This window comes from Felis catus, chromosome B1 (assembly GCF_018350175.1).
Source record: "Felis catus isolate Fca126 chromosome B1, F.catus_Fca126_mat1.0, whole genome shotgun sequence".
Taxonomy (NCBI): domain Eukaryota; kingdom Metazoa; phylum Chordata; class Mammalia; order Carnivora; family Felidae; genus Felis; species Felis catus.
The window spans coordinates 132,514,094-132,658,272 of NC_058371.1; the positions used below are offsets into that span (position 1 = coordinate 132,514,094).

The 144,179-nt window shown below is 38.5% G+C and overlaps 2 protein-coding genes across 3 annotated transcripts; both read right to left on the minus strand.

The window, feature by feature from the left end:
* Positions 1-362: 362 nt before the first annotated feature.
* Positions 363-50,970, minus strand: PKD2 (polycystin 2, transient receptor potential cation channel). The gene is made up of 15 exons (XM_011281830.4): positions 50,267-50,970; positions 42,495-42,608; positions 32,032-32,165; positions 29,692-29,942; positions 24,832-25,056; positions 22,037-22,265; positions 17,577-17,744; positions 14,499-14,680; positions 13,250-13,370; positions 9,307-9,405; positions 6,949-7,070; positions 6,572-6,689; positions 5,448-5,611; positions 1,214-1,361; positions 363-844 (listed from the first exon to the last, which is right to left on the minus strand). Exons 1-15 carry the CDS (start codon positions 50,865-50,867, stop codon positions 608-610), a joined length of 2,913 nt encoding a protein of 970 aa, XP_011280132.2. The 5' UTR covers positions 50,868-50,970; the 3' UTR covers positions 363-607.
* A 22,242-nt stretch (positions 50,971-73,212) lies between these two features.
* SPP1 (secreted phosphoprotein 1) lies at positions 73,213-81,037 on the minus strand. 2 transcript variants are annotated; one of them, XM_003985184.6, is made up of 7 exons: positions 80,905-81,037; positions 79,749-79,813; positions 79,599-79,637; positions 76,419-76,499; positions 76,083-76,124; positions 74,753-75,031; positions 73,213-74,055 (listed from the first exon to the last, which is right to left on the minus strand). In XM_003985184.6, exons 2-7 carry the CDS (start codon positions 79,800-79,802, stop codon positions 73,651-73,653), a joined length of 900 nt encoding a protein of 299 aa, XP_003985233.2. In that variant the 5' UTR covers positions 79,803-79,813; positions 80,905-81,037; the 3' UTR covers positions 73,213-73,650. The 2 variants fall into 2 exon arrangements, with proteins under 2 accessions (XP_003985233.2, XP_006931039.2); XM_006930977.4 differs by lacking the exon at positions 76,419-76,499.
* Positions 81,038-144,179: the final 63,142 nt, after the last annotated feature.

Genomic DNA, 144,179 nt, shown 5'->3' on the forward strand with positions numbered 1-144,179 from the left:
CACAGTATTCAACATGTATCTTCACCATTCATACACATTCTAGCATAATGACTACATACCCATTCCATGGTTCATAGTTCTTTTCCAGCTCATCTTTTGGAAATGTTTGCCCCAGGAAGGTAGTTGAAACAAAGGGTTCCTTTCTTTAAAGCAAGCTATGTTTTACGTCCATAAACCAAGCCCGAGTGGGAAAGAATGCCCCTACGTTCCCTTCACGCACTGGGCAAAAATGACAATACTGATTTTTGTGACTGGAAATAAAACTCAGAAGGCTTTTGACAATTCTCCCCTAGCTTTAAAGGCTACATTGTTGTCCACTGAGAAGACTCATCCATGGTAGCAAGTGGCCAGACCACTCCATGTACTTTACAAAGATTTTTTTTTTTCTGTACTCAATATTTACACCTAGGTTTCTTATATGAGAAAAAAAAAATCTTCTTTGATCCATGGGCAAAGTTTACCTAAAATAAATTAAAGTGCAGAAGAATTAACATTTGGTCACAAAGACCAGCATCATATGGTGGTCAGGGCATATAAATAGTGTACTTGCTCTGGCCATTCAGAACAGCCCTTTCTCCCCTATTAGGAACACACACTAACGCACATCTTAGACTTGGAGATTGGAACTCCCATTTGCACCTGCGCCTTCTATTCCGTCGGCAGACTGGGAGGAAGAAGGGCGGGAGCTTCTGGGGCGCGGCTGACCATTCAGTCCCACCGGCGTGCCTAAACCATGACTTATCTGGGAAGCTGCATCGTCAGACTCCCAGCGTTCCAACTCTTCCCGCACTAGTCGTTCCATCTGCTCCCTGTGGATTTCACTGTCACGACCCAGTCTTTCATCCTAACAAAGGAAAAAGAGATCGGGATGTTGGGGGTTGGGGATGCACACTTTTGTACTTAGAAACTGCCTTAGGAAATCAGGGGGCCAAATAATCTGTCAACATTAAATAACATTAAATAACACTGGCGATTTATAGCATATATAGTAATTCTCTGAGCTACTGGAGTGACTTTTTGACTTAATTCTACCATTCAGTGAAGGCAGAACCATCAGAACAGTATTAAGAAAGTAACACCTCCAGACTATCATCTGATCTGCACTGATCTGCAGTTATAGACATCTCAGAAACCCTCTCAGATGAAACACTAGAAAATATGACTACCCTGATATTTCCTAGAATCAGTGTTTCTGTGTCAGATGACCACTTACCTCCGCCACCCCATCCAGAAGCCTTCCCAGAACCTCCCTTCTCTTCAGTTTGGCCCGCTCCATGATCTCCAGCTTCACGATCACAGCATCAATCTTGGACACGATGCTGCCGATGGAATGCTCCATTCGATCCACTCGTCTCACCAGGCTGCAGGAAACCACAGGTGAGAGGGGAAAAGCCACCTCGTGTGGTGGGCTGCCTTTTCAGCCCAGCTGGCTTTTCATTTAAAAAAAATTTTTTTAAACAATTTTTTTTACATTTATTTATTTTTGAGAGACACAGTGAGACAGTGCATGAGTGGGGGAGGGGCAGAGAGAGGAGACACAGAATCTGAAGCAGAGTCCAGGCTCTGAGCTGCCAGCACAGAGTCCAACACGGGGCTGAAACCCACAAACCGTGAGATGGTGACCTGAGCTGAGTTGGACACTTAACCAACTGAGCCACCCAGGTGCTCCCCAGCTGGCTTTTCAAATGGAAGTGCTAAGATATTTTTCTTAAACAAGATGATAATCAGCAGTCTCAAACTTTAGCTATAAACTCATATATTGCTGATGGGAATGCTAACTGGCACAACTTCTCTGCAAGTCAACATTGTATTAGAAGTCTTATAAATGTATGTTCAGCTTTTATTCAGGTATTCCATTTCTTGAAAATTTTCCAAAGGAAGTAAGTATATGTGTGATTTTTTGGGCTACCAGCATATTCATTAGAGTTCTGCTTATTAATAGTGGTTCACTGAAAAATGGTTACATTAAATAATTAATAGAAAAATTTTCAAATATGTTATTTTCATCTATACAATGGAATTCTATGGAGATACCAGAAATTGTATGGTGATAGAATATTTAACGGAATAGTGGTATTCACAATATATTAAGTAAATAAAGCAGTTAGAAAACACTGTTCACTAGTGATCCCATCATTTTGAATAAAAAAATTTATGTAAATGCTTTAAAAACATAGAAATAGGAGACAACTTCTGGAATGGTGACAGGAGGGCTTTGTAAGCCCTCTCCCAGTGAAACAACTGCAACTGTTGAAAATTATCAAAAAAAATTTTTTTCAAAACTCTGGACATTTTCTTAAGGGTACACAGCAAATGAAGAAGCATTTATTTAAGAAAATCCACTGAATTTCAGAGAGTCTGCTCCCTCTCTTTCTCCCCCAGTTCAGTGTGACAGAAGTGCCACTCCAGTTGGGTTAGGCAATGAACACAGGGCTCCCACTCCCTTCTACTCCCAGTGGGGGGCTCTGGTTTCTCACAGGAAGGGGTGGGCTGCGCAGTTCTCATCCCTGTGCCTCCACCCCCGAATCCATATTGCAGAGGATCTAATCCAGACAAGAGTGGCAGCGAGCTATGAGGCTCTCTTCCTCCACTCATCTGCCAACTATGGGTGGAGTTTCCACACCCGGAGAAGCAAGCTGAGAAGACCAAAGGCTGCCATCCCAGCCCAGTGCTTGATTCATGAAACAGGGGTATCACTCTGGGAAGTAGACCACTGTTCCTGCTCTTCTCTCTGAAGCAGTAGCACAGGGGTTTTGCCCAGGGGATAGTCAGGCCACAGAACAGAGAGCTCCAAAGCTTCCCCCCAAGAGAACTGGCTTTATTTGGAACAAAGTGCTAAGCCTAAGAGCGTTTTTGAAAACAATGGAGATTATGGTGATAAACAGTTAAGATGAGGCTGGTCTGCTCTGGAAAATATTAACAAAGAGATACAGATTATTTTAAAGAACCAAATATAAATTCTGGAGTTGAAAAGTACAATAAATGAGATGAAAAAGTCACTTAAGGGTCTCCACAGTAGATCTGAGCTGGCAGTAGAAAGAATCAGCACACTTGAAGATAGATGGATAGAAACTATGTAATCTGAAGGGCCGAAGAGGCAAAAAGTGAAGAAAAATGTAGGATACCTGTAAGCACCCCAACAAACACAGGGTAGGAATCCCTGAAGGAAAGGAGAGAAAACAGCAAAAAACTATTTTAAGACATAATGGTTGAAAACTTCCTAAATGTGATGAAAATATTACACATTGTAGCAGCTTAATGAACTCCAAATAGGATAACTGCAAAGAGATCCACACTCAGATCAGTCAAAATACTGAAAGACAAAGACAAAAAATCGTGAAAGTATCAGAGAAAAGTGACTCATTATGTATAACACTGAGGTAAGATTGTTAAGGTTAGATTGCTGAGGTTAAGACTGCTAAGATCTTACTGCTAATCTTAGCAGTAAGATTAACAGCTATCTTCTCATCAGAAACAATGGAGACCAGAAAAAAAATGAAGGGGAAATAAAAATATTCCCAGATTAAAAAAAAAACTGAGGGAATTCATGCTAGCAGGCCTGCTTTAGAATAGATACTAAAGGAAGTTCTTTAGGCTGACATTAAGTGATCCAGATAGTAATCAGAAGCCACATGAAAAAACGAAGAGCACTGGGTACAGGTAATTATGTAACTATAAAAGGCAGTACAAATTCATATTTCTTTTCCTTTTTTTCCTCTTAACTGATTTAAAAAGCAATTGTGTAAGACAATATGTACACAATTGTATTGTTGGGCCCATAACATACAGAAATATAATAATATATTTGACAGTAGCAGGACAAAAGAGGGGTAAGAGCAAAGTTGTACTAGAATATGGAAATAACACCAGATGGTAACTTGAACCCACAGGAACGAATGAAGGGAACCAGAAATGGTAAGTAGGAAAAAGAATATAACAAACTCTATAAATATATACTTTCTCTTCTTTCTTGTCTCTTTTAAGAGACATAAAATTATATGAAGTGATCATTATGACAATGTTGTATTGGATTTGTAACATAGATTAATATGTATAATATGGCACAAAACAGGGGAGGAGTTATATAGGAATGATATTTCTATATCGCCTTGGATTAAGTTAATATAAATCTGAAGTAGATCCTGACAAATCAATTTGTATATATTACGTCCTAGAGAAACTACTAAAAAAATAACTAAAAAATGTAGTGAAAAAAATTATTAAAGGAATTAAACTGTTGCTCTAGAAAATATTACTTTATGTAAAAGAAAGCAACAAAGGAGAAAAAGTGGGACAAAAAAAGATATGACACCTACAGAAAATGAAAAATAAGGGACCCCTGAGTGGGCTCAGTCAGTTGGGCATCCAACTCTGGCTCAGGTCATGATCTCACAGTTCATGGGTTCAAGCCCTGCATCCAGCTGTCTGCTGTAAGCACAGAGCCCACTTTGGATCCTTGGTTCCCCTCTCTCTCTCTAACCCTCCTCTGCTCACGTGTGTGTACACATCCTGTCTCTCAAAAATAAACATTTAAAAAACAAGAAGAAGAAAAATGGTAGTTGTAAGTCCAACTATATTAATGATAACATTAAATGTAAATGAAGTAAATATTCTAATCAAAAGGCAAAGATTACCAGACTGGATGAAAAGACCAGGTCCAACTATATGCTGTCTACAGGTGACATACCTAAGATTCAAAGATACAAACAGACTGGAAATGAGAACAGAAAAAGGTGTATCATGCAAAAAGCGATGATAAGAAAATTGGAGTTGCTATAGTAATATCAGACAAAAAAGACTTTAAAACAAAAAAAAATTACTAGAGATAAAGTAGGACATTTTTTAATGAAAACGAGGTCAATCTATTAGAAAGATATACCAGTTATAAACATTTATACACCTAACAACAGAGTTCCAAAATACACAAAGCAAAACCTTACAGAAATGAAGGAACAATTTAATAATAATAGTTGGAGACTTTAATACCCCACTTTCAAAAAGTAGATGAAACTAGGCAGAACAACAGGAAATAGGAGATTTAAGTAACACTACAAACCAACTAGACCTAAAAAACGCCTATAGAACACTCCACTTAACAACAGTAGTACATACATTCTTCTCAGGTGCTCATGGAACATTCTTTGGGATATACCTTGTGCTACGCCATAAAAACAAAAAACACATGAAAAACAAAAAACATGTAAATGGAGATACAAACACCAAAATTACATTTTGGGTTAGCGGGAATAGGAGAGATCGTAATGTTTTCTTCTATTTATTTGCTAACTTAAACATATTACTTCTATTGAAAAAAAAATTAAAAGTTATAAAAAAAAAAGAACTGATGATTAGTAATGGGAAGAATTAAACTGAGAGAGGTGGGAGAAAATGCTTTATCTCATTTAAACTCTTGTCAACACAAATCCTGCCAATTCCTTTATACTTACACTTGAAACTCTTCATAAGAAACCCCACTGGAGATGCTTCCCCTCCTTCTGGAACTATGCCCACTGTCTTCATCATCATCCTCCTCAGAGTCATCCAGGCTTCTTGGGAAACTTCGGCTGCTCATGGGACGTGGTAAAGAGCTGTGATCCAGATCCAGATCCTCCTGAAGAACATTGGATCACTGGGTGAGGAGCGAGAACACCCAGTCCCCACAGAGCTTCACTGAGGGCTTGGGCAAATGGCAAATGGATATGTACCAATTACCTAGGATTTCTTTGTGGCTAACACCAGACTGTGATTCCCACACTTGTAAATGTCATGGATTGGCAAATTTTCAAAACAGGTCTTAATGACCAGCAAGGGGCTGCTAACTTGTTTGGACAAGAAAGAACATTAAAAATAGAACAAAGCAGAGAAAAAAAGGTAGAGGAAGAAATATATTATCACCTTTTCATAAAAGATAACACATTTAATAGCTACAAAGTTGGAAGGATATAATCTTACGGTAAAAATTTTGACTAAATGCAGCCTTGTGAAAGGTGATTTCACTATGCCTGGGGAAGTTTTTCACTTGCTGGCACCATTCGGTGGGGCCGAGTTTAGAAACTACTCCTCATAGAGAAGGAACTTTGGTTCCTTGCATTCTCTGTACCTCAATTACAATGGATATTTTTTGGTTCATTTAACCATTTATTTTTAATGTTGATGTTCAAGCTTTTAGTTATCCTTTTTTCCTCCACTCTCATGGACACAGTGAGGTGTGTGACTATTCAGGTTTCCCTTTTGAAGCTGATGGCCAGAAAACTTAGGGCCAGATTTATAGCCCAATCTTTAATCAACATACATGTATTTTTATGGAAGCATTTTTAGCTTCCTAGTCTAGTTTTATATTTCACTTTTGTTTTACTTCATTTTTTCATTTTGATTGTTTTACACTGATGCCAACTTATTGCATTTTTACATATTATTATGTTACATATCCTTTTTGGAACAAGCTGGGTATTACAACATAAATTGAGACAGAGAGAGGAGAAAGACAGACTCTCAGTAATCCATGACTTAGCATGGTGTCTGAAACACTGTGGGTACTGAATCAAATCATGTTCTCCTAAATAAGACCCACCCTCTCTTTTTCCAAGTCGTCTCTCATCTGTTGATGTTCATGTTCGGTCAGTTCTTGGTCTCCATCTTGGTCATATTTTGTGAATATTGCCTCAATCTCTGCATCAGTATGGCCCTTCCTGAAATTATTGAGAGGTTACAGATGAAATCACTTGTGTACATAGTACAGTGAAAACAAAGGGACACCAAAATGCAGGTATAAAGGAGAAATTGCTGAATCAGGGCCAGCCCTTCTCTTATTAATATGTGCCAGAAAGATACCTACTCTGAAAAAAGAGCATCTCTATGAGTAAGCGGTTGGGCCAAAAATATCCTTATCACCAAGAACTTATCTTTCCATTAAGAATTTCCCTGGGCCTCAGAAAGAGTGATTCTTACCCTTTGAGATCTTGTCGAAGTTCATCAAAGTTTAACTTGCCTCCGCCTTGCCTCAGACTCTCAGAAATGTCATCCACAGTATTTTTTTTCAGTTTTAGTTTGACCAAGGCTTTATGGTAGCCCTGTTGAAAAGATTTGGTTTAGTTTATTCTCTTTTTACATGCGCTTTACCATCCATTTACAGTAGTAACTAACTACCTGTGCAGACCTTGCTTTGCATGGTAGTTGCAGGATTATAAAAATGACCATGCAAGCCTGAACTATGTGAAGTGATGTTAATAATCAACAGGAAAAATTATGATTGCTCCGTGACCTTTAAAACCTTTTATGAGGGGCACCTGGCTGTCTCACTCAGAAGAGCTTGCAACTTTTGATTGTGGGGTCATGTGTTTAAGCCCTGTGTTGGGTGTGGGGATTAATTAAACAAACAAACTTAAAAAAACAACTTTTTATCAAAGCATTAAAATTGTCTTGGTGTTGGTTATAAACTTATTAGGAAAAATTTAAAAACAGTAAGGTGAATATTTATTTGGTACACTGAAATTTAAAACCTCAGAAACACTGAAAATTAAAATGTTTTATTTCTTTGTAAAAAATTTATCCAGAGTAGTCTGAACAGCGCTTGCTTTCTTCCTGTGTAACGTAGGATATGGAGTAAGCATCTTTTCTATGTCTTGGGGAGCTTTCATAATCTTTTCTTAATATGGGTCAGCTCCCAACATTTTATCCTTTGCATTTTCCATGTCATAACATATCTCCAAGAATTCCTTTAATGTGAAGTTGTTTGTCAGTGTCACTTCCTTGAAGACATTGTCAGCCTTTTCCTCATAACCACTGCCCTCATTCATGTTGATAAATGTGCTTCACTAAGCTCTTTGACTGTATATCTGTCTATCCATTGATATTCAAGACCTTGAAGGGTAGTAATGTCAACATTTCCACGCCCAGCTACGTAGCCTAGAAATCTGTTACACTGGTTTTGAATTTCACTTTCAGTGTTGTCATTCTTTGTTTCTTTGCTATGCTTTCATCTTTGCTGGCCCATTCTCCTTTTCCATCACGCATTCTTGCAAAATGTCACATGGGTTTTTCACAGGGAGATACAGAAGCAACACAACTACATGTTCTGTGCCTGAACTGAACAGCAGATGCTCAGGGACCAATCCTAGACTTTGTAAGAAGTGATGTTATGCTCACCGGTTATGATACACATCTGTTACTTATGTAATGATTTGTAGACTGAAGAGCCAGCAGTGAAGTTTATAGTCATGCTATTACAGTTAATATACTGTGATAACTAAGATATTCTGTGAGAATTGCAAGTTTGTACTTCTATACTATTATTCACAGTCAGTATACTGTGATAACTGATATATGAACTGCGTTGAGAGGCTGGTGTTATTTAACTGAACTAATTGAAATCTGTGCATACCAGAACCAGAGCGCAAAGTAAGGACTGCTTGTATATACGTTGGAGATTTGCTAACGTGTAATAAGCTGTCGTTGCAAAATTCAGGATAACACACATCTTAGGTCCCATGGAAGGGACTTTGTTTTAAGAACTGGAAGTTCTCTGTTCAAACAGGACAGACAACATAGTCCTATGACTTGAACCAACAGAAAAAGATCAGTCAAGGAGCCACTGGTATCTTAGCAAAACGATGTTAGGGAACAAGCTGTGTACTTCAGATGTAGTTATTTGTTGTTGCTTAAGTTTTATACTTTAGACCAAATAAAGAAGTCACATTGAAAAGAACAAAGTTACCCAGCTTTCCTGTCCTGCCCTTCCATTTAACAATTAACTTCCTGAGAGGGTGCGTGCTTAAGTGAAAGTCCTCAGACCCTTAGGCTGTGGCCTGATGCCATGGACAGTTTTCCTTTGACTATTTAAAAACTTCTCTGGAAGATCAAGGGTAAAGGGTGGACTACAAAATATTTGTTTCTAAACTTTTTTTTTCTCCTTTTAAATTGCATTTGAGATAGAAAAAAGCAGAGATGTCTTTATATTTTTCTCTTCCAATTTATTCTGAATTCTGGAACTGCAAGTGAGAGCCACCTGGAGGTGTTGTCAAAATAAGTGAAGGTGATGAAGCCAGCAGCTCAGCTCTCAAGAGTCGAAAGAGATTGTTGAGAATTTAATTCTAGGGCGTTTACGGGTTCCCAGAATTTAAGTCCAAGTTAACAGCATACCCATCTCTAGCTCTGAGACAGAGAACTTTTAAATTATTCCTGAAATGTAGCAATCTACTCTTCATTTTAACAATGACAATGGATCAGTGTTGCTGTGGAAATCTGGCTGAAACAATGCTCATTTATGTAGAGGATGAAAACAATTCTGAGACTTAGGGCTTGTCATACCTTTCTGATAAGATCTGAGAGTTCCATTTCAGCTTTCTGCTGGGCCAAATCAGATTTAACTTCGGAGTAAGTATCATTGATGATGGCCAAAAACATATTCTGTTTGTAAATCAAAGGAAAGTTGAGATTAAAGAAGAAACCTAAATATACTTTCTAAACATCAATCCAAAATTTGACATATGTATTTTTGTTCAGTTTTTTTTTTAAGTAATCTGATGTCTTCAGAAGTCATAAATTAATAGTTTTGCTGTTATATTCTTTGGGAAAATTATTTTTTTCCATTAAGTCATGCCAGAGGAAAACACAATATATTTTCTTACTTACAAACCATATATTGTGATACATTTTGCAAAAAAAGATAAGAATGAAATACAACAAAATATTGATGTATTTACTTATGGATGGTGGTATTACTCTATTTTATTATTTTTGCTTGTTTATGTTCTCTACATTTTTTTCATTTGACATAGATTATTAGAAATTTAGAACTCTACATAGTTCTTCAAATTACAACAATCAATACAGACAAGTGGGATCCTATGCTTATTCCAAATGTTGTTATATATTACTTGAGATTTACAGACCATGTTTTGAAGAGTTAAAAAAAGATCTCTCCAAATAGAAATACAGTAGGCTTCACAGAAGAGGGTCAAGAAAAGCTTAGTGAAAAAGACAAAGACTTTGGAGTCAAGCACATTAGGGTTTCAGTCTTAGCACTGCCAAGACTATATTGTTCAAATTTTCTAATCTTTAGGGGTGCCTGGGTGGCTCAGTCAGTTAAGTGTCCAACTTCAGCTCAGGTCATGATCTCATGGTTTGTGAGTTTGAGCCCTGCCTCGGGCTCTGTGCTGACAGCTCCAAGCCTGGAGCCTGCTTCGGATTCTGTGTCTCCCTCTTTGTCTGCCCCTCCCCTGTCTCTCTCTGTCTCTCAAAAATGAATAAAAACATTAAAAATTTTTTTCTAATCTTTATTTTAAAATTTATTTGTTCTTGCATTAATAAAGTGGGAGAAATAATAGTACAGATTTTTACAAGAATTAATGAGATAATCTATGTAAAAGTACTTAGGACAGGACCTAATGCATGGTAAGTACTACATATTTATAGCTATTATTATTCAGTGATGGTTAGTTCATTTTCCTAACTTCTCCTCTCCCCTGGATAATGGTTTGCATTTCCAACAGGTTTTTCTTGAAGCACCACACCCAACTGATCCAGTCCTTCTTTAACACGCTCTTCCTTCACTTTTCCGTTTTGACACATAACTATGGTTTGAACTCAGAGTTGTGTATTTGATTATGTCTGTTTTCCCCACAAATCTGTGGAATTTTCATGACAGCAGAGCTGGTCTCTTATTTTCCTTACCGCTGTACCCCCACTACATAGCAGCTTGCCTGGAAATGGTGGCTCAGCAAATATTTACTGAATAATGGATGAATGAACAAATGGGAGCTCTATTATTTTAATGAGCTACTAAATCATTGCAAGTTAAGGAGGAACACTACTTAAGATTCTGTAGCAGAAATGAGAATAAAATATAAAATGCATGTAAGTTCGTGGCTTAATGTTTAATTCCGAGTACAGACCGTTGCAGTTGGAGCAACATTCCCACCTTCTCCCTCCCAACCCAGGCAACTAATGTTCTCTTTTTAAAAGTTTCCAAATGGCTGTTAGCCAATGCCTGCAAATATCTTAGGTGTAGGGTTAAAGGGTGGGTCCTCTGAAGAGATTTTTAAAAAACTGAAAGTGGCTGAGAAAGACTACTGAAAGTGTGGGGAGAGGAAGCCCCCCTCCTCTCCACCCTGTCTCAGAAGGTTTGCTTAATTGTGCAATCAGAGGTCTTTTCCTGGTGATGACAGGATTTTGCTTCCTGGCTCATTTGGGCCACCTCTCACCACAGTAGCTTCTTTTACAGCCAGGGCAATAAATTAACACCCGGCAGTCATCACAGAAAAATGGCTAACCCTGCACTTGGCTTTGTCATTTCTTTAAAGAAAAATCTGTATCGACTGTAACTCCCCACCTCTCTCTGGGGGAGTGAGGGGTAGAGGAGTGGAGTTCAGGGAGAGCAATTCCTTTTTGTGTAACAGCACAAAAAATTACTTTAGTATAAAGACAGAAGCTGAACGCTTCTTTTCATGTTCTAGTGATTGATTTGACGAAATGACTGAAAAATTGCAGGGCACCGCCTACCAGAAGACAACATTCAAACAAGTCCACATTTGACCATTTCAAATTGCCACAGGTATGTTCCTCATTTGGCAGAAGGACACACAAAGAAAACTTAGGTGGCCAGCAGTTAACTAAAGGGTCCACTGCAGAGCTCTCAATTCCTGGTTTTTGTTTTCCTAGTAGAGATTCGGGGATTCAGATGCTCCAGAATCCAAAGTACTACCAATATTAGAGATGAAAAAGGCTTACTGTTCCATTTTTTTCTTTAACATATGATGGAAAAAAGAAACTAGAGAGGCTTAACTTTAAAACTAATAACACATTTGTGCTGTGTTAATGGACTTGCGTGATATTGCTGACTCTTTCAATCCTACCAAGGTAGATCTAATACTCAATCTGTAAATAACCACTAAATGCTTGGACCAACTTTGGGAATATTACGCTGAATTACTGAACTTTACACAAAGGATCTTATAAAATTTATTGAAAACGGAGACAATTTTGTTGTTTTCTTATGATGATGATTAATATAAGGAAAGACTTAAATATTAGTGTTTGGATAAAGAACACCCACCGCTGGGGTGCCTGGATGGCTCAGTCGGTTAAGCACCGTACTCTTGATCTCAGCTCAGGTCATGATCTCATGGTTACTGAGTTCAAAGCCCTGTGTTAGGCTCTGTGCTGATAGCCTGGAGCCTGTTTTGAATTCTGTCTCTCCCTCTCTCTGCCCCTCCCTCCTTTTCTCTCTGTCTCTCAAAATAAATAAATAAACTTAAAAAAAATTTTTTTTTTCAATGGTTATTTATTTTTGAGAGAAAGATGGAGTGCAAGCAGGGGAGGTGCAGAGAGAGAGGAAGGCACAGAATCCGAAGCAGGCTTCAGGTTCTGTGCTGTCAGCACAGAGCCTGATGCAGGGCTCGAACTCATGGATGGCGAGATCATGACCTGAGCCAAAGTCAGATGCTCAACCGACAGAGCCACCCAGGCACCCCAAATAAATAAACTTAAAAAAAAACACCCACTGCCTAGGTTAAGCTAACTGAAATGAATAATTACTCAGAAAAATGTGTAAATGTTAAGATGAAGAACAAAATGACTTTTAAAAAATATTAATTAACTTAGGGTCAAAATGTTAAAAATGTTCATTTGTACCAAATCAAGAGAATGAAAAGTTATTTTTGAAGGTGACTTTTAAAGCAATTTCCATCCATTGTTAGATCTAGTTTTAAATTTAAAATTTGAATACTCTCTGTGGGCAGTCTCTAGATGTGTTAAATATAAGTAATTCGAGACAAAGTATCTTAAGCTTGACAAGCAATAATTAACTCATATATTACTCTTGACATCCTGGATCTAGCTTGCTTTGTCAGTTCCTATTTCTTTTTTTTTAAAGAAAAGAGGAAAAAGAGGAATGAAAAGTCATGCTAGCAAGTGATCACGAAAGTGCTGACATCTGTGTTAAAAAAGGCTGTAAATATGTAAGTAGTCTACTATTTAGGCAAAGCATTATTTTAGGTGACTTTATCAATTTGCATGTGACCTAATTTTTTTTTACACTGAATAGACATATATGGATAAATGAAAGACAATGCACAAGATTATTTGGTGACAACTTAAAACTGAATCAATGAGAAGTAAAATAAAATATGTATTCTCATTTACAGTTTTTCCTGAGTCTTTTAAAAAATAAGGACTCTAGAGCATGAGAGAAAAAGGAAGATGGTGATTTATGAAGTTTAAATCACCTCACTGTAAACAAAAGTGTACATACCAAAAGAATGAAGAACATAAAGAACACAAATGTAGTGAAATAAATTGGTCCCAAAACTCGATTAGCTTCCTCAATCTCTGCGAAGTTGATATCACCCAAAATGATACGGAATTGAGTGAAGCTATAAAAACAAAACAAAACAAAACACTACAATACAAAAACAAAGACTGTTCAGCATTGATGTAACATTTCCTAAAGATGATTTCACACTTTTGGACCTCTTTATCAGTGTGCACAGCTGCCATATAATAGAAAATTGTCAGTCTCCTTGGAAAACTCTTGCTAACTATTCAAGCAATTGAAGCTTTCTGGAATAAAAATCATATGCTTTTGTGCTAAATACATTATTTCCATTTGGTTAAAAAGAAAATACAATAATTATTAGATGACTCATAAAGCAACCAGTTACAAGAATTTAATCCATAATCTGGCTAAAACATAGATGGTTAACTCTAAACTTCACCATGGTCACCCTGGGTCTGAATTTAAAACCTCTTTAAAAAAAAGACTTTGAAAGATAGCCAAAATTGTATGCATTCAAAGATCCAATATCTTCACACGCTCTCAAAGTGGTGTTGAGTGGCGGTGTGTTGCCAATGCTGGGGTCTTAATCAGTAAAATCATTTCCCTTTCCGACTTCCATTGATCAGCAACATTAATTTGGTATCCCCCAGCACAAAAAGCCCTTTTAACTTCTATTATCATAATCCTCTTCTCCTTTCCTGACTGACTTCTTTCCAAATGGCATGGAAATGTAATATTGGTTATTTTTTTTTTTTTAGTCTTAATATATATGAGAACTTTGGAAAAGGACAGAAAATTCCTACATCGGTTTGAGTTTCTCGTAGCATATTAGAAATACTATTTTTATTCTAGAAAATAACCTGAAGTTTAAAATACATGGCAACAATATTGAATAAGAATGAAAATCTAGGCAAATGGTCTCTTAAAAGCTACCATCGGCATTTGGTGCTAAGAAGACCTCTGTCTTTGTAATCATATTGGTTTACTGTAGCTGTTCTACTATCTCTTATGACTTTAGAGTTGCTACCTTAAGTTTATCAGTATTATACATTGTCATCTTTACATTGGTGGGTAAGTGCTTCTGGGAAAGATAATTAATTCATATTTTTAAATAACTATTTAAAACTACTTGGTGGTTAAATAGCAACCATAAAGATTTCTTTATCCTTGAGGAGGCAAGGACAGCTCTGATTAAATTTTTCTTTTATAATTCATATATACTTACATACACTCTTGGAAGGTACTGAAGTCATCAACCTGAGTGCCAAAGACAAGGTAGGCCAACTGAGCATATGCTAAGAAGATGATGAAGAACATAATTGCAAAGCCAAAGAGGTCTTTGGCACATCGAGACATGGTTGTGGAGAGCTGACTCATGGTCCTGTTAAAGTTGATGAATTTGAAGAGCTGTAAGAGAGGGAAGATATCAACAGATGAATGGTTAAACAAATATAGTATATACACATAATGGAATATTACCCAGCCTTACAAAGGGATAAAGTTTTGATCCATGCCACAACATGGATGAACCTTGAAAACATTATGCTAAAGTGAAATAAGCCAGACATAAAAAGACAAATATTGTATGACCCCAGTAACATGGGGTAGCTAGAATATGAAAATTCATAGAGACAGAAAGTAGAATAGAGGTTACCAGGGGCTGGGGTGAGGCGGGAATTGGGAGTTAGTTTTTACTAGACACAGTTTCAGCTGGAATGCTGAAAAAGTTCTGGAAATATATATGATGGTTGCACAACATTGTGAATGTAACTAATGCCACTGAATTGTACACTGAAAAATGGTTAAAGTGATGAATTTTATGTTAATGTGTATTTTACAACATTTTTTTAAAAAGTTCATTATTTATTTTGAGAAAGAGAGAACGAGCATGAGTGGGGGAATGGACAGAGAGAGAGGAAGAGAAAATCCCAAGCTTCCCAACATTTTTTTAAGAGAGAGAATAATGACTTGCTTTTGTCCCCAAACCCAGCAACTTCTATTTTCTCATTCAAAAAGTACTTGTTGAATGCCTACCATGTGCTGGGCACTATTTTTGGAGTTGCAAACAGCAGTGCACAGAACAAAGCTCATCCCCTGATGTTGCTTACATTTTACATGATGGTTACAATACAGTAAAAATAGGTTTAAATCATAATTAAGATGATTAGTGATATTTTTACCCCAAGAAAGATTGAAATAAAAGAGGAATGGGGAGGGGCACCTGGATGGCTCAGTCAGTTGAGCATCTGACTCTTGATTTCAGCTCAGATCATGATCTCAAGGTTCATGTGATTGAGCCCCACATTGGGCTCTGTGCTGACAGCACACAGCCTACTTGGGCTTCTCTCTCTTTCCCTCTCTCTCTGCCCCTCCCCTCTTTGCTGTCTCTAAATAAATAAATCAATATTTATAAGAAAATAAATTAAAAGAGGGAAAAGACCCCACAAGTGAAAACTAGTTAAAAAAAAATCCCTCCAGGAAATATTCATCGCATGTTATTAACTGTCATTTATTGTTTAGCAATGATGTGCCAGGTACGGTGGAAAGAGCAATGTACACTGCCTCAAGTCTTTGCCATGATTTAAATACTGGTATTCTACCCCCAGGTGTCAGCCAAGGCTCAGAGCCAGCCGTCCAGCCCAGCGCTATCTGACTGCCAAATCATATTGAGCATTTCTGTAAACGAGACACTAAGGATGGCTGTTCAGGATGTTCCTCACAGCCCAGGGGCATGACAACCTGTGGCATAAGTCTTGGGGGAAGAACGCTGGGAGGACACATCAGAAGTCAAGTTGCAATCCCTGCCTTAAAGAACTTAATGGTTCTTAAAGTTTTGGGAGAATGTTTACAAGCAAAACACTAAATAAAATGCTCAACCTGAGGGACACATTGAAAGGGAATCTCTAGAATTTTACTTAAAGAATTCTTACAAATTGTTTCTGGCCACAATAAAATTTCTTTGAGGGTTGTGGTAATCACATTTCTTTATGTAATTCCTATTAGATTTGGATTATTATTACTAGTTTATGATAAAGGTTTGGTGTATTAGTGGTGGTTTTTCCTGAACAAGCATGTAACTAAATAAATAGGAAGACAGGATGAGATCTATATCCTCTGATAAATCTCAGGCCTTTCAGGTGTGAATACCAATTCAGGAAAATAAATAACTGCTGGTGACTACCTTTTAGAACAGTGCTGTTCAATCAAATTTTCTGACATGATGGAAATGTTCTTTATTTCCATTGCCCTATATAGTAGCCATCAGCTATATACAGACATTGAGATCTTAAAATGTGGCCAGAGTGACTGATGAACTGAATGTTTAACTGTATGTAATTTTAATTAATTAAAATTTAAATTTCAATAGCCACTTGTGGCTAGTAGCTACTGTCTTGATAGCAGAATCATAGAATTTGACAAGTGACAGCTGGGGAGCTACCCCTATTATTACTAAAATTTTCTGCATCTCCAGAATTGAGGTTCATTTGTGTATGAAATGCCCTAACCTTTCACACACATGGAAATGCACACTGTTTTGGAAAAGGAGATGAGTCATAAAGGTACTACTCAGAAGTGTATGTATTTGTCCCAACCTCAATTCTAGGTAAAGCCATATGGCCATATGGCCTCCACCTGGGAAAGAGACAGTCCTTCCACAGATCATTTATAGTGCATCTCTCTGTCCCTCCCCATCCTCCCCAGCTTGTTCTTAGTTCCCTTTCCTTCACCTGGTCACCCGATATCAGGTAAAACTCAACCTGTCCCTGTGTTAGTGTAGCTGAGGGCCACAGACCCAAAGGACACTGAGAAGGTGTCTTATTGCATTTGTGAAACAAATCTGCAGGGACTGGTTTTGCAAAACTGCAGGTAGTAGGAAGCATCATACACAGTTAGATGAAAGATCACATGAATCCTGCTAGCTTACTTGTAAAACATGAAGCAGCTTTGGCTGGCATTTGAATTTAACCACAAAAGCACACACAAGTCCTCCAACATTCTGTGTGACTCATGTTAATAAAAAGAAGGGAAAGGGGCGCCTGGATGGCTCAGTCGGTTAAACGTCCGACTTTGGCTCAGGTCATGAGCTCACAGATCATGAGTTCGAGTCCCGTGTGGGGCTTTGTGCTGATAGCTCGGAGCCTGGAGCCTGCTTCAGGTTCTGTATCTCCCATTCTCTCTGCCTTACCCCCGCCCCCACTCTCCCTCCCCTTCTCACTCAAAAATAAATAAACATTAAAATTTATTTTAAATAAAAAAAGGGAAAAATATTATTGAAAATCAGAACATGAAGTTTGTAAATTACCTTAATCCAGACAAAAAATACTATGACAGCAGCTATATTGTTGAACTGTATTTGCCAGTATGCCAGATGTTCAAAGTTGGGAAAAGTATTTTGATCTTCTAGAAACTGTAGTAGCATCTCCACATTTGATGTTCTATATATGTTAATTCCTATAGCTACCACTGACAGCTGGAAAACAAAAGATTTATATATTATTACAGTTTTAGAAATATGCAACTTACCTTAAAATGACTATTTTTTCTTACCCATGTATTACTCCTAGGGCTCAGCAATCTACTTACCCAAATCACTCATACAAATGTTAAATGCTGAGCACAGCCATAATACAAGTAAAACAATAAGCTGCTTGCATTCCCTTTGCTAGGAACAGAAATCCAATAAATGCACGTGTCCATGTGCACAAACACATGAGAGATGTTGCTGTATTACAAAATCAAATTCAAATAGGATGCCTTGTTTTTTCTGCCACTCTCATTTAAATCACTTTCCACCCTTCTGCTTTCTCAGCCCCATCTTGCTTTTTTTTTTTTTTTTTTTTTTTCAGTTGCCAGCCATCCATTCCTTCTACTATTTAACAAATACGTAGTGGACATCTATGTATACAGCATTGTGCCAGGGGCTAAGAGGAACAAACAGAAGTAAAATGCACAAACTCTGTTCTTAAGAAACTTACACTCTGGTTCAAGACCAGGTACACACACAAAAATAAGCAACCCAAAAGCCTACTAAGGAGTTGGCATTGTACAACATAAGGTGAAGGGTGAAACAAGACATTCTAAAAGGGGTGGTCGAAGGAAAAAGAATATGCTTGGTCTTAAAGGATGGTGGGAATGATGGTCAGAGAGGGCTCCAGAAGGCTTGCAGTGGGAATATGTGTGAGCCAAGGGTTTCCCTCTTGTTTCTGTTCCTTACCCCACGACCATGCAACTTTCCACATTTGCTTCAGTTCCGGACCGACAACATTGGTCCCTACGTGCATCCATCATCACTGGATTAAGGTATATGTATGGAAAGTGCTAGAGGTTAACCATCACAACCTGGGCTTCCTAATGGGATCTGAATCCACAGCAGGTGTGCTGAACTAGGTGCTGAGACCTTTGCTGTCCATTCCTTCTCTCTTCTCATGAATGATGGTCAAAGACCACTTCATTAGCCCTTCTTGAAATGGCTTCTTGATCATGACTCCAGGTGATTAGCATAGCAGAAACCTGCCTGGATGCCAATCTTTACCATCTTTTGTTTTCTGTGAAGAACTTCCAGAGCAAATCTTGTATTTTTGTGCTGGTGGTAGGATTATTTTCTTTGAGCTCTCTGAATACACTGAAAATGTTTCTCTGTGTAGACTTAGTTGAGAGGGAAGGGTTGACTGACTGAATAACAATAACCCTTTACCCAGCTCTCACTAGGTATAGTTGCTTTGGTCATTTATACAATATCAATATCATATCAATATACTAAATTTCCTTGAGATGTTTTCTTCAAAATAGAGAATGAGAGAAAAGATGAGAAAAGAGATTTTGTAAGCATTTGAGTTATGTCCTGGGTTTTCTTTGGGATTGTCATCCTTATCTACGAAAGAACTTTCCTTCCTTAACATAAACTTCATAAGGGCAGGAGTTTGGGCTGTTTGGTTCTTTCCTATATCCCCAATGCCTAGAACAATGCCAGACACATAGCAGGTGCTCAGAAAATCCTTGTTGAATAAATTAATTAATAATTATCACCCTTGAAACCTACCAATCAACAAAATTATTTGAATTTAGACTTTTTAACAGTCTTCTTTTTTCAGTAATTCCACTAGTTTTGAAAGATCATTGTTTAGGTCAAACGGTTGACTAAATTAAGTCTACAGATTTCAAAGTCTTTGTTGGAAGAAACAAAAGGAAAATACAAAAAATGATTTCAGAGTGGTTCCAAGATGTTGTAATTATATTTATCACATAATTACTTTTCAAGTTTCGGGTGTGCTTTAGCATATTTGGGCCAGATAAAATAAAAACACCTTTGCTTTTTTCATGGGGTTGAAGGTCCAGTGGAGCACAGGACTTGTTTTGGGGATGAGCAGAAAGCATGCCCTTATTTCTGCAAGGTCAGAGAAGGTTTCAAAGGAGAAGTAGGATTCCAGTAGCCCTTCCTTGTTCTTTACAAAAGCACACTGTCTGAATTGTTGCCTTGGCAGTACTAAGAGTTAAAAAAAAAAAAAAAAAAGAACAATAGCACAGTGAAGCAAGTTTTCAAAGAAATACTTGCAAAATCTTGTGGCTGCTCAGCCAAAGAAACTATCCTTAATTTCCATGACATCATCAGTTATTTTCTCCAAAGCAGGTACAAGGCGATTCACTGAGGTGTGGGAATAAAATATTAAAACTTCTATCCAAGTGAAAAGAAAGTGCTAGAATTCTATTTGTATTTATTTTTAACCAAATCTTTCAAATTTTATGTTGTGTATGTTTGTACAAGTGTATACACACACACACACGCTACAAATATATGGAATACATTAGGGTGTGTTGTCAAAGTTCTCACGTATAGGTGTACATAATCAAAAAGGTTTATTGCCACTGACTAGTCTTTTGTTGATATTAAAGGTATTTGGTTAAAACCCAAACAAACCTGCCACTAACTAGCATACTATCACACTTTTACCATTATTCTCAATGACCTAAACTATAAATATACCCATATAAACTAAAAAAGCAGGGTTTGCAACCTTGGAGTCCCAAACAATAATTGTTTTCTAGAATAGTTTTCAATGTAGATGGACTGCACTCTTCCATCATGTAGTACAGAAATATTTTGAAAAATTCTTCCAGTCTCATGGCCTTTCCTCCCTCCTTAAATAGCGAAATGTCTTTGTTACTCTGTTATTATTAATGTATTGAGAATCTGGGGATCAAGAGCTTACCTACAGGAATTGTGTGATGTGACACAAGCCATTGTGCATCAAGGTTGAATGGCTTCCACACAGTATTCTGGAGGAATTCTTATTTTAAGTAAAAACTCTTTATGAAGAGCACATGCATGTAGCTTGAGAGGCAATAGAAGAGTGGCTAAGAGGGTTATTGTGAGGATCAAACATACTTCTGTATATGAAAAGCACCAGGAACTGTGTCTGACACACATAACTTCTAAAGTGTTAGTGATGATGATGATGATTATTGCTCGTGTTAATATTTGTGCAGTATATATCTATATAGTTCTTTTCAATGTCTTAAGCATTCTTTTATTCAAACATGAGGATTTTTTTCCATGTTTAAAACATATTAATAACATATTTCAGAAAATATTTTTCCCTATTTTGCCAACTAATTCTAGTGATGATCTGATAATGACTTGATGTAAATGCTTCACAAAGCCCAAATGAATTTTTGGTTGCTGGGGGCTGGGGGAGAATAGTGGCCAAGAAGTAGGGTAACAGAAGAGGGCACCCTGATAGGATAATGCATCACTTAACTGAGATTTCAGAGGGGCATCTCTATCATCAGACGGAGGATGATGGTGGAAAGGATGGACTTTTAGGCATGTAACAATTAAACATGTCTTTATATGCTTCAATGTGTAACAGGATTCAGCAAAAGATTATGTGTTCTCATTGATGGGAGAAAAGTTTGCAAAAATGCATTTCTCTACCGAAGCCCCTGGAAAGAAGTGATTAAGCTGATGTGGAAGGGAAACCATATTGAACAAGTGTAAGAAGTTATAATAGAGTCAAGGGCACGCAGGGGATCTACAAGGTGTCACAGTCTCGACTCTATCCTAGCTGCCTTCTGGTTTCTTGCACCGGATACAGAAAACGTTGATGGTCCCTCATCTGTATTTTGTACACTGTGGACTATTTTCAGGAAATTTTAAACTACAAGGAAATTTTCTCTACCACCCCAAATATTTTCAAGATGCTTCTTCTTGCTCTAACTTTACATATGTGCAGAAAAATACAAGTTAATTTTGTTAGCAGTGAAGAAAAATATAATTAACAAAAACCAGAATAGACAAAACATTGTTTTCTGTGTCCCATCTCATATGGCATGCCAAAGCCAAATGTGAATTACTAAGTTATTCTTTTTTTATGTCTTGGAACTTGTGTGTATCAGCACATAGCGATCACTTTAATTTTTTTCAAGTTTATGTATTTAAAGTCATCTCTTAAAGTGGGGCTCGAACTCACAACCCTGAGATGAAGAGTCGCATGCTCTTCCAAATGAGCCAGCCACATTATTCTGGTTATTTGTGTGGCTAATTGATAGCTTATTATAAATACCTCTCCACTTCTATATTCAGAAGGGTTACTCATACAAAATGAGAAAATAATTGGTAACACTGAAGTTGATATATAGGAAAGAGAACTTTTAGATTCTCCTTCAGGAATATCAGGATCCACAATACAGAGGAGATAGATCAAGGACTCTAATTAACATGTTTTTATAACAGAGTACAGAATTTTCTATTGTTCTCAAACCTACCACAACAATCACAACATCCAGACAATTCCAGAAACTTCTGAAATAGTGTAGCTTGTGAATGCGAATTTCCAGTATCTCTTCCACCACATAGTAAAAGATAAAAAAACAAAAGATAATCTCACAGGCTGCCAGGAAGAAATCAAAAGTCGTGACATAGCGGATCAGCTTTACAGGCTGAAATTGCCAAGATGGAATCACACCGCCTGTTGCTGGAAATTCAACCAATAACCTGCATTACAATAAGAACAGTTAAAACAGTAACAACAACAACAACAACAACAACAACAACAACACATGGATGCAGCCAGGAAAGGACATCCATCTACTCTGTCCCTGTACTAACAGGTCCTAAAATTGTAACCACAAGTCACCTCAAACTAGTGGCAGAATATTTTTGATCACAGCTAATAGCTGTGTTCTTGTACAATTCTGTGCCCCCAAAGGAACAAGGCTCCCCAAGTCCTCCTAAAGAGATTATTCCTCCTCAGTTTCCCCTTTACTTTTCTGTTACTTATACTGCTCAAAATGCTCTATAGTTCTTTTTTTTTAATGTGGAAGTTAATCAACAAAGAAGCCTTTCTAGGACTCCTATTAAATACAAGTAATCCTAGTAGGCATGAAGAACATAAGAAATATAACTCATGCATTCAAACATGTATGGCCTGTTGAGAAATAGGATGTGTGTGTGTGTGTGTGTGTATACACACACACACACACACACACACACACACACACACATACACACACACACACACACACACACACACACACACACACACACACACACATATATATATACACAGACTGAGCTTCTCATTCATTCACTTGGTAACACCTAACTGGCATTGAGTAAGTTGTTCTGGGGACTATTCTTGCTTCCCTTCCCAGAGCCTTATAGTTAATAGGTGCTCAGTAATGTCTGATAGTCTAAAACAGTAACGCGGATTTTTTTTTACATTCATACTGATGGCACCGAATCTTAGTGCTTTAGCATATTCGAAGTGAGGATGTTTCTTGCCAACTTCCCATTTTATAGGTGTCACACTGAGAGAGTTAAATGATTCACTTAATGGTGCAGTTCCCCTATCAAAGTAGAAATAGAATATCTACCTCCTTAATGTTAAGATTCTGAAAAGACCTTTAGTTAACTACCAGGTGTAACCTTCTCTTCCGTTACAGGATGGGTAGCCACACCCAGAGCCTGAGTATCTAAGACTCAAGCATGAGCAATAATCAGGTCCAGGCAGAGACAATGGTAAATTAGAACTGGTCAAAGAACTATGAAAATTTTTCCTTCCTCTTCACTGTCAATCACTGTTTTTGTTTTTTTTTCTCATTTGATGTGTTGGAGACCAGGACAATAAACAAAAACCTGGGAGAGCAATACAGAAACAGCGAGCCTCGTGATAGCCTCAGTGTAAATGTGGAAGGCAGAAAGTAGCTTGTGTGTGTGAAGTAATCTCTTTTTGTCCTGTTCTGGCCCTGCATCTGTTAACTTCTCCAGAAACGTAGGCAGCAACATACAGAAAAGAAGTAATTGCCTTGACAATATTCACACTTAAAGTATGGAAAGGAAGTGAAAGACATACTCAAGACCTTCTATAAATAGATATCTCCTTAAATGTCAATCAGAGTTGACTGCCTGAGTTGACTGTTTTTATCCTCTTTCTATTTGCCCTGAAATCATTAGGAAAAGTTCAATAATAATTGCAATCATTATTCAATCATTTCTAGTAATGGCTGTTATTTGACTTAATGTGACATCATTTCCTGTGAAAGTTGTTAAATAAGTAGTCTGGGAAAATCCAACTGGCCTTGTAAAGCAGATTTGAGTTTAGCCTCAAAAATGATCACAAAATAAGGATGAGAATTTATGCTTCTTATTTGGTAGGTAGATATATGTGAAAGTAAGTCATGCCAGTGATGTCTGGGTGTTGCTGATACATTCACCAGGAGGATTAAAGTGGGTGAACTCTTGCCCTGTTCTGCTTTTTTCTTTTTTTATAGCACATATTACCTTCTAACCTACTATTTGTTTCTTTTGTTTATTGTTTCTTGTCTATTTTGTATCTCCTCCTGGTTTAACACAAGCTCTGCTAGAGCAGCTATCTTTATTTTGTTCACTGATGTGGCCCAAGTGCTGAGAACAGTACCTGACACATATTAAGTGTCCAATAAATGTTTGCTGAATAAGTGGATGTATGAACAATAGGCCCCAGACAAGCCAGTAGGTCTTTGTTAGTTTCCTCACTGCTAACCAATGTGATCATGATGGCAATGTCACAGGATCTGTAGAAGGAATTTTATGTGCCTTTGGTGAATCTCAGTGTTAGCAGGTACCTGGGTATCCTACTGAACCTAGGCATACCCTCTGACTACTGTGCTTGTGTTCTGATAGCATGGGCATCATTTGGGAGTGGGAAGCTCAGGGAAACAAGTCACTGTTTGATGGCCAGAGGCCATGGTAACAGATCATATAGCATTGATCATTATAATGAGTAAAAAGAGATGTTAGCAAAACATAGTGCTTTTTTTCTGAGAAGGTTCCAGCTTTGGGATAAACCTGGACCAGTCTTAAGGTTCTTTCCAACTCATAATATTCTAGGATTCTAGTTCCCTTTCCCCAAATATATTTATCCCACTGAGCCTTTGGTTTTCACCCTTCCCTTGCTGTCAGCTCTGATCTTTGGCAGTACTTTAGCCAGCCGCAGGCAATGGTCTCCTGGTCTATCTCAAGACTAGGATGTACATACAAAGACACTGAGGTGGGAGGGACCAGCGCCCTTGGTACACACCTGATCACACAGAACAGGTTAATGTTGGCGTTGTATACTGAAAAGTCAATAAAAGTTGCCCTGGTTCCTCGGTCCAGCCAGACATTGTTCTTGAGGCTAGCGACCTGAGCGGCTGTCTCCTCTCTTGTTCTTGACAAATCCAGGTAATAGCCAGCTCCACTATAGGTTGCAATCATTCCCCAGTGGCTACTTCCATTCAAGTCTTCTTCACTTGTGTATATCCAACTAATTAAAACATGAAATGAAAACAAAACAAACAGATAAAATCAGTGGAACACTTGTGGCATTTGTAAAGATAGTTGGGGGGCGCCTTGGTGGCTCAGTCGGTTAAGCATCCAACTTCAGCTCAGGTCACGATTTCACGGTCCGTGAGTTCAAGCCCCGTGTCGGGCTCTGGGCTGATGGCTCAGAGCCTGGAGCCTGCTTCCGATTCTGTGTCTCCCTCTCTCTCTGCCCCTCCCCCGTTCATGCTCTGTCTCTCTCTGTCCCAAAAATAAATAAACGTTAAAAAAAATTTTTTTATAAAGATAGTTGGTTCCTGGTGAGATTGAGTATGTAATAAATAACTGTAAGTCTTATCAAGCTGGGTAATGTGCTTGGAGTAGTGCTTCATAAATGTCTTTCTTTCTTTCTTTCTTTCTTTCTTTCTTTCTTTCTTTCTTTCTTTCTTTCTCTTTCTTTCTTTCTCTTTTTTAGAGACAGCACAAGCAGGGGAGGAGCAGAGAGATAGAGAGAAGAGAGACACAGAGAGAGAGGATCCCAAGCAGGCTCTTCACTGTCAGTACAGAGCCCAATGTGAGGCTTGAACTCACAAACCAAGAGATCATGACTTTGAGCCGAAACCAAGAATTGGACACTTAACTGACTGAGCCACCCAGGTGCCCCTAATTTTCTTTTTAAGTTTATTTATTTATTTTGAGAGAGAGATAGTATGTGAGCAGAACAGGGAGAGAGAGAGAATTCCAAGTAGGCCCTACACTGACAGCACAGAGCCAGATGTAGGGCTTGAGCTCACGAACTGTGAGATCATGACCTGATGATTCAATCCCTTTACACTAAATCTAGCCAAAACCTAGAACCAGAGGCTTAACCAACTTAGCCACCCAGGCACCCCCTTATTTAATTCTTATACACTTATTACCCCCTTTTAGGTATGAAGGTCCTGAAGCTTAGTGAGGTCAATTCAATCTCGATGCTTTTGAAGGTATTGTCAGGAGCGTACACCAGGACTGTCTCCAGAACCTGTGCTATTCGCCCTTAGTTTATGTAGCTGCCTTCCCTGGGTAACTATACTCAGGGGCTAGATGACTCTAGGCTCCCAGAGAAAACTGCAGCCAAGAGGTACAAGTTCATCAAGTACCACTGTTGGCAACTGAACTACACAAGACTCCACAGGGCATTTGGGTGTTTAATCCACAAGTATTGAGAGAGGCTCTCTTAGGAACCAGAGGCTGCTTTCGCATTAACAGGGATATAAAGATGGACCAAGTTCCTTTCCCTGTCACATTTATAGTAAGTAGGAAGATAAAAGTTGTAATTAAACAATTAAAATACAAGGTAGATGGATGATAAATCCAACAGAGAAGTATAGAGAAATTGCTCTGGCAGATCCTTGTCTGGGGTCCGGCGACAGCAAAGGTGCATAGAGAAAGCTTTGGGAAGAAGCTGCAGCAGACCTGGGCTGTGAAAGATAAGTAGGATTCAGGCAGGCTTAAGTGGATGAGAAGGGCATTTTCAAGCCTGAGCCAGGTGAGGCCGGAGAAGTACGAGGCATCCAGCTGGTAGTTGAGTTCAGCTTCCATATGATGAAGAAAGAAACGTTGAAAGGTAGACTGTGATCAGATTGTGAAGAGCAAGCACGAAGGAGTCACTGAGGGAAGGTTTCTGAGAGGCACTGAACGGACTTCCTCTGGTGGCTGCAGGAAAGACTGGAGTGGTGAGGAATAGACACCTCATGTGCAGAAAAGTTGCCATAGCAGGTCTGAGATGGCCCTTTATTAGGAAGGCCTGCTTGCAAGGTTGGGCCTTGGCTGTTCTGAACCTTGACTAATAAACAGCTCCCTATATTGACATAAAACTTTGATACATAAGAGTGGCTAACTGTGCCTAGCCTGTCTGTACAAACACAGTGGCTTATGCTCAACACCTTCTTTCCTCCTGGGAGTCTGGGATTTGGGTACATGCCAGACAGTGGCTGCCTATGTGACCAGGAGCCGATAAATACCTCAGGCAGTGAGTCTGTAATGAGCCTCTCTGACAGATATTGTTAGGACTCTTTACTGGAGGAATTCGGCATGTCTTATGTGACTCTACCAGGAGAGGACTTTTGGAAGCTTGCACTTTGTTTCCTCCAGACTTTGCCCCACATGCCTGTACCTTCTTCTGCTTTTGCTTTTATCCTTTCACTGCATTAAACCTTAGCCACAAACATGACTAGATGATAAATCCTGTGAATCCTTCCAACAAATCCCTGAACCAGGGTGTGGGCCTGGGGGACCTAACACAGCTCAGTTAGCAGTCCCTGCAATAGGCCAGACATGATGAGGCCTGAGCCAGATCAGTGATAGGAAGATAGGAAGACAGACAGGAAGGACAGAGATAGGACACTGCAGTGACCGTCAGAAGAACTTGGCCTCTGATTTGGAAGTTGGGGCAAGGGAGAAGTGACATCTGAAAAATGATTGGAGACTCTTTGAATAATGCAAAGGAGAACAGACCCGATAAGAAAGTGAGGAATTCAGTTTGGTCAGACTGAATTATAGGAGCTGGTGGGACATTGGTGGGATATAGTGTTATTTTTTGTTTTCTATCACTAGAACACAAGCTCTGTGAAGACAGGGGATTTGTTTCTGTTTTGTTTCTTGCTGTTTTGTTGCCCTAGCCAGCACCAAGGCCGTTTCTAGAAAAAAGAGACCTCACTGGGAAAATGCCTGGCACAAGTAAACGCTCGGTACATTTGATGAAGAAATGATAAATTATCAAATAGGGATGAGAGAGGAAGTCAACTGAGTGTCAAGGGGAAAAATGTACAGAAAGAAAAGATCTGAATATAGAATGAACGTAGGAATAAGACAGAAGTGGGAGGGGTTAAGAGGAGGATTACAGAATGAAGGGAACTCAAGCATCACTCTCAGAAGTCACAAGAACGAGCAATCAACACCGCCAAGTTCTGCAGAGATGCCAAATGGGATGTACATCAAGAATGGGTCAGTGGGTTGGCAAACTCAATAAATCCACTGGTGGCTTCCAAGAGAGATGTCCAAAGCACAGGTTTAAGCTTTAAGGGGTGAATCAATGGTAAGGAAATGGACGTGGCGAGTGAAGGCTATTCTTGCCAGAAGTTTGGAGTTCAAGGGAAGGAGGAATGGGAGTAATTTGAGAATAGGGCAGAATCAAGGGGTGGTTTAGACACATGGCAGTCCATCCATGGTGGATGGAAATCACCCACTCACCCATGCCTCCAGCAGACATTTACTGAGTAGCTTGAGACAGCAGGCAGTGCTCAAGGCTTTGAGAATACAGCAGTGAACAAAATACAGTCCCCACCCTCAAGAAGCAGGAGTGCTGATAAGGAGCTGATGGTGGCAAGGAGCCACCCTAACAGTGTAATTAATAGAGAAGAAGCCATGTGGTTTAGAAGAAACATGGGTTTTGGAGTCAAACTGGTTTAAGTGCTGTGACACTTTGGGTAAGTGAGCTTCAGTTTTGTCATCTACAGAACGGAGATGACACCTATTTTCAGAGTTGTTTTGTGAAAAGCAGATGAGATAATGCATGAAATCCCTTCTTAAGTAGCGTCTGGTAGTGGCTGTATCCATTTCTCTCACTAATGATATGAAATTGAGTAAAATATTAGACAAGGTACCATAGTTTAAGGGCAGGAACTAGAAAAAGGAGCAGTAGACAAAATCATTACCAAACCTGGAAGAAATGTCTTTGGGATGATTCAATCCCTTTATGCTAAATCTTCTGATGTTTACCTAGTTTGTTCCTTACGGACCCTGGGACTAAATAAAATATGCATCGGATGATAAACAAAGAATCTGATCATTGGAGAGCTGTTTGCCCCCACTGTATAATTGACAAATCTGGAGTGTGGGTGTCTCAGTTCCCAAGAAAGGGATCTAGGGGAACTGACAGAATTAGGTTAGAAAAGTTTAGAAGATACTTCTAACCATAATGACTCACTCAGGGGCAGTGACCCTAAGAGGGCCACCTTGGGACCGCTTGAGAGCTCTTCTTAAATCTTTATAGTAACTACCGTAATTCTAAAAGTAATGACTATCCTCCCTTAATACGCAAGATATTTTAAGTATGGTTACAAAAGAATACCAAAAATCCTTGCAAATACCCACAATCACAATACATACTCAACATCATAAACACATCTTTGAGAGGACAGGCTTTAAACCAGACAAAAAACTGCCTCCCAAGCTTATTAGACACTTTAAATAACTGTACTATGAACAAAGATATATTTGTAAATTCTAGTAAGATGAGAATTTCTCTACCAGAATAATTTCCAGTAATAACCTAGTGAATTATATCAATGGATCTAGAAAAATAGGAATGAGGCATCTTAAAAGAAACCACCAAAGGCCCAGATAGCCTCTTTCTTGTGGGCCATGTGTCAACAATTTAGCCTGTTGAAAAATTTGTGTGCAGAAATTGAAGGGGGTAAAAAGTAGAGAAAACCTGAGAAACCAAAAGTCAATTTGGCCATCGCCTCAACTGTAAGCACTGAAGGCTCACTTAAAGCATCTTCTCCTTGGTTGGGGTTAGAGAATAAATGATGAATGAATGAATGAATGAATGTCAGTGAGAGGCAAGGATGCATGGCGACGGGGCACAGACACTTACGCCGTTCCATTTCTTGGACCGAATGGAGCCCTGTCTTCACTACTGACAGAGTAGACATCATAGCACTCTTTAATCTCATCTCTCAAGTCCTGGGGGATAGAACAGGACCCGTTCCTGACTTTGAGCTGCCGTATACGTGGTACGCCTAATAGGAGGTTCTCGTAGTAGATGAAGCTCCGGTTGTCGGCGTCAGTATTGTTGCTGGGTTGTGTCTTCCAGTAAAGCCCATCCAATAAGGCACCTTCTGTGAACTGAAAGTGAAGGAAACATTAAAAAAATTTTTTTTTAACGTTTATTTATTTTTGAGAGAGAGAGGGACAGAGACAGAGAATGTGGTGGTGGGGGGTGGTGGCGCAGAGAGAGAGGGAGACACAGAATCCAAAGGAGGCTCCAGGCTCTGAGCTGTCAGCAAAGAGCCCAGTGAGGGGCTTGAACTCACGGACCATGAGATCATGACCTGAGCCAAAGTTGGATGCTCAACGGACTGAGCCACCCAGGTGGCTTCACCCCGTGAAGGAAACATTTTTGAAAAGTTTTTTGAAAAGCTCCAAGCTTAGCGGCTTGCTTTGCACTTTCCTGGAATGTTTGCATGACCAACAGTTTGGCAACTCTGTGAACATGGTAGCATGACAAGAGTGGGTCTCTCTGTCAGAAAGATTAGGGTTGGATCTTGCTCCCCTGCTTACTAGCTGTGAGGCCTTGAGCAGGATCCAACTTCGAGCCAAGGTTCCTGCATCTATAATACTCATTAAAAAAAATATATATCCATTTTTTTATATGGTTGCTACCCTTGGTGCCTAGGACTAAAGGTGGGGGGTGTGGTTTACATAAATCCACAACTGTGATCATTTTACTTTTCCCTTATTAAAATAACATCCCACATAACCATGGTTCCAAACTTGCTTGGAGAGGAAAAGACTACAGTTTTGATTACCAGTCTGCCATCTGGTGGATCTTTTAAGTGTCTGGACTATTTTGTCATATTGTGAACTCTAACTGCCCCTGCCCCTGCTTTACCATGGAATTGTGTATATGTGAGAAGTCTCTCATTAGTGTGCCTGTAGGGAAAAAGAAGCTGTTTCTCAGTGTCTTACCCTTATCAGACAATCAACAGAGATGGATTGCTTTGCTCTGTTGAGGTGGGGAGAGATTCATATTATACAAGAGTGGTTTTGGATGCCAAGTATTTGGATGCCAAGATGTGTAATACACTCTAATTCCTGATGCCTAATTAGGCATCAATATTAATGGGTCCACATGGTCCAGTTTCGTCTATCTTTACAACCACCAGCTCTGACTCCAGCATTTAATAAAAATTTTAGAAAGCATCTCTGCAGGAAGAAACAATTGTTTCCTTTCCAATTTCCCTTCCAATTTTCCTAGGTTCTGAGCACCATACCTCCCAGATCAGTTTAACATTTTTCCTATGGTATCACTCATAGCTTATCCTCTGCTACTATGTTGGATCTTGTGCAATTTGGGAAGGCTGGATTGAGTTTCACATTAGAGATCTCTGAAAGAAAGTGCCTGCCTTATATCAGGTGCTGTTCTACAGTATATGCCATCATAAACAAGGAGACCAAGACAAAACAAAAACAAACAAAAAAGCAAGACTAAATAACCAAATTTTGCCCTTATTAGGCTGTATATCTAGGAGATACTCAACAGATATTTATTGAATCAAGAATGGATGAATGAATTATAGACTAGGGTGAAGAAGTTCCTGTCAGGCTAGAAAAAAAGTCCATTTTTCATACTCCCTAGCCATGTGTAAGCATGCTGAGTCTTAGTCTCCTCATCTACCACCCGGGGCACAACATTAGCACTTACCTTGTGTGGTTACTATGGCACTAAAGAAGGTAAAGTATGAAACACTCAACATGCTGCAAGAAACATACAAGATTCTCAACTGGACCATAACTTCCAACAACTCACCATAACCTACATCTCACTCGGTGTTAGGCACACAGTGGGTCCTATATATACTGGTGAATTAATTTATGAAGCCAAATGAATAATTTTCAGTGATAAAGAGGTACTTTGAAAGTCATTTACAGGGGCGCCTGGGTGGCGCAGTCGGTTAAGCGTCCGACTTAGCCAGGTCACGATCTCGCGGTCCGGGAGTTTGAGCCCCGCGTCAGGCTCTATGCTGATGGCTCAGAGCCTGGAGCCTGTTTCCGATTCTGTGTCTCCCTCTCTCTCTGCCCCTCCCCCGTTCATGCTCTGTCTCTCTCTGTCCCAAAAATAAAAATAAAATGTTGAAAAAAAATTAAAAAAAAAAAAAGAAAGTCATTTACAAAAACAAAACAAAACAAAAATAGAAAAGTCATTTGTAAATACCTTCCAGAAGTCTTCCATTGAAGAAAGAGTTTTAAAGTTTGTTTTCTCTGTTTTGGACACTGGGGTGTCCAAGAAGAGTTGTGACATTATCCGGGTGTAGTAGTACACACTGGAACTCATCATCCCATAGGTCACTGGAACACAGAAAGAGCCACATAAACCCTGTGAGGGAACCCACACACTTACCAGTACACTCCCACTGAATGGGTAGGTATCCACAAACAGTTTGCTCTGTCCCTTGCCTTCCTTCCCTTCACCATTCTTCTAGGATCTCTCCCTAGCTCTCAAGCCTATAAAAGAAATAAATTAACATTGGCTTATGTGAAACAAAACTGGCTTACTAAAGAGCATTAAGTTAAGATCAAGTGCCTTTACTTGACATCTGGGACATGGCTATTCAACTTCATCTCCCCCTCCCCACCTAGATCAGCCCCTCAACACAGGGAGGCTGATCTGCATGGGTTCCTACTGAAGCCATGCTGAGTGTCTCGTCCTGAGGCTGTGCATATGCTGTTATTCTCTCTACAATAAAACGGGCAGGCGATTCTCTGTTCTACATCAATTCTCCACCCTTCTCTGCTCTGCATACTGTGGCTGACCTCTACAGATGGTACCACATAGGCTCCCTTGACCTTTGACATCCCATGCATTTGGCCCATAGGGGGCGGAACAGGAAATGGGGGGGGGCTGAGGAAAAAGAGATTGGGTTTGTTTCCTCCACCCCTCCTCCATTCCCTCACCACCTGGATGCACTTTGGCAGGGGACCCTCTAACCTTGGCCATAGTTGCTGGGGGGAATCTCTCCTCCCACAGCCATACTGGGTTCATGCCATACCACTCCCTCCCCTTGTCCCTTCAGGCCTGGAGGTGGTAACTGTTCTGAGGGCCTCACTCCCCTTGTTGGTTCCCATAACCCTGCCCCACCTTTGGACATAGGGCCTTCATTAAACGTTCTTTAATTACCACTTTGAGTTTTCCATCCCTTTCCTGGCAGGATGCTAGCACAGACACATCTTCCTCCCATCTACCTATCAAATCTTGTATGGAACCCTCTAAACTCAAGCTATACTCCTTCCATAAAGATTTTCTGATTATATCAGCTCATTCTGAATGGTCCTAGAGGGAGGTAGGAAGATAACTTACAGGTTATCCCTGTAATCCCTTCACTAAAAGGGGGATTAAGTGCTATTTAATAAAATCTCTTCCTCATATAGTTCGCTTCTCCACCTGAGCAGCATAGATAATTAAGATTATTTTAAAAGAGGAGCAGATAATAGTGATTCAAACATAAGTGTGTTTTAGAGTCCACCTCGAGCAGTCAGTGGATCAGTAAATACATACAATCATGCGGCGTATCTATTTTATCTGGAGGGAAAGGAATGTTTTCCAGTCCCCTTAGTTTTAGGCTCCCTCACCTGTCCTCCTGCAACCCACAATTAGGGTAAGAACATTCCTCTTCAAGTGCTCCATGACTTGCCACCTCTGAAAACTGTACTGGGCCACAGTTAAGGGTTTAGACTTTTAATCCATTCATATTTATGGGACAGAGTGCTTATGAAGATAAGCAAGGTGTGATCTCTGTCCTCAAGAAGAGAAGCTAATAAGTATCCCTGGGAAGAGCATTGTCCAGCCAGCTCCCATAGAGGGATGGACAGGGTACAATAAACTCTACAGAAGCTTTCTGTGGATCCAGAGACAGCTGAGGGAACAAAGCTGATATGATGCTAAAGAAAAGAAGTGAAGGATGCCCGAAGCTGAATAAAAAATTATTGATTTTTTTCAGTTAACTTGAAATTTGAATTTGCTTTGGATTGACTGATTAATATAGATCATTCTCAAATTTTTTACCTGTGGGTTTTATTGTTTAAAAAGATTTATGACAGATGATTTAAATATTTTGATGTATAAATATGCAATAGTTCTCTATGTATATAAATGTGAGTATTTTAGCCACTGATTAAACATTGTAGCTCTCTTACTTTCCTATATTTTTAATATCAATTGCTTTTGAAATTCTCAGGACCTATATGAAATTTCACGCTTCACTAAAAGGGAAGTGATGCATCCCCTTGACTATTTAGCACCATCTGTCAGACATCTAGAGAAACAATGCCATCTAGCTTTGAAGGGATGATTATTCTCACACATTGAATCAGCGAATATTAACTCAGTTCCTCCCTTGTACCAGGCCCTGGGATAAGCCATGGGATATCTTTTTTATTATTTATTTATTTATTTATTTATTTATTTATTTATTTATTTTTGAGAGAGAGAGAGAGAGAGAAAAGACAGAGACAGAGAGCACCTACAAATGTGTGCCCACAAGTGGGAGTGGGGCCAGAGGGAGATGGAGAGAAACTCAAGCAGGCTCCACCCTCAACACAGAGCCCAATGCAGGGCTCCGTCTTACAACCCTGAGATCATGACCAGAGCTGAAATCAAGAGTCAGATGCTTAACCAACTAAGCCACCCAGGCACCCTCTCCATGGGATATCTCTGAGAGACAGCTTCATACACTCCAGGAGTCAGCTGTACCATGAGTCCATATTAGGAAAAGTTCTGTGTTAGGGAGCAAGAAGTACTAGCAAACAAGACAGAGAGTGAAAATGCGCAAAGCTGTCAACATTTCGTAAGAGCACCTATGTGGCATCTCTGAGATGTGCCTAAGAGCATCCCTTTCGCCCTCTCTGTGCTGAGGGAGACAGGTGCATAAACCAGTCTGGCAATCCAAGGTGAGGATTGCAGTGAAAGAGGTGGGCCTGGACTTCAGCACAGCTCAGGGAGGTGGGATAGTTGATAAAGGCTTCTCACTGGATCTGCCTCTTGAGCTGATCTTGAGGGATGAGGAAGAACTGAACAGACCAAGAAGGTGACAGCCTAGGTCAAGGCCTTTCTGAGACTCACAGTGGTGTGGTGTGGTTGAAGTAACAGAAGTCATAGGGAGTGGCAGGTCCGAAGAAGGTAAGCAAAGACTGTATAATGTCTTTATTATGTAAAGATTTTAAACTTTATCTTGAAACTGAGGGATTATAGCATGTTAAATGGAAGAGTGACCTGGGTTAATTTGGTTTCAGAGACCGTAATCTGGAGCAGTGCCTGGGAGTCCTAAAAGTCCAGATATTAGATACTAAACAATGTTGTCTAAGGTCACTGAGTCATCTTAAAACTTAAATAAATCTTGTCACTTGTCTACTTAAAAAACCCAGCTTTCCACTATAAACCCCTTACAAAGCCTACCAGACCTATAGGGTCTGGCCCCTGACCACCTTTCCATCCTTATCTGATAGTACCTCTTTAGTAACTGTCTTCAGTTTCTGGAATGTTCTGAGCTTTTTCCTGCCTCAGAACCTTCACTCATAAAGTTCTCTCTGCATCTGACTGGCTCCCACTCTTAATTTAGATCCCAGAGAGGCCTTGTCTGTAGGGGAATCCTCCTCCCCGATTGTCTTGTTTCATATTACTTCTGCATTTAAGGGCAGGGCCTAAATCTGTTTTTAATTAAATTACTGAACAGTTGACTGAATGAATAAATGAATAATCCAGGACAGAGATGATAAAGGTTAAAATAGGAACAACAGTGATGTATGAAGGAAGGCAGATTCGAGAGGCACTAAAGAGGAAAAATGAGAAAAGTGAGGGAAAGCATCTAGAATGACGTGTAGCTTTGGGGAGAGGCATCATGTGGGTAATGTTCACATTAACTCAGAGAGAACATGAGTGAAACAAGTTTGGATGGGGAGGATGACGGGTTCAAGGTTAGGAATGTTAAGGATGAGATTGCTAGGAGATACACCAGTGGAGATGCCTGATAGAAGTTGGCACAATGTTTGTAGTTCATGAGCAAGGTCTAGGGGGGACCTGGAGTCACCAGCATCAAGTACCAGTTGAGAATGTGGAAAAGATCCCCGAACAGAAAGCCAAATCCAGTTGCAGAGAATACACTGACTAAACACATTTCATAAGGAAAAAAACTAAAAGTGAATAGAGCAAGGAGAAACACAGAAAGAGAGGGAGTCCTAGAAGCCAAAGAGAAGCTTCTAGAAAGCCAAATGCCATGTGACCAAATGCCAGAAAAACCTGAAAAGAGCTCTAAAATTTGGCAATTAAGAGGTCCCTAAGTGGGGTGCCTAGGTGGCTCAGTCAGTTGAGTGTTTGACTCTTAATTTCAGCTCAGGTCATGATCTCATGGTTTGTGAGTTTGAGCCCCATGTTGGGCTTTGCGCTGACAGTGCGGAGCCTGCTTGGGATTCTTTTCCCCCCTTCCTCCCCCCCCCTCCCCCCCGCCTCTGCTCCTCCCTTGCTTGTGCTTTCTCTCAAAATAAATAAACTAAAAAAAGAAAAAAAAAAGGTCCCTAAGTGACTTTGGTGAGGCCTTTCAAGAAGTATAAGTGAGACCACAGAATAAACAAGAGAGGTGAAAAAACGTTACTAAAACCTCCAAATATTTTAATCCAGTTTCGGTTAAAATTTGAAGGAAATAGTAAGTAACACTGAGATGGAAATCTTTGAGGGATAAAGGCTGACACAGGTGCTTTTGTGAATGACTATACTGAGCTCGTATTACTTTTTTTGAAACAAAAGAGAAAGATATGTAGTATTAATAAATGTTATCACAAAGACATAAAGAAGAGAAAGCTTTGCACATGGAGTACAGACTATGTATAAATTATATTTATAGAAGAATAAATACACATTTCTTGTCATGTGGTTTTTGTTCAGTTTACTGAAAAGGACAGAGAGCTTTGTGGGCATAGGCAGTCTTTAACAGTTACTTTCCATGGACTACAGCCTGTGATCTTAGGACTGAATATGTTTGCTGTGAGAAGCTGTTGGAATGTTTGTCACCGGAAATTGAACTAGCTTCCCACCAATGTGATGATTAACCCATGGCCTTTGATTTCCCTGACCTAGTTATCAACAGTGAGTCTCCATGGATTCTCTTGCAATGAGGAAAACTATCTTGATTAGACAACCATCCTTGCAAGATTTTTACAAGTAAAATAAAATATTCATTTCCTTTTTATTAAGATATAATTGACATATAATATAGTATAAATTTAAGGTGTACAATGTGTTGATTTGATACTATTCATTTAATTTCTTAAGAATTTTTTAATTTTAGGGGCGCCTGGGTGGCTCAGTTGGTTAAGTGTCCGACTTCGGCTCAGGTCATGATCTCACTGTTCATGAGTTTGAGCCCTGTGTCAGGCTCTGTGCTGACAGCTCAGAGCCTGGAGTTTGCTTTGGATTCTGTGTCTCCCTCTCTCTCTGCCCCTCCCCTGCTCATGCTCTGTCTCTTTCTGTCTCTCAAAAATAAATAAATATTGAAAAAAAATTTTTTTAATAAAAAAATTTAAAGAAGCATTTTTTAATTTTAATTTTTTTAGAATACTAACATTTTTTTAGAATACTAGAATATCTTCTTCCAGAGAAAAAGAAATGGAGACACACAGATTACTTCTTAGAAGGGCTCTTCCTGTCCTAGGATACATCATGCTATTTTAGGACAATGTTGTTCATTTCTCCAATTTCATTACTTCTTTGGACACTAGTGAGTTTAAAGTTAAAGACTTTCTCACAATAACTGATTACATTTTCTACTCTATAAAATATGTTCTATTTTCTACTCTGTAAAATATTTACTGAGGCCTTGGTGTTTTCTCAGTGACTTGTGGGTTACAAATGTGGTAAGGTATTAACCCTTTGTAATATTTCTTGTAAATATTCTTTACAATTGTTTTCTGCCTTTTAATCTTATTTATTTCTGTGACATGTACAAATACTACATTTCTATGATGCTAACTCAACTAACTTTTCTTTATGATTTCCATTATAATGTCTAAACATAGGAAATTTGAGAAACTTTAAAGACTGGAGGGAGCAGAAAAAAAGAAGAGGCAAAGGTATTTTTATCACAGATTCACCAAAGACTTTTTTTTGCCGTTTCCAAACATCTTTAATAATATTTATTCCTTTCCTTAACTTTAGCATCTAAGTCACACAAAGAAATACTCTTACTATTTATAACAGTAACCCATATAAAAATAAGTATTTTAATGGTAGATTCATAGCAACCTTAGGTTTCAAGTAAGAATAAATTCTAAATTACAGAGAAAATAGGATTACCTAGTCCCCATGTTATTTCTCTCCTCTGGGTTTATGCAGACTGATTTTAAAGATACAAGGGCTTAGAACTAACACTGATAAAATGGAAGATAAGCTTTGAGGGACACTTAGGCTCAAATGCTCAAACAATTAGAACCTATACTTCTTAGAACCTACTGATGAAAGAGTTCGGCCGCGGTCAACGATGTCTGGGAAGAATTTTGCTTTTACTATTCTCACATGACAGTACCTAGGATCTTTTGGTGTATTATTCCCAACCTGCACAAAATCTTTCAAAATAAGTATTTCACAGATACAGGAAGGTTAAATAACTTAGTTCAAGCTTACCTAGTATATAAGTAGTGGAGCTGGAATTTGAACTCAGACCTCTGTTGATGCAAAAAAAAATCTATACTTTTCCTACTGTGTCAAACTGCCTTCCAGATCCCTATCTATTTCATATCAAGAGCTTCCCATGTGCAAGGCATAGGGCTAAGTACATTCTCTCATATACCCACAAAGTAATGAGTTTGATAATATTGGCCATCTGATATTGATACTGTTGGCAAGATTTTAAAACTAGTAATTAAAGAGATGGTTTCTGAGCAATAGGGAAAGGGTTCAATCACTAGGAGCCAGTAAGGCATTGCTAGGAATAAATCATGTCTACTTATCTCATTTCCTTTTTGATTGGGCCAACAGCTGATAGCAGAAGAATGATGGAGTTATTCAGACGGGCATTAATAAGAAAAAGTCTTTCTTATTAACCTATTTCTTGAACATTCTGACCTAGATGATAATATAATTTAGTGAACTCCACTCAAAGAGCTTTCACTAATGGATGATGCTCTTAGACCAAACTTTTTTTGATTTATTATTAATCAGGATAAGAACATGGATGATATCAACTCTATTGATCCAGTGAAGCCAAGAGGAACAGCTGATACTGACATGAATGACTCCAGATCCAAGATAATTTCAACAGATTGGAATGATAAGCAGGTGCTAATAAGATGGAATTTAACAGAGCTGAAAGGGAAGTCCTTTCAGGACTATGTTCCAGGAAGAAGTGTTCAAATACTAGCTGGGGGACACAGTGATTTATAGTTTGGGGGGAAGAGACTGAGGAATCATTTACGTGAAGGGTCAGGTGATGGGAGGGCGCAGGAGCCACAGCTTTGTACCTGAATAAGGACACTCATAGTCCCACTTTTTCCATTCTTTCATCATGAGGTTCCTACTATACTTTGTTTCTTTTAAAGTTTATTTATTTGAGAGAGACAGAGACAGTGCAAGTGGGGAAGGGGCAGAGAGAGAAGGAGAGAGAATCCCAAGCAGGTTCGGAGCTGTGCAGAGCCTGACACGGGGCTAGAACTCACAAAACTGTGAGATCATGACCTGAGCTGAATTGGATGCTTAATGGACTGAGCCACCCAGGCAGGAGCTACTGTACTTTCAAAGGGACCTGATAAACAGAACATGTGCAGGGGGAATTTCTATCATGTGGGTACTCAAAGGCATATCGCCAATGACATGATTAACAGTTAAAGGAACTGAAAAGGTTTAACCTAGAAGCGACTTAAGGGAGACTTGAATGGCTGTCTCCAAACTTCTGATAGGCTAAACTGGAGAACTTGGTAAAGGTACTTGGTAAAGGTGGGCCTGGAGGGGGCACTAAGAGAGGAAGTTAGACAGGGGTAGACTTGGCTTCATATAAGGAAGAACATTCTAACATAGCCATAGAAAAATGAAATGAATTATTTAAAAGAAGTAAGTCCCTTAACTTGAAACTGTTACTCAATCAGACATAGGATGCCTGACCACTTGAGAGGAACGCTGGAGTGCAATTTTAGCATTCAGTGGAGGTTTGATCATATGGTTGCTAAGATCCCTTCTTAACCAGAGATTCTACAATATTCTGAAAATAAAACTTTGCCTATGTAAAATATGTAGCTACTGGTATAAGAAAAAAATGTGATTAGTGTGAAAAAGAACAAAAAAGCTTTAAAAATTCTAAAATAAACAAGAGAACCCTAATTATATGCCTTAAGGCATGTTTCCTAAAACTCTAGCTATTTGGTTTATTTATCTGGCCTAGATCCCAAACTTGTCAGTGCATCTGAAAACTCACTTCTCTGGGACACATCTAGAAGGCTCTGATTTAGCAAATCTGGGCAAACGGCAATTTAAAAAAAAATTCTCTTGGTGATTCTGATGCTCAAGCAGTTGGTATGGGGGCGGGGGGTGGGCATAGAAAACCTAGACTTACTTATAGGGATACTTACATTTTGCATATATGTATGTATGTGTCTATGTCATGCTTAAAAAAACTTAACAATGATCCCAATCAACCTGTTAATATTTAAGGCCACTGTAGCTTAATATTTAAGCTCCTATGCAGGGAGCAAAATCTCCTTCAATATTCTAAGCTCTAACAGCTTAGAACATAAAAGTTAAAGATACCACATCTCTGCCTTTACAACTTTTATTGTAATGAATAGATCTTTTCAGGCTTTTCAGCATTTCTATCGTAGATAGAATGTTTTAAAAAGTAATGACAGGGGTGCCTGAGTGTCTCAGTCAGTTAAGTGTCCAACTCTTGATTTCAGTTCAGGTTATGATCTCGCTGTTTTTGAGTTCAAACCCCGAGTCGGGCTCTGGCACTGGCAGCATGGAGCCTGCTTGGGATTCTCGCCCTCTGCCCCTCCCCCACTCGTGTTTTCTCGCTCTCCTCTCTCTCTCTCTCCCTCTCTCTCAAAATAAATAAACTTAAAAAATAAAAATAAAAAATAATTAATGACATTTCCTTTCTAAACAAGTAACAGAAAAAAACCAAGAAGATGGATGTTGTTGACACATACAAACTTTGTAGCTTAAATAACTTCTTTTTTGCTTAAGTTCCCACTTGGAAATGCAAAGTCTCAGAAAATATAAAAAGAAGTCATTCCCTGTTAAAGCTCGTCAAGAGCTGACTAGCATTAATAAAAACTGTGTGTGGGAATAGTAAATAAATCAGTATTCAATTTCTTTTTTTTTTTAATTTTTTTAATGTTTATTCATTTTCTGAGACACAGAGAGAGAGACAGAGCATGAGTGGGAAAGGGGCAGAGAGAGGGAGACACAGAATCCAAAGCAGACTCCAGGCTCTGAGCTGTCAGCACAGAGCCCGATGTGGGGCTCAAACTCATGAACTGCGAGATCATGACCTGAGCCGAAGTCGGACGCTCAACCGACTGAGCCACTCAGGCGCCCCAATCAGTATTCAATTTCTTAAAATTACAACTGAAACTTAAATGTTTCCTCAATCCTTTATGTTCAACTTAGAAACCTTTTTTATTCTTTTTATAAATCTGATAAATTCAAAAAGCTTTTTGCACTTAGTCAACTGAATTCAAGGTGGTCAATTTTAATGTACTAGGAATGGCATTATCAAACTGTTGATTAAATTTTGATTTTTTTCCATATACAAAGAAGGGGAGTCCTTTCAAGATTGGCGTTAATTTTTCAGCATTTCTAAGTGTGCACGGTAAGAATGAACTCCTTTCCCAGGAGTATGGTAAGAGGTCCCGGTTGCCATAAATCTGCTTCCTTGTCTGTTCTCATAAAAGGCTTTCGAGAGAACAGGACAGGACTCCCATCATTCAGTGCTCTTTGATTGAGAAGATAAAACCCACTGTCTATGACCTTCTGGACTCTGAAGCAAATGGTTTCTAAGACTTGTTTCTGGCTAAGTCTGGACTCCCCTCCTTTCCCCAAGGACGCATGGACATATGAAAGAAGAGAAGAAGAAAGAGGTGAGTCTGCAGTAAGTTTCCTTAGAGTATAGGTCCAGTGCTCATTGAAGATTTGGAAGATATTAAGAACTAAATGAACACATTTAACACATCAAAATCCTTGACTTTTAAATATGTATATGTATATGTATATGTATATCCATAAAAGCAGTATTAGGTGACATTATTTGTATTTCCTGAAAGTTACACTTGGAAAGCCGTTTTGCTAAAAATAATTCTTATGTAGACTTTACATTAATTGATGTAAAAATAGTGACTGTGTATTTACCAGGAAATCTAATGCAAAAATCCTTTTACTTGGTTTCTTGGTGTCTGGCAGTTTGCGAGATGCGTGTCATAGTGAAAATGGTCACAACTGGCAATGAACTGGCCAGATAATGCTGAATTTTAATTAATGTTTACCAGAGGAGAGAGGAGGGCTTTACTAAATTCTAAATTGAAATTGAAAACAGAGAACTTCTGAATTAACCCCTCTGATGCATACACAATTCCCTTCAATTATAGTTTTGACAGGTCAAACATTTTCAAAACTTTTCTTTTAGTAGGAGGAAATGTTCTACTTACAAATGCATAAGACTATGAGAAAAAGGAGGTATGTGGCCAGTTCCCGTAAAACACTTTTAAGATACTTCTCACGGTTAGTGTTGCTTTCTTCCATGAGTCTTGTTCCCCAGAGACCTTTAAAATAATGAAAAATATGACATTTTATTTTTCAAATAACGAATGGCAGAGAAAACATATAAAATAAATAGCATAACCTTTAAGGGAGATTCTCCTGCACTTTTTTTTGGCATGCTCTGAATGTAACTGGGGAATTGTTTAGCAGGAGTGCCTTTTACTTTAGAATATATCAACCTCTACTGTCCCCCCAAATATGCAAATCACAAGGTGACAATCTGATCATTGTCTAAACTCCCAATCCTATTAGAAAATGGCTTAATAAAAATTTAGGAAGAGAACAGGAAATGAGGGCAGCCTAGAAGAGCAGATTAAATACTTGTGCAAACACATCACCTCTTCCTGTGTGGGGGGAGGACGCAACCTGGCAATTATCCTATTACTGAACCGTTAGTACATGATGTAACTACATGGCACATGATACCTTTCAGGTCACCCTGATGAAAAGAAGGGCTGGTTGGACCATCATTTCACTAGGGGAATATCCATTAAACTTCTAGCACGCTGGCATAAAATCTCTCTACTCTGTACCCATCTTTGTCCTTTAAGAAACTCAACGCTGACTGACTACACTAAACATGCTAAGCTTAACAGATTTTTAAAATGCTAATTAACATATCATCTTAAAATTAAAAGCAACAATCATCCAACTTTTCTCTCTCTCTCTTTGGAGAAAGAATAAAATCAGCAACCATGTTCCACATTTTAGCAGATGGAAAAAGTGTTCGGCTGGCTGAGTGGGATGACATAACCCTCTGTGAGCTTGCTGGAGGCAGTTACCGCAGTTTTGGACTCAGCCAGCAGACAGACATGGTGGCCATCCAAAACCCCCATTAATGAACAGTGCGGTAAAGTCACATTTCTGGTTACTTGGAAGAGACTTAGTATTTTCCAAAAAAGACAAACTTCTCAATCCTCTCAGTTAGATTAGGTCGGCTATGAATGGCAGCCAACCTGGCCCCTGCATTCTGCCTCACACTCCTATTCCACAGAGTTGAACCCCTTCAGTCACTGAAACTCACACAGCCACTGGAGCCACCATGACACCACACAGAGAACAGGGAGAAACGGTATCCAGGCTTTTACTTCATAAAAATGACTTCATCACTAGTGTTTATGTATTTTTTAAGTCTTAGAATAATACATTAATTTTACTCCTAAATTTGGATATTTCATTTCCTTTTCTTTTTTCTCTCAAATTTCCTTTAGGAAAATCAACATCGGAATTCAAAGACACTGTGTTACGCATCACAGGTTTCAACACACGGAAAGTGGAGCATGACTTATGACCAGGTTTGCTTCTGCCAAGATCTGGTAGTTGTCAGGGAATTACTCACTCAGAAGAAATGCAGCAAGCAGAATGTTTGTTCGCTCAAACTCTATCATATTTAAAAATTATTACAAATTTAGATGACATGGAAAATTACAACTCAGAATAACACAGAGGCAGCCAAATATTAGGCTCAGTAGCCCTGGATGCAATCACACTCTTTCTTTGGTTATATTTCTTTTGGAGGCCAGACCTAAAGTATACACATAAGTAGGGATTACTAGTCTCTTTATCATCAGGAAAGATTGTTGTCTTGCCTCACTTGGTCAGTGATTTCACTCTTTCCCATGGTTTATAAACAATTATGCACTAAGGAATAGTCACAGTTAATATTTACAAATGGTATTGCGACCTATAAATAGAAAAACCAAACTCCCATCAAATTTTATTCAAGCTAAACTTGCAAGGGCCTATCGCAATTTAATTCTAGCCCTCAAATGAAATATTTCAAATAAAAAGAAACAAAGTCCCCTTATTTATATTTTAATATACTTTATGCATTTCATTGACTTTTTCTAAGTTAGTCTACTTCCTCAAATGCTTATTGCTTTAAAAATTTCATCCAATTCCCCCACTGGGTGTGTATATAGGGTCTGTCTGAGGACACAGGGACCTGTTTATATTCTGATGGGTGAGAAATGGCTACATCCACAATTAGAAAATAATTGCTGTCTTGTAACCAACTACTTCCATGTTTAGCACAGCTGATAAAATAAGAATAAAGACAGAGCTCATGTCCCAAAGGGCAGCATTCTTCAGAATCAGCTGTTGTCTTTTCCCACAATTGGCCCAGCTACAGAGGGAGTACCTGCCTGGCATTTTAGGTACTCATGCTCAGTACATAAAGTGTCTCCAGCTGTTAGGGAGAACATGCTGTGAGGGGGACAATCAGACAATATCCAACTTCTCTCATGTTTAAGAAGGCACTTATTCAATTTCAGAGCCCAAAATTGGAGCACTTTATCTAAACAGTGTATATTCCCCTGGGCAGTGGCACTGATATGAATATAGGGGAACTCTGAGATGGAGAATCCAAAACACCAAAGGTGTCTCAAACATAAATAACTGTGAAAAAAATGTCATTGTTGCAACTGTCTTATTCACATACTTCCAAAACCTTTTTATTTTGCAATATATAAAAAAAAAAATCACAAAGAGAGAATGACATAATGAACTCCTCATATTCTTATGTATCTCTGACTCAGCTTCAACAGTTATCAACTCAATGCCAACTTTGATTCATCTAAACCTTCACCCATTCCTCTGAATTTTGAAACTAATTCCAGCTATCATATCATTTCATCCTGAATATTTCAGTTCTATGGTTATAGGACTCAGTGTGGATCATTTGCCTTACACTAACCCCGTCCCATCTGAAATACACTGAATGCTCATGACTCATTGATCATGACAATGAGGAATAATGAGGAATAATGTGGAATTTTGGAGTCGGCTGTGTTCAAATGAGGGCTCAGAACTGTGAGATCTTATCTAACATCATGAGGCTCCATTTCCTCATCTGAAAATGGGGTAAGACTACCTCTTTGTGGGGTTGCTCTGGGAATTACAATATTATGTGTAAAGCACATAAAGTGCTTGGAAGAGGCCTGTCTACAGCTCCAGAAACAGGTGCAAATCTGAAAAAATGTCCTACTTCTGACATCTAGTTGGTCTAAATTTCAGAACAGTGTAAATGCCCAAATCCATATGAATTTGGATTTCACCGTGAATAGCCTGACCAAATTCTCACTGCATTTATATCATAAAAGAATCCTGTTCTTTTGTGCTTAGATACTTGTGGGCTTTGTTTAGGAAGACAAACACAATCTTTCCTAATAGTTACTTGAATTTCGTGGCCACCTTTAAAATGGGAAGTGATGGGTGCCTAAGTGGCTCAGTCAGTTAAGCATCTGACTCTTGATTTTGGCTTAGGTCATGATCTCATGTTTGTGAGTTCGAGCTCCATGTTGTAGTCTATGTTGACAGCGTGGAGCCTACTTAGGATTCTCTCTCTCTCTCTCTCTCTCTCTCTCTGCCCCTCCCCCACTTGTGTTCACCCTCTCCCTCTCTCTCAATAAATAAACATTAAAAAAAAGAATAAAATATTTAAAAAAAAAAAAGGAAGAGACTTTTTACTACTATTGGGCCATTTAATATAGAAGATTCAGTTGCTACTGACTCCTGAATCTTGAATTCTTAGCCTTCTCTTGAGGTCCAGACAAGCAGATACCACAGATAACAGCCAGCTCCACCGTATATCCCACAGATAGTTCATACTCATATGCCCCATGCACTGAGATTTTTCTTTGTCTAGAAACCTACTTGCCCTGTTTGAGTTAATGGTATCAAGCCAGAAACATAGGTTTCATCCTAAAACAGGCCCTTTTCTTAACCCTCATATGGAATTGGTCCACAATTCTGATGGCTTCTGTCTGCCTCCAGGCCAGCTTCCCTCTATCCCAGTTCACATGCCTTGGATGCAGCCTTTTCACCCCTCTGTCTCTTGCTTAAACCTCTCCTGACCTATTCTCCCACCAACCAGTACTATGCGCCTCACCCCATTCTCTACATTCTTGCTAGAATCATCTTCAGATTGACATGTAAAGCCCTCAAGAGCTCTAACTTTTTAGAGGGAAAAATACCAAGAAGATACAGGCTTGCTTGGTCTTACTTCTGCTATTTTTTCCCTCCTTAAATTCTCCCCTCATCCTTCAAAATGTTAACTCAAGTTTCACTTCCTCTGACCTCTCCAGGTAAAGCTGGCCCTCTCTTCATTGGGTCCCTTCCAAACCTGACACCTGGCATTGCAATTATTTACTTACACCTGTTTCCCCTACTAAACTGAGCTCTTTGAGAGTTGGGTGAATGATAATTCACCTTTGTATTCCTAGTACCCACTACAAAGGAGACTCTCATCAAATGTTTGTTGATTGCCCAAATTCTGTTACTAGCATAACCTTTCCACAAACCCCACAGTAGCAACCCTCCCTCAAAAAATTCTCCACAGCTATGAAAATACAAAATCTCATTTGTTCAAAATTATAGTGCAAATAATAAAAGGAAGAAGTGATAGAGTGAGGTTTAGATTAAAAACAAAGGGAAAGTCACAATAGCCAAAAGGTGGAAACAACCCATGTGTTCATCAACTAATGAATGGATAAACGAATGTGTTGTATACATACAATGGAATATTATTCATTTATCAAAGGGAATGAAATGTGGATACATGCTACAATATGGATAAATCCTGAAAACATTACGCTAAGTGAAATAAGTCAGGCACTAAAGGACAAATATTATATGATTCCACTAATATGATGTACCTACATTAGAAAAATTCAGAGACAGAAAGTAGAATAGAGGTCACCAGGAGCAGGGGAATGTGGTAATTGGTAGAGTTTCTGTTTGAAATGATGAAAAAGTTCTGGAAATGGACAGTGATCATACAACATAGTGAATGGGAGAGGAGGCATCTATTTCTTATAGTAGCTTAGCCTACCCTGACCAATACAATCAGTACTTTAGGATTTCTCTAGGAAAACAAAAACCCCAAACCCCAAGCATAGGTGTTTAAAATAACAAACAGGAAATGACTTTACCAGGTTGATACATCCATAGAACACATTCAACTCTGGAAATTCAGAAAATTTGATAACTCATGTAAAGTATCAGATTTTATTTTTGCTCTAAAGATTTTGAAGAAGAAAAAAAAAAGTAAGCAAGACCAGTGAGGATGTCTTTAAGTTTGGGGCAGTCTTTAAATCTTTCAGCCATCTTTCACTGCCTTTGGTCCAGATCTTTACCACTTCTTCACTGGCTGCCTCCTACATGGCCCTCCTGTCTGTCTCCCTGTGCAAGATCTCCTGCACAGCACACCCCCTGATATTCCCTTTCTGCATGTTCTGGTCCTGTTAAAAACTTGCAACCACTTCCTAATATTTAGGAATAAATTCTCAATTCCTTGGCTGGACACAAGGTGTCCCACAACCAGGCCTCAAACATTTCTTCTTTACTATCCTACTTCTGCTAAGTAGATCTATCTACTGTACAAAGAGCAAAAATGACCATTTGTTGTCCATATTGGATTCATGTCATTAAAGAACAACACAGAGTATGTTGAAGCTGGAAAAGACTTTGGAGATTAAGTTCAACTCTTCCATTTTATAAATCAGAACTGAGGCCCAGAAAATCTGAGTGAGTGTATAAAACCACGAAGGCAGGAGACCCCCAGGGAAACTCTAGACCACTCCACGCTTGAGTAATCTCTCCTACCTTTATAAATTGCAAGTTACTTTCTGCCTTTGATCCTAGGGTACTACTTACATATTGCATGTGAGGTTTTTGTCATTGGTATCCATGAGGGGAAAAAAAAAAATCACAACTCATTCATGGTTATTTAGTTTACTTTTCTTGGTTTCTGTCCATAAGAAAATGGTGCTGGTGCTGGTTTAGTTCTTTTGTGTGTGTGTGAGGGGAGGGGAGAGGGGAAAGGGAGGCACCTAATGCAGCGCTAATTACTCAACAAATGTCACTTATTTAATAAGTGACAAGTATATGTTTAATTTTTAATATATTTAACATTTAAGAAAATAAAATTTATTCTAAAATTTTCTAAAATTAACATTTTCCTGAGTCTCTTCCCCTACTAATTAGACCATTGACCAGAAGTTCACTATGAGCTTATACATTGTCAATTTTCTTTTTAATTTCTTTAAATTTAAAAAATTTAAAAATTTTTGAAGAAATAAACTTGTATATAAACTCATACAAAGATACATATTTCACTTCATTATATTCTTTTATCGAGTTTATTCAAAGAAGGTTAAATGTGTTATCAGACGCTTAACCTTAGTTAAAAGGATCATGACTTATTATTCATTAGCTTATAAAAAACTTCTCTCACATCAGTGAATATGCACATTTAAAATAAGGTAAAGTAATATATAATTTGTTCGGATACAGTTTTGAACCTTAAAAAGTGTTAGGGCTTTTTCCTAACTCACATAGGTTGTTCAAAAAGGATCTTTTGTTCCCTGTCACACCATGAGTCAGATTACCTAGCATAAGCACCTACATGAAAGTACCCAAGTGTACACAATTAAAAATTTATGATTTAACTTATATTTATGAAGCACTCACAACATGACAGAGACATGCTATGCGTTTTACAAGTTTCATCTCATTTAATTCTCCCCACTCAAGAACTATTATAATGATCTCATAAGAAAAACAAAAATTGGGGATCAGAGAGGATAAGCAGTTTGCTCAAGGTCACAGGGTCAATGTGTGGTGGAACTAGGATGTGGGTAAAGGACTGACTTGGTCTCAATCACATTGCTGTAAAAACACCTGGGTTATTTTGTGCAAGATTTTCAAAACTGACAGGGAAGAGAGGGGAAGGGAAACTTTCAAAAGAACTGAGCATGGAAACTCTTAAAAGTGGAGATTAAAATAATTTGAACGGTGAGAGCAAATGCAACTCTTTTCCAAGGATGCCTCTGACAAAAGTTTGCAAAAACAGGATCCTATCTGCTTCTGGAAAATCTGTGTCCTCTAAATAGACACTGGCAAATCTGAAAATTCCTTTCCTGCCTTTTGGAAAGTTGGGCGCACCGAACTCTGACACATTTACACGCTGCTGGTATCTGGTGACTCCACTGATTTGTTGGAACTTCAAAGAACATTGATTTAATTATTCAGAAACATACTACCAAGTTTTGTAGACAATGTAACTTGTTCTTTGCAACTATTTCAGAAAAATGCCTAGATTAGCAGTGGCTGCACAACTGTTTTTCTCAGACATTATTTTATTCTGTTTGTGGTGATCTCAACAGCTCGCTCTCCCCAAAACAACCACACACATCACCAAAACATCAGTGACAACTCAGTGACACTCCTCCCATAACTTGGATAACACTACTGTTAACCCTTTCCAGAATGGAATGAGGGGCAATAGGGCATCCAGACCAGTGGAAGCCCCAGATATGCAGTTGCAACCACAGTCAGTTGTATTAGAATGTTTTTTCATTCTCTACAAGAAGAAAAATCTCCAGAGGTACCCTTTCATTCTATTACGGCTTCCACGTAGATCCAGCGGTAAAAACGTGCTGACACACCTTCTTCTTTTAGAAGAAGGAGGTATCCCATAAATTTGCACCTACAAGGGCGCAGTGGCGGTCCGCCATGGGTACCGGAAGTAGGGCACAAGTAGCAGAGGTGGGGTACGCGCCTGCAAGGGAGGCGGGGACACAGGAGGGATACGAGGTGGAGCCCCGGAAAGCTGCCCGCAGCTGGTTTGTGCATCAGCCGCTGCAGGTCGCGCTCTTACCTCGCAGCCCGCGAACCAGCCTCTCGGCCCAGGCCACTCGCGGCGGCTGCCCGTCCAGGGGGAGGTGGCGATGAAGCGGGTCCCCGCCGCCGGCCGGGCTGGGGCTCGGCGGGCCCTGGTCCTCTCTCCGGCGCCGCCTCCCACTTGGGTGGCCGGTGCCGTGGTAGCCCCCCAGCCCCCGGCCCCGGGCGCCCACGGAGCTCACGGACGAGGAGGCGGCGGACCTCCGGCTGCCCGGGCGCCACTCCACGTCCATCTCCACCACCATTCCTCCTTCCTCGCCTTCCACCTCCTCTTCCTCCTCCTCCTCCTCGGCCTCGAAGCCCGGGTTGTCACGGCTCCATGCCTGCCGCGAGCACGACGAGAGCGGCGGGGAGGGAGAGGCCGAGGCTCCGGCCGGGGGGTCCCGCGCGGCCGCCTGCCGGATACGCTCCATCTCGATCTCCAGGCCCCTCTGCTCGCGGAGGCCGCCCGGAGCGGCGAGGCCGGCTCCCACGGCCGCGCCGCCCGTCATCAGCCGGCCGGGGCCGGCCGCTCGGGCTGCGGGCGGCCGCTTCGGGTCCCCGGGCTGCTGCGGCTGCACGCGGCTGGAGTTCACCATCGCGGTCACTGGCGCCCGGCGCGCCTTCGCCCCGGGCCGCGCTCGGCGCAGCCCGCCGCAGGAGCCATGTTCCTTTCTTCCCGGGGCCCGCCGCCTCCTGCTCCCCGCCCCCGACCTCCCCGCAGTCCCGCGTCCCTCGCCCGCCCCCTCGGCCCGCCTTCCCCTCGCCTCGCCTGGCCCAGCGGCCGCGGCGCGCGGCAGGGGGAGGTGCGAGGAAGCCGCCCCCGCGAACGGCGCGGTTGGCGAGCTGCGCCGGGGCCCACGTTCCAAGTGGAGCCGGCGCCCAAGGCGGGCGCCCACATTCCGTGCGGGTGGAGGGGCTTGGGCAGGGAGGGGGGCCTGCGGAGGCGGGGCGGGGAGGGGGGCAGGGCTTCTGGAGCTGTCGCTGCGTGCGTGACCCTGACATAATGCTTGGGTCCCTCTTAGCCGCCAGCCCCTTCTGCCTCGATTTACCACATTGGAGACAGAGAGAGAGAGAAGAGAGAAAACCATTTTGTGAGATGGTGTAGACTAGCGATATCCAGTCTGCGCTGGTCTGCAGTAGGGGCAAAGAAATCCTCAGTTCATATGAAAACTACCAACAAACTACTAACGCTGACTTCCTTGCCCTTTGGCGGCCGCCTGTCCCTGATTTTGGCGGCCGCCTGTCCCTTGCCCTGGCGGCTGCCTTTTGGATGGTTTCTTCAAGCTTTGGTCGGCTCCTCTCTCCACACATTGTGGAGACCCCAAGGATTCTGTCCTGGAACTCTGATCTCTGGGGCTCCCAGCATGAGCTCATCCATCCCCTCTCCTCGCTGTTGCCCTGAGCCAGTCTGGCCTCCAGGTCGCAATCTCACGTTAGGCCCCCGGGGCCAGAACTTTGTTCTTACTCTACAGAGCACAGCCAACTGGATGTTCTGCAATGGTCTCAGACTTAACCTGTCTCAAATTAAATGCTGTCCTTTCACCCCTCTTCTTTTAAGCCTGCATCACCTCCTGTAACCTCAGTTGAGATTTGAGGCATCGCTGTCCTCACTTGAAGCTTGCCAAGCTATGCTTCTCCATGATACCCTCATCTGTCTGCTCTTCTCGTCCTTCACCTCATCTCCCTAAATCTTGTTACTTCTGCCCCACAAATCTCTGATCGGATCTGTGTCTCTCATCCGTGTTTTCTTGTGTATTTCTCATTGGAACAACAAACCTGTCCATTCCACCTCCATTCTCCACTTCAAGGTGTCCTCAGGCCCAAATTATATTCAGAACCAAAACTGTTCATGTCACATGATGCTTAGATACCTCTTGGGGCTTCCGAAAGCTTAAAGGATAAAATTTAATTTCTGTAGGTTAGGTTAGTATATTTTCTTCATCTGCCCTTGTATTCATTTGTTTGCTGAGGCTGACATAATGAAGTACCACAGACTAGCTGGCTTAAACAACATAAATTTATTTTTTCACAATTCTAGAGGTTGAAAGTGTGAGATCAAGATGTTGGTAGGATTGTTTTCTCCCAAAGTCTTTTTCCTTAGCTTGTAGATGGTGGTCTTCCTCTAGTGTCTTCAATTGGTCATCTCTTTATATGTGTCTGTGTCCTAATCTCTTCTCATAAGGACACTAGTCACATTGGATTAGTGCCTATTCTAATGACCTCACTTTAACTTAATTATCTTAAAAACAAAAACAAAAACAAAACAAAACAAAAAACGCTGTCTCCAAATACAGTCACATTCTGGGTTGTTGAGGGTTAGGACTTCAACATATGAATTTTTGAGGGGGACATAGTTCAGGCCATAACAGCTCCCAATCTACTTTTCTAGCATTGTTTCCCATCTTGTATATCCATTTGAGTAGCATCCTTTGTTGGTTCTCCGTGTACTCATAACATGCTGATTTTATTTAGGGGATCACGGCTGCCTATCACCGATTCTGCTGTTTATCTCTTTAGTTACCTGTGTTCTTTACTTAACTTTGAGCTTCTTAAAGACAGGGCTGGTGGCGGGTCTGGAGAACAGGCCTGGCTCATCCTATCCATCAGTTAATTCCCGAGATATTTCCTGGATAGCCCATGCCCTCAGGAGGAGATAGACAAACCACAAATAACTGTCCTGGGTAAGGGTTATGATGCTGCCATCTAAGCAACCTCTAAAGATGCCAATGCCCTGAACAGCACAACCAGGCTGTGTAGTCAAAGGATTCTTAGTAGTCACATGCCAGAAGAGAGCCAGGCCTGAAAAGAGAGTATAGGATCGGGGCTAACAGGTTCTGCTGGGGAACAGATCTCGTGCAGTATTTTAAAGTGTGATCAGAAGACCTTTAGCACTACTTACAGCAAATGTTAAAAACATGGATTCTGAATCTCTACTCCAGGATTACAGGCCTGAAATTCTGAACCATAGAGGATTCTGGGGTGTTGTGAATTTGAGAAGCACCAATATATTCCAAGCCGATGGAGTTTCATGAAACATTTTCCCATATTCCTAGTGCTTTGTTATCACCTGTGATGCATCAGTGTGGAATCCCAGGCCAAGAAGAAAGTTCCACGGTTCCTGAGTCAAAGGTACTCTTTGTCTTGTCCCTGCAGTGTGCTAAATCTGAACGCCAGGTTCAGATCCTGCTCTGCCACTTCCTACCTGTGTAACCTTGGGTGAGTCACTTTACCTCCTTGTGCCTGGACAAACAGGAGTACTAACAGTGTTTACCATTATGGTGTTGTTGTGAGGAGTTCATCTAAGGCAGTGGAACTCTGTCTGGCATGTGGTAAATGCTCAAGTGCAAGCTCTTATTAGCTCTTATATCTTAATTATGATAAATGTTTTCATCTATTACAATAACTCACTTGGAAATTTTTGCCACAACTGGATTATGAGCTTCTTAAGACAGACGCTTGCTGCCTAGCACAGAGGATTCTCCAACAAATACTTCTTGAGCGCCTATTATGTACCAGGCACAACACTAGGAGAGAATGCAGTTGGTGCAGCAGACAAACAGCCCACCCCCGGGGGAGTTGCATTCCCTGTGGACTTGTTGAGGGACTGAGTGAACCTAGTCGGGTGTCATCATTTGCAGTCACACAGACAGACCTTTGATTAAGACTGGGTTTTCTAATTCTTCATGTAGAGTTCCTTTTTTTTTTAATGTTTATTTTTGAGAGAGAGAGAGAGAGAGAGAGGGAGACAGGGTGCAAGCAGGGAAGGGGCAAAGAAAGAGGGAGACACAGAATCTGAAGAAGGCGTCAGGCTCTGAGCTGTCAGCACAGAGCCCCACACGGGGCTCAAACTCATTAGCTGTGAGATCATGACCTGAGCCGAAGTTGGATGCTTAACCAACTGAGCCACTCAGGCACCCTTTAGACAAAGAGACAATAAATTTGCGAGGAATTGGCAGGATAAAGAAAACAGATGTTTAGGAACTTTAATTAACAAGGAATTCTAAGTGGAATTTGGGTGAGGTAGTAGATTAGAAAAAAAGTAATGAGTTTTTTGCTACAGCTTTCTCAGCTTTAAAGTTTCTATCTCTGGTGATGTCTTTTTGCCTAGTACAGGAAGGGTACCCTTTTTTAAAAAGTTTATTTATTTATTTTGAGAGTGAGAGAGAGAGTGTGTGGGAAGGGCAGAGAGAGAGAGAGAGAGAGGGAAAGAGAATCCCAAGCTGTCTCCATGCCACCAGCGGAGAGCCTGATGTGGGGCTTGAACTGCGAGATCGTGACCTGAGCCAAAGTTGGTCACTTAACCAACTGAGCCACCCAGGAGCCCCAGGAAGGATTTCCTGCTTTCAGGGGATGGAGAAGTTTCTGAGTGTCCTTGTACCTACTATTTATTAAGTAACTTTTTAAAAAAATAATCAGTTCTCCGAAGTGCACATTTTGGGGTGGCTTGCTCTTGGCCCATACAGTATTAAGTCTGTATGAAGGCTTTCAACACAAGAAAGGATTGAGGCAGAGAGACTACTCAGGCTGGCATGAGAGAGGAAGGTAGGCAGGGCTAGATCATGGAAAGTCTCAGATGCATGTTCAAGAGTATAGCCTGTATTCTATAATTAATAATGATAATAGTGTGTCTTCATTTACAGTGTCATTCATTCATTCATTCATTCATTCATTCATTCATTCATTCATTTAAAGTAGGTTTCATGCCCAGCATGGAGCTCAATCGGGGGCTTAAATTCATGTGACCCTGAGGTTAAGACCTGAGCTGAGATCAAGAGTCTGGCACTTAACCAACTGAGCCACCCAGGTGCTCCCCCCTCCTTTTTTTTTTTTTTTTTTTTTTTTTTTGGTTACAGTGTCAGTTATTTAAAACAAAATCTGAAACATTCTTTTAAAGACCATACCATAGTCTCCAAAAGAATTCAGACGGACCAGGGCACCTGGGTGGCTCAGTCAGTTAAGTGTCTGATTTCGACTCAGGTCATGATCTTGCAGTTCACTGGTTAGAGCCCCACATCAGGCTGTGGGATGACTGACAGCTCAAAGCCTAGAGCCTTCTTCAGATTCTGTGTCTCCCTCTTTCTTTGCCCCTCCCTGCTAATGCTCAGTCTCTTAAAAATTAATAAAGATTAAAAAAAAAGAATTCAGACTGGACAAAAATGCATTCACCCATAGATAATTCAGAATTAAATGTGTGCTTAACACAAGTTTTAATTACAAATTATCACAAGAAATGTGATTTTTTAAAAATTCACAGAATTATTTGTGTAATATAACTTGGATGGTATTTAATGCACTGCATCCTAAATCCTACATTCCAGGACTTTCACTGCGAATTTAAATCTTCATCTTCATCAACCCTCCACCAGCCATGCAATATGTTTCCTGCTCAAATACACATTCACTCTTTCTGGCTTACTAATGTTCTCTTCTGTGCTTTTTCGTTGACATGTTTTTCCCCTTCGGAGCTCCTTGCCTTTCCTCTAGCAGACCTTGAAGCTATAAATTTCTCTCCCTTACCACAGAATTCCTTCCTTTAATATCCATCTTAAAACGTTATTTCTCATAAGAAGTTTTCCTTTATAAAATAAATGAGGTGCACACACTCATAATTTTCTTCACCCAGTTGCCACAATCCTATTGCCTATTGCCATATTATAATATTATTATAACATTATATATTACAATAATCTACAGGGCCTGAAATATTGTGTGGGGCAGATAACAGAGCTGGATACTATTTGGTTTTATTTCATCTGCATGGTTACGTTCTTCTGGAACATGCTATACAAACCCCATCTCTTTGTCTCAGTGCCGTGGTGGCCATTTAGAAAAGCCATTTAAAAGGCAACTTTACAAACAGTGCGTCTGATTCAATGCTTAGTATTCCCCACACCTCTGGCTTCTGTATTATCAGGCTTGCCTGTTTGTTTCCTGTTTTGCTTTTATTTCCCCATGTGAACAGACGAAGCAGACACAGCAGAAGGACCGTTGGTCCTGCAGATTCCACCTTCCAAAGGAAATCCAAAAGGAGCCTCTGGCGTGTGTGGTGTTGCTTAGCAACCCACCCAAACAAACATGTTTCCCTCTCAATTTTTTCCCAGTCCTTATTTATTCAAGAACACTGTAAAATAAATTTTTACCACTTGACATCTGAAATCATTAGAAAAAAATTTGGTGTTTTGGGCTTTGTGAGAACTGCTAAGCATACTGAGAATTTTACTTGCTTTTATTTCTCTATTTACTGCACTACTAATACAAGGCTAGGGTTTGTGCTATTCTTCTTCATGTCTAGAGTTTGGTTTGGATATGTCCCTTCTTCTGTGGGGGCCTGGTTACCTTCGCACTGTTGTTGGGTAACACTGTGATTTTGATGACCTAACTTCTCTATCTCAGTTGCCTTCTGTGATAATGTGGTTAAATATCTAATTTACGAATTCCCACAGAATTTTGCTGAACATATAATGAGGGAATATTGACAAGTTCATCCACTAGACACCAGGCACCATGTTACGGGGGAGATCCCAAGGGGGGAAAGGATAAGACATAATTCTACCTGCAAGGGGATAAAATCTAAGTCAGAGATGCCTGGAAACATCCTTACATCATTCCCAAGCCCTCTTCTACACCTTGTAAAGACTTAAAATTTTTCTGGACTCAGGCATTGTCTCCTTCTGGAAACTTATGTAGCCATAATCCTGGCCCCTAGCTTGAATTTACTTGCCCCTCTACACTGTAAATCTTTATCTCAACATTTGTCATTTTATATTACAAATATCTGTGAACAGTTGTCTTCCTGAGTAGAATGTAAGTTCCTAGAGAGAAGAAGAGACCCTGACTTTTTTGGTTTGTTTTTTGGCAGTTCAGCAGACATTCCCCTTTCTTATCAAAACAGTAATCAGGTTTTCATGGGGGAACCACGCTCCCCTGTTCTGAGTCCATGCATGCCTCAGATGGGGCTGACACCAGCACTGGCTCCTAAGTGATGAACGTGGAACTCAGGCGTGCCAACCAGAGCATCATGAACTCTTGGCCCCTGTGAATGGTATTTAAGAACAGGTGTGGGATCTGGTTCTATTCAATGGAAATCAGGACAGAACTTTTTTTCAAGTTGTGGAAAAGAAAAGCTTTTCTTCCTGCTAGATTTAGAGTCAAAGGATATAAGTCTAGACAAGCTGGCAGCCAAAATGTTGATACTCATGGGAGAAATGGAGCCAAAAATATTATACATACATAAAAATAAGTATAATGTGAGGGCCGGAAGAATACCAAAATTGATCTAGTGGTAATGTTTGGGTGGCCATGCTATTCAAGAACATTGTGAAATACATTTTTCTCATTTGACATCTTCTGGTTTTGTCAGTGACAGATATGATATTTATCATCTATATCTTTATCCAAGTTCAAAAGAATTTGGAACCATGTAGGGCTTAGAATAGAATGCTTTGGAATACTGTGTGAAGCTTTTTTCTTTACCAACTCAAATTTATTCACTAATTCCATTTGGATGTAGTTGTTAAAAAACTTTGAATCCCACTGTATTTTCACTAGCCCAGATTTTCCAAAAGGATATCAAATTTTTTTTTTCAAATGCCTTTTGATGCTGACATGAATGAGACTTACAGCATCCCTAGATCTACCGGAATTTACAGATTACCTGTTAAATATCCATCGAGCACAATCTTAGATGATATAATTAGGGTGCAGAGGAAATTGTCCTTGCATGCAAGAAACTTGTAATTAAATTGCAAAGACAAGCTATTCACAGATAACACAATTACTGATAAGTGCTTTATGGTTCTCATCTGGAAAGGGTTTTTTTGTTGTTGTTTTTAAGATTCTGGAGTCCTAACTCCTAAGGATTCTGATTTATTATGTCTTATGTGGGTCTTAGGAGATGAGGAAAGACCAGCTTCTGATGGTATCATTTGAGCCCCTGAACCAGCACTAATTGAAGGCAGATCTAACCCTGGACTTCATTAGCCCTAACATTTCCTTTCTGATTAATTTATTTTAGGTTAGGATTTCTGTCCCTTGTAATTAAAAAATTAACAGATTTCAATAAAAGTGAGCCATACAGACTGTTAAGACTCACGTTAGTTATGTGCATAAGATGCTATATGACCACATGATCAGGCCCCTTTGTCTGAGCATATAGGGTGGCTTGTTTGGCTTCCCACTCTGCAAGAGTTAGGAGATTAGCTACTTTAGAGGATGTTAAACCTTACCTTTCTTTTTTTATATAATTAAATTACAGCTTTGAGATCTTTGCTGTAACATTCCAGAAGTCCTTTTAAAAATGCCTTTTCAGGGGTGCCTGGGTGGCTCAGTTGGTTAAGCATCCAACTTCAGCTCAGGTCATGATCTCACAGCTCATGAGTTTGAGCCCCTGTTGGATTCTGAGCCTGGAGCCTGCTTCAGATTCTGTCTCCTTCTCTATCTGCCCCTCCCTGCCCATGTGTGCTCTCTCTCTCAAAAATAAATAAACATTAAAAAATAAATAAATAAATAAATAAAAATGTCTTTTCATTCTCAGTATTTTTCAATAGCAGTTCTTATTTTTGATGAAGTTCAGTCTATAAAGTGTTTCTTTTATGAATTGTATATTTGGTGTCATATTTAAAAAAAATCCTTGCTTCAGGGGCACCTGGGTGCCTCAGTTGGTTAAGTGTCCTACTTCAGCTCAGGTCATGATCTCACAGTTCATGAATTCAAGCCCCACATCAGGCTCTGTGCTGACAGCTCAGAGCCTGGAGCCTACTTTGGATTCTGTGTCTCCCTCTCTCTCTGCCCCTCCCCTGTTTGTGCTCTCTCTCTCAAAAATAAATAAATAAATAAATAAATAAATAAATAAATAAATAAATAAATAAATAAATAATAAACATTAAAAAACAATTTTTAAAAATCCTTGCTTCATCCAAGGCCATGAACGTTTTCTCCTATCTTTTCTTCTAGAAGTTTTTCAGGTTTTACATTTAGGCATATAATCCATTTTGAGATAATTTTTGTGTCTGGTGGGAGGTATGAATCAATTTTTTTTCTTACATATGAATGTCCTGTTGTTCTAGCATCATTGGTTGAAAAGACAATCCTTTCTCTCTTAAATCATCTTTGCACCATTTTTAAAAATTAATTGACCATATATGTGTGAGTTGATTTCTGCATGTTCTGTTCTAGGATCTAAGTGATCCTAGGTGAAATGATAAAAATTTTCACTACTATTATGGTTTTTTCCCCCATATTTAAAGATTTTACTTTTTTTTTTTTTTTTAAAAAAACATTTATTTATTTTTGAGAGAGAGAGAGAGAGAAAGAGAGAGAGAGAGAGAGCAAGCAGGGGAGAGGCAGAGAGAAGGAGATAGAGAATACAAGTGGGCTCAGCCAATGACGGCAAAGAGACTGATGTGGGGCTCAAACTCATGAACTGTTGGATCATGGCCTGAGCTGATGTTGGATGCTTAACTGACTAAGCCACCCAGATGCCCCCAAGACTTTATTTTTTTAGAGCAGTTATAAGTTCACACAAAATTGAGGGAAAGATACAGAGATTTCCCATGTCCCTCGTGCCCTCTCACATTCATAGCTTTCCCCATTATCAACTTTTCCCACCTGAGAGGCACATTTGTTACATCTGATGAACCTACACTGACACAACATCATCATTCAGGCTACAGTTTACATTAGAGTTCACTCTTGGTGTTGTACCTCTGTGGGTTTGGGCAAATGTATAGTGACATATGTCCATTATTATAGTAATGCTGGCCTTGTAAAATGAGTTTGGAAGTGTTTCCTTCTGTTCAACATTTTAGAAGAGTTTGAGAAAGATTAGCATTAATTTTTCTTTAAGTGTTTGTTAGAATTCACCCATAAAGCCATCTGGGCCCGAGGTTTTTTTGGGGGGAGATTTTTGATTACTCATTCAATGTCCTTACTTGTTATTGAATTGTCCATATTTTCTATTTCTTTATGATTCAGTCTTTGTGGGTTGTGTGTTTCTCGGAATTTAATCATTTCTTCTAATTTATTCAAATTTGTTGGCATATAATTGTTGATAATAGTCTCTTATGATCCTTTATATTCCTGTGGTATCAGTTGTAATGTCTCTTTTTTCATTTATAGTTTTATTTTATTTGAGTCTTCTCTCTCTCTCTCTCTCTCTCTCTCTCTCTCAGTCAGTCTAGTTAAAGGTTTGTTGATTTTGTTTATCTTTTCAAAAAACCAATACAGTTTTGTTGATCTTTTCTATTGTTCACCTGGAGAATATTTCATTATTTCTGCTCTAATCTTTATTATTTCTTTTATTCTGCTAACTTGGCTTAGTTTTTTCTTTTTCTTTTTTTTCTAGTTCCTAGAGGTGTAAAGTTGGGTTATTTATTAGAGAGCTTTCTCTTTTTCTTAATTCAGTCATTTTGCTATGAACTTCCTTCTTAGAATTGCTTTTATTGGATCCTATAAGTTTTGGCATGTTGTTATTCCATTTTTATCTCTCTCAGGATTCTTTCTGGTTTCTCATTTAATTTTTTCTTTGACTCATAAGTTGTTTAGGAGTGTGTTGTTTAATTTCCGTATATTTGTGAGCATTCCAACTTCCCTTCTGTTATTGATTTCTAGTTTTATACCATCATGATTGGGAAAGATTGATATGATTTCAGTCTTCCTAAATTTGTTAGGACTTGTACTGTGGCCCAGCATATAATCTATCTGGAGAATGTGCTACTTGTGCTTGAAAAGAATGTATATTCTGCTGCTGTTGAAAGTAATGTTCTATAAATGTCTGTTATGTTCATTTGATCTATAATGTTATACAAGCCCACTGTTTCCTTATTGATTTTATGTCTGATGATTTATTCATTGTTGAATGTGGAATATTGAAGTCCTCTGCTCTTGTTTTATTGCTGTTTATTTGTCCTTTCAGTTCTGTTAATACTTGTTTTATATGTTTAAGTGCTCTAATGATGAGTGAATATATATTTATAACTTTTATATCTTCCTGATGAATTGATAGTGATTTTACTTCCTTTGGATAAATATACAGAAATGGAATTTCTGGATCATATGGTAGTTCTGTTTTTAATTTTTTGAGGAGACTCCCTACTGTTTTCCCAATTTATATATTCACTAACAGTGCACAAGGGTTCCCTTTTCTCTGTATCCTCACCACACTTGGTATGTCTCGTCTTTTTGATGATAGTCATTCTAACAGGTATGAGGTGGTATCTCATGTGGTTTTGATTTGCATTTCCCTTGATAATTAGTGCTGTAGAGCACCTTTTCATGTACCAGTTGGCTCTCTGTATATCTTCTTTGGAAGAATGTCTATTCATCCCCCTGTCCATTTTGTAATTAGATTGCTTGGGTTTTTTTTTTTTTGATATTGCATTTTGTGAATCCCCAAGTATTTAGGTCATTTTTTTTGGTCAGCATTTTGTAACTTTTAGCATACAGATTTTATACATATTTTCTTAGTTTTATATCTAAATATTTCTCTTTTTTTGGAGCAAGTATAAATGGCACCATTTTCAATTTTGGTTTTAACTGGTTTATTGTCAGTATACAAGAATTGAATTGATTTTTGTATGTTAATCTTAAATCCTACAGTATTACTGAACTCATTGTTCTGGGAGCATTTTGTAGGTTTCTTGGTATTCTGTACACAGCAAATAGTAGTTTTATTTTTTCTTTTCTAATTTGCATGCTCTTTACTTTTTAATTTAATTTAATATTATTATTATTATTATTATTATTATTGCCTATTTTAGTGACTAGAAATTCCAGGGCTATATGTTGGATAAAAATGGTGAAAGGAGACATTCATTCTTTTTTTCCCATTCTTAGAGTAGAAGCATTCAGTGTTAAGCATTCCTCCTTAAAAATGGTATTAGCTGTAGATTTTTCCAGATGCTATTTATAAGGTCGAGGAATTCCCCCCATTCCTGTTTTTCTGAGAGTTTTTGTCATTAATGAGAATTGGATTTTGTCAAACACTTTTACTATATCATTGATATTACTATGTGATTTTTTTTCCCCTTTGGCTTGTTAATATGGTAAAATACATTGTTTGATTTTCAAATATTGAACAAGCTTTGTGTACCTGGTTTGAAATGCACTTGGTCACAATGTACTATTGTTTTTACACATTGTTGTGTTTGACTTGCTAACATTTTGTTGAGGAGTTTTGTGCCTATATTCCTGAAAGATATTGGTGTGTAATTTTCTTTTTTGTGTGTACTGTCTTTGTCTCCTTTTGATATCAGGGTAATATTGGTCTTATAAGGTAAGTTGGGAAGTGTTCTGTCCTCTTCTATTTTCTGGAAGAGATTATGTAAAAGTAGTGTTAATTCTTCCTTGAGTGTTGGAGAAAATTCTCCAGTGAAACCATCTGAGCTTAGATATTTCTTTTTCAGGAGTTTTTAAATTGCAAACTGAATTTCTTTAATAGCTGTAAGAACATTCAGGTTATCAATTCCATCTTTAAAAAAATTTTTTTTAAGTGTTTATTTTTTGAGAAAGAGAGACAGAGTGCAAGCAGGGGAGGGGCAGAGGGAGAGGGAGACAGGTTCCAGGATCTGAGCTGTCAGCACAGAGCCTGACAAGGGGCTTGAACCCGTGAACCACGAGATCATGACCTGAGCCGAAGTCGAATGCTTAATTGACTGAGCTACCCGGGCGCCCCTATCAATTCCATCTTGACAGAGTTTTGGTAGTTTGTTGATTTTGAGGAGTTGCTCTATTTCTTCCGAGAAATTTCTTCTTTATTTATTTCTTCTATTTCTTTACCCCTTAGGAAGGTAAATTGTTCATAGATGTGCCAGTTTGCTAGTGCTGTTGTAATAAAATATCACGATCTAGGCGGTTTAAAACAACAGAAATGTGTTGTTTCACAGTTCTAGAGACCAGAAGTGTAAAATTACGGTATCATTAGGGCCTTGTTTCCTCTTGAGCCCTATAATGGAACTCTTGCTTTCCTTTTGCTAGTTTCTGGTGGTTTGCTGGGAACGCGTGGTATTCCTTAGCTTGCAGCTGTATCACTCCAATCTTTGGTGTCACAGGGTGACCTGTGACATCACATGTGATACCTTTGGTGTCACATGGTGTTCTCTCTGTGTGTCTCTCTGTCTTCAAATTGCCTTCTTATGAAGACATCAGTCATGTTGGATTAGGAACCCACTTTACTCAGTATATCTTCATCTCAACTAAACTAATGACATCTGCAATGACCCAATTTCTAAACAAGGCCACATTCATAGATGTAGGAATTAGAACTTCAATATACTTGGCGGGGGGGGGGGGGGGGGAGCACAATTAGCTCCTAACAGTAGTATTTCTTTATTACCCTTTGAATGGCTGCAGGATCTGTTGTAATCTCCTATTTGATTTTGACATAATTTATGTCTTCTCTTTTTTTGTGTCCATCCTGCTAGAGGATTTTCAATTTTATTTCTTTTTCAAAGAATCAGCATTTTGTTTAATTACTTTTCTCTATTACTTTTCTGTTTTCACTTTCATTGATTTCCACTCTTATCTTTATTATTTCCCTCCTGCTGCTTGTGTTGGGTTTGTTTTGCTCTTGTTTGTCTAGTTTGTTAAGTTAGGTTAGATTATTGATCTGACACCTCCAGAAGGGCTTTGGACACACTGCCAGGGAGAGTCTGCCTGTATTCTGCTTGACCCATCTGGAAATGCTTTGAGGCTGGAGGATAGGTGCTACAAACCAACTGTTTGTATGCCTCCCTCCCTGACCAAGTTCATATGTTAAAATCCTAATACCAATGTGATGGGATTTGGGAGATGTGATTAGGTCAGGAGGGTTCAGCCCAGAATGACCGACCTCATAAAAGAGACTCCAGAGAGATCCCTAGTCCCTTTCACCACATGAGGACACAGTGAAAAGATGGCTGTCTATGAACCAGAGCTCTCACCAAACACCAAATCTTCTGGTGCCATGATCTTGGATTTCTCAGCCTTCAGGACTGTGAGAAATAAGTTTCTCTTATTTATAAACAACACAGTTTGTGGTATTTTTGTTATAGCAGCCCTAACAGACTAAGACAATGGGGGACTTCTTTAGAAGAACATGTCAGCCTTAGCACTTAATCCCCTTCCTCTCCACCATCAGTATCTAGAATGAGGGGTGATGTGTGGAGAAAGTCAGGTATTTGAGTTTTACCTAGGGGTAGGCCTCCCCTCACCCTTTCTCACCTTCAAGAAGTTGGATATATCATTTCCATGCAAAACTTCTGTACTTTTACTCAATAACATCCAAATAATAACTTCAAAGTATCACCTTGATATGATATAAGTGGTGGTGGTAATACTTAGGTCACCTTTAGGACATTTCTTTTGAATTTTCCCTTAGGTCTTCCCCATATTCTTTTGGTAGTTTCTCAAAGGCAACTGAGCTTTTGTCTATTTAGTTGCTGACCTTTGCTTTCAATTTGACTAGGTGAGTATGTTCAGCCTCATGGATCTCCCACATTTATTTGTTTGCACTTGGGGGTGGGGGGGGGGCGTATATTATTGGAGATTTGGACCTAATATGCAATATGTAGCTGCACTTTGGATTAAAACAAGCAGATTAGATGAGTCAGACATGAATCATTAAGGTGTTTGGAATAAAATAGACGAAGTCAAAGAGACCGTGTGGAAACAATACTGCAGTTGAACATGCGATGTGTTAGAGAATGTGTACTCTGGTTCCGGATGTTGCAAGTGGAGAACACAATACATAATGTTTTAGTATGTGAATTCACTAAATTGAAGATGTGTAAAAAACTGCCTCATGAAATTGTGAAGTAGAAAATAGTTTTTTCTTCAATCTCTACAAACAGGGTTTTAAAGTCCTTTTTTTGCCTGCTGAGTGCAGATCGATAGCAGAACTGCTTTAGTTATTTGCCTCTGCCCTGCTCCACAGGGGAGACTGACCCCCCGGGGAGTTTTGTTGTTACCATTATAATTACAATCAAACATTCTTTGGAACCATTGTTACTAGAAACCTGAAAAATTGAGTATGAGATGCAGGAAAAGGCTGTGCCAGGGACCAGTAAAAAATAGTTCCAAATCCTGGTTAGGTTATGCTATTGACATGGAAAAAGGATGATAAGATTGCCAGATTGCATCCGAAGTGAGTGTCTACAGGGTTATTAGTGGATACATATGTGATGGGACACAGTTTAAACAGTTTTTTTATTTATAAAAATGTATTAATTCCTTTTCCTTGACTTTATGTAAGAAGTAAGCCATGAAGGAATTGCTCTAATACTTTTGTATCAATGTATAAGATATTAAAAATATTTTTTTAATATTTATTTTTTTGAGAGAGAGAGATAGAGAGCCAGAGTGTGAGTGGGGGAGGGGCAGAGAGAGAGGGAGACACTGAATCTGAAGTAGGCTCCAGGCTCTGAGCTGTCAGCACAGAGCCTGATGCGGGTTTCGAACCCACGAACTGTGAGATCGTGACCTGAGCCAAAGTCAGACGCTTAACAGTCTGAGCCACCCAGGCACCCAAGAATTATTTTAAGGACATTATTCATCATAAATTTTTCTATTCTGCTAGCTCTTTCCTCCTACCCTTAATTTTTCAACATTTCAAAACCTTGAGAAAAATTGAAAGAATAATACATTTTACCACATTAGTTTCTCTATCCTGTGTACTGTGTTTTTTTTTTTCCTGAATCAATGGAAAGTAAATTACAAAAACCATGGCACATCACTCCTAAATATTTCATTTATACATTTCTGAAGAATATGGAAATTCATTTCATAAATATGATGCCATGATCACACCTAAGAAAATTAACAATAGTTCCACAATATCATCTAACGTACTGTGTATATTCAAATTACTGTAATTGTCCCCAAAATGTATTTTATAGTCTTGTTTCTTTCTGAATCCAGCTGCCAACAAAATTCATGTTTTGCCCTTGGTTATGCCCGTTTATGCTTTTAATCTCGAATAGTTTAACACCCTTCTTTTCCAGGATTGAAAGATTTAGAAAATAAAAATACAGAATGTTCAGTTAATTTGAATGTCAGCTAAACAATGAATCATCCCTTAGTATAACATATTCCATGCTTACACTAAAAGATGATCTTGTCATTCATCTGACATTCAAATTTAACACAGTGTCCTGTATTTTATCTGGAAACTTAACTTTTTGGAAAGTTCAGACCAGTTGATTATACAGTAACTCAAACTCTGGGTCTGTTTGTTTTCTGATTTGATTCTGTTAGACATTTTTCTACAAAAACGTTTCACAGGTGATGGTGCATGTTTCTTATTGCATGACATTAGGACACATACCCAGTCGTCCCATTTGCGAAGCTAAGTTTGATTCCTGGATGAACGTGGTGACCACCAAATCTCTTCTTCCTTTGGAATTACTAATTTGTGGGATGATCTTCTAAGACCAGGTGATAATCTTGTTGCCAGTGACATTTTGTGCAATTATTTTAACATTCATTAGAGGTCATTTCCTGAATCAATAGTACACTGTGGGTGGCAAAATGATTTTCAAATTTCATCATCCTGTCTACATTTACTATTAGCTGGCATTCATCTGTAAAGAAGATCGTTCCTTCTTCTATGTGTACACTATAGACTAATGAAACTAAAAAAAAATTCAGTCTGTTAGAATTCATTTTTGCCATTATTCTTTTTATTCTCAAATTACTCCAGTTTTGGCCAATGGAAATCCTCAAGTTGGGTCTTGAGTCCCTTGGCTGTGGCCCCATTTTGTGTTTAAGGTCTCCCTTGCATTCTATCCTTGAAGAGATTTCCCTGGCTCAGTTTTTATTCATTTTACCCAAGGAACAGGAATCAGCTTCCCCCCCCCCCCCCAAAGCCTGTGACAGCTATCAGTTTACTGCTGTCCTGCTTTGTAATACTAGAATTGGACCCTATAAACATGCTTCCTCTGCCAGCTGGCACGATGGGAAGCTTTGTCAGTAGATGGCACTGGAGGGACACTGCAGGGAACAGGCTTCTCTTGCTGGCCTGTGTCCTCTCTTTTTTGCTCCTCCTGTGCAAGCATTGTGCAAGAACGCCCAGTGGCAGTCACTCTCCAGTTAGTTTTTCTGGCACCTTGGCCTGCAGTATTTCGCTCTGCAGTGGTGGCCCGTGGTTTCCTGCTTGCTGGCATCAGTCTCCTGGATCTCCAGTGGGAAGTGTCCTGTTTGCCAACTTCAGCCCACCAGCTATGGATCAGCTGTAGCAAACTTCTCTACCATCTCCTGGGCTATAGCTACATTCTCTCTAATGAAGTCTGAATCTCAGTTTTAGGGAGAGGGCCCCTCTTTGCAAATTGTCCCTTATTTGGGTACTGTTAGCCTTGTGATGCTGTTTAGGTTCTCTTTTATCTCATCTGGTTAATATTCTGTTTCTAGTTAGTAATGTTTTATGTTAAACTTTCCCTGTTCAAATTACTAGTCTGTTTCCTGTTTTCTAATTGAACCCAGACTAGTAGAGTTGAGAGAATAGTCTTTGAATGATGCCACCATTCAGAGATACAGTTTCTGAATTAAATCGGATGTGTTTGGATTTGAGCATAGTGTTAAGCTGCTCACCAGTGGGAAAAGGGATGCTTGTATTTTGTCAGGCAGGGACAACACAATTAGTAAAGCTATTACCTGTGGTTGATTGTGATGAAGTGCTAAACGAAGCAGGTCCCAAGGGACTGCTGTACCTCACTAATGATGGCTTCAAGGACGGTGAGGTCTTAACCTGTTTGAGCTACTGTAACCAAAGTACCAAAAAGACTCAGTGCCTTATGAACAACAGATATTTACTTCTGACAGTTCTGGAGGCTGGGAAATTCAAGATCAAGGCATCAGTAGAGCTGGTGTCTGGTAAGGGCCTGCTTCCTGGATCATGGATAGCCATTTTCTTCCCTTGTCCTCCCATGGTGAAAAGGGCCAGAGAGCTCTCAGGGGTCTCTTTTATAAGGACATCGATCCCATTCATGAGGACTCTACTCTTATGACCTAATCACCTCCCACAAACCCCACCTCTAATACCCTCATGTTGGGGATTAGGTTTCAACAAATGAATTTTGGAGGGACACAAACATTTAGTTTATAGCAGGTGATAGGGGATTGCGTCTTCTCATAGTTAAAAAGCTTTTCCCACACCCAAGTTATAAAGTAACTCCCTCATGTATTTGTCTAATGGTTTTATAGTTCCCTTTTATTTATTTTTTTAATGTTTATTTTTGAGAGAGAGCGCGCGCACACTAGAGAGAGAGAGAGAGAGAGAGAGAGAGAGAGTGAGTGTGGGGGAGGGCTAGAGAGAGAGAGGGGAAACAGAAGATCTGAAGAGGGTTCTGCGCTGACAGCAGAGAGCCTGATGCAGGCTCAAACTCTAGAACTGCAAGATCATGACCTGAGCTGAAGCTGGATGCTTAACCAACTAAGCCACCCAGGTGCCCTCTATACTTTCCTTTTAAATTTACATCTCTGGTCTATTTGGAGATTTTTCTGATGTACAGTGTGAGTTATGGACCCAATTTTATCTTTTCCCAAATGGGTATCCAGTCACTCAACATCATTTATTTAAAAGTCCATCTTTTCCCAAGTGATCTTAGATGCCATATACTAATTTTCATAGGTACTTGGGTCGGTTTTTAGATTTACTACTCCCTTCCCACTCTATTTGTTTGCCAGTACCACAGTATTTTTTTTTAATGTTTATTTATTTGTGAGACAGAGAGAGACAGAGCATGAGTGGGGGGCGGGCAGAGAGAGAGGGAGACACAGAATCTGAAACAAGCTCCAGGCTCTGAGCTGTCAGCACAGAGCCCGATGCGAAGCTCGAACCCACGAACCGTGAGATCATGGCCTGAGCTGAAGTCGGACGCTTAACCAAATGAGCCACCCAGGCGCCCCAGTACCACAGTATTTTTATTAGAGAGGCTTTATAGCCTGATTTAATACTTGTTAGGGCTAGTCCTCTCTTACTGATTTTATTTCCCTTCCATTATTGTATGTTTATTTTTCCACATGAACTTTAGAATTAGTTTGCATAACTCTAGGAAAAAGTTTACCTTCATTTTAATTGGAATCACATTTATATATTGCATGAGGAGGGTTGTCATCTTTGTGGTATTCAGTTGTCCTATATGAGAACAAATGATGTCTTTCCATTTATTCAAGTCTTTTTTGGCTTACAGAAGTGTTTCACAGTTTTTCTAATATAATTTTTTTTATTTTTTTACATTTATTTATTTTTGATAGGCAGAGAGAGACAGAACACAAGTGGAGGAGGGGCAGAGAGAGAAGGAGACACAAAATCCGAAGCAGGCTCCAGGCTCCGAGCTGTCAGCACAGAGCCCGACGCGGGGCTCAAACTCACAAACCGCAAGATCATGACCGGAGCTGAAGTTGGATGCTTAACTGAATGAGCCACCCAGGCGCCCCTGGTTTTGTTCTGATATTAAATGACATATCTTTAAATGGTTACTGTTTGTATTTTGGTATGTGTGTTTCAGGTACATTTTATATTATGGTACCTTACAGAAATTGCTCAGTACTGGTTCTGTTTTCTAGTATTACATGATCTATATAGAGGTATAATTTAATTCTTTCTCAAATCTTACGCATCTATATACTGTGATCATTGGCTCTTATCTCCAATGCTGCCTCTATTGTTTCTCCATTAAGTGTGATGCTGGTTTTTGAGCTGAGATGTGAAACATTTCATCATGTCAAGAAAGTATCTCTTAATTTTAATTTTATTTTTATGAAATTAAGAATGAGTGTTAACTGTTGGTGGGAATGCAAACTGGTGCAGCCACTCTGGAAAACAGTGTGGAGGTTCCTCAAAAAATTAAAAATAGATCTACCCTATGACCCAGCAATAGCACTGCTAGGAATTTACCCAAGGGATACCGGAGTGCTGATGCATAGGGGCACTTGTACCCCAATGTTTATAGCAGCACTTTCAACAATAGCCAAATTATGGAAAGCCTAAATGTCCATCAACTGACGAATGGATAAAGAAATTGTGGTTTATATACACAATGGAATACTATGTGGCAATGAGAAAGAATGAAATATGGCCTTTTGTAGCAACGTGGATGGAACTGGAGAGTGTTATGCTAAGTGAAATAAGTCATACAGAGAAAGACAGATACCATATGTTTTCACTCTTATGTGCATCCTGAGAAACTTAACAGAAGACCATGGGGAGGGGAAGTAAAAAAAAAAAAAAAGAGGTTAGAGAGGGAGGGAGCTAAAACGTAAGAGACTCTTAAAAACTGAGAACAAACTGAGGGTTGATGGGTGGTGGGAGGGTGGGGAGGGTGGGCAATGGGTATTGAGGAGGGCACCTGTTGGGATGAGCACTGGGTGTTATATGGAAACCAATTTGACAATAAATTTCATATAAAAAAAAAAGAATGAGTGTTAAAATTTTCAAAAGCTATGCTACATTTTATTATGTGTTCACAATTATTTCTTTTTTCCCTTCTATCATGATATATATTGTTGGGAGAGAATACTTACCTATACACTGGTTTTGGGTTTGAGCATGTGACTTGCTTTAAATGATGGAATTTGATCAACAGTGGTAGTTTGTCAAGTTCAGAGTCCAAAGCATCATATGTTTCTACTCACCCCTTTTGTGTTTCTGCCTCTACCATCAGAAAGACATGAGTAGTTGATGATCCAAATAGAGGAGCATATGGAGTAGACCTGAATCTGTCCTGCAGCCTCAAGCATAACCACCCTTGCCAACCCACAGACTGGAGAGTGAAAAAAAGAAAAATATTTGATGTGGTAAGCCACTGAGATATCGGGGGTGTGTTACTATTTTCACAGTAGTAGTAGCTCACTAACACAAAATCCTTTCTATCATCTACACATCTAATCAACATTTTTCTCCTTAGATCTAACTACATGATGAACTGCTAATGTATTTACTAATATTGAAGCTTCGTTGTCTGGGAATAACCTCACCCCTCAATTATGATACACTCCTTAAACTTGATTTTAGATTCTGTTTGCTGACAATTTATTTGGGATTATTCCATTCCTAGTCATGAGTGAGATTGCTTTATAGTTTTCTCGTGTGTGTCTATGTGTGTTTGCGTGTGTGTGTAATCTTTACCAGGTTTGGGTGTTAAAATTATACTTGTTTCATAAAGATCATATGAGAGTTTTCCCTCTGTGCTACTATTTAAATGATATTGGGCTTATCTGGACTTTGAAAATTTGATAGAATTCCCCTGTAAAATCATTTGGGTCTAATTTTTACTGTTAGTTCTTTGATAACTTCTTCTCTTTCCTTTATAGAAATGTGTCTATTTATGCTTTCCATGTATAGCAAGGTTAGTTTTGGTAAATTGTATTTTCTTAGAAAATAATCCAATTCATATAGGTTTTCCATTTTATTTGTATGAGTTGTATAAAGTAGTCTTTTGATATTTAAAAACTTACCTTTCATTGGTTATCTCCTTGTTTTTATTTCTTATTTGTGCTTTCTTCCTTTGTTGGGTTAGTTAGTGGTTTTTATTTTTTTTTTACTTAAAAAAATTTTTTAATGTTTATTTTTTATTTATATTTGAGAGAGAGAGACAGAGCGCCACCAGGGGAGGGGCAGAGAGACAGAGACAGAATCTGAAGCAGGCTCCAGGCTCCAAGTTGTGAGCTGCAAGCTGTCAGCACAGAGCCCAACACAGGGCTCGAACTCCCTAACTATGATATCATCACTTGAGCCGAGGTCAGATGCTTAACTGACTGAACCACCCAGGCGCCCTGGGTTAGTTCATGGTTTATCTATTATGTTGTTGTTGTTTTTCACAAACAGAAAACATTTTGATTTATTAGTTTCTACTATTTTTCTGTTTTCTACCTCATTACTTTTGCTCTTTTATTTATTATCTCCTTCCTTCTGGTTTCTTTTGCTCTTTTCAAATTTTGAAGATGGGAGCTTAATTTATTTTCTTTTTTTAAATGTGTTTGTAGCTGCAGCAATTTAAGGCTATGGATTTTCTGTGATCACTGATTTAACTATACTCTGTTGGTTTTGTGTTTTCATACAATTCTTTTTTATAAATTCTTAATTTTTCCCCTTTTGTCCTAAAAGTTACTTAATAAAGAATTTTTAAATTTCCAAATGGGATTTCTAGTTTCAGAAAGAGCAGAGGAGCAAGCCATGGAACTAAAAATGCTTGCTCGACTTCAGGCTTCCAGAACTTTTAGTTTTGAATGAAATTGAAAATCTTGATTATTACCTGAAACTGCATTTAAGAATTTTCCAGTACAAGGGAACTGATTATTATCTACGAGGGATCAAAATAGCTATGGGAAAAAATAGCTATGGAATCTATCAGGCTTTCTCCCAAGGGCAAGAAAGCAATAAATTTTCTGAGCAAATTAATGGTGAGTGAGAGAAACAATAAAATTGATTTGTGATTGCATATTGCATACAGGCTTTCATTAGCTTTCGTATCAGCTTTGTGAAAATTAGAAAAAGGTACTCCATTGGGTGTATGTGGCCTGTGGAGTCCTGCATGGTTGGAGAATTCCTGGCTGAATATCACCCCCCACTTGAATTCTGTTACCTTAACTAGGAACTTTAGCTCAGCCAGAAACTGTACAGTTAATCCAGAAGACCCTAGATTGCTCTCTACTAAGTTTAGCAGGTTCATTAAAATAGTTACACTTGTTAACGGCTGGGCAATTGTGGGAAAAAATAAAAATAAGAAAAGCAACCTATTGCTAAGACAGTGCATCTTAAAAGCTCTCACCCAAAAAAGTGATGATTATGTGATACGATAGAGGAGGTGACGAGATAGAGGTGTTAACCAATGTTATGGTGGTCATCATTTTTCAGTATATAAGTGCATCAAATCATCACGTGGTACACCTTAAACTTACACAATGTTATATGTCATTTTTATGTCAATAAAGCTGGGGGGGGGGGGAGAAAAGCCATAGATACCACCAAACTCTCATTATACTTGAGGTATAAGATTTATTCACACACACAAAAAATAATCACAACCAAATGTACACTAATTTAAAAAACAAAAGATTATAGTGACATAAAATTTTATATTCTCTTTTATAAGTGTGTAAAAGTATTTTGTTTGCTTCTACATAAATTTCCATTCATAAAAGAATAGCAAACATTAAAATGCGGTGATAGTTTGCATTTCTTACATGGAAAGAACATAGACCAAACCCTGGAGCTTTAGTTTACAAGGATGTTACCATGAAGCGACACACTAAACTAATGATCAAAAATAGTATCTATTTCCAGATCCATATACATATACATTCACCAACTAAGCTGAGAAATAAGCATTTCATATTGTCTCCCATCTTGCTATCACGTATTTTTCTTCTTTTTACTAAAAGCAGAGTAAGAAACTGCATTTTCTCCTTTTAATTGACCTCAGAAGATGCACTATCTAATTCATGAGAAACGCGAAATTTCAGGTGTTTATCTTGTTCCTCACTCTCAGGGTGTTGGACTAGCTCCTTTTCATTGCTTTGAACTGTTTGGCCAACAAGCTCACTGCTGACCTCAGAACTTTCCTGACTACCAATCTCATGGGAATGCTTATTGTTCTCATCACTTGCCTTCAGCTTATACTCTTTGGAGTGCTTGCGGCTCTTGGCTTCCATACTGTGGTCATCCACCTGACTCGTTTCCTGACTGTCCTTCACATGGCTGTCCCTGTCAGGAGACCGCCGCACGGTGTGGGAAAGGAGGACGGCATTGAAGTCATCTTCCATACTCTGACTTTTCACAAGTGATGTGAAGTCCTCCTCTGTAGAATCAGGATACTGAATCACAGAACAAATGGAAGAAAGATGAAATGAATAGTCAGGGATGGGCACGTTGTAATTCTGCTTCCTAACTTTTAGGCCAATTTATACTGAAAATTGTCTAAATTTGGCCAAAGCAAAAACCGGGACTAGCATGTTACTTTGCATTTTGCCAAGCCTTTTCACATATTCATCTCCTTTAATTTAACAGGTACATCAATTATGCATATGATGAAGACCATGAATTAGGTCTCATTATCCCTGTTTTACATAAAGGGAAAATGAATTGAAAGTTAAAAAGTAAAATGAATAGTAAATGGCAAGGCTATGTGTCAAATACAGATTCTTCCACTACACATTTAGTGTCATTTGCCACTCTCCAATTCATCTTAGGTATTTAGCTTCAAAACATGACCATTATATTGTGAAGATAATTGCTGTTTTCCAAAGTTTTTTTTTTCCTTTAATCTAAAAAAGTGAATAGAATAAATGCCTTATAGCCAGGATTTGGAAAAAGAGCATTGTGATTGAGAGGCAAAATTAGGGAGAAATAAGCATGGCCTTAAACATAAAATCACCAATGGGAAAAATATTTGTGTTCTAGAGTCATAAATTAATAATGCTAACTGAATGAATGGATGTGCATATGCACAGCTGGAGTTCCTAGAATTGGGCTCTAATCATAAATATCTGATGTGTCTGTTAAAGGATTTACCTGGTCTTCATATCTGTGGGACTTCTTAGATTTGGACCTCAGTCCATAAGCCACACTATCACCTCGGCCATCATATGAGTCTCTTGTGGGGACAGCTGGGGTGAAAAATTGGGTTGCTGGAACATCGGTGGGAAAGTCAGTGACCAGTTCATCAGATTCATCAGACTGGTTAGAGTCGTCATCTGTGTCATGGGAATCAACGGAGTCCTGGCTATCTACATCATCTTCATCATCTTCATCATCCACATCATGGCTTTCATTGGACTTACTTGCAAGGGTCTAAAAATCAAGATGGCCAGAAAAATTCGGGTAAAGGTTTTTATTTTCCCTTAGTCTTTACAGTGTCTTTCAAACTATTTTGTTTTCAGAATCGTTGCATTCAGAACAATGTACTCAGTGACTTTTAGGAGCAAATGTGAGTATCTTCCAATTTTGTCTTAACACAAGGATAGTGGAATCATAATTTGAGGTGTGTTGCTTGATTTTCCATAAACAATTATTTTCATAGACAATTTCAAGCAATATATGTGAGTATGACATTTAAATTAATAACATTGCTTTTCCTCGTTCATATTAGATATTATTTAATTGACCAAATTCAATGATGAAATAAATACAGATACATAATTGTGAGGTTATTTGTTCTATTTGAAATAAGAATTCTCAGGATATTGGAGCACCCATATATTAATGCATGCACCGAAACCTAAAACCACCTCCTTATTAGCATGGATAAACAAAAGGTGGATAAATTGCAGCTCAAAGCTGTCAATTAAATTAACCAGTTAATGTCTATTAAACTTCTGATTCGCAAATATACTGGGTTATTTATGTAGCTTTCCTAATTAGAGATTCTTAACATATTCAAACAGATCTTAAGGAAAACAAATTTAACTTATCTCTCTGTTTAGCAAATATATTAATAGTCCTAATAAAAAGAATAGTTCTCACATAAACCATTATGTTAGGAACAGTAATGTTCCTAGAGACAAAGTCTTGGCTTTCATAGGCATTAATTAGGTGCTTATCGGATATTGGATAAAACATCTTCAAAATACCTTAAATAAAATGTTAAGAGGCTTAGTATTTCAAATAACAGACATTGGCAAACACTTCCTGCCACCCTAAACTTATCTGAAGAAATCCGATATTTCTGCCATTTGGTAAATACATGTTTTTCTTCTGAGCAAGTTTTAGACTGGCAATTTACTGGGAAATTTGCTAACAGAATCTTGTCAGACTTGAACCTGGGCAATGTCATTCGGAGGAAGAGTGGCTTCTTTCATCTCTCTAAGGCATGGTCAGCCTCTGATTCGAGGTGAGAACTTACCTTTTGTTTGAAGTCATCAGTTTCTTCAGAGAGCACAGCATTCTGAAGAAGGAGGGACACATATCAGGCAGTGAACATCAAACGTGCCTAACATTTTAATGCAACAGTCAGCCTTTGCTGTCCCAAGCAGTTCTCAGTTTTCAGCCTCAAAAGTGGGTGGCTTAAAGTGGGAGGAAGCCACTTGACCAGATCAATTGCTAGCCGAAGCTCACATTTACCCAAGGGCCGGAAGGCTCCATTTAACTGGCCCAAAAGGCCTGCATGATGGCTACTTCTTGTTGCTGTTTTCTAATTGTGAAAAATTTAATTTTTACAATTAGTTAAAATTAAAAATACCTGTAGTGCTAGGAAAGTCTGCTTCTGAGATGGGTCAGGCTTTGGCCATGTAGCTACAGCAACTGGGTATTTGTTGTAAAGCTACAAAAAATGTTGCATATTTGTCATTATTAAAAAAAGAAACATAAAGGATCTCTAAGAGATAAGCTGAAAAAAACAACTACACTTCACTGACCTTGATGGATTAGAATAATATGCATGTATATGGTCAACTAGAGCTTTAGATACCTCTTTTAGCATTTATTTGCATTGCAGATTCATTTAATATACTCTTTAAAAAAATTTTTTTCAGTGTTTATTTATTTTTGAGAGAGAGAGAAAGAGTCCAAGCTGGGGAGGGGCAGAGAGAGAGGGGAACACAGAATCTGAAGCAGGCTCTGAGGTGTCAGCACAGAGCTTGACGAGGGGCTGGAACCCACGAACCGCGAGATCATGACCTGAGCCAAAGTCAAATGCCCAACCAACTGAGCCACCCAGGTGTCCCGAGATTCATTTAATATACTCTTACATAGCACTTACTGTGGGCCAGGCACTCTTTCAAAGTGATTTACAAATATTTATTCATTTAATCCTCTCAACGCCCTGTGAGATGAGTATCATTATTATTCCCATTTTACAGATCAGGAGAAACTCAACCACAAGGAAGGTTAGTGGTAGAAAGTGGCAGAGCCAGGGTTCAAATCCAGGCAAACTGGCTCTTTGCACTGATGCATTCTGTGCATACTGAATACTGCGCAGTCCTGTGCTTGCTAGCTGAAATTTCCTCTCAGATAAAGCACAGCTAAAGCAGAAGTTCCTTAATTAGTGGTGATCTTCATTGTTTCCTCTATGGAACAAGGGGGAACTCTCTAAGGCTGTGCTGTCTGATATGGTATCCTCCAGCTATATAACATGTGGCTATTTAATTAAAATTAAGTAAAATAAAAATTCAGTTTCTCAGTTGCACTAGCTACATTTTTCATTCAATAGCCACATGTGTCTAGCTGCTCTCTGAGTGGACGGTGCAGAAATAGAATATTAACATCAGCACACAGTTCTGTTGCTCTAAGGTGCCAGAGACATGAATGGTTTTTCCTCTAGCCAAGTTATTTATCTGGAAAATGATTATCCTAGTGCAGAGGAACGGAAGTTGCTCTGAATAAGTGTCATCTGATGGGCTGTATCACCCAGAGCCAATCCCTTCACATCCCTGTCATTGAGAATGAGAATCCTGGTGGTTCCACAGAGTCCCTTTCACAGCCAGCCACCGAGTGGGGGAGGGGCGGGGAGGCAGCCAGTCAGGGGCACTTGGGGTTTCCCCAAGGCCGGCTGGCTCTAACCCGAGCAGATTCACAGTGGGCTTCTCTCAAAGTGTTTGCTGAAAGAAGGGGTTCCTTGCCTAAAAACGATATGAAAACTACCGGTCTAGATGAGTTCAAGTTTCCTTCTTGGAAAGATTATATACAAATATGTATATAAAGATTATATACAAATATGTTAGAGCTTACATATAATTAATAATTAATATATATATTTCCTGATGAGACATGTAATATGGGCTCATAGAGAATGTATTTATAAGTTCAATTTATGATTTAAAACAAGGTAATATGGAGACAATATAGATGAACAAAGTAAGGAGACTAAACTCCCTAATAGTCCTAACACTCACAAATAACCAGTGTTCATCTCCAGAGGTGTTTCCTATTAACTTTCCCATATTTCCTACTAGTTCTAAGGTTCTAGGATTCTGGAAGGTTGAATCCCCTGACATTTAGTAATTTGTACTGTCATAGCTTCATGTACCATATTTGTTCTCTTAAAAGCACTAATTCTTGCCTCAAATAGTGTGACCTCTATCTTTTCTGGAAATGTTAATTTTTCTGGCTTATTATTGTGATTCAATACTTGTTTTCTCAAATCAATTGGACATGCCTATAACACCTACTTGCGCACCCAAATGTGCATACAGCAATATTTCTCTAAATGTCTTCATTAAGCAATCTATTCTCAGTGACCCCAGGCAACTCTCTACGGCCTTTATTCTGTTCATCTGGCATTGAGCTCTGTGCCTTTTTGTCTGAGCTCCTCAGGACAATGCCCATTTGTTGTTTGGCTGGCACAGTTTCACCTGTTTTGGAGAGGCACATACATCTATGGTGCTGGTCAAAAAGCTATAATAAAGGGTTTGATTTGGTCTTCTGTTTGGGTAGAGAATTGTTATCTAAAGTCAGCTGACAAGATCTAAACAGTGTAAATGACTTTCTTTTTATAATGGGCTTCTTAGCAAATATCTTAGAAGATATTTTGAATATGAGAGTCACACAAACTATCCAGTATGTGAGACAAATTTTAAACTTACTAAAGGGTGGAGTTTTCTACGTCTAGCATGGTATGTTGACTCATGGGAAGAAAGGCACATGACTTCATAGAATTCATCTTACATAAGTGATAATGGCCTAGAGCATTATTTTATTATATAAAAAAATCTAATTTGATGTTAAGAGCATATACTTACTAAAACCTATCCAACTCTTTCTTAACTTGCAAAAGGGCTATGTCCCAATAAACCCATTGTAGGTTGAAAATATGGTGGGTCATACAGAGATGCATTGAATACACCTAACCTACCGAGTGTCATAACTTAGCCTAGCCTACCTTCAACATGCTCAGAATGGTTACATAGCCTGCAGTTGGGAAAAAGCATCTAGCACAAAGCCTATTTTATAATGAAGCATTGAATATCTCATGTAATGTTTTGAGTACTGTACTGAAAGTGAAAAACGGAATAGTTGCATTGGTGCAGAATGGTTGAAAGCATATTGGTGATTAGCCTCGTAATCATGTAGCCGGCTGGAAGCTGCAGTTCACTACCACTGCCCAGCATCACAAGGGAGTATTGTACCATGTATTGTTAGCCTAGAAAAAGGTCAAAATTCAAAATTTGAAGTATGGTTTTTACTAAATGCTTATGGCTTTCTCACCGTCATAAAGTTGAAAACTTGTAAATTGAACCATCGTAAGTTGAGGACCATCTGTAACTGTACTTAGTACTGGCCTAGGTTGAAAGCAGGCAGTCGGTACTTACCAATTAACAGCATGACTACAAAAATAAGTAAAATGGCAACAAATATGTTTGTGGTGCCTCCTGTACAACTGCATAAGTAATTTAAGGACATGATAAACCTAAAAGATGCTTACCTGCTTTTCCTCCGAGCTCCCAGAATCAGTCTGTTTAATCTTTGAAACAAAAAAGATGAAGAAAGATTACAATGTGAATGTGTTCTTAGCACATGGGAGCACACAATTCATGTATTTTGAGAAATTTCCTTTAGATTCAGCTGTACTCACTGGAATGGCGTAGGCAATGCCCAAGAGGCAAAAGCAAATCACTGCAATTCTCATGGTTATTTTTCCTGCAAAACATTTTGTAAGGAATATTTAATCTCTTTGTAGGGTAAAACGGTGATACCTTTGTTTGCTACCACATTACAAAATAATTACAAGTAAAATGTATTTTTTGTAGAACATTTTCTTCCTTTTGGAGAAAACTTTTGTTTCATTCACTATGGTCTTTTGAGTTAATATTTGTAATGCCACCTCTATTCTCCATCTCTCACTATTAGGTAAGGGAGAGAGGAATGTTACGAGTCTATATTTAACTTTAAAATTTAGAGTTCCAGGGATTATACTAATACTACCTGATATCTCCAGCTGTCTAAACCTACAAACAGATCATTAGTAATTTAATTAAAATAATAAGCTAGTGTCAGTATACTCATTTCTTAGAGAAGAAAAACACAAAAAGAACATAACACTACCGAAAGAAACTTGCTTTCTCCATTTTCAAGCATGCATGTTAAATGTGATTCTTAAATTATTAAAAAGATACTACTTAGGTAGAATGAAGCCATCTCAAAACTCAGTTATTTAAGAAAGACATTCTAGAAATTTGAAACAAAAAACAAAACACTGAAAACAGTCAACAGCTTTTCTATTCATGATAACAAGTCTACATAGTGTCTGTCATACAAGTATTTTGGTGAAAAATTTAACGGCTAAATACAGAAGTAAAATATTCAGGGAGGTTTTTTTTTTCCCCCTTGAAAATAGGATGGATACATTAAATCATCAAAAAATAGCATTATTATTAGCTTACATTACCACTAAAGATCCTTTTCCTTTTAAATGCTTCCACAACCATCTATCCATTAAAACTAATGTATATGTAATCATTTGAAAGGGGCATAGAATGTTTATTTTTTTCTGATTGGAAGAAATAGTGTTAGTTCTTTTGAGGACTCAAAGTGCTTCTGAGTTATATATATGACTGGCTTTCAAAACAGCCAGTCACCTTTCCTCCAGGAAATCTGTAATGTATCTGGCATGCTCAATGAAAAGACAAGAACAAGTCTGCATAACAGCTTTACAGTTAAACTCTTCCTTACCACTTGCCCTTCACCCTGAAACGAAGCTGAGTATGTAGGACAGTGCACTGCGGGCTTACCTTGGTCTGTGGCTGCTGAGAAGAGAGCCCGGTCCCGGACAGTGTGGCAGTCCTGGCCTTCTCTTCTTGCTGCTGACAGCCAGGACCTCCCAGAATTTAAATGCTGCTCCAGACATTCTCCACCAACACAGGGAGGCGGAGAAATGTGTCATGAGGTTTTTTTGCCACTGCCCCACCCACTTGCTCCCACACTTCCCCCTCTGGTTTTGTGGTTAGAAAAACAAAGAAACAAACACACAAACTACTCTGCAGTTAAAACGTTACTGACGTACAATATCATTAACTAGATTTTTCATTTATGGGATTGTCATTCAGCGTCATGGAAGGGCATTGAGGGGTCCTCTAAAAAAGTGGGGAGGAATGACTAGTTCTTTTAAAGAGTTTTATCATTTCTAAATTAGAAGAAAAATGATTAATATGAATCAGTCCTAAATAAAATGAAATGGAATAGATTTTTGTTTCTTTTGGGGTAAACAACAGATTAAGGTAATATATGCAACCACATGTGCCTCACAATTATACTTGTTTAACAGCTGCAAGGCTACTGTTGAGGTGTATGAAAAGTTCAGAGAGGCTCCTTCCATCCTTCAGTACTCAAGCTCGGTTTTGTGATTTCAAGTATGTCACAACTTGTCATTTAGACAAATGACATTAATAACATTAAAAACTATGTTTAGAAATCTATACCCATTAAGTTGGATTCACAATGACCTTTCAAGGACGTGAATTTTTGTCGCACTGTTTGAATTGTTTGGAGGTGACGAATCTCATAATTCAGTAGATAAAATAGAGGAATGGTAATTTACTCTATATGCTACAGAAGTAAGGCAGTTTCTGACTGGGAGCAGTGTTACTGCTTGAGAATGCTGCTTCTGGGGCCAGAGTGTGGCTTTAACTCCCCCCTGCCACCAGTTAGCTGTTTGGCCTTGGGCAGATCACTTAGCCTCCGGGATTTGTTTCTTCATCTGTCACATGCACACACTATTACCTAGCTCATGGGGGTTTTGAGAAGTTTAAATGAATTAGTATGTGTAAAACTAACAATGCTTGTCACATATTATATGCATATTTTAAACACTTTGTGTGTTAACTATTACTGAAATGTTTAGGAAGAGCAGGGAGTCATGAGTTTAATGTCTTTAAGTGGAATCAGTTATTAGAATGAGGCTAGATGTAAGGTCTTTAAACTGTGTATATCAATAGGGTAATTTGCACATCTCTACAGGAATGGGTTGACTTATGAATTATCTTTTTCTAGTTTTTCTCCCAGGATGTATAAAGTCGGTTATTTAATAAAATTAAAAACATTTTTTATATTAAAAAAAAAAAACTTTACTGGGTATTTAAAAGGTGTTTAGATGAAAGAGAACTACAGATGAAGCTTGAATATTGGAACAGAAATGAGAGGTAGCAAAGCTTTGAGTCCATTTTAAATATTTAATATTGTTTTGAGATTACTTAACTACTTCATCTGCCTTTCTCCCTTGTGAAATGGGGATTGCACTATTCATTTATCTCACACCTCCAGTGTAAGAATTATGTGTGAAATGAGATTAATGATAAATGGTCCTTTTTATTATTAGTTCTATCTAAGGTATCAGCTCTTATTTACTAAATGCTGCTTTTAATATAAATATGGATTAAGTAATTTCTTGCAGTGTTATTAGTATAATAGGTTTTGTGGACATTTGGTGGGGGGAGGGTATGTCTATTTTGGAAGTCTCCCAAATGAATTGATATTATTGATTTGTGGGCTCTAATCACACATTTTAATAATTCAGCTGGCAGTTATCTCTATAAAATATAAAGCACACAGGTTATAAAGTTTCAAAATAGACTTCTTATTCCTGCTTTTAAAAATTGTTTTTTCCCTTTAAACATATTACACACATAAATTTGTCATATTGTCAATTTTGTGAGGGGAAGTTCACAAATTCTAAAAACAACAAGATTTCCACAGATTTCACCATGGTTTACTCTCTGCCCACGGGGATGATTTAATATGAACTTAGAGAGTTATGGGAATAGATTTCGCTGGAGACTAGCCAGGTTGAGATGAACCATATGACCCACCACAGGACTCTTCCGGTCATTGCTCCAAAGTGCCACACGATGGCGTTTCTGAAAGGGATTTCAGACCACAAATCTGGTTCTATCAGTTTTCTTATTCTGGCTGGCTAGGACATTCCCGTATTTAATGACAGAACTATAAAACAGCTGTGGGGCCTTCCATTTCTTGGAATGCCAGACGAGAAAATATTTCCCAACAATGCTCTGCGACACAATAACCAGGAACACAGAGGCCAAGAGAACGGAAGCATTCCTGTTCTGCTCTGTCATTGCTTTCTGCAGCCCCAGGTAGACACCATTGTCTCCTTCCCCACTTCCCACACTCACTCAAAAGGTTACTGATTCCGAGGAAAGACTAGTGAATTCACAGTTAAAGAATGCGTCTGGGATGCTCCAGAGATGAGAAGATAAAGTGGTTTGTGATGGAGGTGAAGTATGAAGTGGATAGTGTGCCATTCCGACTTTTGAAGAGGCTCGTTCTTCTTGCTTTTTGCAATTAAACATGCTGCGGATGCTTATTTTTTCTGAATAAGATTTTTCAACTATCAGATTTAACATGTTAAATGATTGAGGTCAGCGAGGCTTGATCTGTAGGCTTGATCTATTTCCGTTCTTGATTAGGCTAATGCCTGGTTGTTAGAATCAAAAGGTCAAGTTGGTCAAATTCCTTGTAAATCTTGTATGTGGAAAGGAAAAACTTTAGTTGTTAAACTAGAATGTAGACAGTGATTTGTGATTTTAAGATATAGACACTATAAGAGGACACACGGGAACATATAAAGAACATGATATTTTTTTTCTTGAATTACATGAAAATTCCCATATAATGGGAAAATTTAAGTGTCCAGATGTCACTGTTTTGTGGAATTTTTTAATACTGACTTCCAGCTTACTTGGATGTTTCTAATTATATTCTTAGAAGGTATAATCAACTATTTAAAAATTTCAGCTCTGCAAATATTTTTTCCCCCCTGAATCAATGTTCAAATAAAAATCTGATATCTTGGTACCATCATTAATCTGTCATAGAGAAGTTGGGAACTGTAGCCACAATATTCATCATTTTTAGTCTAAGGAAGAGGGGCATTATTTACTAGAGGAGAGGACACAAGGGTGGAAGATAAGAGGAAGCTATTTTTAAGTTCAGATATGAAATGAGAACATTTCATAAATATAAGACACAAACATCATAAAACTTTTAGCCCATTGCTCAATAACTTAAATAAAGAAATTCAGCTCCTGAAAAAGTGGTCTCACTATTGTCAAACGTTAGTTTCACTTAAAACAAAAGAAAAATTTTCATGTTAGATGCACAGAATTGTTATAGAGTCAATAAACATCAATAAGTTGTTAGTGATTAACTACTCAAGTCTCCATCCTTAATAAATTCTGAGCACATAGTTTGTGCTTCTCAATTCAATGCACTATGCTTGCATTCATAGTATATCGTATACTGTTGTCTAATATTTGCCAATACTCACCAATCAGATAGTGTTTTTTCTATTAAAGTATTATCACAGACTCTGAGGGCATTCTAACACTCTTTAAGTGATACATTCTTTAAATTTTTTTTAATGTTTATTATTTTGAGAGAGAGAGAGACACACACACACAGAATATGAAACAGGCTCCAGGCTCTAAGCCTGTCAGCTCAGAGCCCAACATGGGACTTGAACCCATAGAACATGAGGTCCTGACCTGAGCCAAAGTCGTACACTCAACTGACTGAGCCACCCAGGCACTCCTAAATGATACAGTGTTTAAAGTGGACTTAAATTATTGATTTTTTTTTTCTTAAAAAGACACCATTCTTACCCTCATGGAGCCTCATGGAGACTTTTATTCATGAGAATCAACTAAAAAATTTGGAACTTGTTTAGCCAATGAGATTAAGGGGGTTAAATAGTAAACTCAGTGGGACCGTGGCTAGGGAAGTCATATGTTGGAGACCCTGTGTCTACACTAGAATAGGATGGGTATTTTGGGATTGGTCTCAAACAGGAAGTCTCTCTTTCCAGCCAACCTCAATCACAGCAGCATTGAAGGCTATACCTGCAGCAGTATGGGAACAATACAGAAGCTTGTAGTTAGAGAGGACCCAAAGAGGGCTGGGGACAAAGCTGCAGAAATGTACAAATAAAAAGTCTAGCAGCTTAGGTTCCTGTTGGTATGGAAGATGCATTTTGCCACAATTACCAACCAGTAATTAGTATTCTGCAGAATGAATGTGAGGGGAGAAAAGCATTCTTCGAAATCGGTTTATGAAAATTTTTATTTAAAGTAAGATATTTGAGTAAGCTTTGGTAGAAAATCCATTTTGAGGTTAATATGAAAAAGTAACCATTTTAAAATAGAACAGAAGAAGAAAATCTGAAGAAATAGGACAAAAGCTGGACAACAAAAAAAGCAGTTAAGGGGCACCTGGGTGGCTCAGTCAGTTGAGCATCCGACTTCAGCTCAGGTCATGATCTCACAGTTCTTGGGTTCAAGCCCCACCTCAGGCTCTCTGCTGTCAGCACAGAGGCGGCTTCAGATAAGCTCCCCTTATCTCTCTACTCCCCCCCCCAATAAATAATACTTAAAAAAAAGGAGTCAAATCAGTTATTTTTCTAGCCACACCTGACTAAGGTTTTTTCTTTTGTTTGTTTTGCCAGTTCCTATTAAGGAAGAGCTCACACTGATGTTTCTATTCCATGGCATAACATTTATGGTTTAAAAATATAATTTAAAATAATTAGTAATTAAAATATGGTCCTTTAATGTTTGAATTCTTTAATAAAATGAAAATCCATATGTCATCCCATAGTTTTGTGCCAACAAATATTTATTCAGTGAATGGAAAAAAAATAAACTCTATTGTAAAAAATATATAATTCTCATGTCAGTTGAGTCATTCCTGATTATTTTCTGTTGCCTTTTTAAAAATGTCTATTTGTTTATTTTTGGGAGAGAGGGAGGGAATGTGAGCAGGGGAAGGGCAGAGATAGAGAGGGAGACAGAGAATCCCAGGCAGGCTCTGCACTGTCAGCGCAGACAGAGTTTGGTACAGAGCTCAAACTCACAAACGGTGAGATCATGAGCTGAGCTGAAATCATGAGTCCGATGCTTAACTGACTAACCAACTGAGCCACTCAGATGCCCCATCTGTTGCCTTTTTAAAGTCCCAAGTTGAACATCTCTTCTAGGTCCTATTAGAAGTCACTATCAGGCAGAATGGATTACACCTAACTACAGGCAAGATTCCTATAGTTAAAAAAACTACAAAGAGGGCCAGCCAGGTGAATGCTATTTTTTACAGACCATGAGGTCCTCTGAGGACTGGCGTTCTCCTGACTCTACAGCCTTATCTTTCACTGACTCCCTTTCTTATACTCCATGCAACGAGCACACAGAACCCATTGGAGCCCCCCAAAGTACTATGCTAGTAAAAATTTCCACGCCTTTGCTCACACTGCACGGCACCCATGTCTAGAGTATCTCTTTAGTCCCCTCCACACCTGCTTGTGAAGTATTTTCTTTTCAGACTTAATTCACATTAAACATCAAGGCATCCCCTATAACGCCTTTTTTGACCTGAATAGAAATAACCACTTCCACTTTTGTACCCCTAATGCACCCTGCCCATGATGCTTTATTGCCATTACATGCTTGTCTCCTTACACTAAGTGAACTCCCTCCAGGCAGGGGCTTGGTCTTGTGTTTGTATCCACCATTTCCTGCTAGCAACTCAGTGAATGTTTGAGGAACAAGTGAGCAAAGGGGCACACCTTTAATATAATGCTTCATCCCAAAGGGGCGCCTGGGTGGCTTAGTCGGTTGAGCACCAACTCTTGATTTTGACTCAGGTCATGATCCAGGGGCATGGAATTGAACCCCACATCTGGCTCTGTGCTGAGCATGGAGCCTGCTTAAGATTCTCTCTGTCTCTGTCTCCCCACCCCGCCCCCCGCCCCATCCCTCACCCTGCTCGTGCTGTCTCTCTAAAATAATAATAATAAAAAATAATAATGTTTAATCCTATAGATGCTACATATAATACTTGCATTTAGCATCAACTCTAAGGAGCTAGAACAACTTCTGGGTTCTTAGAAAAATTTGAACAGTAATCCCCCTTTATCTGCAGTTTCTCTTTCCACAGTTTCTTTTTTTTTTTTTAATTTTTTTTTTAAAGTTTATTTACTCTTGACAGAGAGACAGAGCATGAGTGGGAGAGGGGCAGAGACAGGGAGACACAGAATCTGAAGCAGGCTCCAGGCTCTGAGCTGTCAGCACAGAGCCTGACAAGGGGCCTGAACCCACAAGCCATGGGATCATGACCCCAGCCGAAGTCGGAGGCTCAACCAACTTAGCCACCCAGGTGCCCCTCCATAGTTTCAATTACCGGCTGTCAACAACATCTGTAGGCTGATAATCCTCTTTTTGACGAATCATCAGAAGGTCAATCGAGCCTAACTCTACATCATAATGCTACGTCATTCCCCCCCGTGTACCTCATCTCATCTCATAGGCATTTTATCATCTCCCATCATCACAAGAAGGGTGAGTACAGTACGAGATACTTTGAGAGAGACCAATTCACGTAGCTTTTATGACAGTATTTATTATAATTGTTCTATTTTATTATTATTGTTATTAATTTCTTACTGTGTGTAATTAAACTTTGATCATAGGTATGTAAGTATAGGAAAAAATAGCCTTTTTATAGGTTTCAGTACTAGCTGCAGTTTTAGGCACCTGCTGGGGGTCTTGGAGTTTATTTTTGCAGATAAGGGAGGGACCGTATACACATTTAAAGACACCGTTGCAGAATCTGAAGAGCCAGGATCTTTCCCCCTTATCTGTGGGGTTGTTATACCTTTAACTTGTCTGGGTCTCAGGTTTCTTGACAGAGTTAATCTAGATTCTTTTTCAGGTCAGTTCCAGCTCTAAAATTCTGTGATTTTATGTATCGTTTTAAAATTCATGGGAAGTAAAATATTGACATTGTAATAGGAAGAGAAAACAAGTTGTAGACATAGAGACGACACTGAGATTGTAAGAGAAGTTCAGATGAAATACCAGAAAGGGAAGATTTTGACACAAAGCTTCTCTAATAAACTGGCAGTCAGGTGAAAGTTGAAGAGTCTTTAATATGTTTTAAAGGAGACTATCATGTATTTTTTTCCTATATTTTAAATCATAGATAAAAAGTTAAGAACATTGTTACAATAATGTTAGTAAAAATAAAACTTTTTCTAAGAGGGCAATCACTTCCAACCAATGATTCTAATGACTCAATCTTTAAGGTTCTGTGAATTTTTTATCCTTACCTCCCCAAATATGTGTTTTCTTGAGGCGTATTCTCAGTGTGGGTCACATGAATTTGTTTCAGATCCTGTTACACTGAGAGTGGGAGATTGAAGAGAAAGTGACTGAAGAGGCTGGCTTGTTTCTTTCCTGGAAAATGCCGCCTGTGGTTTTAGGAGGCAATTTCGTTGCCAAACAGATCCAGAATATCAGGCTTCTCCATAATCTGGAGATGTTTTTAGATTTTTCTTTCCCACACTCACATCCTCTTCATTTCCAAGCATCTGTAGATGTGACTGGTCTAGACAACCTGTTAATTTCACTTTGAGATGAAATCATCTAAGAGTTATCTAAAATCAAAGTTTGTGATCACATTTTGTCCTCTTTTAATCCATTCACTCATAACAAATTTCTACTGCTTATTTTTACCCTAAGAAACACTTCCTCATAATTATTATGCCCTCAGCATTTACCTTTTCTATCATAACAAAGAGTGAGCCCAGAACTTCTGCCTTTGCTTGTGAAAAGGAAAAATATTCAAAATAATAACAATAACAACAACAACAATAGTAGCAGTAATTGTATGTTTCATGGGAAACCTATAATATCTAGATTTTAAAATACACATTATATCTAATATTCCTAACAACTGCATGAATTCAGTATTAGGATCTCAATTTTTCAGATAATTAAATGAAAGCCAATTACTGTGCGGTCATATCCATATACATGATTTCATTCACTCCTTGCAAAAACCTGAGTATATATTTTCCAGGGTCAGTAGAGGCCCAGCGAAGGGAGTGACTAGTTTCACCTGTCTAGGTTGGAAAGGCTTTCTACGGGATGCTGGGATGCAATACGGAGGAGGAACTGGTGTTTAGAGACTAACTTCTAAGATGTGAATCAGAAGAATGAGCATCCAACTTTGACCAAACTTGGTTGAAAACAAACAAGTATGCAGCGAAAGCTCTAAGTTACCATGATATTGGTGAGAAATCTTATAAAGAGAGTGAATAGTTTTGTTTCTTAAAGGCTCAAATCTAATAAAAATGCAGAGCTTTATTTACCTGCATGCCAACCAGCTAGTGTCATGCTATGATTATGAACCATACAGTGTCAGAGGATGTCAATACATCTTGGCTAATCTTATGCTGCTATGAATCACCAATTCAAAACACACAGATTAGTGATTATGGGTTAGTGTCATTAGCTTCATGCTTACTACATACAATGGCCTAAAATATTAGTTGTTTTCATTAGCTAAACTTTGAGTGAATTGCTTGTCATATTTTAACAGTCACCATATACCTAGATAAAGGGAAAATTCAAAGGCACAATTTCATAGCTAGCCTTATGTCTTGCTACCTTTCGATTCATTATAGCACCTACCATAATTGGGACAGGTATTGCTGGCTGTACACCAAAAATTCTTCTTCAGAGTAGCTGCTGGGAAGCGGCTGCCCAGTTGAAACTACATTTTTCAGCTTCCTTTGCATCTAGGCATGGCCATGTGACTAGTTCTTGCCAATGGAGCATAAACCAACTGACATGCTTTACTTTTAGGCTATGGTGCCTGAAATGTTAATTGTGCCTCCTCCATAGTCTGCCTCCTCACCTTTTGGCTGAATGAAGAGGACCATGAAGCATTTTTGGAGGGCAGAGACCCAAGGAGGAGATAGCTTGAGCTGTCTGGTGACCAGGAACCCTGATATAAATATTATATGAAATAGCGATGTGCTCTATGACCTCAAGTCCCTTACATGTCTTCCAATAGCAGGTGTTACCTTAATTAATGCAACCCCTTCCATTCCATTATAATGATCAACCCATAGTTTTTGAATGTTAGCAGCTAGGCTCCAGACCACTAAACTCTTGAGACTTGATTTACATTATCATGCCCTAACTTTATATATATAATTTTTGTAGTATAATTTCTACCTATATGGAGAATTTTTCATTCATTTTTGCTTCCCCATTCCTAAAACTCTAAATTAGTCCATGTGACATTACTAATATGTTAAAATTTGATTTGATTATTTTATACAATAAGGATGTGACCACTTAACTCCAGAAGGAGATGGTGTATATCTCACTTAATTCCAAAGGGAGTTTCAATAGATATTTTAAGTAATTTGGATGGTAGGTTTCTCTTGGGCCTCTGTTTTTGTTTTTCTCACTTTTACCCAAAGAGAATTAGCTTTGGTATAGATTTTTGTGGATAGCATCTAATGTTGGTAACCAGGGAACCTGACTTTATCTCGACTATTATCGACTATTGACTATTATCTCGACTTTATCTCGACTACAAACTCCATTAACTATTGTCAAATTAGCTTGCCTCTGAGAAGAAAGAGGCTAAGCTATCATCAAATAAATAGTAAACTGACCTTGCAACTTCTCATTATTCACACAACATCATTTACTTTTATTTCTTAATTAGGCCATTTGTTTTTTGGAGCACCTTTTGCTTTTCACTAGGGGGCAGACAGGGGAAGGTAGAGATGAAGTTAAAATCAACCTACCTAGTTATATTTGAAAATTTAAAGTCATGTTCTCTAAGGGTTTTGGATGACTTCTATTTCCTGGAGGGAGTATGTTTTTGGATTAATTTTAGTCTTAGGTGACTTTTACCAGATCAAATATTGTGGGTGGTAAATTCTAAGGCACTTGAAAAATTTTAAGGCACTCCACCATGGTTCCTAATATGGACATAACCATAATTAGAGGAAACATAGATTACATTAGATACTGTTTATGGTGGGAAGCTGCAGTTTTGACCCTGTCCTGTATATCTCACTGCTATTCCCCAACTTATAACAGTCTTTTGGTTCTGTGGATCGTAGCTTGGCCAGGGGGTTAGCCAGAGTTCTTAGTGAAGTAAAGAGGTCATGTACAATGTATCAGCAAAGCTGGTACACCCACTTGTCTGGGTTGGGGAGGAAGTGGAGGCTGGGGTCAGGCAAGGGGCCTTTTTCTGCTTTTAGACAGTGGCAAAGCATCTCAGACTGGGGTTTCATTTTATTTTTGTTTATGTGGAGTTGGTCCAGACACAAGTAAAATTGCGGTGTCTTAACCTCTAGTAAGATTTCAAACATACATCTTGCTTCATCAAGGTTGGCCTCTTAAGAATGCAGTTTGTATCTCAGATATGATGGCATTCTAAATTTAGAAGGTTAAAAATGACACACTTTCATTTAAATCTCATAATCTTTGGGGATGTAAATTAATGAAAAAAATTTTATTTTTCTTTTTAAGAAGAAGGATAAGAATCCTATACACAGGAAGTTAATTTGCCTAAAACACATTTTACTTTCATAGTATCTTTGTAAAATTGGGCAACTGATTTATTTCTTATGGTTCTATCGTGTGTTCCAAGTTTTATCCATGTAAGCTAGAAGACAAGAACCAGGAAATAAAATCAGTTAAATTTTATCCCATTGTACCAGGTATGTGTGAACACATGGCTATCTGTGTGTAGATCTTTCTCTCACACAAAGGATTTGAGTTTTTTTTTTTTAACAAAATCCATGAAACATAAAAGCATATAATACATACTTGAGAGATTTGGGAAAGAATGCTAAGAAATCAATAAAATTTATAACTTTTGGAGCAAATTTTAGTATAAAAATATAAAATGCCTAGTTCTATACATTGGTTAATAAATATTCATTTAGTTTCTTTGAAACAACATAATTTAGTATCAAATGCTTAAAAACACTGATTGCAGTCAATATGATTAAAAATATATCCTGCGTATATCTGTTTGGCTATTAAGGATGACATTTCCCAATCTGGTACTATTGTCCTTGTCCTGGAATCTCCCAAGAAGCTGGAGGAGGGATGGTGAGAAGGCAGGGCATTCAGAAAAGAAGGGGTATTCTTGACCTGGCTTTATTTTAGCTCCAAGGCAACCCAGGTTCTGGATGGGCAGAAAATCACTAAGATTGGAAATCAGAATAGAAGTTTTGGTTCAAATAAAAACCAGTGTCTTCAATAGTAGTCAAATCAGTGTGCTCAGAACGCAGCACTGGAATTGGCATTATGAGCTAGGGGATTTCTTCTTGGCATCTGGGTCTTTTTAAAAAATTTCTTTATTAAAAGATTTTTAAAAATGTTTATTTATTTTTGAGAGAGGGAGAGACAGAGCACGAGTGGGGATGGGGCAGAGACGGAGAGGGAGACACAGAATCTGAAACAGGCTCCAGGCTCTGAGCTGTCAGCAGAGCCAGACGCAGGCTCAAACTTGGGAACAATGAGATCATGACCTGAGCTGAAGTCGGATGCTCAACCAACTGAGCCACCCAGGCGCCGTGGCATCTGGGTCTTTTAATCAGGTGCCAAAGTGAAAGACTTCAGCTGTCTTGGATATCCTTTGTTTTAATTTTCTAGATAAGGGCCCAGTAAGCTCTTGGACCAAATCCACCAAAGTTTATTTTTGTAAATAAAGTCTTGTTGGAATATAGCCATGCCCATTTATTTATATAGCGCTACAACATTAGAGTTGAATTGTTGGGTCAGAGGCCATATAACCTGCAAAGCCTAAAATATTTAGTATTTGGCTCTTTACAGAAAAGGGCTCACACCTGTTCCAGATGAAAAGCCTTTCTTATTTTAGTCTATTCTTTAACTCAAGCATATGAGTCAGACTCATCCTAGTTCCCACCCTGTCATTTCTGGCTACACCAAGTCATTTTTGAGTTGTGATGAACAGTATTCCATGTACAGTCAGTGTCAGATGCATAGACGTGGCTTTGAACCATGCAATACAATGCTTTTTGTTTTGTTTTCACTCATCTTGATAATGTTCTGATTTACAGTCAGCATAGGACACTGAACCAATGATATTAAGGTTAAGTGGTTAATGATTTTGGGATCTCTTCCTAGTCATAAGCAATAGCTCACTAGATACAGTTTTGTAAATGTACTTGTTATTTCTGCCAGATATAAATATCCCTATTTATTTATTTATTTATTTATTTAACGTATATTTATTTTTGAGACAGAGAGAGATAGAGCATGAATGGGGTGGGTCAGAGAGAGAGGGAGACACAGAATCTGAAACAGGCTCCAGGCTCTGAGCTATCAGCACAGAGCCCGACGTGGGGCTCAAACCCACGAACTGCGAGATCGTGACCTGAGCTGAAGTCGGACGCTTAGCCAACTGAGCCACCCAAGTGCCCCTAAATATCCCTTTTTATATGGGCTCATCTGTCACTTTATCTGTCATTTATCTGTCACTTTTCCTGCTATTTCCATGTAGTCCCATGTAAGATAACTCTGTAATTATTCCTGTTCTTGCCTTCTTCAAAAATCTTAGTATCATTTATAAATCTGGGAATCTTAGTATGAATAATTCTATTAATACTTTATTTATTGTCTTTTAAACATTTAAAGTGCTTTCAGATTGATGATCTGAATTGATGGTTGTAACAGGGTTTTCCTCTGGGAAAGGGATCTGATTGGCTAGAGATAAAATGGGAAGGAAACTTAAATTTAATGGTTTTTAAATTTTGCATGCAACACATGATGCATTTGTTATCTATTATTACATAGCAAAATTACCAAAAACTTAGGAGCCTAAAACAACATACATTTATGGACTCAGAGTTACTGTGGGTCAGGGATCCAGGCCTGGTTAACTGGGTCTTCTGTGTCAGGGTCTTAATACAGCTGCAAGAGAAGTGTTGGCCAAGGCTGGAGTCTCTCCTAAAGGGCTTGCTTGTGGAAGAAACTGCTTCCAAACTACATGGTTGTTGGCAAGATTCAGTTCCTTGAGTACTATTGGACTAAGAACGTCAGTTCCTAGTTGTTTGTTGGCTGGAGGCTTCCCCCCACCCCCATTCGTCTCCAACATGACAGCCAGCTTCATCAAAGCCAGAAAGCCAAGAAGGCAGTAGAAGTCTGCTAGCAAAATGGAAGTCAAATTTTATGTAACCTAATCATGAAAATTACATCACATCATTTTCGTCCCATTCTGTTTGTTAAAACAAGTATTTAGGCCATTCTACAGTAAAAGGGAGGGTATTACACAAGGGCATGAGTACCAGGAGTTGGGAATCGTAGGAGATACATTTTAGAGTCTGCCTACCACAATGTGTGTGTTTTAACTATTTAGAAAAATTAAGTAAATAAAAGTGTTTTTAGGCATCTGAGACTAAATGAAAATGAAAGTCTTAGTGTAATATATGGAATGTGATTCATTTTTGTAAATAAAAATAGCATGTGCATACATACATATATACGTGTGTGTGTGTGTGTGTGTGTGTGTGTGTGTATATATATACACATATATGTATGTACAAAATGATAACAATGATACAAATCAAATGGTTTGTGTCTTTATCTATTCAGGCTTCTATAATAGAGTACCATAGACTGAATGGTTTATGAGTAACAAATACTTTTTAAAAGTTTTTATTTAAATTCCAGTTAGTTAACATACAGTGTAATATTGTTCCAGGTGTACAATTTACTGATTCAAGACTTAAAACACCACTCAGTGCTCTTCACAACAAGCACACTCCATGAATAACAAATATTTATTTCTCGCATTTCTGGATGCTGGGAAGTTCAAGATCAGGGCATGGGCAAATCTGATGTCTGATGAGAGCCCACTTCTTATTTCACTGACAGCCATTTTCTTGCTATGTCCTCACATGAGGACAGGGGTGAGGGAGCTCTCTGGAATCTCTTTTACAAAGGCATTAATCCCATTCATGCAGGCTCCACCCTTATGACCCAAGCACATCCCAAAGGCCCTAACTCCTAATGCCTTAACTTTGGGGATTAGATTTCAACATATGAATTTCAAAGGGGCACAAACATTCAAAGTATAGCAGTTAGCAATAATTGCTTCTGTGGAAGGAAATGAGAAGAAATGGATGTAAAGGAATTTTATAGTTTAACCTATCTCTTTTTCTTCTCAATATGACAAGAAAGTGATTAGAATCATTTTATAAAGTTGCAGAGGATAAATGGCTTTCCAGTGCCATATGGTAACTTAATTGCAGGATCAAGATTCAAAACAGTTCTCCCGAACATCAAAGACTTTTTTTCTCCTGATTATTAATTATATTATTTATTTACTTCAAAACTAATTTTTTTGTTCAGAAAAATTGTTAACAATTTTAAAAGCTACTTTTAAGAATTATGGGTGTTTGTTCCTTTGGTGATGCATGGCTATCTTCATTGGATGGCCATTTCTGTTCAATATATCCGGTAAGTAAGCCGTTTTTAAGCCATGATAAAACAGAAATTTGTATTTAATTTTTTAAAGTTTATTTATTTATAAATAGAGTGTGAGCAGTGCTTAGCATGGTTCTCCTTTATTGTTTTTTAAAACTTACTTATTTATTTAAAAGTTTATTTATTTTAAGAGAGAGAGGGAGAGAGAGAGAAAGAAAAAGAGAGAACTGGGGAGGGGCAGAGAGAGGGAGACAGAATCCCAAGTAGGGGCTCAATCTCATGAACCATGAGATTATGACCCGAGCCAAAACCAGGAGTCAGACACTTTACCAAGTGTCTGGTACCAACACAGACACCTCGGTTTATTTATTTACTTTGAGAGAGAGAGTGCAAGTGGGAGAGGGTCAGAAAGAGAGGGAGAGAGAGAATCCCAAGAAGGCTCCATGCTGTCAGTGCAGAGCCCCATGCATGGCTCAATCTCATGAGCTGTGAGATCATGACCTGAGCCGAAATGAAGAGTTGGATGCTTAACCAACTGAGCTACCTATGCACCCCTGTATTTTATCTTATGCTATATTTGCCAGATTAAGCAAATGAAAATATAAGATGCCCAGTTAAATTTGAATTTCATATACACAATGAATAATGTTTTATTATACGTATGTCTCAAATATGCGCATATTTGTAGTATTTGGACATACACTACAAAATTGCTCATTGTTTATCTGAAACTCACATTTGACTAGATGTCCTGTACTCTTTCTGGAACTCTATCCTCTGAGCAATGAAAAAAGCAGTGTAGGTTCTCAAGCAGAAGGATTACATAGTAAAAAGGAATTTTAAAAGGATCACTCTCTACTTCATGAGTGTCTGTGATACCCGAAGATCTTCATTCTTCTCTTTCTTACCAGGGCCCAATCCATTCAACCAACATTTATGAATGCCTGCTGGGTGTGAGGTACTGCACCTGCTACTGGAGATACAAAATCAAACAAGCTTCCATTCTCACCCTCAAAAAATTCAAAGCCTTTTCTTTTTAAAATTTTTTTAAAATGTTCATTTAATTTTGAGAGAGAGACAGAGCGTGAATGGGGAAGTGGCAGAGAGAGAGGGAGACACACAATCTGAAGCACGCTCCAGGCTCTGAGCTGTCAGCACAGAGCCCAGTGCAGGGCTCGAACCCACAAACCATGAGATCATGACCTAAGCAGAAGTCAGATGCTTAACCGACTGAGCCACCCAGGTGCCCCAAACTCAAAGCCTTTTTTGGCCAATACTTGTTATAGGATTTGGGGGGAGATTATTAAAGGTAAGAATATAGCAAATCTGATAAAAACAGATCAAAATGTTGTGAATGTCTCTTAGCTCTCAAAATTTCGTACTTTGGGGTGGTTTTAACAATTATAAGCATAGTATGCTTAAGACAATATTTTTGAAAATTGAGAAATTAAAAAAATAGTTTTAAAGAGTTTTTGTTTTCTTTGAGTCCTTATCATTATTTCTATTCTTCTGAAATAGTCACTGAAATATCACTGTGGAAGTATAAAGAAGTAATATAATTTTGTAGAATGTGATTAACCAACATAAGTTTGCCAAATTTGACTTTATGATTATATTCCAGGAAAATAGAGAAGCAAAACTCAATAAGGAAATAATGTGCAACTAAATTTTAATAAACGTCCCAGAGATGGAGCTTTGTGTCAAGGTCCTTTGTACCTTGATTTAGTGGATTTTTTTTTTCTGTTTTAAACACATTATTCCTTGAAGTTTATCCCAGTGATGTAACATAGTTGGATGACTGACCAGTTAGTTACTGCATGACTTCTAAAGTTTCATATTTTTAGATTGAGTAACAGCCTTCTGGTGGGGAAAGGATGACTATGTGTAGCCACAGAAAAATGGAAGAGAGAATTGGAGTGTGTTGTCCAAGGCCTGATTGCTCGCAGATCCAGGGCTCACATCCTCCTTGCCTGGCTCTGGGTCAGAGGGAATGACCTTGGAGCCTGCATTACCAAGCCCTCATGTCAGCTCACCTTTGGCTAGTTTTAGTTAATGGGAAGCCTCCCTCCCCCACTGCCACCCCTTCTCTCTTGTCCTGCATAAGGCAGCATCTCTGACAGTGCCTGTGCCTTCCTCAGGGTCCCAGCTTTCACGTGGTGCCCTGGGACCTGTGCTATGCCATTCCCTTTCCCTCCCTTGATTTAGGGAGAGCCATGGCTACCTGATGTTTTTGCCTCATGGAGACTATTTGCCTTCTCAAGTCTTTCATCTTCCATAGTATCAATTCCCTGAGTTAAATTCTTTCTGTTATATGTACTTCAAATGGTTTCTAGTTTTCCAGATAGATTTGGGGAACATGAGAGTTATTAGAAGAATATCCAGAAATCAAGGATCCACATTTCTCTCTCCTTGGCATCATCTTCAGGGCTTTTCAAATAACCAAATAAACACCTGTTCCTTTGTCACTAATGCTTTCTCTGTTTCATGGATCAGAGATTGCTCGGGGTCTTCCAGAGCAGAGGATTCCTGAGAGTTTTTGGCTGGTAGAGCATGAAACTGTCTTTGCCTCAAACCAAGTTTTCCTTTATTTTGTGAACACATACAATTTCCTTTTTTTTCTTTCAATAGAGGGGGGTTAGTATCATTTCTAGATCAATAAATCTTAAAATAAATATATAAGTGAAAGGAGAATGAAATGGGAAAAAAAGGAATTTTGAGATAAGGGAAAGACTATAGGAAGATGAAATGAAATCAGATAATATAACTATTTTCTTTGAGAAGGGCAATAACTTTAATTAAAAGGGGATTAAAAAATCTATTTTCTCAGAAATGTTACTCAGAATCCTGAAGTTCGTTAACACATTGCAGATATTTGTGTGAAATCATAAACTGTACTAAATATAGGAAATGATGTTTGCTATAACATTGTAAATAGTAGCAATCACAACCTCTCAGTGAGCTGTGTTTGCTGGCAAAGGAAAGGAAAACATTTCATAGTGAAAGCAGTGTGTTTTGTCAAATGGGCAGCGATAGCACAAACCTGATGAAAGGGAGAAGGCAATCGCATGTCCTTGGTTTAATATACAGGTGTAAAATGCCTTACTCCAGAATACTTACATCCTGGTGAGCTAAGGGCCTTGTTAGCTAAATTGTTTAAAAAGATCAAATGTTGATGTAGGATTTGCGTAAATCATAGTTCCACTCACTGCTTTCTGGCATCAAATATAAAGAAGACAAGGTCTTTCTTAAATGTTCCAAGGCTTGACTGTTGTACAATATACCATTACCCTGAAGGGCAAGGGTTCTGCAGTCAGGCTGCCTCAGTTCCAACGCTGCCTTGCTCACTTCCTAACTGAGGCATCTTGAGCTAGTTAACCTCTCTGGGCCTCTTTTGTAAAATACAGACAAAAACAGCTTCTCTTACATAATGTTGTTGTGAGAATTAAACACACTCATAAAACTTAGGCCAGTACCTGGAACTTAGTAAGCCCTCAATAAAGGTTAAATGTTAGTATTACTCAGAGATGATCCCTGTGATTTTAGAGCTTGTGTTAAATTCAAATATGGGAAATACATTTGAGATAAATGCATAAAGTAATGTATTATATTAAATGTAAGAAATTCTGTTGGCTTGTAACTTGTTCCATCTTACAAGAAGACAAAAAAACAAAAACAAACACAAAACAAAAAAACAAAACAACAAAACTGTCAGGGAGAGTTGACAGGAAGAAAAACATTTAATATGAAATTCCTTTCAGGCACATTCTGCACATATATGTTGAAAAGAAATGTGTCTATATGCTCTAGTAGCAAAAAAGCAGAATAATTGGGATTGGGAAATCTGCAGCAGCATAAAGTCACTGCATTTAGATGGACAATATGTAGGAAATATTCGGTCTGAAACTGTAACAATTAGCATATGTACCCTCTGTTTCCTGAGAGTTTTTAGGTTACTGAAGTCAAGTGACATTTTTTGACAGATGGAAATTTGTAAGCTATTTAGGGAAATAACCACGTGTCTTAATGGGCAACATCACCTTTTCCATAACTGTAGATGAAACTTTGAAAAACAGTTTAGATAGAAAACAATTGTTAAAAACCTTCTTTCTTTTCCACTCTTTCCTGCTCTCTTTCTCCCTTCTCTCTTTCTTCCCTCCTTCTGATGGATAGTGGTCCCAATCTTCATATTAACAAATATCAACCCAGCAATAAAGGCTGCCAGCTTCATTGTTAAGTGGACATCCATTTTGTCACTGTCATTGTTAGGACACCAGTTTTGTAGCAGGCGCTGACCAAGTCCTGCTATGACTTGGATGGTTGATAGGGTCCATGTAGAATTTTCAGTATGAGAACTCTGGAAACAAAAGATTTAAACAGCACTATTTATAAATGCAGTCAGGTTTAGGAAAGTGTGAATGATCATGCACACGCTTTCAGGGAACTTATGATCATACTCTTCCCCTCCAGAACAAAGTTAACACTTGACCAAATAAGTTGGCATTTCCATCTCATCCAATTCATTTGGCTGGAACAAGTCTATATGCCAGTGTGGGGATGGCCACATGATTCTTCTAGGAAAGATAGGAGTATATCAGTGTGATTTTGAGTTCATAGGCATTGAGCAATCCTTCTTCATAGTGGATTCATTGACCTACCTATGGCACTTTATGCCGAACACACACTGTTTTGACACCAATCCCTCCTCTTTAGCATTTGGAAACATCTGTGGTTTTTGAATAGAAAATTAAATACTCAAGTGTTCTGTGTTCTGTGCAATGGTAGCACAGAACATTTATTAAAGATGACCTTAGAACAACATTTACAGAACTAGAAATAAGAGCACATGGATGTGAGTAAGATAATAGTCACCATGTGCCCTGTCCTAAAGGGAGATGAGTAGGAGTCTCCAAAACCCAGTTTTCTGTCTTTCTCCTGATTTTGTTTGTATATTCTGTGGAATTGCTACCACATCACTGCTCCTTGACTCCCTCCTACCATGAGACTCTATACCATTTTGCAAACAGAGGGCCCAGAGCAGCTAAGGTAAATATGGTTTATTACAATTTCTTAGTTACTAGTTTATGAGCAGAGGAGAGGCAAATGACTGTAGTAAAAGCAGTGAAGTTTGACAAATGGACAACAATAGCACAAAGCTTACAGAGGACAAGACGCTGGACTCAAATGGGGCAACTGTTCCCTTTTTTCTAAATAGCACAATAGTCCTATTTAATTATTTAATTAATTATTTATTTATTCGGTTAACAAAACCCAGTGAAACAAAACCCCTGCCTTCCAGGGGTTTGAATTCTAATGGCAAGGCTAACTATAAAAAAGTTATAATAACTTTTAATATATATAATATATATTTAATATAATATATAATATATATTTTTAATAAATATAATAAAATATCATGTAATGATAAATGTATTAAAATAGTGAATTATGGGGCTCCTGGGTGGCTCATTCGGTTGAGCGTCCAACTTCGGCTCAGGTCATGGTCTCACAGTTCGTGGGTTCGAGCCCCGCATCAGGCTCTGTGCTGACTGCTTGCTCAGAGCCTAGAGCCTGCTTCAGATTCTGTGTCTCCTTCTCTCTCTGCCCCTGCCCCTCTCACGCTTTGTCTCACTCTGTTTCTCAAAAATAAATAAATGTAAAAAAAAATTTTTTTTTTAAATAGTGAATTGTGTTCATAGTGTTGACTATCAAAATACTTATATTCAAATTTGGCCATTATAGAATCTTTTATTTTTGTCTTTTTAGAAAATCATGGAAAGAATGCTTCTTTGTAAATACAATCAACATAGTCTGCTTACTGTAATAAGGAATAATTTGGAAGGTAACTTGGATCTAAAGAAAAAAGGTATCAAATACCTATTTTGGGTTCTAGTTTATGCAGTTTTTTTTTTCCAATATGCAAAGTTAGGTTTGTGAATAAAGCTCTCATCTCTTTAACTTCCTGTTTAAGTAATAAAACAGAAGTCTAGGAAAGTCCATTATGACCAAGCGATAATGACAGTTTATTCTTTGGAGAACTTTGTTTTTCCCTTGCCCGTAAGCATAGGCTTAGGAAGATGAAACCCTCACCACAGCACATGTGTACATTTGCTGAATTGACCAAAAATTGCATAATCCAAGTCCCAATCTAGAAGTTGGGAATTACACTGGAAAAACTAAATGAAACTGACAAAAGACTATAATTATAAAAGGATTAGTATTTGAGACCCCAAAACTCAGTTGTTTAAAATAGTAATTACTAGAAGCAAAATTCAATAATATTTTTAAAATTTATTCTTCAAAAACTGGTCATTGGAGGGAAAATTCTATTCCTGTTATGTAGATATCCTTCTTTTAAAAAAATTTTTAATGTTATTTTTGAGAGAGAGAGAGAAAGACAGAGCATGAGCGGGGGAGGGGCAGAGAGAGAGGGAGACAGAACTTGAAGCAGGCTCCAGGTTCTGTGCTGTTAGCACAGAGCTCGGCACAGGGCTTACACTCATGAACCACGAGATCATGACCTGAGCCAAAGTTGGATGCTCAACCAACTGAGCCACCCAGGCACCCCCATAGAAATCCTTCTTTAGCTGGCTGGAAAAATAAAGTATTAAAAAAAGTAACCCTGTTTCATTGTATTTGTTTTGCATGTTAGTTAAGACCTTTAGAGGTACTGAAGTACTTAGAATATCCAAGAAAAAACTTTTTAGTCTACTTTCATTCTTTCCAGTATCTTTCACATTAATGTACTAGGGTATTTTTTCTTGATTATATACCAGGGTATTATTATCGATTATATGGCAATCTATCAAGACAAAGATGCAGATTGAGACACTAGTCTAATCAGGATTACTCGCCATTAAATTTAGGAGCGTAGATGCAAAACATACCTCTAAGTTCCTGTTTTCTGCTAATGTTAAATCAGCACAATATTGACTACTTACTTCATTGGACCTTTACAGAAGGAATCGGTGTGAAGTCTCAGTGAATCTATGTAATTGTCTTGCCTTAATGTGAGATTCAGTGTAAACTAATATGCCAAGTGATAACTATCTATTGTGAAGTTCCCTCCCTGGATGGGTGCAGTTGGCTGAGATGCCTGGTTTTCTTTTTTGAGCTCATGTATTTTCTCTTGAGTTTACTCACTTGGCTTGCAATAAGAACTTATAGAGATATTAATTCAGAGACAGGAGGAAATATCCTGTCAGGAAATATCTTGTCAGTTGCTAGTATATAGGCCTCAAGATTTTTTTTCAAACAAAAGGTATCCAGTACATAACTGTTAACCTAATATTAACAAGCCAGAGGAATGAACCTGACTCTCCATACCTCTCCTTTCCCAGTCTCTCCCATTCTGAAAGCCTCTCCTTCTTTTTTTTTTTTTTATTTTTTTTTCAACGTTTTTTATTTATTTTTGGGACAGAGAGAGACAGAGCATGAACGGGGGAGGGGCAGAGAGAGAGGGAGACACAGAATCGGAAGCAGGCTCCAGGCCCTGAGCCATCAGCCCAGAGCCTGACGCGGGGCTCGAACTCACAGACCGCGAGATCGTGACCTGGCTGAAGTCGGACGGTTAACCGACTCTGCCACCCAGGCGCCCCTGAAAGCCTCTCCTTCTTTTTCAATTGAAGTTCACTCTCAGCACTCAGTCATTCAAGAAATTCTTATTAGCAATTGGTCTATATTGTCTTTGATCTTTTAGATATTTTTGCAAGATAGGCATTATTAAACATATTAGGTAGTTGAGAGGTTATGGGTTAGGGCCTTATAGAATGTCTTAGTTTCACGCTGTTTATTGACAGAGTGTGAATTTGACCTAATGTCCCTGCTCTTTTCATTCCACAAGAAGAGCAGATATAAGAAACTTCCATTTTTGAAATTGTCATGAGATTTTAGAATTTTCAACATTCTTAGTCCTCTCTTCAAATATTTGGATACTGTACATTCTATACCTATTTATGCTCCTCTTCTCCTCTTTTAAAAATTAAAGAATTTTTTTTTGGATAGGATTATCCCAAATCTCATAATCCCCTAAGATTAGTCTCATTAATTTTGCATTTTACCTTACCATCCTGATTGACCTCAGTTAACATATTGACAAGCCTCCTTGGGCAGCCCTCGGCACAGGGCTTGCACTCATGAACCACGAGAAATTTTCAAGGAGAAAACTGAGTCATGCTAGTCAAGGTCATACACAGCAGGAGGAGGTGCATAGCAGTTGGTGGGAGGCACTGAAGGGAAGGAGTCCTGCATCAATGCAAATGAAAGTAAATTATTGAGACATTGTTCCAGGAAGCAGAAAGCTGGTGAAAGTTTCGGGAAATATATGCAACTCCATGAACCAAGAAATAGTTCAAAAGGTGAATCAAGATGAAAAGCCCAGGAGAAGAGGCAAGGGACTAAAACAAGATGGCCAAGGGCCAAAAGAAATAAACATAAGGTGAAGTGTGGTTCAGGAACAAAACCTTCGATTGTGGTGACATTATCCTTTATGCATTTCTTAGCTATATCCTTAAGACCCAGTTAAAATGTCACTAAGACTAGAATTTTGGGTCTACCTCTCTATGATAAGAAATTCTTGTGTTATAGATACCTAAGTTAACTGCTTGGTGAGTATTATGTGGTTCTTCTGAATTCCTTTTTTTCTAAAGTCATCATGATGGGGAAAAGAGACACAAATATAATCATAGGAAATTTTAATTGCATGCTTAAATCCTCCTAACACCTCTATGAGTGAAGTATATTATTATTTTCATTGTACAGATAAGAAAATGGAGGCAGAGGAATGCTGAGTAACTTTCTCATGTTTACACAATTGGTAAATGGATTAGCAAGGATTTGAATTGATTACTATGCAGTGTTTTAGGAGATAAAATAATGATACAGTATAAACAAATGAGGATCCAGTGAATTATTCTTGGATGAGGATCAGAGAGAGTTCTGCTAATGGGATGCCATATCTCTTATGGGTCATCTCACAACTTGGTGCCCATGTAAACATTACCTCTGATTGTGCTGTAACATTAATATTACCCGTGATAGTGTTCTCATTACCCAGATACTAAAAGCAATACATGAAAAAGGATTCATCCTGATTTTTCCTTTACCAACCCTCCTCCAAGTTTTAAAGACATTCTCATTCCACAGGGCTGGGGTGTTCCATTCAACTTAACATTTGTTACAGAAAGTCTAGATGTGAATAATTTTTCATTGCCTGAGCTGAACATTTTGTAAGAAATAGTAGAGTCAGATAATATGTTAAAATCCACACGACAATTTTTATGCTTCAAGTGGTTTGGATAAAGGGAGAAGTTGCTTTCTGAACAAAATGTTTTCCTGTGAATAGTTCTTCCTGTAATCATTATCCCAAGCATAAGAGTAGACTGGGCTAGAAATATTAGTTCAATTTCCTTTTCATGGTCATGGGTCTTTAACAAAACGTCCCATAAGAAAAGTTCAACAGGACAAGGAAAATTATCTTCCCAAGAATTTGTCAGTTAGTGTGAAAGGTCTAGTTTCTCCATAGTTTTCACCTAGTTTTAGGTTGTATGATCATAGGCTTAAAAAATGTCTACAGTAGTGTACACAGCAAATGAATTTAAGGGGAAACCATGGCTCATTCCAGTGCTCAGGAAATGGAGATTTTGAAAAGTGATTTTGTCATTTTGAATAATTCCGTAATTATCATTACACTTACTTGTAGACGTGGAAAGTAATGACATTGAAGGGATTAATTATTAATACATCACATTTCTGAACAGGATTTTATTAAAACACAACAGAATAAAAATATAAAAAAATAGACTTCTGGGAAAGATGGCAGAATAGGAAGATTAGTATTCTAAACTCATCTTGTCCCATGGATACACCTAGATAACACCCACATCACATAAATACCCAGCACATGTAAATAACCCAGAGAACAGACTCTCCATAGCTAAATGTAGGGGAAAGGCCACACTGAAGAGGGTAGGAAGGGTGGAGATGCAGTGGGGAACCAAACTGATCCTTGGGACTGTCCACTGGAGGCAGGGACACCATAAGCACAAAGAAAGGGGGACCCACACTGGGAAAACAAATCCCCATAACATTTGACTTGAAAACCAGAGGACTTAACTTCATGAGATCTTTGTAATCAGTGGGGCTTAAAACCTGGAACTATAAAAATCAGTGGCTCAGCTCTGGGAGAGCTGGAGGGTGATAGGACACTGAGTCCCTACTCTTGAAAAGGCAGCATGACAAAACCTCCACTGAGATACACCATAGAAACAGCAGTTTGAAAAATGTCTGGGATATAAGGGAAAATTTCAGAATTACTAATCTCAGAATGTGTACTGGAGGGGCAGGGATGTTTGAGAGACTTCTCTAAGAACAAAATTGCTGGTGGGCACCATGTCCTTCCCCAACACCCCAGAATAGATATACAGACACCTGCAGGAAGCAGCACAATGTGAAAACTCTCCACCTAGCTTGCTAACAACATGCTCTACCCCCATATTCTCCTATGGACCTGTCCCCTCCAACCTGGCCTCTGCAGGAATCCATCCAAAGTGGCACCACACTCGTGGTAGAGTGCAAGCAGCCCCAGCACTCCAATACTACTCCAAAGTAAAAAAAAAGACAACCTGCTGAAGGAGAGAGGATATTTGCAAGTGATATATGCAGTAAAGGGTTAATATCCAACATATACAAAGAACTTAAACAACTTAACACCATAAAAACAAACAACCCAATTAAAAATGTGCAGTACATGAAGAGTCATTTCTCCAAAGAAGACATACAGATGGCCAACAGACACACAAAAAGATGCTCAACATCACTCATCATCAAGGAAATGCAAATCAAAACCTCAATGAAATATCACTTCACACCTATCAGAATGGCTAAAATAAAAACACAAGAAAAAAACAAGTGTTGGCAAAGATATGGAGAAAATAAGAACCCTCACGCACTGTTGGTGGGAATGCAAACTGGTGCTACCACTCTGGAAAACAGTATGGAGGAGGTTCCTCAAAAAATTAGAATTACCATATGATCCAGTAATTCCACTACTGGTATTTACCCAAAGAATATGAAAACACTAATTGAAAAATATATGTGCACCCCTGTTTATTGTAGCATTATTTATAATATCTAAGATATGGAAGCAACCCAAGTGTCCATTGATCAATGAATGGATAAAGAAGATCTGGTATACATATATATGTATGTATATAGGAATATTACTCAGTTATAAAAAAGAATGAAATCTTGCCTTTTGCAACAACATACATGGATCTACAGGGTATAATGCTAAGTGAAATAAGTCAGTCAAAGAAAGAAAAGTACCATATGATTTCACTCATATATGGAATTTAAGGAACAAAAACAATAAAGAAAAAAAGAGACAAACAGAGAAACAGACTCTTTAATGTAGGGAAAAACTGGTGGGTAACAGAGCAGAAGTAGGCTGGGGAATGGGTGAAGTAGGTGAAGGAGATTAAGAGTATATTTACTGTGATGAGCACTGAGTAATATATAGAATTGTTGAATATTGTACATCTGAAATAATATGATATGTATGTTAATTATACTTGAATTAAAAAGATAGAGTTGTTTATTATTTCTATTTTTCTCATGTAATTTTTCTAAATATGTAGTATACTTTCTATCCTTTGGATATTTTTTGTTGTTTTTTGATTTATTAAAGTTTTATATTTTAATGATACCACTATTAGAATTGGCAGAAGCTTTCCACTACAAGTTACTTTAATTCTCTGAAACTTGGTTTCCTCCTCTGGAAAATGGAAAAATTAGTAGTCTCTACCTCAGAGAAGTGTTGTGAAGATTAAATTAGGCATTTTAATCACTTTGAAAGTGCTGGGAACATGGTAAAGGCCCAATGTATAGGATCATTCCTGAAACAGGATATGAGTGGCACAGAAGTCATGTCTGTGTGTAGCATAGCTGTGTTGTTCTGTATTGCAGATTGTATTTTCCGGAGATGATAATAACATCTCACATCCAAGTGTTCTTTTTACAGTGTGACCTTGACATGCCTCTCATCAAAGCGGGCCTAAGTTCCCTCTCCTCAAAGTTGGGGGACCTCTGTGACTACCTTGATGAAGAGAGTATGATGGAAGTGTTGCTAAGTGACCGATGAGACTAGGTTATAGATGCCTCATACTTCTGTCACACCCTCTTGGCAGATTTGCTCTCAAGGAAGTCAGCTGCCCTTGGGCCTGAGGCACCATACTGTAAGGAAGCCCAAACTAGCCCAGGTAGAGGAAACATGAAGAGACCCCGAAACCAAATGAAGAGAGAGAAAGTGTGAGAAAGAGAGGGAGGAGGGAAGGGAGGGAGGAAAGGGGGATGGGGGAGAGATAGAGAAAGAGAGAGAGAGTTCTGACCATCACCCAGCTGCTCCACTTCCCATGAATTACACCAGCTCCAACCACTGTTTGCCTACATCAACCTAAGAGCCCCCAAGCCAGATCTACCCAGTTGGGTCCTTTCTGAATTCATGACACAGAGATACCAGGAGTGAAAAAAGTGTTTTGATAGTAATTATTTGTTTTGCGATAATAGTAACGAAACATTCTGTTTTTATCACTTGAATCTGCCTCACGGGAGACAGAGGTTTTCTGTAAATTATAAAATAATAGCGTAGATAACTTCATACTGAACAAATTTTAAGTTTGCTTATAGAAAAACACTAAAATGTGAAACGCTTTTAGATTTGGAAGGGGTTAGGGCTCTCGAAAGCATGAGCTTCCATTGAACACCCATATCACCCATATAGCAAAGTATTGTTATTATGTTTTAATATTGTTCTTCAGCTCATTTTTCTTCTCAGAAGGGAATGATTATTTATTATATTTCTGAATATGTGAAGAAGTTTGAAGTCTATGGGCTAATTACTATTGAACACTTAAAAATCTTCAAAACTTAGTAATTGTTACACTAAAGAAGAATTTAAAATAGAAGTCTTAGCACATCACCACCCAGCTCAACATCCTTCTAGGGCTTTCCATTTAATTTTCCACTTATATTTAGAGGTGGATGATGCTATATGTCTTCTTCCTCATAGTTTCCCTTCCTATTAGGATGTTGGGAATGTTTGGAAGAATTCTGCCACATGTATAAACAGTTATTAGCAAACAGGTATAAAAGCAGTTATTTAATCTCATTTAGTTTTTATCCTTTTGCCACATTGCAAGATTCACTTTAAGGCAGCCATGTCACTCTTTCAATGTAGGATGAGCCAGACTTCTAACAGGATCAGGCAACAGAGTCCTTTGTTCAGTTTATGTGGTGTATGTGTACCCATGGCAGTAGGCTATGGGAGGGGGTAGGGAGACACAGGACCTTGTGGAACTCCAGGTCAAAAGCCTTGCCCTGTAAAAGTCAGATGTCTTGGGCTTGCCAGACTTTTACACTTTTTTCATGCAAGGACAATAGTGCTTATACAGACTTTCTAGTTAAATATATTTATTAAATTTTACCAATCATGCAGTGAAAGATTATTTCTTTTTTAAATGTTTATTTATTTTTGAGAAGGGGTGGAGAGGGACAGAGAGAGGGGAGACAGAGGATATGAAGCAGGCTCTGTGCTGACAGCAGAGAGCCTGATGCGGGTCTTGAACTCACAAACTGAACTGTGAGATCATGACCTAAGCTGAAGTTGTATACTTAACCAACTAAGCCAACCCAGGTGCCCTGAAAGATTATTTCTAATATCTTTAATGCTGTTTTGTAACACTTTGTGTGGATATTTAGTTAGTGATATTTGAAGTGCTTGCTGAAACAACTCTGGAATGCGGAGTCCTGATTATGGTCTTCTAAACTCTTAAAGCACCTGAGTATAAATTACTGCTCAGAGTATATTAAGTAACTGCCTCCAGGGTGACACACAGACACACACTCTCTCTCTCTCTCTCTCTCTCTCTCTCTCTCTCTCTCTCAATCTCTCTCTCTCTCTCAGCTTAGGTGAAGTATTTTAAACTGTACTTTTAACAACTGAATGGCATCACATGCACAATATAATACCAAATCCTTTACTTGACCTGTAGGTCAAGACTACCTGTGTTCTATTACTCTCTTATCTCATCTCTCCTCCCCCATAGCTTACTCCACTCCAGGCATACTTACCTCTGTTCCATTTCTCCAACATGCTCTGCCTAATTTTGCACAGAACCTTTGTATCTGTACTTTGCTCTGTCTAGAATGTTTCCTCAGATAGTCATATGGCTCCTTCACTTCACTCAAGTCCCCTGAACAGATGTTACTTCCTCAAGAGAACTTTGGTGATCACCCTAGCATTTCTCACTCTTTATCCTCTTCCCTATTTTTCTTTTTCATAGAACTTACCCTCACTTGAAATTTTGTTATACACTAATTAATTAATTTGTTCATTGTCTGTCTCCTTCACTAGAATGTAAGGTGTATGAGAGTAGGACATTTCCCCTTGGGTTCACTGTTTTATCACTAGTGCCTCAAAGATGGTAGGTGCTTAAAAATATTCATGGAATGAATGTGTGACTCTGTATTCATTCAAACTGTAATATCTTTACTTACATTCAATTATGCTATAGATTTCTTAACTCATTGAAAATTGGTTAGGTGATGCTTAGCTGATTCTTTGAAACGGGATCCAAATCTCAGGGTACACTGGTGGCAGCTGGTGCTGAAAGTGGCCCAGTGTGGTACATGTGGCATTCATTTCTCCATTTTGTTTGTTCATACAACACATATTTCTGGAGCATTATGTGGCAGGCACTATGGTAGCCCACCAGCAAGTTAGGAGTCTGTATTTATCAGGCAAAAAGTCTATGAAGGAAGACAGACGATTAAACAAGCAATTAAAATCAACAATGATAGGTGCTATTATAAGTAAGAATAAATTCAGGATGCTGTGGCCTGTGGTACATTGACACTGGTTCCTATCTGTTTGTGAGAACTGATTATAAAATTTCTAGGAACTTTGCAGGCTGTTATTAAATACAGCCATTGTTAAAAATTAAATCATTTAAACTTACAATTAAATAAATTACATTAAAAGCAAAGGTAATAAACTCTCAAAATTCATCATTTCCTAATTATCTTGAAGTTATTTACATCTATTATAAATCTGTTTGATGGAATTGTCATATAATGATGTGTTACTGTGCATCTTTCTCCAACTCTGAATTTAGTGACATCACACCATAGTGATGTATATATACATGTATTTATATAATACATGAGTGGGTATGTGTTTATACCACTGAAATTGCTGCAAGTCCAATTTTTTCCCTCAGAGAGCCAGCTGTAAACATTTGCTAGCACACCATTGCTATAAAAGCACATAGAAGGGGCACCTAACCTCATTTGGTGACACCAGTCAAGGGACCTGAAAGGTAAAGCAGTAGGGGCGCCTGGGTGGCACAGTCGGTTAAGCGTCCGACTTCAGCCAGGTCACGATCTCGCGGTCCGTGGGTGCGAGCCCCGCGTCGGGCTCTGGGCTGATGGCTCGGAGCCTGGAGCCTGTTTCCGATTCTGTCTCCCTCTCTCTCTGCCCCTCCCCCGTTCATGCTCTGTCTCTCTCTGTCCCAAAAATAAATAAAAAACGTTGGAAAAAAAAAAGTTAAAAAAAAAAAAAAAGAAAGGTAAAGCAGGAGTTAACCAGGTCAAAGTTGCATGAATGGTGGAGAGCATTCCTACCAACATCAAGCCAAATAGGTGAGATAGCTCAAATTCTGATTAATATACACTGCACCTCTCTGTGACTTCTATTCTCCAGGTTATCCTCTCTAGAATCATAACCTTGTTCTATGAAGAAACAGGTACACAGTGCATGGTCATTGGAAGTGCACTGTGTGGTTACAGAAAGAGGACTGTCTCTTGAATTCTTGCTCCCTTTCTCTGTCTTCTGACTCTTTATGTTTGTCTTTGTTATTGGATGGTCTTCTGAACTGGTTGCTTCCTGTAATGGCATCATAATCTGCCACCTGGTTAACCTTGCCTGGTGTTTAATAAGAGTTAGTTTGAAAAGGGAACAAATGTGGATCAGTTAGGGTGGTCTTGGAACAGTTAAATAGGAGTTGAGGTGGACAACTTCAACTATGGAAATCCTTGAAAAGCAGCACATGTGGCATTTATGGGTTGTTTGTTTCTGAAGGAAGTATTTTTTCAGAAAATTGATGTTGGAGATGACAGAGGTTAGTTGGAGGAGGAAAAATGCTTTAGTTAAGGTATATGCTGTGAAAAAAGAGGAAAACGAAGCAAGTTAGGGAAAGAACAGATGAAGAAAGAACACTCCAAAATTCTCATGTGTGGGACTTAGCCTGGGAGAGGAAACCCGAGTCAGGGGCTTAGGAACAGTACAGTCAAACAGGGACCTGTGTTTGGAAGGTATATGCTTGGTTTAATGCTCTACTATTGTTACACTGAAAGTCTTAATACTCTTTGAACAGGAGACCCCACATTATTATTCTGTGCCAAACTGCAAATTATATGGCCAGTCCTGCTGGAATTTAAATAGGGAAGGCACATGGGTTTCTATTTTTTCTTTCCAAATTTTAATTAAATTCTAGTTAGTTAACATGCAGTGCAATATTGGTTTCCGAAGTGGAATTCAGTGATTCTTCAATTACTTACAACACCCAGTGCTCATCATAATAAGTATCCTCCTTAATATATGTCACCCATCGAGCCCATCCCCCACCAATTTCCCTCCATCAACCCTCAGTTTGTTCTCTATCTTTAGGAGTCTTTCATGGTTTGTTTCCCTCTCTTTTTCCCCCTCCTGCTCCTCCCATACATTCATCTGTTTTGTTTCTTAAATTTCACATATGAGTAAAATCATGTGGTATTTGTCTTTCTCTGACTGACTTATTTTGCTTGGCATAATACACTCTCACTCCATCTATGTCATTGCAAATGGCAAGATTGCATTCTTTTTGATGGATGAGTAATCTTCTATAACACACACACACACACACACACACACACACACACACACACACACCACATTTTCTTTATCCATTCATCAGTTAATGGACTTTTGGGCTCTCTCCATAGCTTGGCTATTACTGACAATGCTGCTATAAACATCAGGGTGCATGTACTCCTTCGAATCTGTATTTTTGTATCCTTTGGGTAAATATCTAGTAGTGCAATTGCTGGATTGTAGGGTAGTTATATTTTTGACTTTTTGAAGAGCCTCCATACTGGTTTCCAGATTGGCTGCACCAGTTTGCATTCCCACCAATAGAGCCAGAGTATTCTTTTTCCTCTACATCTTTGCCAACACCTGTTGTTTCTTGTGTTAATTTGAGCTATTCTGACAGGTGTGAGATGGTATCTCATAGTAGTTTTGATTTGTATTTCCATGATGATGACTGATGTTGAGCATCTTTTCATATGTCTCGTAGCCATCTGGATGTCTTCTTTGGAAAAGTGTCTATTCATGTCTTCTGCCCATTTCTTAACTGGATTATTTGTTTTTGGGGTGTTGAATTTGCCAAGTTTTTTTTTTATAGATTTTGGATACTAACCCTTTATCAGATATGCTATTTGCAAATATCTTCTCCCATTCCATAAACTGCCTTTTAGTTTTATTGATTTCTGTGCTGCACAGAAGCTTTTTATTTTGGTGAAGTCCCAATAGTTCATTTTTGCTTTTGTTTGCCTTGTCTTTGGTGACATATCTAGTAAGAAGTTGTTACGGACAAGGTCAAAGAGGTTGCTGCCTGTGTTCCCCTCTAGGATTTTGATAGTTTCCTGGCTCACATTTAGGTCCTTCATCCATTTTGAATTTATTTTTGTGGATAATGTATGAAAGTGGTCCACTTTCATTCTTCTGCATGCCCTGTCCAGTTTCCCCAACACCATTTGTTGAAGAGTGTCTTTTTTCCATTGGATATTCTTTCCTGCTTCGTCAAAGAATGATAAATGACTTAGTTGACCATATAGTTTTGTGTCCATTTCTGGGTTTTCTATTCCATTCCATTGATCTATGTCTGTTTTTGTGCTAGTACCATACTGTCTTGATAACCACAGCTTTATAATATAGCTTGAAATCTGGAATCATGATGCCTCCAGTTTAGATTTTCTTTTTCAGGATTGCTTTGCCTATTGGGGTCTTTCATGTTTCCATAAAAATTTTAGGATTATTTGTTCCAGCTCTGTGAAAATGCTGGTGCTATTTTGATGGGGATTGCACTCAATGTGTAGATTGCTTTAGGTAGTAGAGACATTTTAACAATGTTTTTTCTTCCCAACCATGAACAGAAATGCTTTTCCATTTCTTTGTGACTTCTTCAATTTCTTTTAGGTGTGTTTTGTAGTTTTCAAAGTAGTGGTCTTTTACCTCTTTGGTTAAGTTTATTCCTAGGTATCTAATTGTTTCTGGTGCAGTTTCAAATGGAATCAATTCCTTGATTTCTTTTTCTGCTGCTTCATTATTGGTATATAGAAATGCAACTGATTTCTGTACATTGATTTTATATATTGTGACTTTGCTGAATTAATGTATTAGGCCCAGTGATTTTTTGGTGGAGTCTTTCTGATTTTCCACATAGAGTATCATGTTATCTGCAAATAGTCAAAATTTGACTTCTTCATTGCTGACATGGATGTTGTTTATTTCTTTTTGTTGTCTGATTGCTGTGGCTAAGTCTTCCAGTACTATGTTATGTAACAATGGTGAGAGTGGACATTCCTGTCTTGTTCCCAACCTTAAAGGAAAAGCTGTCAATATTTCCCTGTTGAGGATGATATTAGCTGTGGGTCTTTTGTATATGGCCTTTATGATGTTGAGATATGTTCCCTCTATCCCTACTTTGTTGAGGGTTTTTATCAAGAATGGATACCGTACTTTGTCAAATGCTTTTTCTGCAGTTATTGAGATAATCATGTGGTTCTTTTTCTTTCTTTTACTAATGTGGTGTATCATGTTGATTGATTTGTGAATGTTGAACCAGCCCTGCAGTTCAGAGATAAATCCCACTTGATCATGGTAAATAATTATTTTAATGTACTGTTGAATTCTATTTGCTATCTTATTAAGAATTTTTGCATCTATGTTCATCAGGGATATTGGCTTGTAATTCTCCTTTTTAGTGGGGTCTTTGTCTGGTTTTGGAATCAAGGTAATGCAGGCCTCATAGAAAGAGTTTGAAGTTTTCCTTCCATTTCTATTTTTTTGGAACAGTATGAGAAGAATAATTATTAATTTTTATTTAAATATTTGGTAGAATTCTTCTGGGAAGCTATCTGGTCCTGGACTTTTGTTTGTTGGGAGATTTTTGATTACTGTTTCAATTTCTTTGCTGGTTATGGATCTGTTCAGATTTTCTATTTCTTCCTGTTTCAGTTTTTTTGGTTTTTTTTTTAAGTTTATTTATTTTTGAGAGACAGAGAGAGACAGAGCACAAGTGGAGGAGGGGCAGAGAAGGAATGAGACACAGAATCCGAAGCAGGCTCCAGCTCTGAGCTATCAGTACAGAGCCTGACGTGGGGCTCGAACTCACGAGCCATGAGATCATGACCTGAGTTGAAGTTGGACGCTTAACCGACTAAGCCACCCAGGTGCCCCCTTCCTGTTTCAGTTTTGGTAGTTTGTATGTTTCTAGGAATTTGTACATTTCTTCCAGGTTGCCCGGTTTTTTGGCACATAAGTTTTCATAATATTCTCTTATACTTGTTTTTATTTCTGTGGTGTTGGTTGTAATCTCTCCCCTTTCTTTCATGGATTTCATTTATCAATTTTTTAAATTCTTTTGAAAAACCAACTCTTAGTTTCATTGATCTGTTCTACTGGGGGCTTTTAGTTTCTATATCATTTATTTGTCTTCTTATTTCCCTTCTTCTGCTGGATTTAGGCTTTATTTGCTGTTCCTTTTCTAGCTTCTTTAGGTGTAAGGCTAGGTTGTGCATCTGAGACCTTTCTTGCTTCTTGAGGTAGGCCTGTATTGCAATATACCTTCCTCTTAGAACAGCCTTTGCTGTATCCCAAAGGTTTTGGATTGTCGTGTTTTTCATTTTCATTTGCTTTCATGTACTTTTTATTTCCTCTTTAAATTCCTATTTAACCCGTTCTTTCTTTAGTAGGGTGATTTTTAACCTCCAAGTGTTTGTGGTCTTTCCAAATTTTTCTTGTGGTTGACTTCAAGTTTCATAGTGTGTGGTCTGAAAATATGAATGGTAGGGTCTTGATCTTTTGTACCTGTTAAGGGCTGATTTGTGACCCAGTATGTAATCTATTCTGGAGAATGTTCCATGTGCACTCGAGAAGAATGTGTATTATTAGGCTTTTTCTAAATATATCAGTTAAGTCCATTTGGTCCACTGTGTCATTCAAAGCTATTATTTCCTTGTTGGTCTTCTGCTTAGATGATCTACCCATTGCTGTGAGGTATTAAAGGTCCCTACTATTATTGTATTATTATCAATGAGTTTCTTTATGTTTGTGATTAATTGATTTATGTATTTGGGTTATTTCAAGTTGGGGCATAAATATTTACAATTGTTGGGTCTTCTTGATGGATAGACCCCTTAAGTATGATATAATACCCTTCGTCATCTCTTGTTATAGTCTTTGGTTTAAAATCTAGTTTGTCTGATATAAGTATGGCTACTCAGGCTTTCTTTTGGTGTCCATCAGCATGATAGATATTTCTCCATCCTCTCACTTTCAATCTATAGCTGTTTTTAGGTCTAAAATGAATCTTTTGTAGGCAGCATATAGATGCGTCTTGTTGTTTTATCCAATCTGATACCTTATATATTTTGATTGGAGCATTTAGTCCATTTACATTCAGAGTGATTATTGAAAGATAGGAATTTAGTGCCATTGTTTTACCTGTAAAGTTGGTGTTTCTGGTGATGTTCTCTGATCCTTCTAGTTTTTGTTGCTTTTGGTCTTTTTATTTTCCCCACTCAAAGAGTCCCTCTTAATATTTCTTGCAGGGCTGGTTTAGTGGTCATGAACTCCCTTAGTTTTTATTTGTCTGGAAAAATCTTTATCTCTCCTTCTATTCTGAATGACAGCCTTGCTGGATAGAGTATTCTTGGCTGCATATTTTCCCCATTTAGTACATTGAACATATCCTGCCATTCCCTTCTGGACTGCCAAGTCTCTGTGGACACATCTGCTGTGAACCTGATCTATCTTTTCTTGTAGGTTAAGAACTTTTTTCCTTTTCTGCTTTCAGGATTCTTTCCTTGTCTGTGTATTTTGTGAATTTGACTATGATATGTCTTGGCAATGGCTGGCTTTTGTTGAATTTAATGGATATTCTCTGTGCTTCTTGGATTTTGATCTGTCTTCCCCAGAATAGGGAAGTTTTCAGCTCTAATTTGCTTACATAAACCTTCTGCCCCTTTTTCTCTCCATTTTTTGGGACTCCTATGATATGAATGTTATTCCATTTTAATAAGTCACTAAGTTCCCTAAGACTACCTTCATGATCTGTTATCTTTGTTTCTGTCTTCTTTTCAGCTTCATTATTTTCCATAATTTTATCCTCTATATCAATAATTTATTCCTCTGCTTCATCCATCCTCACTGTCATGGCACCATTCAAGTTTGTATCTTAGTTATAGGATTTTTAATTTTGGCCTGACTAGATTTTAACTCTTTTATCTCTGAAGTAAGGGATTCTCTAGTGTATTCTATGCTTTTTTCAAGCGCAACTAGAATACTTATAATTATTATTTTAAATTCTAGTTCAGATATCTTACTTGTATCTGTCATGATTAAATCTCTGGCTTTCATTTCTTCCTGCTCTTTCTTTTGAGTTGAGTTCCTCTCTCTTGTCATTTTAGAGGAAGTAAAAGTAATAATAAAATAAAGTAAAAATTTAAAAATTAAAAAAAATCAGATAAAGGAAGCTAGATCCTAAATGTGTTTGGTCTGCTAGTTAAGAGAAGCTTAATTGAGAAAAGAGAAAAACAATTAAAAATAAATAAATTAAATAAAATAAATAAGATAAAAAATGTTGCTCTTTCTGTATCCAAGGGGGAAAAAAACTCACAAAAATAAAAGCAGAAGTAAAAAAAAAAAATGAGCAAACAAAAAACCCAAGTGAAACTAGATCCAGTTTCACTTAGAGCTGAAACTTTGCAGCACTCTATGATCAGTAGACTAAGCACGTGGAAGGGATTTATGCTGGTCTTCTGAGAGAAGGGCCTGCTGCTGTGATTTTCAGGATGACTTGCCCTAGTGGAGATGTGCCTGCAGGGCACAGGGGGGCAGGGTTTTGTATAGGCTCCATTCTCGACTTGTTGGCGCTATTTAGTTCACTGGGGTTTATCAGTGTTGGTGGGCTAATGGTGAAAATGACTTCACCCCACTCTCTAGTCTTCAGAACAGGAAGTTCATGCCCTGACAAGCATGCAATAAATCACCCCTCTTGTGTCTGTGGCTTCTGTCAGTTTCCTGCCTTCCCCCTGTCTGTATCTGAGCTGTCCACTTGCCAGGCAGCACCTCCCTCCAGAGTTTTATCTCAGATTGTGTTTCAAAAACCCCACACTTCAGAGACTCCAGAGGCTCAGACAGCATTAATCCTCCGGGGGAGGGTCTTGCTGCATGGTGGTTTGTACCGGCTTGTCCCAGAAAACATCCGGAAACCACACAGCAGCAGTGGCTCAAAGTTTATGGTAAATCAAAACACACAGCTGGTGCCAGGGTTTGCTGCCCTCAGCTGACATCTTTGTTCCTATATCAGTGAACAGGGCATCTCTATGGTGTCTGCCAGGCCTTTTGCTCACACAAAACCTCTATCACCTCTATCAAATGCACTCCAAGCAAAGGAACAACTTCTCCTCATGCAACCCAGGGAATCATCAGATCTTGCTGCCCATTCCAGGGGCCCTACCCTGCTTCTTCACTGCAGCACTGCCAGGCTGATAGCACAGAGCCTGCTTCAGATCCTCTGTGTCCCCCTCTTGCTGCCCCTCCCCCACTTGTACTCTCTCTCTCTCTCTCTCAAAAATAAATAAACATTAAAAAAAAATGGCTGCATTGAAACTCTCTCTTTTTCCCCATCAATGGTTTTTGGAAAATAGTTTTATTGTGCAGTTCCCCGTGCATGTTTTCACTCTTTCTCTCTAGCTACTTTCAGGGAGAGTGCTTTCCTTGTGAGAACCTGACACACTGCTCACTCTCCCCTCTCTTTCTCCTCTCTGTGAAAAGGGCTCCCACCCCTCTGTGGCACCGTGGCTCTTCTCTCCCCCAATTCACCTCTCTGCACCATGTACTTGCCATGTTCTCTCCCTCAAATTATGCAGACTGTTCTGTTAATCCTCAGATCAATTTCCTAGATGTTCAAAACAGTTTGATGTTGATCTAGCTGTGTTAGAGGTATGAGGCAAGCCCAGGGCACCTTACTACTCTGCCATCTTAACCAGCACATGGATTTCTTTTTTCTTTTTTTTTTTTTTTAATTTTTTTTTTCAACTTTTTTTTATTTATTTTTTTTGGGACAGAGAGAGACAGAGCATGAACGGGGGAGGGGCAGAGAGAGAGGGAGACACAGAATCGGAAACAGGCTCCAGGCTCTGAGCCATCAGCCCAGAGCCCGACGCGGGGCTCGAACTCACAGACCGCGAGATCATGACCTGGCTGAAGTCGGACGCTTAACCGACTGCGCCACCCAGGCGCCCCAGCACATGGATTTCTAATAAAAATAAAATCCTTATGAGCAGCTTTGTATGTCATGCATGCATGCACTGACAAAATATAATTTCTTTAAAGTATTTAATCTATGTACAATTTAGTCACGGACTACAATAAAATTGATATGATAAAAGAGCACTTCAAACAAACCAGGTTTCAAGTTTTGAATGGAAATTTTTGTCTCATAAGATTAACAAGACTGGGCCCATTTCAACATATTTCATGAATTTTGTCATGATGTGAAACTCAAGTGTTTCTTCTGACAAGCAAAGTTTTGGCAATATCAATTTGATGAAAAACATCATCAAATGAGAAACCGTAAAGCTTTTTCAAACACAAAATGCCTTAGGCTACAACAGCTAAATACGTAGATGACGAAACATCAATATTGTTAAGATAAATATCAAAGGAACCATGCACAAATGGTATTACAACTGATCAGTAGCATCTATTAATTTTTGAAACTTTGTTTTAATGAAATTCTTATCTGTTTAGAATTGAATTATATATTTTTCTTTGCTTTCTAATTATTGAAATAAATCCAGAGCAACATCTTAACATAACTGAAAAATTTTTAACAATCTGAAAATTATTTTATTTGTGTTCCTATTAAGCCCTCCTCTGGGAGAACTTCTGTTAATATTGAGGACTGAGCTGAGGAGAAAAGTCCCCTCTCACTACAGACACAGAAATGTTGGATAAAAACCTAACAACAAAAACAAACAATAAAACAGACCTAGACTTGAAAGGAAACTCTGTGATAACTAGAAACCAAGAAGGAACTCAAATACAGAGTCATAAACGGTAGATACTGCAAAATACCTCTTCAGGCCTTTCTGAAGTAAGCTGTTGAAGATTAGCTCATAAGAAAAATGTACAAATCATGTGAGGAAATGATACACATAGAATGAAAACACTCAATAATTAAGAGAATTAACCCTCCAAACCCGAGGAAAAAAAAAAACAATGAGATAGCAAAATGCATGATAATAAAACTATAGATGATAAATTATGTTTTACATGAGTGAAGAGATAAAAGAAAGGCTAGAGATCTGTAATGCATGCAGCACTGTGCCACCTGGAATCACCCTTCCCCCCCCTCCCCCCCCCTTCCTCAGGCCACCTCTGGAAGTGAAGTGCTTAATCCCCTGCTGCTGGAAGTGTTGGCAGTTGACAGCTCTCAGCTGAGCTCTTCTCTGAGCATTAGCAGTGGCTGGGAAGAGCTGCCTCACCCAAGATCATTTCCCTTTCCTGGGGGCAGCCCACGTCCAACAACTGGATCAGTGTGAGATTTTAAAGGCCCAGCTTCATTAGTCCAATTCAGGACAGTTCTGAGGGGGCATCCCAGGCTGATGATCAGCTTGGTCTTTACTGTCACTTCACTGTAGTTCAACTTCTTGGTCTGCCCAATCCTGCTTCCTTCCCTCCCCTGGCAGATGCTGAACCCATGGGAACTTTTCCAAGTTTCCTGAGTGAACATCTTCATCTCCTGGATTGATACTTTGATTTTCTTATCTTTTCTTCATGTTGTCCATTACTTTATACTAGTCTTTTCTTATTAATCCCAATACCTTTACCAATTCCTCTAACAATGTTAATTATCATTTCTTTGACCTTGTCTTCTGCTCTCTGAGTTGTCTCAGTTTATTCCAAAATCTCTCATTTAAAAAATGTTTTTTGGTCTTAGTCTTTCCATTTGGAGGCCTCACTGAGACTGTGAGGTGATTTTTGGCTATTAATTCCTATTTAGGAGTGAGGCATCAAAAGGATATTAGATAGCACTTATTATGTATCAGACATTACTCTAAGCCCTCACCGTAATTAACATATTTAATCTTGTTATAGGCTGAATTGTGTCCCCTCAAAATTTATATGTTGAAGTTCTAACTCCTGGTATCTCGGAATGTGCCTATATTTGGAGCTAGGATTTTTGAAAGGGTAATTAAGTTAAAATGAGGGCATATGAGTGGGCCTTAATCCAATATGACTGATGTCTCTGTAAGAAGAAGAGATTAGAACGCAGGCACATATGGAAGGAAGACCACTTGAAGATACAAAGTGAAGGTAGCCACGTATAAGCCAAGGAGAGAGTCCTCAGAGGGAATCAATTCTACCACCTCCTTAATTTTGGACTTCTAGCCTCCAGAACAGTGAGACAATGAATTTCTTCTGTTTAAACCATCAATTGTGTGGTACTTTGCTATGGTAGCCCTAGAAAACTATTACAGATCCCAACAATAGCCTCAGAGAAGAAACAGTTTTTATCCCCATTTCACACATGAATAAACATGAAGTACTAGCCCAAGGCCAAATAGAGGGGTGGGTGAAGCCTGGTTTTGAATCTAGATAGTTGTCTCCACAGTCTGAGCTCTTAACCAGCACCTTCCTTGCCTCTCTGGTTGAACGTTCTCAGTCTTTGGGTGGGGCTTTTATCTAATGGATGTTTTATCTAATAGATTGGCCCAAGGTTGAGCTGCCTGTTTGTCTTTGGGACACTCCTTAGGGTCTACGTCTCCAGCTCTTCTCTTTATGGCCAGTTAATTTCTCCAGAGAGGAGTTCTTCAGTCTCCTACATGGTGAGTTTATTTCTGGGTCCCAGCGTTTGAAATCAGCCAGGTAAAGGGAGAAGGCAGTGAAGTCTTACAGTTCACTATACAGATGTCACTTAATCTCATTTTCAGCCTCAAGTTTCTCCAATACTAGTTCCAGCTAATGTTTCCAAATCTGGAGACTTTCTGATTGAGTGCTTCTAGGGGCTACACCTGTGGTGGACACAGTGGCTGCATAGGTAGTGAGGAGAATGAAGGTTAGTTGCCCTGATCAACAAAGTGGAGGAAATTACCTGGTTTCTTCAATATAGGCTTTTAACTTGTCTGTTGGATTCAGCCTTACACCTTGATCTCACCATCAAAAATACCTAGTACTTCAAATCCTGAGCCTTTCTAATGTCCTGCAGGATTATCACAGTTCCTCCTCTGTGCCCTGGAGTTGCTACTTCCTATATCAACCATCTCAGTTACTATCACTCCTTCCACCTCCCATCTTCAAACGTGTTGACATCTTTGGTCCACTGTTGTTTCCTTTTCTATTTTCCCTCTGAATTTTCTCTCTTGGTATTGTTCTGTGGCCATATTATGGAGTTTGGGAAGAGAAAGAAGATAAGCTCTTAATCCAAACTATTTTCCCAGATCTTCTCATACCACCTGTTCCATAAAGTACTCGAGTACTGGTTTTTTATTTCACTTGTACTTCCTTCTGCAATTGGCTTGATTAGAAAGGTTATATTAGATGAGAAGAACACAGTAAGTGGACATGTTTTTATTTAATTTAGACTTGCTTTGCCAATATTAAAAGTAGGATGGATCGTATGTTCCTGTTCTTAGAACCACACGGACATGATTCTGAGAAAGTAACAGCTCTTTCTCAAAGGAATGCTGTTCTAGTTGAAGTAGATTGCCTACACAGACCAGGCTTCCCCAATTCATAATATTTGACTTTGGAAAACATTTTATTTTCCTTTTACTAAGTCCTTTATAGTAGGGGCGCCTGGCTGGCGCAGTCAGTTAAGCGTCCGACTTCAGCCAGGTCACGATCTCGCGGTCGCGGTCCGTGAGTTCGAGCCCCGCGTCAGGCTCTGGGCTGATGGCTCGGAGCCTGGAGCCTGTTTCCGATTCTGTGTCTCCCTCTCTCTCTGCCCCTCCCCCGTTCATGCTCTGTCTCGCTCTGTCCCCCCCCCAAAAAAAAAAAAAAAAAAAAAAACGTTGAAAATAAGTCCTTTATAGTAAACCAACAATCCAACCAATAAACCAACAAACTGACACTTTTCAGGTTGACTACAGACTGGTAGGAAGAAGCACACCCTCCACTCTGCCTTCCCTTTCCCCACTAGCAGACCTACTGTTGAGTATGATTACGTTTCTTACTTATTTAACAACAGGAGTCGGAAACTTAATGAGAGTGGTATGGCTAAAGATGAACAGAGAAAGTTAGCATTCCTTAGTGCAGTAACAACTGGTTTGTATAATCCCTTTTGGGGGGTGGGGGATCAGGGATTGCAGGCAGTTGTCAGTGACACTACAGCAGAGTATGGTTGTGCTGACATTGAGAAACTGAAATTTTGTCTGTTTTTTAAAAAATTTTTATTTCAGAGGATTACATCACCAATTCAGAAATAATAAAATTTGTATGATTTCATTTAAATCACAAAATATTTGCTAACTTGGGGTTATTTTTGGGTCTTACGTCAACGTGAATCAACATTACTATTCATGGGGAGAAAACAGAAAACTCCCCTAAAACACTAGTCAACTACCATCATCGTCACAAAAGTCTTTTTCCTTTACAAAGAAACTGTTTAAAAACCTGCAACTAACAAGAGTACTACGGAGAAGATAAATATTTAAGAGAAGGAAGTAGCCTGTATCCATCTGCCAAAGGTACATTTTATATTGTTAGCACCAAAGTAAACTTTGAGGATCTCACTTCTTGGTTAATAAGCTGGGGGTGATGATGCATCAGGTGCTGATTCTAATGCAGTTCACTAATTTAAGTTCATTTGGGACAACCTTTAATTAAAAAAATCATGGGGGGGCGCCTGGGTGGCGCAGTCGGTTAAGCGTCCGACTTCAGCCAGGTCACGATCTCGCGGTCCGTGAGTTCGAGCCCCGCGTCAGGTTCTGGGCTGATGGCTCAGAGCCTGGAGCCTGTTTCCGATTCTGTGTCTCCCTCTCTCTCTGCCCCTCCCCTGTTCATGCTCTGTCTCTCTCTGTCCCAAAAATAAATAAACGTTGAAAAAAAATTAAAAATTAAAAAATATATATATATATAAAAATCACGGAGGAGCCCTAAAAGGTCATATTTTACTTGTTCACACAGTTCTCTTATTGGTAGTAGATTCAAAAGTTCCTCTACCATTGATTTCCATTGTGCTGTTTTTAGGATACTTTTTCTTTTATAACATTTAAGGGCTATAAAGTCCTTTAAATTTTGGCTGAAAAAAAGAAAAAAGATTTTAAACACTGACTTTTTACCCTGGGAGAAATAATGCATAGATTTGCTTATGTGCAGCTCTAATGTACTGGTGTCCCAGACCACAGGCCTGGACTATGTATTGACTCCTTGAAATAGCTGTAAATGTATTAAAAGACAAATTCCTCTTAGAGGTATCCAGAAGTGATCTACAGAAGTCACCAGAGTATAATATTCTAAGAGTTTAATTTATTTCTTAATTTTTGAAAATCACAGGCATTGGAAAAATCTTCACCTGTCATTCTGATGAATGATGTATCCAGATTCTGTTACATCATTATTAGGCCACAAGTGGAAAAGTGAAAACAAATGGGAGTAAATTAAAGAAACTGTGTTTACAGAGGCTATTTTGACATTTCCAGTCTCTCCTTTTTCCTTTAAACCTCTGAACCTCCCAGCCTGTACCATGTAATGACATTGATGCCAGGTTTTCAGTTGTTTGTGGAAGGCATGGCTCTTGAATAGTTTGTGGTCATGACTTAAATGTTCTTGGATTCCCATGAATATTAGGCAGTATGATTAAAAAATACTTTTTATAGAATTATTTTTTGGGCAGTGCTGCATTTTTTTAATATGCTTGTGCTAAGTATTCATTGGTCTAGAACAAGAAGAATTCTCTAGAGATTTGTATCACTTCAACTCCTGAGATGAGAATGTAGACAGACAAATAGATTTCCAGTGTTAACATTTATTGAGTTAAATAAGGTGCCATTTCAAGGTTATCATTCAGATTTTAAGGAGAGATAAAGAGTTTCTCAGACAAACAAAAGATAAAGGAGTCTATTATTACTAAATCAGCCTTACAAGAAATGTTAAAGGGAAATATTTAAGTGGAAAGATATGGTCATAATTAGACATAAGAAAAATATGAATAAAAAGTTTTAAAATATGACAACATACACATAAAATGTATATTATAAGAGAATACAATGAAAACTCACTTGCCAACAAACGGGACAGCCTAGAAGAAATGGACAAATTCCTAGAAACATACAATCTTCCAACACTAGACCAGGAAGAAATAGAAAATCTAAATAGACCAATTATAAGTAACCAAATTGAATTCATAATAAAAAAATTACCAAAAAATAAAAGTATAGGACAAGATGAAATCATAAGTGAATTCTACCAGTAATTTAAAAAAGAATTAATACCTATTTTCATCAAACTATTCCAAAAATTAAAGAGGAAGGAAGCATCTAAGTACATTCTATAAGGCCAGCATTACCCTGATACCCAAACCAGGCAAAGGCACGCAAAGGCACACAGACACACACAGACATACACACACACACAGACACACACACACACACACACACACACACATAAAAGAAAGAAAGAAAACTACAAGCCAATATCCCTGATGAATATACATGCAAAAATTCTTACTAAAATAGTAGCAAATTTTATACAACAGTACATTAAAAAGATCATTCACCACAATCAGGTGGGATTTATTCCTGGGATGCAAGGATGGTTCAATATTCACAAATCAATCAAGGTCATACACCACATCAATAAAACAAATGATAAAAATTATATGATGATCTCAATAGATGCAGAAAAAGAATTTGACAAGATTCAACATTAATGAAAACTCTCAATAAAATGGGATTACAGGGAACATACCTCAATATAATAAAGGCCATATATGAAAAACCCACAGCTAATATCATCCTCAATGGTGAAAAACTAAGAGCTTTCCCTCTAGAGTCAGGAATAAGACAAGGATGTCCACTCTCACCACTTTTATTCATCATAATACTAGAAGTCCTGGCCATAGCAATCAGGCAAGAAGAAGAAATAAGAGGCATCCAAATTGGTAAAGAAGTTAAATTGCCACCAATGACAGATGACATGATACCATACATAGGCAATCCTAAAGATTCCACCAAAGAACTATTAGAAGTAAAAAACAAATTAGGTAAAGCAGCAGAATACAAAATTAATACCCAGAAATCATAGTGTTTCTATACACTGACAATGAAATTGCAAAAAGAGAAATTTAAAAACTATGCCATTTATAATTGCACCAAAAGGAATAAAATACCTAGATATAAACTTAACCAAAAAGGTGAAAGAACTGTACTTTGAAAACTATAGAGCACTGATGAAAGAAATTGAAGATGACACAAACAAATGGAAAGATATTCCATGCTCATGGATTGGAAAAATTAATAGTGTCAAAATGTCCATATTACTCAAAGTAATCTATAGATTCAATGCAATCCCTATCAAAATACCAACAGCAGTGGGGCGCCTCAGTGGCTCAGTCAGTTAAGCATCCAACTTTGGCTCAGGTCATGATTTTGTGGACTGTGAGTTGGAGCCCTGTGTTGGGCTCTGTGTTGACAGCTCAGAGCCTGAAGTCTGCTTCAGATTCTGTGTCTCCCTCTCTCTCTCTGCCTCTCCCCTACTCGTGCTCTGTCTCTGTCCTCTGTTTCTCTCTAAAAAATAAATAAACATTAAAAAAATTAACCTAGAGCAAATAATACTAAAATTTGTATGGAACCACAGAAGATCCTCAAATAGCCAAAGCAATCCTGAGAAAGAACAAAGCTGGCGGTATCACAATTACAGATTTCAAGATATGCTCCAAAGTGCTAGTAATCAAAACTGCATGGTGATGGCACAAAAATAGGCACATAGGTTAATGGAACAGGATAGAGACCTCACATTTATATGGTCAATCAATCTATGACAAAGGAGGCAAGAACATACAATGGGGAAAAGATAGTCTTTTCAATAAATGGTGCTAGGAAAACTGGATAGCTACATGTAAAAGAATGAAACAGGACTACTTTCTAATACCATACGCAAAAATGAACTCAAATGGATGAAATACCTAAATGTGAGACCTAAATTCTAGAAGAAAACACAGACAGTGATTTCTCTGACATCAGCCATAGCAATATTTTTCTAGGTATATCTCCTAAAGCAAGGAAAACAAAAGCAAAAAAAAAAAAAAAAAAAAAAACAACTATTGGAACTATATTAAAATGAAAAATTTTGGATAGCAAAGGAAACCATTAACAACACTAAAAGACAATCTACTGAATGGGAGACTCTATTTGCAAATGATATATCCAATATTTGATTAATATTCAAAATATATATAAAGAACTCATACAACTCAACACCAAAACAAACAGACAAACAAAAACCAACAACAAACAATATGTTTAAAATATGAGCAGAGGATCTGAACAGACATTTTTACAAAAAAGATATACAGATCAGCCAGCAGACACATGAAAAGATGCTCAACATCACTCATCAGCAGGAAAACACAAATCAAAACCACAATGAGCTATCATATCACACCCATTAGAATGGCTAAAATCAAGAAGACAAGGAGCACCTGGATGGCTCAGTTGGTTGAGCATCTTGACGCTTGATTTTGGTTCAGGTCATGATCCCAAGGTTGTGGGATTGAACCCCACATTCTCTGTCTCCCTCTGCCCCTCTACTTAACTCACTCTCTTGGATTCTCTATCAAAATAAAATAAATCTTAAAAAAAGAAGAAGAAGAATAGAATAAACAATAAGTGTCAGGATATGGAAGGAAAGTAGTCCTTGTATACTGTTTGTGGGAATATAAATTGGTACAGCCGCTGTGGAAAATAGTATGGAGGTTATTCAAAAAGTTAAAAATAGAAATATCATATGATCCAATATTCCACTACTGGGTATTTACCAGGAGAAAATGAAAACACTGACCTGAAAAGTTAAATGCACCCCTAGGTTTATTGCAGTATTCCTTACAATGGCTGAGACATGGAAGCAACCTAAGTGTCCATCAATGGACGAATGGTTAAGAAAAATGTGGCATATATACATAACAGAACATTACACAGCCATAAAAAAAGGATGATATCATGCCATTTGGCACAATGACACACATGCAAGCACCTAAAGGGTATTATGCCTAGTAAAATAAGTCAGACAGAAAGACAAATACCATATGATTCCACTCATATGGAATCTAAAAAAAATGAATACACAAAGAGCAGAATCGGATCTATAAGTCTAGAGAACAAACAGATGGTTGCAGAGGAGAGGGTCATCTGTGGTTGAGCAAAATGGATGAAAGGGAGAGATACAGACTCCCAGTTATGGAATGAATAGATCATGGGAATGAAAAGCAGAGTATAAGTACAGTCACTGATATTACAATAGTGATGTAATGGGACAGATGGTAGCTATACTTGTGAATATAGCATAAGCTTGTCAAATAACTAAGTTGTGCACCTGAAACTAATGTAACAGTGTGTCAGCTATACTCAAATTTAAAAATAAATAAATAAATAGATAAATAAATAAATAAATAAAGTGCCATTTGTTTTCCTAATTAGAGAGAAACCATTGACTTTGTTAAAAAAAAATGTAATACTTCAGTGTTTTTAAGTTTGTTTTAAAAATCCAATGAAGCATAGCTTCCAACTTTATTCTGAAGAAAATTCTCTTGATACTTTTTTGGCCATTATGCAACTGGGAAAAGCAAGCAGAGAATGCTTTCTTTGTGCCAGGCTAGAATAATGTAGAAAACCACAGACCTTGGACAAGTTACTCCTGTAAGTGTGTTGAGAAATCTGCATTTAATTAAGAATTGATTGAGCAGCACTATGCTCATAGCAAGGGTGATTTTAAAAATTATGAAAGAAAAATTTTAGTATTAGTTTTTGTTAAAGTAAAATGTTGTTGACTTTCTATCAGAAGGATGTAAAGAGTCTGCTCCCTCAACTTCTCCTCTGAATAGTCTTCCAACAGCGGTGCCTTTTTCACACTATTTACACGTTGATATGTTGACAAGACTGTTAAGACCATTATAAAAACACTTGTGAGGAAGCAGCATGAAAGCAAGAGTGACAGACTTCCAGAGAGGGAAATGAAGTAGAGTCTCTTATTAGAAGCTCACCCTGCATTAGCCTCCACAGGCTTGCATCGTGAAAATACGGTTAGGCTTCAGCTTTCCGTGTACTTTTACATTAAGGCTCCAATGTGCTTTATAAACATAAATATACAAACGAAAATACCTTTAAGGATCTTACTAATAAGTGTAATTTGTCTTAGCAGCAGGCTGCCTGAATAATGGGACATCCAGATCCAGTAATTATTCATGGATTTTTCTTTCTTCTCCCTTAAAGATTACACAAAAACTGACTTCTAGTTTGGTTCCACCATAGTCACTACTAAAATGCTAACTGTGCAAGCTCTTATGAACATTTTCAGCTGGGTAACTTCACTGGCTCCCCTGTGCCAATCTTGGGCATCAGTACATTCACTGCGTGAGATGAGGGTACTTAGTGGCTTAGTGGCTTTATCCCAGATCCATGCTGCCACTCCATTCAGAGGTTTGGCAATTTCTAAGCTTGCTGCCCTGGATAGGCCACTGAACTCTGTTTCTTATGGAAACTGCTACATATTCATCCTTTTAACTCAAGGAATCCAACTCTCTTCTGGTGTAAGGCCAGACCTCCTTTTGACCTCAAATCCTAACATCCCCCACCAACCACAAATATGATAATTTACTTTATTTCTAATGTAGTACTGAAATCCACAAACTATGAACACTTCCCTGGGTAAGAGAACCCAGCATTCAGAAAAGAGAGGCCAGGTATTATTTCTATTTGAGGAAATGAGCTTTTCATTCTTTAAAACTTTTTCTTAATGTTTATTTATTTTTTGAGAGAAAGAAAGAAACAGAGCACGAGCAGGGGAAGGGCGGAGAGAGAGGGAGACAGAATCTGAAGCAGGTTCCAGGCTCTGAGCTGTCAGCACAGAACCCCATGTGGGGCTCGAACCCATGGACTGTGAGATCATGACCTGAGCCGAAGTCGGACGCTCAACCGACTGAGCTACCCAGATGCCCCTAGCTCTTCATTCTTTTGCTAATGAATCCACTTAGCAGTGAGAGAAATTCATTAAGATTTATTTATTTGTTACTATTTATCCATGTCTATAGATTTCCACAGACACAATGCCAGTTATAGTTACAGTTCTGGATGTGGCATCCTCACCAAAGCAGCAAATAAACATAGCCTCCATCCTGGCATAGAGCTATTCATCTAGTAAATGTTTTCTTGACATCACTGTCAGCTAAATAAGAAGATGCAGTTTGCTTTCAAATGTTAGAGATAGCAGAATACTGACCTGCCTGCTATTTATGTCAACTCATTTCAGCTCTGTTGTAATGTGGTATAGAGGGAACTCGATCATCTTGATACTCTGCAGCACATTATGCTACTGCATTGCTTTAATGAAATTATACTAATATATCTAGTGAACAGAAACTATCAAGTACCTACATGGCTTCCTAAGACACACATGTGCCAGAGGGCAAGGGATTTCAAGGATCTGTCACTAGATGAAGTTTCTGGGTATTGGTCGTCTTAGGTATATTGGGAATATCCCTTGTAAGTTGAGATATAAGTTTCTGCATCTTACATGGCCCACTACAAAGGATGAGACACAACATTTTGTGAGTCTCTGGATCTGGGAGGCTGCATATACAACATATGGGGATACTGGTGTCACCATTTGTTGGAAAACCTATAAGGCTACCAGTTTGGAGCTTGGAGCAAGAAAAGCAACAAAGGCTAAAGGCTCTTTGGCAAGTCTATGCTGTTCATGCTAACAGCCATTAGATCCAATGGTGTTAAGCATTTGTTTCAGACATATTGTACCGAGCTCCTGGCAAGCTCACTGTGCAAGGCTGTAGGTGTTTGGAAACCTTCTGATAGTTAGTCTCTACTTTAAAAACACCTTTTAGCTTGCAGTTTGGCTTGGCAAAGACTGAACATCTGACCTTTGAATATAAGTGAATATGTGACCTAAGCTGTACATTATGAATTTGGTGTCATATAATTGTTTGCACCATAAATTTTGACATATGCATACCGTTCTAGTATAAAATGAAAAATGGTGTATATGACACAGGGCCTAGATGAGTCAGAAGGAAAAATGAATGGCATGAACAAGTGGCCTAGACTGCCAGGGCAGCTGCTGTCATTGCTTTCCTGCATTTCTTTGAGACCACACCTACAGTCTCATGGGAGACTTCTTTATGACCAGCTGAAGGAGGGGGAAAAGGAATAGTCCTGGTTCATGAATGGATATCATGTGGGCATTAAACAGAAATGGATGGCTGTAATGTGTTACAGCCTCACATACAGGTGATGCTGAAAAACAATGATGAGAGAAAATTTTCTCAGTGGGCAGAACTTTGGGCAGTCATCTGATTATTCACTTAACATGGAAAGAGAGATAGTCTGAAGAATTAATTTACATGAATTGAATAGGCCAACACTTAAGGCTTTGGAAAGGAAAAATAGGAAGATTGATGGCAAGGTGTGGCAGAGAGGTATGTGGATGGGCTTCCCAGGTTGGGCACAAGGTGGAAGGATGTGTTCCATGTACATGCCCATTAGAGGGTATCCCAGTGGTGAATAAAAGCTTTCAATAACTAAATGGATAAGATTATTCCTCTTTAGAATGTCTATCAGCTTCTTCTCCTAGCCATTCATATGATTGGTCAATGGAGTAATATAAAGTGGTGGTAGTGGCAAGAATGGAAGCTATGCATGGACTCATCAACATGGCACTGTCTCATCAAGGCTAATTTATCTACATCATCACTATGGGTCCAATCTGCCTATAGCAGAAGTCATTGCTGAGCTCTCAAGATGGCACCATTCATGATACTCAGGTCAGTCTCCTGAAACTGTGGAATGGCATCTGAAGGCTCAGATCTGAAGGCACTTTTGGCTCCATCAGAAGAGAAGTCCTATGAGGACAGAGTGTTACGTATAGGATGCAGTGCCAATATAAGGAACTGCCTTCCCTGGGGCTGGAAACCACTTACACAGGAGCCAATGGCTGGAAGTGAGAATGGGCTTTCCAACTATTATACCAAATATGTATCTTGGGGACTTTTTTTTCCCATTCATGAAACCTTGGTCTCAGTGGATTTGTAGCACTGGAGTATGGAATCCATCCATTAGGGAATTCAACAATAGTTCCACTGCATTAGAAGCAGAGACTGTCCACTGGTCATTTTAGGCTAATGAAGCAATAGAGAAGAGGTTACTGTACTGGCTGGAAGGATGATCTTGATTACAAGGGGAAATTGAGCTACTACAATACAGTGGTCATGAAAAGTATTTCTGGAACACAGGTGGGGCTCTTAGCTACTTAGAACTGTATTACTCCATGATTCTTGCCAATAGAAAACCCTGGCAACACAATAAAGATAGGCCCACCAAAAGAATCAGCTCCTACGAGACTAAAGATTTGACTCAGGCAACCAGGTTGAGAAACCATCCAACTAATGTGCTTTGGGAGAACAAGGAAAATATGGAATGAGAATTGGAAGACAGTCACTATGGTAACAACTTAGGTCTAGTAATCACCTACAGAGATTGTAGCAGGTTTGTCTTATGATGATTGCTTCTTTTCCCCATGTCTGCTCCCACTCCTTTTGTGAAGAACAGTGCTGGTGGTTAACATTTTAGGATGCAAGTGGTGATATGACCAAACCGACCATGATGATGCAGTAGCTGATTGGGAACACAAATTTTTCACCTAGGCCAAGAATGACAGTGGATGCGGAGAGGCAAAAGAGTGGCGTGTGCTGGATCCTTTCTGCAGCTCCTCTAGCTCCATCCTCCACTCTTACCTATTGTATTCTGTGCAGATCTTCATCAATGGACTTCTTTGCCTCTGGCCCCTGGTTGGGTTCAGCCAATGGTGGGCAGAGGAGGGTGACAATTTGCCTCCTTCCCTTCATAGGACTGCAGGTTGACTGGACCAATTTCATCAATGCTGCAGCTCTTTTCATTTGACATTCTCCACAGAAATTTCTTCTCTGAGTTTGGATAGCTATTCCCTTCAGATTCCCTCTGTTAGTCGCCCATGGGTACTACACTATTTCTGGTGTGTTTCCTATAACCTACTTATGGCAAATAGTTTCTTTAAAAATTCTCCTCAAATTTCCTAGTCTGAGTACAGTCTGATTCATATACAGTGCTTCATTTAATCCTTACAACTATTCTGTGATATAAATTGTGTAGATCCTGTTGCATCCATGTTTGGAATGTTTCAGTGGCTTTTCATTATACTTAAAATAAAACCCAAATAGCATGGTTTGCAAAGCTGTACTTGATCTAGTTTCTGCCTCCTGCTCCAAGCTGATCCCTTCTCTCTCTCCCCACTCTCCACCCATTGTACTCAGCCACTTTAAGATCCCTTACTGCTCTTTCTTCTGAGATCTCACCCCAAAGATCTGCCTGAGTATAATTCAAATTTCAGTTTAAATGTCACCTCTTTAGAGAGTCTTTCCTATTTAGTCAAAAGTAGTCATCTAAATACTATCACATCATCCTATTTTAAGTCTTCTCATAGAACTTATCACTTACTGATATTTTCTTTTTTACTTTTATATTGATAAAATCTTTCTCCCTCTTCCTCCCTCTGTTCTTCCCTCCCTACTTCCTAGAATGTAAATTTCCTGAGAACTGGCTTTTAATATTTGCTGATATCGAATAAAAAGCAGGACTGGGGCGCCTGGGTGGCGCAGTCAGTTAAGCGGCCGACTTCAGCCAGGTCACGATCTCGCGGTCCGTGAGTTCGAGCCCCGCGTCAGGCTCTGGGCTGATGGCTCAGAGCCTGGAGCCTGTTTCCGATTCTGTGTCTCCCTCTCTCTCTCTGCCCCTCCCCCGTTCATGCTCTGTCTCTCTCTGTCCCAAAAATAAATAAACGTTGAAAAAAAAAAAAAAACAGGATTAACTCCATTGTATCAACAAAGTAACAGAAGCTCAGAAGTTTTAAATTCCTCAAGGTCTCATAATTATTTATGGCAGAATCAGCATCAGGGTCCATTCTCCATCGGTTTACTGAGTATTAATGGGGTGCCTGGGTGGCTGAGTCAGTAAAGCGTATGACTCTTGATCTCAAGGCTGTGAATTTGAGCCCCTTGTTGGGGGCAGAGATTACTTAAAGATATCAGGGCACATGGGTGGCTCAGTTGGTTAAGCATCTGACTTGGGCTCAGGTCATGATCTCGCAGTTTGTGGGTTTCAGTCCCATGTCGGGCTCTCTGCTGTCATCAGAGTCCGCTTTGCATCCTCTGTCCCCGTCTCTCTCTGCCCCTCCCCAGCTCACACTCTGACTCTGTCTCTCTCAAAAAATAAATAAACATTAAAAAATATTTTTAAAAACAAAACTAAAAAAATAAAATAAAATTTAAAAAAACACAAAATGTCATGGGAGATAGAATGGCACAAGAGAGGGGGTAGTGAGTATACCTTCAATTTATGTCAGACCCAAAACTCCTGGAAAAACTAATGCTGGGTCTCCAATCTTCTTCTTTTTCCAATTTTTTTTTTTTGTTTAAATTCTAGTTAGTTAACATATAGTGTAATAATTGGTTTCAGGAGTAAAATTTAGTGATTCATCACTTACATACAATACTCAGTTCTCATCCCAATAAGTGTCCTCCTTAATGCCCATCACCCATCTAGCCCATCTCCCACCCACTTCCTTCTATCAACCTTCAATTTGTTCTCTATCATTAAGAGTTTCTTATGGTTTGCTTCCCTCTCTCTTTTTTTTTCCCTTCTAGTATTTCATCTGTTTTGTTTCTGAAATTCTGCATGAGTAAAATCATATGGTATTTGTCTTTCTCTGACTGACTTATTTTGCTTAGCATAATGCACTCTAGTTCTATCCATGTTGTTGCAAATGGCAAGATTTCATTCTTTTTCATCACTGAGTGGTATTCCATTGTGTGTGTGTATGTATATATATATATATATGTGTGTGTGTGTGTGTGTGTGTGTGTGTGTGTGTGTGTGTGCATACACCACATCTTTATCCATTCATCAGTTAATGGACATTTGGGCTCTTCCCATAGTTTGGCTATTGTTGAAAGCACTGCTATGAACCTTGGGGTTCATGTGCCCCTATGAATAAGCACTCCTGTATCCTTTGGATAAATTCCTAGTAGTGCTATTGCTGGGCCATAGGGTAATAATATTTTTAATTTTTTGAGGAACCTGAACACTGTTTTCCAGAATGGCTGTACCATTTTGCATTCCCACCAACAGTGCAAGAGGGTTCCGTTTCTCCACATCCTTGCCAACATCTGTTGTTTCCTGAGTTGTTCATTTTAGCCACTCTGACCAGCAGAGGTGATATCTCAATGTGTTTTGATTTGTATTTCCCTGATGATGAGCAATGTTGAACATCTTTTCATGTGTCTGTTAGCCATCTGTATGTCTTCTTTGGAAAAGTGCCTATTCATGTCTTCTGCCCATTTCTTCACTAGATTCTTTGTTTTTCGGGTGTTGAATTTTGTAAGTTCTTTATAGATTTTGGACACTAACCCTTTAGTATCCTAGCCCTTTAGGATAGTCTTTCCTGCGTTGTCAAAGATTAGTTGGCCATCCATTTGTGGGTCCATTTCTGGGTTCTCTCTTCTATTCCATTGGTCTATGTGTCTGTTTTTGTTCCAATATCATACTGTCTTAATGATTACAGCTTTGTAGTACAGACTAAAGTCTGGGATTGTGGTGTCTCCAGCTTTGGTTTTCTTTTTCAACATTACTTTGGCTATTCGGGGTCTTTTGTGGTTCCATACAAATTTTACAATTGTTTGTTCTAGCTCTGAGAAGAATGGTGGTGCTATTTTGACTGGGATTGCATTGAATGTGTAGATTGTTTTGGGTAGTATTGACATTTTAACAATATCTTCTTCCATTCCAGGAGCATGGAATGTTTTTCCATTTCTTTGTGTCTTCTTCAATTTCTTTCATAAGCTTTCTATAGTTTTCAGTGTTCAGATCTTTTAACTCTTTGGTTAGGTTTATTCCTAGATATTTTATGGGTTTTGGTGCAACTGTAAATGGGATTGATTCCTTGATATCTCTTCCTGTTGCTTCATTATTGGTGTATAGAAATGCAACCAATTTCTGTACAATTGATTTTATATCCTGGGACTTTGTTGAATTCATGTGTCAGTTCTAACAGTTTTTTGGTGGAGGTTTTTGGGTTTTCCGTGTAGAGTATTCATGTCATCTGTCATAAGTGAAAGTTTGACTTCTTTGCCAATTTGAATGCCTTTTATTTCATTTTGTTTTCTGATTGTTGAGGCTAGGACTTCCAACACTATGTTAAACAACAGTGGTGAGAGTGAACATCCCTGTCATGTTCCTGATCTCACGGGGGAAGCTCTTGTGTTTTTTTTTTTTTCCCATTGGGGATGATATTAGCTGTGGGTCTTTCATATATGGATTTTATAATGTTAAAGTATGTTTCTTCTATCTAGACTTTCTTGAGGGTTTTTATTTAGAAGGATGCTGTATTTTGTCAAATATGTTTTCTGCATCTATTGACAGAATCCTATGGTTTGTATCCTTTCTTCTATTAATGTGATTATCACATTGATTTTCAAACACTGTACCAGCCCTGCAGCCCAGGAATCAATCCCACTTGATCATGGTGAATAATTTTTTTAATATACTATTGAATTCAATTTGCTAGTATCTTTTTGAGATTTTTTTTGCATCTATGTTCATCAGGGATATTGGCCTATAATTCTCCTTTTTAGTGGGATCTTTGTCTGGTTTGGGAATCAAGGCAATTCTGGCTTCATAGAATGAGTCTAGAAACTTTCTTTCCATTTTTATTTTTTGGAACAGTTTGAGAAGAATAGATACTAACTCTGCATTAAATGTTTGGTAGAATTCCCCTGGGAATCCATCTGGCCCAGGACTCTTATTTGTTGGGGGATTTTTGATAGCCAATTCAATTTCATAAAAAAAATATTATTCATAAAAAATATAAGGAAGCAAATGAAAATGAAAACATGACAGCCCAAGCCCTTTGGGATGCAGCAAAGCCAGTCCTAAGAGGAAAATACATTGCAATTCAGGGCCATCTCAAGAAATAAGAAGGATCCCAAATTCAGAACCTTGACTCACACATAAAGGAACTAGAAACAGAACAGCAAAGAAAGCCCAAAGCCAGCAGAAGAAGAGAAAAAATAAAGATTAGAGAAAATATAGAATCCAAAATAAAAAACTCCAGTAGAACAGATCAATGAATCTAAGAGCTGGTTTTTTGAAAGAATAAACAAAACTGATAAATCCTTAGCCAGACTTCATAAAAAGAATAGAGAGGACTCAAATAGATAAAACCACGACTGAAAGAGGAGAAATCACATCCAACACCATAGAAATATAAACAATTATTGAAAAATACTATGAAAAATTATATGCCAATACACTGGACAACCTGGAAGAAATGGACAAATTCCTAGACACTCACACACTACCAAAACTCAAACAGGAAGTTATAGAAAATTAGAACAGATCTTCTTAACCTGTTTTGGGTTTGAAAATAAATTATTTCCTGGGGCGCCTGGGTGGCTCAGTCGGTTAAGCGTCCAACTTTGGCTCAGGTCACGACCTCACTGTCCATGAGTTCAAGCCCGGCGTCGGGCTCTGTGCTTACTGCTCAGAACCTGGAGCCTGTTTCAGATTCTGTGTCTCCCTCTCTCTCTGACCCTCCCCTGTTCATGCTCTGTCTCTCCCTGTCTCAAAAATAAATAAAACGTTAAAAAAAATTTTTAAAAAAAGAAAAGAAATTATTTCCTGATAGTATATTACCATTTCCCAAAAAACATCCCACTGAACAATTCAGTGATGTGTTAGAAGTGTTTCATGCTTTAGTGGTCAAAATAACTTTGTTAAATGCTGAGTTAAGCATGTCTCTTTACTGTAGGAATTCCCTGAACATTTAATATGTACATCATGAATTTCCAGGCGGCAGATGTACTATGCATAGCTACCTAAACTGGTTAGGATAGAAAATATTTTTTTGAGAATTCTATTAACATCTCATAGAACATGTATTTCCTGGAACACAGTGGGTAAATATTTGATTAAGTCTTTAGTGATAGGCACCATGTTAAGAGAACGATTTTATTACAATGATTTATTTATTAATGGATTATTATTTTGTGTGTGGGAAAGGAAGAGTGAGTGTGTTTGTATTGGCATCTTCTGAATTTTGGTCTTATGTATGGCTTATTCAGTTTTGTAAAAGCCTTATTCTTTTTTTCAAGTATGAGTCTGCCAAGTTTTTATTACTCTGGTTAAAACATATATTGGGGCGCCTGGGTGGCGCAGTCGGTTAAGCGTCCGACTTCAGCCAGGTCACGATCTCGCGGTCCGTGAGTTCGAGCCCCGCGTCGGGCTCTGGGCTGATGGCTCAGAGCCTGGAGCCTGTTTCCGATTCTGTGTCTCCCTCTCTCTCTGCCCCTCCCCCGTTCGTGCTCTGTCTCTCTCTCTCTGAAAAATAAATAAACGTTGAAAAAAAAATTAAAAAAAAAAAAAACAAAAACATATATTATTTCCAATAGTCTGACTATCCGGGTAGAAGTGCTGAAACATCTTAAGCCTATTACAGTGTCTTCTGTCCAGGTCCACACAATTTTTAAAGGAGTCTGATAGTCATAACTTCCCCTACAGTGCCATGCTGTAGTATGTGGCCCATTCTGCTATTATAAAAGTAATATAAAAAACTGAATAATACAGATGCTTTGATGAGAAACAGGGACTTAGCACTAGAATGTATAGAGTAGCGATAGGGGTTCCTGGGTGGCTCAGTCAGTTAAGCATCTGACTCTTGATTTTGGCTCAGGTCATGATCTCTAGGTTCATGAGTTTGAGCCCCACATTGGGCTCTGCACTGACATTGTGGAGCCTGCTTGGGATTCTTTTCCTCTCCCTCTCTCTGTCCCTCCACTGCTCTCTGTCTCTCTCTCAAAAAATAAATAAACTTAAAACAAAAGAGCAGCAACAATGAAATAATTTTTTCCCACGAAATTTTAGTGTTTTTTTTTTAACATTTGTTTATTTTTGAGAGAAGAGTGAGACAAAGTGAGAATGGGAGAGGGGCAGAGAGAGGGAGACACAGGATCTGGAAGCAGGCTCCAGGCTCTGAGCTGTCAGCACAGAGCCTGATGTGGGGCTTGAACCCACAGACTGTGAGATCATGACCTGAGCCGAAGTCAGACGCTCAACCCACTGAGCCACCCAGGCGCCCCTCCCACAGAAAATTTTAGTAATAAAGTGTTTTCTAAACTATAAGAAGATGTTATTACATGCTAAAATAAGCTGGCTTATCAAAACTGACAGAAACAGACTTAGCAACATCCTCCTTACCTTTTCATTAACATAGTTATAGCAGCCTCTCTGTTTCCCATTACCTCTAGCTTTGCCTTGCTCTTGTGGTTGTGCTCGCAGCAGTTTACAGTCACCACAAGCTCTAAACAAAAGAATAAAAAAAATACATGGATAAATAACAGGTGAGGAACTGAGTAGCATGACACTTGCACAGTTCTTTGTACTTGAATCCCACAGTTCTTTGTATTTGATATATCTATATCCCATCCAGATGTCCCTGTCGCCTCCAACACTTAAGAAAGACTGCCCTCAGAACACTTTCTGTGATGAGCACTGAGCAATGTATAGAATTGCTGAATCACTATATTGCACACCTGAATCTAATATAACACTATATGTTCATTAGATTTAAATTAGAGAAAAAAACTTTTTAAAGCCTATCCTGAGAATATCCAAAACTCTCCCCAAGATTTCTGTGAATTCTCAGGGCCTCTGATATTTTCTCATGCTCTGCACCATAACAACCCAGATGTGAAATTTCATCCTTTTGTCAATTTAACTACCTTCCTCCATATATAGCCACATCATTCCTGAATATATATCAGATTTTACTACCAAAATGCAGAAGAGAGGAACCACGTAATCTGCCAAGTACTGTATAGTTTAAACTGCATAATAGGTATAACACACAACTTAAACTTGCACATTAGATATTTCTATCTATATGTCTGTATCTATATCTATATCATCTATATCTATATATTTCATCTAAGGAAATTTTGCTTCTGGAAATAGTACAATAGTTTATTTGTATCAATCCAACCACTGAGAACAACTAGGTTATGTGAGCAAAATATAAAATAAAAATAAAAATGGAAGCTTGAAGGCATCAGAGAACTAAAATAGCAGTGAAGAACTAAAATAGTGCTTAGAAATTCTTCTTCTAGGGAGATTTGCTACTTCATTGAGAGACAATGGAGAAGCAAAGATTCTGAGCCAAACTTTGGCACCATCACAAAGCTAAGGGGTTCAAAATTAAATCTGGTTCCTGCTAAATGAGAAGAGGTACTAGAACTCACACTTTTTGGATGAAATTCCGTTAGAATATACCCAACGGTTTTGGTGATTAAAAAATTAATTTTGAAATTACTCATGAGGCAGAGAAAGGATCACAGTTGAAATTAGAAACTATTTTGAATGAATGACAATGAAAAACTATGTAAGAAAACCTGTGAGATGCCTAAACTTAAGACCTAAAACTATAAAACTAGAAGAAAGCAGAGAAGAAAAACTTCGTAACGTTGGTGTTGGCAATGATGTCTTGGCTCTGATACCAAAAGCATAGGTGACAAAAGCAAAAGCACACAATGAGACCACATCATACTGAAAAGCTCCTGCACAGCAAAGGAAACGATTAGCAGATTGAAAAGCTACCTATGGAATGGGAGGAAATATTTGCAAACCATGTAATTAATGAGGAGTTAATATTGAGAATATGTAAAGAACTCTTAAACTCATCAACAAAAAACCCCAAATAACCCAACTGAAAAATGCATACAAGTCTTGAAAGGATATTTCCCCAAAGAAGATATACAAATAGACATATGTACATTTGGACATACAAAAAGGAAGGAAGTCCTGTCACATGTTACAATGTAGATGGACATCGAGGACATTATGGTAAGTAAGATAAGCCAGTCACAAGAAGTCAAATACTGTATGATTCTACTTTAGAGGTATCTGAGGTAGTCAAACTCTTAGAAAATAAAGCATATATACATACATCAAATCATTATGTGTACACCTTACTCTTACAGGTATTATATGTTAATTATATCTCAATAAAACAGAGGAAAAAAGAAAACTTACTCTTAAAAAAAAAAAAGAATATGGTTACCAGAGGCAAGAAGGGGGAAAGGAGAGTTGTTGTTCCATAGGTATAGATTTTCAGTTTTGCAACATGAAAAGTTCCAGAGATCTGTTGCACAACAATATATGTATAGCTAACACTACTGTGTTGTACTCTTAGACATGGTTAACATGGTAAATTCAATGTTATGTGCCCTTTATCATAATCAGAAAAATCTTGTGGGATGCAGCTAAAGCTATGACTTAAATAGAAACTGATAGCATTGAATGGATACATTAAAAAAGACTAAAGACTGAAATTTAATAACCTAAGTATCCATCTCAAGAAATTATAAAAAGGATGGGGCGCCTGGGTGGCTTAGTCGGTTAAGCGTCTGACTCATGATTTCAGCTCAGGTCATGATCTCGTGGTTCATGAGTTCAAGCCCCACATTGGGCTTCATGCTGACAGTGTGGAGGCTGCTTGGGATTCTCTCTCTCTCGTTCTCTCTCTGCCCTTCCCCCACTCGCATGAGCCCGCTCTCTTCCTCTCTCTCAAAATAAACAAACGTAAAAAAAAATTTTTAAAAAGAAATTACAAAAAGGACAGTGAAAATAAAATAAAAACAATAACAAAAAAAATCCAAGTAAAATAAAAGAAAGTAATGACAAAAGCATGAATTAATGAAATTATTTTTAAAAACCATAAAAAGGTGTCACTTTGTCCCAAAAGGCAAACATTTTGGAAAAGACTAATAAAATTGATAAACTCCTAGAAATACTGTTTAAAAGAAAGAGATAATATCAATAACCAATATATGAATAAAAAATAATAGGAATAAAAAGAATAAAAATGTGGATAAAATGTACAAACTTTCAAAACCACACATATAAAAAATACAAGAGATAGAAAGTATGAATAGTTACATAACTATTAATGTTATTATTGTAACTATTAAAATAATGTACTGAATCCATAAATAGAAATTGTTGGGAGGCAATTCTCCAGGGAATTTGTATACCATGGTTATGTTTCATGGATGATTTACAGCAAACAGCTTTGGAATCTAGGAATGGTATCTCTCTCTTAATTAGAGGGCAAGTTTATATCCTGACCATAAGAATAAAGATAATACCCTCTTGCAGAGCAAAGGTTATTCTAGCAACCCCTTTAAAAGATTGGGAGTTCCCTAGGCTCAATTGTGACATGCATCATTGTGTGCATGGTGGCAACTTGATAAAAGTTGTTTCAAAGAGCCTATAACAAATATCAAACTATCTTTAAAGGACATAACCTTTAAACATAATCACAATAGCATTTTCTCATCTAAAATTTGAACAATTTTTCCTTACGTTATCAAATATCCTACCAATGTTCAAATTTCTCAAATGTTTCAGGAATTATTTTCTTTTTGTTGTTTGTTTGTTAGTTAACACAGTCTTATATTAGTTTCAGGTGTACAATATAGTGACTCAGCAATTCCATACATCAACTGGTGTTGATCACAACAAATATACTCCTTAATCCCCATCACCTATAGAACCCCCCCCCCCCCATTGCCCTCCCCTCTGGTAACCATCAGTTTGCTCTCTACAGTTAAGTGTCTGTTTCTTGATTTCTCTCTCTCTTGTTTATTCCTTTGCTTGTTAGTTTTGTTTCTTAAGTTCCACATTAGTGAAATCAAATGGTATTTATCTTTTTCTGACTGCCTTATTTCACTTAGCTTTATATTCTCTAGCTCTGTCCATGTCATTGAAAATAGCAAGATTTCATTCTTTCTTACGGGTGAATAATATTGTATTGTATATATATACCACATCTTCTTTATCCATTCATCAATCAATGGACACTTGGGCTGCTTCCATATCTTAGCTACTGTAAATAATACTGCTATAAACATAGGGGTGCATATATCCCTTTAAATTAGTGTTTTTGTATTCTTTGGGTAAATACCCGAAATGCTGGATTGTAGGGTAGTTCCATTTTTAACTTTTTAAGGAAACTCCATACTGTTTTCCAGAATGGCTGCACCAGTTTGCATTCCCACCAACAATGCAAGAGGATTCCTTTTTTTTCCACATCCTCACCAACATCTTTTGTTTCTTATGTTGTAGCCATTCTGACAGGTGTGAGGTGATATCACGCTGTAGTTTTGATTTGCATTTCCCTGATGATGAGTGATGATGAACATCTTTTCATGTGTCTGTTGGCCATCCTTTTGTCTTATTTGAAGAAATGCCTGTTTATGTCTTCAGCACATTTTAAAGTTGGATTATTTGTTTTTTGGGTGTTGAGTTGTATAAATTTATTATATGTTTTAAATAATAACCCTTTATCAGACATGTCATTTGCAAATATCCTTTCTCATTCTGAAGGTTGCCTTTTAGTTTTTTTATTGTTTCCTTCACTATGAAGGAGATTTTTATTTTGATGAAGTCCAAATAGTTTATTTTTGCTTTTGTTTCCCTTGCCTCATTAGACATGTATAGAAAAAAGTTGCTTCTGCCAATGTCAAAGAGGTTATTGCCTGTGTTCTATTCTAGGATTATTATGATCTTATGTCTCACATTTAATTCATTTTGAGTTTATTCTTGTGTTTGGTGTAAGAAAGTGGTCCAGTTTCATTCTTCTGCATGCTGCTGTCCAGTTTTCCCAAGACCATTTGTTGGAGAGGCTCTTTTTGCCATTGGATAATCTTTCTTGCTTTGCTAAAGATTAATAGAGCGTATAGTTGTGGGTCCAATTCTGGGTTTTCTATTCTGTTCTATTGATCTGTGTGTCTGTTTTTGTGCCAGTACCATAGTGTTTTGATTATTACAGCTTTGTAATATAACTTGAAATTGAGAATTGTGATATCTCCAGCTTTGCTTTTCTTTCTCAAGATTGCTTGGGCTATTCTAAATTTTAGAACTGCTTTTTTCTAGCTCTGTGGAAATGCTGTTGGTGTTTTGATGAAGATTGCATTACATGTGTAGATTGCATTGGGTAGCATGGACATTTTAACAATATTTGTTCTCCCAATCCATGAGCATGG

What these genes read in the sequence shown, in the direction of transcription:
- PKD2 (XM_011281830.4), bottom strand. Translation starts at nt 50,867, where the DNA reads ATGGTGAACTCCAGCCGCGTGCAGCCGCAGCAGCCCGGGGACCCGAAG. An exon ending in TCTCATAGTCTTATGCATTT is followed by an intron (nt 32,166 to 42,494) that starts GTAAGTAGAACA and finishes TCTGTGTTCCAG; the next exon opens with TGACCTATGGGATGATGAGT. An exon ending in TTCTGGATGGGGTGGCGGAG is followed by an intron (nt 845 to 1,213) that starts GTAAGTGGTCAT and finishes TTCCTTTGTTAG; the next exon opens with GATGAAAGACTGGGTCGTGA.
- SPP1 (XM_003985184.6), bottom strand. Translation starts at nt 79,802, where the DNA reads ATGAGAATTGCAGTGATTTGCTTTTGCCTCTTGGGCATTGCCTACGCC. An exon ending in GCATTGCCTACGCCATTCCA is followed by an intron (nt 79,638 to 79,748) that starts GTGAGTACAGCT and finishes TTTGTTTCAAAG; the next exon opens with ATTAAACAGACTGATTCTGG. An exon ending in AGACTTTCCTAGCACTACAG is followed by an intron (nt 76,125 to 76,418) that starts GTATTTTTAATT and finishes CTCCTTCTTCAG; the next exon opens with AATGCTGTGCTCTCTGAAGA.